Source organism: Mya arenaria, chromosome 8 (genome assembly GCF_026914265.1).
Source record: "Mya arenaria isolate MELC-2E11 chromosome 8, ASM2691426v1".
Taxonomy (NCBI): domain Eukaryota; kingdom Metazoa; phylum Mollusca; class Bivalvia; order Myida; family Myidae; genus Mya; species Mya arenaria.
The window spans coordinates 39,133,618-39,277,796 of NC_069129.1; the positions used below are offsets into that span (position 1 = coordinate 39,133,618).

The following is a 144,179-nucleotide window of genomic DNA, read 5'->3' on the forward strand; positions in this document are numbered from 1 at the left end:
TTAATCAATCGATGAACGCAGCATCTTCGGATCTCAATTCATCCCATAACAATATACATGAAAAATATTGATCTTGTTATTGTTTGTATTGTGTCAGCCGGTCCCCTTAACTATAAATCAACATTTTAAAGTGTTATGTTATTATATGTATTAACGTATTGTTGCCAAAAGTGTTTCAATTTTACGTTTAAAAGTGATTTCAAGTGGTTGACCTTTTTCCGCGTTATTGTGACGTCATTTAAAAAAAATGTTTCCGGTTATTTCAGGTCGTTCTATTTACAGAATGGGTAAGAAAGGATTACTGAAGGTTATCCTAAATGAAATGAAGTAATTTTTTAACGTTTCTTAAATGAAATAATAAACTATTGGTGTAAATATAAGGAATGAATTGCGGGGTTGATGTCATTATCGGGGATATGAACGCAATTGGGCTGGTCAAGTATGCGTGGAGTCCTTCGGACTCCACACACTTAGACCAGCCTAATTGCGTTCATAGCCCGATAATGACATCACCCCCGCAATTCATTCCTTAAAAAGAGACAAATGTTGATGCAAGGCATCAAAGACGCGGCTGAATGAGTTTAATTGAATATTTATATATATTCGCATTATTTGAAAACATTCGGTATAAACACAGAAATACCCAAACTATGACGGTTTTATCACATGACACCGTACATTATTGATGCAGACAGTATGTTTTTTACAACTTTCTCAATCACAGTAACTGGCCATCTCTGGGATGCGTAACCATGGAAACGACTATTTTGATCTAGACTGGTAACTAGAATCATTACCATTAAAAAAATCTAGTGATGTAGGGTCAATTCGTCCAATTTATCATTTCTGTCTGGTCTTTTTCGGCCAACATTTTTATACATTGTGTAAATTATGCTTTGTGCTTTCATTTTATGAACCGAGTCAATTAATTTCAGGTTTGGCACTTATATTTGTTTGTTTTAATCATCTGGATAAAGCTTGGAACTTCCATTTTATATCACTCAAATTAAGTCAATTTTCATGTTTTTGCACCTATTTTTTTTTTAAATACATAAACTATTATTCACAATATGCCCACATATTCTACCATGCTTTTTAACCAGCAAGTGTATATAAATCATTTTCATAGGAAGTGAATATTTCTAATATAGAGAACTTGTATGACCAGCGTCCAGCCAAAAAAAAGCACAGTGAATAACTTTTTTACACGCATCAACACTGTTCTTGACCATAAATTTTAAGTGAAGATGAATGAAAATTGTTATTTAAAATTCATATAGGCATTTCATCATTGTAAATTGCAAAAATATGTCCCTATAGATGTGGCCTTCGGGCTGCATCTTACAAGGGAGGTTCCTTTGTGACCTAAATATCACAGTCGCCTTCCATAACATACATATGTGACTTTTTTCCCCAATTTTCACAAATTATTTATTGAAGATTTTTATACAACTTATTTGTCTCTTCAAGGGAGGCAATTAGGAAACAAAATGACATTTACAGTTATAATTGTACAGTAGTACCAATCTTTCAATTTCATTCACTTCTTTGATTTTTTTTTTATACATACTTGTAACATACAATGGAGGTAATTTAGTAAAACTAGACAACAAGAGTTACAATTCATTTACAGCAAACATGATCACAGCGCTACTATTGATGCACTACTACTTTTGTTTGTTCTCATAAAAAGTAAATGCATATTCTAAAAGCCTTTTTCTCAAGGGAGGCAATTTTGGATAGTGGGCTACAGAGTTATGGTTCATGAGATCTACACAAATTACAGTTATCTATTCCCTTTTCCATTTTTTTCTAATCAAGGGATGCACTTTTATAACAATGGGTCAAGGTAATTGTCCTACACCTTAATTCACTTTTCCCTAATTATACTAATGCTTCAAGTTTCGATCAATGCCTTTTTTGGAACCTTTTTGCCAGATTTGCTGAATGTTGATATGTTAACAAAGGGAAATATAGAATTCAAGCAAGCCCAGAAAGCATTTCGAGAGCAGAACTTGTAGGCTTGTGCTAATTTTTACAACTGCATAAATCTGACAATATTAAAATCGATGTTCCTCAAAACTGATCATCAAAGAGCGTGTTGGTAATGTGAACAAATTTATTATGTTTAATAGTTATTAAGAAAACTAAAAATATGTTGAGTGTGAGACAAGCATGATTACTACATGGGCACATGGCACCAACATTTATTTAGCAGGGCCCTAGTAAAAGGGAGCCAAGAATCTTCATACTTCCCACGAAGGTAAGCACAATAAACTCTATGCTCAGTAGATTTGGGGTAAAAAAGGTGGACCAATCGTTCTGGTATTTATTTTTTAATTGAATGAATATCTACTGAACACAATGACCGGGCTTAGTGCAAAATGACTGTAACTCAATATAGAAACAGATGGCATTACAACAGTCTTGCACTAAGCCACTGGTGAATAGGAAATATAAATTTCATCAGCTGGCAGTATAGACCAGAACAAGACTGCAGCGGCATGTTGCTTTCGCCGTAGGAACTATTGTTACAGCTTGTTGATCATTGAGGTCCATGTATATTACTTTGCTTTGCAGAGCTCTTCTTAATTAAATCCAGGGTCCATATCAACTTATGTCTCAAATCTAAGTTTGAGACTCAGCCACAGAAAAGTGAATTTTTAAATATTACGAAATACATGCATCTTTAATATATTTGTTTACAAAAGATGTGTAAAATACCATCATATAATATATGCAATACTTTTTGCGTGAAAAGTCTTCCTAATTTCTGCAAGATATTTCAAAATCAAAATCAACATGGTTTTAATGGAACACTTTTAACATTTTTTTATCTTCTTTTAATCGTCTAATGCTTTCCAATATGATTTTCTCAAACGTTTTTCATGTTCCTGTATAAGTAACCATGTTGCCATTTTCCCTTTAGGTTTGAAGATGAGCGGATATCTTGGTCGAGGTGACCTAGGCTTGAATGGATGGCCAGTTTTCAACTTTTCCTTCAAAACCTGCTCGCCTATTTCTTTCTTTTCTCTGTATGTATCCATGTATCTGAAAAAATTGGAATATGTAGCTGATCAAAGGTTTACCATTACCATGCAAACCAAAACTGTATGGCGGGAATGCCAGCATGTGGTGTTTACTTTATTGGCCACATTTTACCAGAGAGTTCTGACATTTGAACATCATAGATACTTGCTGCTCCAGCAGTGCAAGTTAAGGTATCCAATGTACAATCACTTTTTTTGGTTGCCTGGTGACCTCATATTATTTTGGTGTCATTTGAAAGGGCTTTATGGGTAAGAAAGAATATTTAAAAATTATACCAAAAGCAACATTACATACTAACAAGCCTTTTTAGCTTTGAAAATAGGCCATTTCAAACGACAAACATAAGTTTGGTTTATAATAGAAGCAGCCAGTAAAATAAATAAGTGGCAATTCCAAAATCAGTTGTAGTAAATAGGTCAAACAGAACACTTATATGTGGCCTAAATTGTTTGATGAAATAACACTAAATAAGATCTTTCATACATCATTTTTCATGAACAGACAAATCATCATCAGGCAATGAGTTCATTAATGATCATTACCCTCGTTCCAAATCAATTCCCATAGGATCCACATGTAAATCTGCATCTTAACCTAAGCTTATTTTGATGCAGGGTCTGTATTCATAAAACATATTACAAAGTGATTTCCTAACAATTCAATACTATTTTTATAGTCAAATTAAGTAAGTGCAATTTTATTTTTTTACTTGAAATGTGCGTATTTCAAAAGAAATCAATGAAAATAGTGAGATTTTAAAATTGGGAAAATTATTATAAATAATAAATTACTAATTATAAGATGTTTTATGACAAGACAAGAAAGAACAATGGTTTAATGCGATATAGGCCTCTGGCCTTAAACCCAAATGAATACTGCATTGAATTATTAGCATGATTTTACTTGTTAAAGGACTCCCACTCAGGCCAGATCTTCTGTTTGGGAATGTACTCAGATGGTGGGAGGAATTCGAATCTTGGCTCTTCCATGTCTGCAAACACATACACAAGTTACTTATTAAATTGTACATGTTCTTTGCTTTCAGAATTTTAAATACTATTGTCCTAGAAAGTTGCGATGGTAAACTATCAATGAAATAATTTTTACTAATTATGTTGACACACAATTTTGCTTTTATAGGAGAGTGAGAGTGGTCTAGGCATCTGCTTTTCACACAGGAACACATTCTATTCGCTAATTTATAAATTATTATTTCATCAATTGAGACAATACCTAGCACTTTATGGAAGGTATCCCTGACACTTCTGTCCCATTCAGCCTGGTAAAAACACAGGCCCACCGGGGTGATGCTGGACATGTGGTTAATATAAAACTGCTGTGTGTTAAATGTCCTCTCATTCAGGTTTGGACTGAAAATGAAAATATAATGGATATATAAATAAAACATTTCATAGGAAATTATATAATACACGTCTCTGACACAGGTATCATATCCCATGCAGGCTTGCTAAAACACTTGCCTCGTTTATTTTCAGTGAAAAAAAGGGGCATAATTCAACAATCATTAAACTAAGAGTTGTAAGCTTTTCTGTACGCGACTGTGTTTTCTCTGGCAACATGGTACCAATCTGGTTCCAATTTTCATTTAAACATCCTGAACGTTTTTTGATGATACATGGCAAGGCCCACAATGTTTTTTTTCAAGTATTGGCCTTCATTACCAACAATGATATAAAACTTTTTCTTTCACTAAACCCAGACAAGCTGAAAGCTTTCAACTTAAGTTACCTATCAGTTGTCTCAGGTTTAATTGACAGATCGAGTCTGGCATCGTGCTGGTAGAGTAAGAAAACGTATCTGTGTGTGCCTGTCCCATGCACGGGAAACACGGGCATGTATTTGTACAACACATCACCCTGGTCAACTGCATTGCCCGGAATGTTCGTGCTGGAAAAAAGTAGTCCATGTTTGACTTTGTTTAGTTTACTAGTTTACAATAATATCTCAACAATGCATCATCCTGGCCCACCGCACAGCTTAGGATTTTTATGCTGGAATATGTAGGACATATTTATCACTTGAATGCTTAGTTTCCAAGTATACTACATGTATTTGCCTGTCTTATGCAGGGAAAACACAGGCATCTGTATCGGTACAATACATCTCCATAAATAGTATCACAAGATCATTTCTTAGGAATAGGATATAAGAAAGATTGCAGAGCGTCTGAACAGTTTGTAATGTTGTAAGGTCTCCGACCAATGCATGCAAGGACAATACAATGAGTTAAATGGCACTCAAATGTTTGGCATCAGACAAGACATTTATTTTGTGACTCAGGATTCTAGACGATAAACAATTCTGGGGATTAATACATAATAAAACCAGTAAGTCAGGTAAGACAACTTGAACATTTACAGGGTAAGCAAGCATTCTTACACCATCCAGTGGAGATATTCCTGGTTATTCTCCTCAAGATGGCTGTCAGGGGCAACCAAACACAGCGTGTAAAACTTTCCCTCCTTGCTCTTGTAGAACACCTCCGGGCACGAGCGAACCTAGAGAAAACATTATTTGTATTATACTGATGATGAGTTAATTAATTTTATTTAAGTAGCTAGGAGCTCAAGGTGGGTTCATGACATTGATTAACAAATGTACCATTAACACTAGATAAAACAAGGGGCAGTGCGTTTTAGTTGGATTTTCATTTTGACATTTTTGGCATTTTTTTAATGTATAGTTACTAGTATTTAAATTTTGGTAAAAAAAGACCCATATTCATAATTTTTCAAGACAACATGCAAATATTGAATTTAAGACGGGGATTCCCCCCCTCCCCCTCAAATTTGATATAGTGACCTAATTTTTGACCTGAGTGACCCATATTCATAATTGTTTGAGACAACATGCCGACAATTATTCTGACCAAGTTTCATAACAATTGGCTAAGTGACCTAGTTTTTGACCAGAAGTGATCCATATTCATCACTTATCAAGACAACATGCTGATAAGTATTCTGACCAATTTTCATAACAATTGGATAAAAACTGTTGAATTAATGATGGATTTTACCCTTAAGATTTGACTTAGAAACCTAGTTTTTGACCTGAGGTGACCAATATTCATATTTGTTAAAAAAAACATGATGAATTTTCACCCCTAAGATTCGACATAGTGACATATTTTTTTACCTGTGGTGATCCATCTTCATATTTGTTCAAGACAGCATACATTCAACTACTCTGACCAACTTTCATAACAATAGAATAAATTTAAAAACTATTGAAATTATGACATTGAATAAAAGCTTTAACGCAGAATTGTTCACGGCATCCTCCAGCCAGCTTGGTTTTCCCCATTCTAAAGCTCGACTGGTCTTCCCCATTCTAAAGCCGTAATTTTTGTTGAAACATCTGGCTAAATATCATGTGTTTCAAAGGTCAGTAAAGAACACCAAAATATTTATTCAATTAAAAACATAATACTTTTGCTTTGATATAACCAGTTAAAACTAAAAATGATCAAACATAACAAATATAATGTTTACTTCTGCAGGTGCCATGAGGTTGCCATAGTAAACTGGTTGTATCATCTCAGAGTCCTCAAGATCTGTGTAGCCAACCCTGTCATGGTTTAACAGTGCCATATTAGAATTGAATACCTTGATTATTAAAAAACTTTTTTAATTGCTTAAATCAAGTTATATATATTTAATATTTGGACATTTATTCTTTTCAGTTTTTTTTGATGAAATCAGATGAAGTTTAATATACAGTTTGCAAATGAACTAAGCAAAGTGTTATTGTCAAACAGTTGTAAAAAACTTTTTTAATTGCTTAAATCAAGTTATATATATATAAGTCACTTTCACAATGTTATTTTGCAAATGAAGAGACAGTCAATTTGTACCACTCCAAAAGTGGAAACTGGTTTAGAACATAAAGTCTTTAGCACTTCAAAGAGATTCATTTGAAAGCAAGCCATCCTTGTAAGAATCATTTAAACGTTGGATGATGCAAACCAATGCAAACTGTACATGCACGGATGCTTTGCAAGGATATGAGCCCACCTCTTTGGTAGTTTATTCATGGTGTAAGTCAAAGTATTTGCTCTGATGACTGCAGGCATTGTCATTTGATGTGGGAAGTCGACCAAATTCACTTTGGGTGGACTTGAAGCAACCCTCATTCTATGCAATTAATACTTGAGATGCAAAGTTCATTGGCAAACAGTACCGGTAGTAATAAACTGGTCTAAAATATTTTTTAGAGCTGAAAATTAAACCTTCATGCTAAAAATATGGATCAATGTTTGCAAGTAAGAAATGTGCCAAAAATTAAAAAAACACCCGATAAGAAAGATTCAACATGTTATCATTTACTTCAGATGAACAGATGGATAGAAGAATGAGTCTCCAAACAGGTCTCTATAGATGCCATGATGCTCAGCCAGTCGGTGAATATGTTTCTGTCCAGCCCCCTCAAACGTCTGGTTTATAATCTCATTCATTGGAGTAACCACTATAAGGAAAAAAACAATGATAAGGGCTTTCCCTTTGATGTTTCAGCTTGGGGTCAAGTTATCCAAATAAGGGTTCAAAGAGATGTGCAGTAATTTCAAAATGTGTAGCTAGAAAATTGCGTCAGGGACTCGCAATTATACGTAATTCTACAACAGAGCGATGGCTATGGCTTGTTTGCCATACATTTGAATTGTAATATCAAAACATACAAACAACTTTGAAAATATTGCTATTACATCAAATGATACAATCTAAAATCACATTTAAATTATAGCAGTTTCTTTGATCTTGTGTGTTTTATAATTAAACACTTCCAAAATAATCCTAATTATCATAATCAACTTACATTCCCTCTGTCTGGCTTTCTTTTCTAATTCATCATTATCCCTCTCCAATTTCATTTTCCTTAAATCCGCACGAGATAGATTTAATGAGCTCTCCTTAAAAGGTAATCCGATATTTACTGGCGGTTCTGATGGTCCAAAATGTTTCTGAGTCAACTCTGAAAGTAGATTTGTTGGCAAATTAATAAATTCATTGTTTCAAGGTTTTCAAACATTGAATGGTCTGTGTCAAATAGGATTGGGTAGCACAAAAAGATCAGGAATTAGATGCAAAATTGCATTGATCACATGTTTTGACAAACAAATGACCAACAACGCAGCTAAGTACATGTGCATATATAGTACGGTAAATAATTCACACATGCCAGTTACCAGATTTATGTTATATACTGAATAAGTTTCTCAATAGTTAATCCCACAGGCAGCAGTTACATTCACAGGACACACACTATGACCACGCCCCCTCCCACACCTTAAATTAAATCAAAGCGCTGAAAGCGCTGCAAGACTGTCGGTGATGTAACTGAAGCAAGCAAACACTACCGCAAAGTTCTTTCAAATAAAATGTGATCAAATGATTTCATACAAATGATGAACACTCTTTAAGGTAGATGAAGAAGGATAAATGTGATTATAATAAGCACAAATACATTGGCCCTACTTAATCATGTATCCAATGGCCTACAAGATTCTTAATTCAAGTTTCCTAAGTCTTAACCGCTTTAAATTAGTTAAATGCATATTCATTATGTTAAAATTGCTTCAATTTATGACGTCGCTTTTAACAGTTTCAGTAAGCAATTACATTCCATCATTTCATTAGGGTCTGTTGAAGCCAATGTCTTTAAAATGCAAATACAATACAAACTATACCCAAGATTCAAGGGACATAATAAAAATATAACTTTAAAATGATGCTCTTTCAAGCCTAAAAATGCCTCCCAGAACTTTTATCAACAGAGTCCACATATCTACAAAATTTGTGCTCGAGTTACTTTCTTTGATATAAAAGTAAAAACAAATCTGCATGGTGCTGTGGCATCATACCATGAAAAAAACTAATATCTTTAAAATTTGTTTTCTAGTTTGTTTTTATTATAAAAGTGTTAATAAATCTGCATGGTGCTGAAGAAAAAAAACTAATGTCTTAAATTTCAAACCTGCAGCATTAATTAGCGCCATGTTGTCAAGAATATCAGGACAATTGAATGAAATATGTATGGACCGAAATGACAGCTGGTTTTTCATTGACAAAAGATGCCTTTGAGGCAGTTTTAAGATTATGCTATTCAAAGTATGAAGGTAGTTGGTACAGTTTTCAATAATATTCAGATGATGGCTGATATTTGCTGATGAACATGTATCCTCATAGCAGCAGGGAATAAGTAAATGACATAGTTTTAATGACCAATATTGGAGTTGTGACCTTGACCTCCAAATCCAAAGGGGTCATCTGCTGGTCACCTCAAACCTAAATTTCAAGTTTGAAGGCCATGGGTGCAGACTCTGTCGAGTTGTCACACAGGCAAGCTTTTTGCGTTCAATGTCTCTGTGACAAATCAATAGGGCTCATCTATAGGACCACTGGTCAGGCCCAACCCCAAAGTCAATTTTTGAAGGGCCATGGGTGCAGGCTTTGTCCAGTCGTTATTAGTACAACCTTTAGGCATTCAAGGTCACTGTGACCTTGACTTTTTACCCAATGACCCCTTAAATCAATAAGATCATCTAATAGTCAGGCTAAGCCTCCATGCTGAGTTTGAGGGCCATAGGTACAGGCATTATCAACGTAACGGCCAACATGTGCAAAGCAATATACTCCTCTTCTTTGAAGGGGGAATAATAAATTGAAATTGATTAAATATTTTTGTTTATTATGTTAATTAACTTACACTACATACAACAAGTACCATTTTGGTATTTTCAAATGCTCATTTGGGCATGTACATGGGTTTTGATCTGACTATGAACATGAAACTACATACATGTAGTGATGTTCCCTCCTATCAATTCTAAATTTAAATAAACATGAGAAAAAAAGCATGTTTTCACTGCACCATGAATAAATATGTCAAACAAAATAAATGTCAAGTTATTCAAGATTAATATAACACTGTTCTTTTAATGATTTCTGTGCATTCCCGGCTGCAGGTTTTCCCCATTTTCCCACACAGTTATTTCATATTAGCCTTGCAAGGTCTGATCTTGATTTGGGTCTTCATTGCTGGACACTACGGTATCTCTTTATCTCCACAGAAAACACACTGGTGCAAGTTTCACTGCAACAGCTGCAAAAAAAGTTATATTATATTCTAACTGAACTCTGCATCAATATTCAATTATTTTTTATTGGCTTCAGGAAATGTCTTTGTTTTAAAGGGTTCATATAAATAAATGCATTTTTTTCAATTTAATGCATTATCATGCTGGACATTGATGCTTAAAACAAAGACGGCATATGATTTGTGTACAGATTAAACATTATTAATTATAAATGTGTTCTTTAATTAATAGACAAGTGGCAACAATTTCCCCAGTTAAAAAGGTTACATTTGTATATCTGCAGATTAATAATTTGCATTTCTATTGCTTTGATCATTTAAGTCAAATGAGTTAGACATGATAATGCATTAAAATAAGAAATATATTTTTGGGCATCAATCTATAGCCTTCAATCTAGAAATAAATTTCTTCTCAACAGATGCTAAATTATAAAAAAATATATAAACCAAGATTTTGATTATGACATACCTGCATAGTTAGTGGTCTCCATAACTGCTCAGAAATGCTCCCTATGACAAACAAATTGCTGGTGTATGGCTGGGGAATAGTGCTGCACCAACCAATAGCGCAATTCTTCCTACAGGTGGACCAGCTCCTCAATATGGTTTCTGTAAATCTAAATTACAAATTTAAGAACAAATATATACATCTGCACATGTAATGTTGTTAAAAAAACACACATTTAGGTGCCACAAAACTATAAGATTTTAGGTGAGAATTGAGCCAAATCAAAACATTTAGTCATTTAAAGCTGCACTTTCACAGATTTACCGTTTTAACAACTTTTGTATTTTTTGTCTTGAAATGACCTATTTTTTGCGTAAATATCTGCAAACCAGTGATATGAGACTACTGACAAAATATTAGATTGCAGACTTCCATTTTTCAGGTCGAAAACTAAGGTTTTATGGCTTAAAGCGTTACTAATGGTTGAAGAAAAATGCATAAAACATTTTGAACTTAAATATAAACATTTTCTGACTAATTTATTGACTTTGTCAGCAATCTTATATGAATGGTTAACATGCATTTTCACATAAATTTGCCCGTTCCAAGACAAAAAATAAATAAAGTAGTAAAAACGTTCGATCTGTGAGAGTGCTGCACTCTCAGTCACAGATTGAAGGTTTTGACAACTTCTTTTACTTTTTGGCTTGGAATAAGCTAATAAAAAGCAGTATGAAAACTGATGATATAAGACTGCTGACAAAAGATAAGATCATGTTTTTTTATATTTACATTTGTAACTATTGGTTTTGTGGTTTAGCATTACTAACGCTTTACTAATAATGAGATTTTTGGCATAGAACATCATCTTTTGACCGTATTAAAATAAGAAAACAGTGTTCCAATATTTACAGTTGTCTTCTTTGACTGAATTAATATAAGAAAGCAGCGATCCACTTTTTTCAGTTCGCATAAAATAATTCATTACAAGACCAAGAAATAAAAAAAAGAGTTGTTAAAACAGACAATCTGTGAGAACGTAGCTTAAACATTTAAAGTTATATGCATTATCAGCCATGTGCAGATCTATTCACATCCTGGCTTCACGACCAGTACATTTATCAGCTTTACTGATTTGAACCAGGCACATTTATATTGGTAGACTAGCATTTTACCATTCTGTGCTGGCCAGGTCAGTCTTGAATGTCGGGATATGTGTGACGTCACACGGGGTGCAAACATTTGGTGTAGCTTACTATTGGTTGTCGGGTGAAATGACTTTGTATGTAAATGCTATACTTTCATTATTTTTCATTATTTTGTTCAATATAACTCACCAAATTGCAAGTACAACTATACTAGCTAAGAGTAACACGCAATGTTTTGTCATAAAAAAGGCAAAAACGCGTTAAATACACATAAGCAAGTACTTGACGCCCCACATTCACGTAAGTAGTTCTGTTGCTACGCAGGTGGTGTGTATTAATATATTCATGTTCAATATGTCGTGTCAGGCTACTAGTCGCGTTTCTGAAATACCGCTCTCTAAAGACTGTCGGCTTGCAGCAGACAGTCTAAAAACAACAACAAGACTTTGCATTGAAAAATAAAGCACTTGCCAAGTCTGGGAAACCACTAGCCCGTATCAAGTTTTACTAGCCCTAACCGAGGTTAGGCTTTCACAGAGAAATATTAACATTGGTGTAGTAATTCACTTGCTTCATGTGACTTGATTCCACCAACTGGACGTTTTTTGTTGCGAAGCCAGGCCAGTGTGATTATTAAACCCTTTTGGTTTATATCACTCCTGAGCTGTAGGTTTTGTTATAATACTATTATAAGTAAAGGTTGACATGTAAAGGCCCTCGTTTGTTAAGGGCTTCTCTAGGTCTGTTGGAGTTAAGTCTTAAAATGTCCATTTTGTTGATGGAAATTATTGAAGTTGTACATTTTTCAGAAACTTTATAATGTTCTGAGATAAAATGCTAATTATTTTGAGACAATAGGTTGAAAAATAAGTTAATTACAAGCTTTACAAAAACACCTTCATCTGTACAAGGGCCTTGACATGTAAACCTAAACTATGTAAAAATAATATATATTAGAATTATTTTTGTGGAAATTTTGGTGGATAATTAATTTCGTGTGATGAATGATTACGTCCAATCATTTTGGGTCATGAACAGTCATTGAAATAAGCCTTTCAGATGAACAAGCCCAAATTCTTATACTGTTGCTTGGGCCTTTTTTATTTGATTCTATGTTTTACGAATACCGCCGCTCAAAAAAACTCATTTTTGAAATAAAAATAAAATTGTGATTTCGTTTTGTTTTTTATTATTTCCGCCGATGAAACTTTATCGTGGCAAATCATTAAAAGCAGAGGACATCGCAATTGTTGTAAAAATATTGGTGTAAACATCTCTGAAAAAGTTTAAGCCAATGAAAAAATTTCATCGGATTTGCAGGCTGGTGCTAAAAACCTGGTATCCAGTCAGACATAGTAATGCGCATTAAGGGAATATTTGGGCATTCCCCTTAGCAAAGAGTTGTCTAAACTAAAATCGTCAAGTTTTGGAGCTGTTTATATAAACTACTCTCAACGAAACTGCCGCCTGTGGTTTATCTGATATGAAAACTTAAAAACCACCTGGACTAAAAAATCCACCCTGCAAAACAGATGCATGCATGCATAATATACATTTTAAATTTAGATTTGTAGTATGCATTAGAATAAGTTTTAATGTGATATCCATATCCTCTATTTCTCACACACATATTATATCCGGATTTAGACAAGTATCCGAAAATGAACACGTTAGAGGTCATCGCAAAACACACCTTTCTTTAGCCGATTCCATGATTGACTTCCTTGCTGTGGTAGAATTTTTCGATTGGTTGCATATGCCGTTCTGATTTGTTGTAAAATTATTTGATCTGACAGAGAAAAACGACTTATTGCGACCGAAATTTTCTTCAACATGGCCGTCGCCATGTTTGGTAAACCCCGTCACATTCAACTGTTCCGAATACTCGATACAGTATTAGCTAGGACCAATAATATTATTCTCCAACATAATAGTAGATGACAAGAAAGACCATTGATGCAAAGCATCAAAGGGCGCCGTTTAATAGTTTATGCATTTGTTATATGTTGAAAAACAAGGAATGTCAAGGCCAACAAGCACATTACAATGCATCGAACCGCATCCATGAAATTCTCAAAATATTTGTAGTATTCTGCTTAACAACATAGGCTAAAGCATTGAAATTGAAGAGTTTCAAGTTGAACATTTTATTAGGGGTGTGGTACATTAATTAATGAACACGACAGAATTAGGGTGCTTGTGCACTGTACTTTTTGTCATTGCCACCTATCCATATACCAAGTTTTATTTCAATACCATGATGAGTATTTCGAAAGCTTATGCGATGGTAATGTGTACGTAGTATGTGCGTCCGTGCGTCTGTAATAATACTGGCTAATCCGTTTATCATGTCTCTAAGAGGGACATGCGCTAATCTCTGACACGCGTTGTATGATGCATTTACACCTTTCATGGTATGACATTATTGTGTATTGTCATAAACCTGTTATGAAGAGTTCATTGACAAAATATAATAAGTATAATAATAATTAATAAACTACTGAAATATTCGGAACGCTATTTTACAAATGAAATATAACTTACAAGATACAAGAATCTTTATTTAAAGTCGTCATGATCGTTAAAACAGAATTGTCATTAGGTAGCCAGCAATATGTATTATTTCAAACTCGTCACATTAAGGTTTGACTTTAAAATGGACGTTCCAAATCTGCCTAAAAGTTTTAAATTTCAAAAGAGAACTTTTGGCACTAAAAAAACTGAACACGGGGCATTCAACTCGCAATGGTTCCAAAGTCACTCGGGGCTTCACTATAAAGAGGTAATTGTCCTAATTAGTTATTTAACATACATTGTGAGACTGTGCAAATATGAATATTTAAAGGTAAATAAATACTGGTGTTTATAATAACTTATGATTGCACAGTAATTAACATGTCGCTGTTGCTTACATTGTTATTTTAACCGAAAAAGGTTTAGATAAAAACACGAAAATAAAACCTGAACTCACTGGAAATCGAGTCCTTCAATGCTTAAAACTGAAATAAAATCTCGACGGGAGGGGACACCTTCCCCAGTACACCCCTTCCGCGGCCCCAATGTCAATTTCCTTCCTACGCGCCTGTTTACAACAACTAAATGGACATGCCTGTTGTGTCTTTGGAATTCTGAATGCTGTAGAATATAATTTTGTTTTAAGAATGGCTGTGTAAATACTAATGTCAAACTCGTTGTAAGTGAAATGAGGGAACATCTAGGCAGCTGTCTAGAAAAAAAAAATCCGTTTCATAAAGAAAATGAAAAGTCGCGATCCATTAGACTTTCAAAATAAAAACATTCTGTTTATGTGAAATACCAGAATTAGTCGATAGTTATTTGCGAAAATAGAACATGCAGGAACTGGTCGTGGCAGTGCATCTCCTGTAACAAAATCAATAGTTAAACAAAACAAAGATGTTAGAATTCCTGAAGTACTGAGTTAACTTACAAAATTGATATACATGTATTCATGCATTTCTATTTGTATTACTATTATCAAAAGTATACTTATAACCGAATTTAATAAGAAAAAAAAACACAATGTGTTTGTTATTCATTACATTAATTTTAGTACATGTGCATATATTATGTTTTTATCTTTGCCTTAATTTATTATTTGTTTTATTGATATAAAATATGAAATGAATGGTGAAATAATTATCATCAAATATCTAATGTTTTAATGAACTGTCATCTTTTGTAATCCTATTACCCCCCGCTGTCATTCACACCTTCTCGATCACTCCCGATAGCTACAATACAATTTTGAAAACAGAGACCGGAGGAGACCGGGACCGGATGAGACCGGGACCGGGAAATAGTATCGCCCCAACATCCGGTTTGCGCATTCGGTCCCTCATTCGGAACTCCGACTTCGAGTTCCGAATGACGGTCCCTAGACTTACCGAAATACGATTATTAACCGAAAGACGGATAAAATTACCGAAAGACGCATGAAAGTTACCGAAAGACGCCTTCTAATGCATTTATTTTATTGTTTTTATATTAATATTATACAAATACATTACCAAACCAAATTTTAGAGAAAAATATTAAAATATAATGATGAAATAGGCAGTTGAAATTTCAGTGTTCGAGATCGAATTCCGCGTGCCGACTCGCTAACCGAAAGACAGATAAAAGCTTCCAAAATAATCAATTATTCCAATTAATGATTACCTCACAATATTCATATAACTAAAACACACTCATAAAAATGAAAAAGTTCATGAAAATATTTACTTATTGTTCAATAGAATAAAAATATGTCAGTGAAATATTTGTCTCCCTTCGCCAACCGAAATACGATTTAACGCAGGTAAAAATAACTTATGAGTTGTTGTATTATGAAAATGATTATGAATTTGGATTCAAATAATAGCATTTACATTCTTATGGAAATGTTAGATCAATAAACAGCATTTGAAAGTATTTTGGAATATACTTGAAACATTGCCTTTGAAATAGGTCGAAAATGTCGCTAAAATCATTTTCTTTTAAACTAACTTAGATCTACTGTACAGTATAATACAGGGCTTTCAAATTTTAATTTTTGTTTATATAAAAATTGAAAAAAGAAGTTTTTAAACAGCGAAGTTCTCATCTTCATATAAATTAGCTTACTTATGGACAATAATAACCAGACCACACCAAATACACGAAATCAGGCGATGTTTAAAACAACATAATTATCACCCGGTATATGACACCCCACAAAGTAGCGGCACGTTTTTTGGGGGACAGTTTGGTATTATTGAAAGTGTGTTAATTTGGGTAAACCCTTTTCAGCTCTGTGACACGTGTTGAGTAAATACCATAATAATTACGCATTAAAGGACCGCATTACGTGTACATTTATAATTGCGGGTGATTTTCACACAAATTGACGGCTTCATTTGAAGGTTCATAAATAACAATCGCGAGTTAAAAGGTAAGTTATTGCTGTAAGTAACATAACATAACATAAGTTTTATTAGCATCAATGTTGTGGCAACATCATAGCCATACAAAAGATAACATACAATGAAAAACAGTGGTACAAGTACACAAGAACACAAACTTTTACACAGAAGAAGAGTGAACATTTAATTTCCACCTCTGTTGCAAAATGAAAAATAAACAAACTTTGATAACTTTAGCGATTTAGTTGTCATAAGATTTTCGAATTTTGTTAATGTTGGCCATCTGCAGTAAAAATTGCTTAAATACTTTTTTCGCAGTTCTCTGTGTAAGTATTAAAGAAGTCCAAATTAATAGAACTTTACACTCTGAAATCATTAATGATGGATGAGTTTCCTTGTGCTATATGTGCTGTTGACTGTAGTAGTGATTAATGCATACATTGTTCTAATTGTAGGAATTGGGTTCATGCTAAATGTTAAATTTTTATCATGTTTACTCCAGTTTAACCATATCCACAAATCGTATTTCGGTTGACGACGGGAGATAACTCTATTTGACTAAAAAAGGGAAATTCTTTTGTCAATAGTCATTATTTCTAAATATTTTTTATAATTTTTGGCTACAATGCGTATAATCATTATATATACAAGATTATTTAAAAATAAATGCATTAGAAGGCGTCTTTCGGTAACTTTCATGCGTATTTCGGTAATTTTATCCGTCTTTCGGTAAATAATCGTATTTCGGTAAGTCTAACTCGGGGACAATCGTAATAAAATTTTACTAATGCCACCTTTAACACATTAACAAATAGAGTTAGGTGAACGTTTAATTCCAATATCGATTAGATTAAAGAAAAAAGATTACCTCATGGTTTATCAATGCAGTAAACATAACAAAACAACATAAAACATAATTATTCCCATTCACATAATTACTGGTCCACACATTTTACATTTCCGGCACATGATATTTCAGGTAACCAATCGGAAAACGTAAACGAATCGGGAACAGTCATTAAACTTATTTGTCGTTCTTCCGAAATAATGTTTTGAAGATAAATTGAAGACTATCTATTCAACCATAAAAATCATTTTTAACACCCATGCAATCGCCACCCATTTGCATTTTTTAATCATTATCAAATAACAGTAAAACCCAACTGTCAACTAACTTAAAAACCGCTCCTACCACTATCTAAAATAAATTCCCATTCCATAATAGGCGGGCACTTCAGTGCGGCGCCAAAAAAGATTGTCTTAACTAAACAGTATACAGCAACACAAGTTTGTTTTTGCGCCCAGCTGTCACTGAATTTATGGACTACTTGTGTATTGTGTTGTATGTGAATTTATATCTGTGCATCAAATAAAGCAAATTTTATTTGTAAAGTATTGCATTTCAACAGTGATAATTACTAGTTACTATCACCTGCAGTGTGCCATCAAACAATTGACACTACTATGTTGTATATGTTGTTTACTTGAGAAATGGTTCATTTAGTCCTGCACCCATGTTTTATTCATACAGTATCAGTTGTAATTAGTTCTGGCTTCCATAACTTTAATGTTGATATTTATTTTTTTGATGTTTACAACACATCCAAAAAGATAATACTGTATATAACGTGTTCGCTGAAGTTATTTAGTTAAGTTGTAACATGCTCGTTTTTCACACCGTTTTAGGTAACCTATTTTGTAAACGACCACAATAGCACGTACTCTTGTAAAAAAACAAACACCTTATACAGGGTACATGTGGTATGAAGTCTCCAAAAATGGTACGAAATTTAATTGGTACGATAATGAAGTGGTACGAAGTATCGTTCATACCATTTGGGCATTGTCTTTTAGATTTTTCCAAGATGGCAGCGCCCATGGACACGGAAAATGAACATTCGGAACTCCTCGGCCATTTTTTCAAAAACAACCTCGGATGTATGCCGGTACATCTGTTGAAGTAGTCCGTATTTTTTTTAATAAAATCATTAATTAAATGTAGTGTTTAAGAGTTGTATTCATTGCTCTCAGTTTAAATTGATTGCCAGTGAAGTGTATTATTGCAAACATAATTACGATTCCCAAGAGTTAAGTCATAAATTTTAACTACTAAATAAGATTACTACGCGATCTATTTGCAGCGGACTTAAACGTACCACTTTTTAAGTGTGTAAACCGTCCATATACATCCGAGGTTGTTTTTGAAAAAATGGCCGAGGAGTTCCGAATGGGAAAATGAAATGGAAAGGGAATTCCTGAAACAAGGTGCAGAGGCAAAGGTTTATCGGGAGAATTTTTATGGAAGACCATGTATCAGCAAGCAACGTTTCTCAAAGGCTTACAGACACCAAATCCTTGACAAGTCATTGACGCTACAACGACTGAAATCTGAAATCAGAGCCATGAACAAGTGCAGAAATCTTGGTAATCCTTTTAATCTGGTGACCACTATGTTCACTTATTCCCAAAAAGTGTTGACATACACATGTATATATTTTCAAATAAATTACAGGGTGTTTTGCAACATTTTATTGAAAACATTGTACATGTTACATGTTAGTCCAAATAATTGTACGTTGACAGATTTTTTTACGATTTTTGATATGGCAAATCCTTTACGTACAAATTGTTTTGTACGAAAGTGGGTAGTTATTCCGATCTGGATTCGAGGTTAAACCATATTGCGTCTATGAAATGTCATAAAAGCAAGAAATATTACCAGATTATGTTATTTTATATTAGTTCCGTACACAAAAAATAAATATCAAACAAATAATTATGAGTTTGACGGGTTTTCTTCCTTTCATTCTGTCAAAACATAACAATATATATATATGAAAGGCACCTGCAAGGCTTCAGGGCACAATTTTAAAACAATTGGAACATTTCAGCCATGGCAGAGTTGTTACGATTGTATTTACAAGGTCTATCTCGAAGCTTGGCATAATTGTTGTCTGTGTCAGCCACTTTTCGTTTAATTGGAAAGGTTAATAATGAGTTTAAATGCATTAATTGCTTGTTTTGTGCAAAATAACTTTTCACTTACATGGTAAAATATGAATATAAAGCTTTATTATCCATTTCAACCATAAAATACTTCACTTAATACAATTTCAGTATTTTAAAACAGCCCAGGTTTTTGCACAAACCTGTTTAGACGTTAGGGATTGGAAGAGTCCCGTATAACACATCTATTATTTTAGACTAGTTACATGTATCCTGACACAACCATTCTCGACCGCCCCTTAAAAATAGGTTAAACACTTCTATTTTGCATCACTTCCGGTAAAAATAAGCTCCAATTGTTAGCCATAACAGATGAACTGTCAGAAAACTTCATTTGAAAAAGAATGGGAATGCTAGTGTTAAAAAAACTTCAGTTTTACTTGAAACAACACCAATTAGTCATTTTTAATTTATGCCAAATTAAACCCTTCATTTAGAATGATTTCACTTGTAAAATACTTCTTTAAAATCATGTTGTTTTTTTGCCAGATTTTTCAGATCTACCAGAGCCTAAAACCTATGCGCTATCGTTTTTTTAAGTATAGTGCACAGCATTAAAAGCGCATCAAAATATGGTATATTGCTTTCTAAAACTAATGAAATTTATCTACAGGTAACTATATTCAATTATAATTGGGCTCTCAGTTATCATAAAATCATACATATTGCAGCCTAGGCAGGTCATATGAGGCTCATTCAGAGTTGGGCAAGTGATATCAGGGTTCATGATGGGTGAATTTATCATTTGTACCCATGTGAAAGCCATAAAAAGGGATTATGCATTCCTTTGCCCCTTTTGTGGTGATAAGTAACTATAAAGTGACTGTATGGCAAATATGTAAACATTTAATTACTTTTTTTTTTAAATAAAATACTTTAAACAGTTAAAACAAGTTATAAAAATTAAAATAAAAAGTAGTGTGCACAAACTTTTGTTGCGAAGTATAGTTAAAGGTCATGGTCGAAAACAGGTTGTATTTAGATCAAATACAACATGTGACAGCCGCCTTTTTGGATGCACAATTTAAACAGCAGACGATTGAAACAGATTTTATTTTTTTCAAAGATGAATGATTGCTTTAAATGGTACACACAAACATTTATCTTTCAGCCGCCTACAGCCGACGGTTACACACACATATATGATATATATATATTTTTTTTAAATAAATTTAGAAGCAATCTATAGGCTTTGTTTTTAAAAGTGTTTCCTCATCGATTTTTTGAAGCAATACAGATTGGTTGCCACATTGCAAATAATTTGTGACAGGATCCACTTAGCTTAAAGTTAAATAAATTGTTTAAGGGTGCTACACCCTGTCCCTTTTTTGTAAGCACTCTTCTGCCCCAATGGAGACCAGCATGTGCACCCTTTTGCCTTTGTAGAATTTAAATGCTTTTAAAGATAATCAAATATTTGAGTTTCGTTTATAGAAACATACAAACTTAATATATTTTCCAAAAAATATCAAAAGTAACCTTATACTTATAAAGCATAAATTCTATTTAATAATTCGTGGGGAAAATTGTGTTAATATAAAAGTTTAATAATTTCATTTCTTTTAGAACAAGATCGGTGACACATACAACCAATTAAACTGAATAGTTGTCGCATTTTATTCTGCCTAACAACGCATCACATGACCTATTTATTATCACAGGACTTTGATCGGCTGCACCTGTCATCGTTTACAATACAGTATACATGGATGTAGGTTTACCGCATATGCATGATGTCAGCATCCGGAGTAGGTGCTCTACATGTATAACGGTGCCAATGGAATGCTTTTCATTGGAACAAATTGCTTTTTTTTTTAGTTTCAAGTTCAAGTAAGCATTGTTCATGTCCCAGTATTGGATAAAATACCCAAGAAAAGACCCCTGCTCATCTATTAGGGCATACATGTTTAACAGGACATGGTATGGTTTTCCAGTTCTTCAAAGCCAGCAACAATAGGCTTATTTTACCTTTAGCTCCCTTTTTAAAATGTGGCACAAACCCTAATTATGATATACATTTTTTATCTTGGCTAAATTAATGTTTTTATCATATCTGCAAACCGTCCAGTGGTCAAACCTTTGATCCCTGCTTGCACGTCACTACTGGCCTGCACAGCATATTTTAATCAGAATCTTTCGTGTTCAAATCGTTAGGTTCTTTGACATCATGACTGTCTGTATTCTTAAAATGGACCATATAAAACAATTGTGGTCCTCTCAACACATCACAATATTCAATCCCACTTATGCACAGGAGTGCTGTATGGCCCATATTTAAGGCTAGAAGAAGTTATGCAGCAAGTCAAAGGACAGATACTTTGAACCCCTGCTTGCCAGTCAGATGCAATAGTCACTAGGCCTACAGGCCTGTATACGATGTTGCATACCGAGACTGACCTCTGCCGTTATCACCATCCTCCATGATGTGTGTGTATACAGTGTCTTTTTTTCAAGTTCAATAAAAGAAAAGTCATTTTTTACTCGAGTATCACTTATAAATTGATGTTACTGTAGGATGACTAAATTGAATTTTACAAATTAAACCCAGTAAAATTGTCCCAGTCACGAAGTAAACTTTTCATGTTAATATGGCAGCCATGCTAGATGATACCACTGTAGAATGAAATAAGCAAATTACCCCCTTCTAACATCAAGTCCTGGAATCTGCAGATTTCAGATACAAGGCTTTTTAAGGGTTTTAAATAAAAATTTGAATAACATGTAATTATGTCTCAAGGTGTAAATACCATTTTCACACTAAACACTGTACATTTACTTATCTTTCCTGTGCAAGAAACTACCAAAAAATGTATCACAAAAGAAGATAAAAAAAACAAGTCAATTGTCTGCTAGCTTTACCAAAATTAGGGTCAGGCGCAAAAAGAAATGAGTAGGTTGGGAACTGGAAACAAACAGTGTTTTGTTACTCTGATACGTAATTTCTGTTGCTTATCTTTTGCAGGAATAACAGTTCCTGTTTTGTACTTTGTCGACCCTCAGACAAGCACTTTCTATATGGAGGAAATAACTAACTCTCAGACAGTGCGGGACTATATTGTGGATTTACAGAAAAATGACCCGGAACTAGCTATTAAAAAATTAACTCCCCTTGCTGGAAAGCTTGGAAGCATTCTTGGCAAAATGCATAGCGGTAAAATAATACATGGGGACTTGACAACCTCCAACATGCTACTTAGAGGTGACCCAGAAAACTTGGACATTGTAATGATTGACTTTGGACTCAGTTTTGCAGAGGGTCTCCCAGAAGATAAAGGAGTGGATTTGTATGTGTTTGAGAGGGCCCTTCTCAGTACACATCCAAACACTGAGGACCTGTTCACAGAAGTTATGGAAGCATACAAGAAAGCTAATGTCAAAGAGGCCAATGATGTCATAAGTAAACTGGATGAGGTCAGAATGAGGGGAAGGAAAAGAACTATGGTCGGATAGTGTACTAAAGAGTATATTTCATATTAACTTAAGTATATAATACTGTACACATGTTTAATTCTTTATGCTGCGCAAACTTGTCTGATTAACAAACACTGTGTATATTTTCTAAATGATAATAAAAAGGCAGCCAGCTATATTCAGTGCTTGACTTTGTTACCCAGTTAAATGACATTCTTATTCAAAGTCAATGCATACACATGCATAACAAACATAATTTTGAGTGATAAACCTTTAACTACTTACTAAATGATGCATTTATGGAAAACATAAATTGCCGACAACAAGACAGTAACCATGTATTTAATAGCTGAAAACGTAAAAATATTAAATGATAGGTGAGTGCTAAAAGATTTACCGTGATCTACTATTGTTTCATAAGGTAGAAATTCCGTGTTTTCGGCACCTTTCAAATGAAACTTGGTATACATGTTACCAAAGACAATATATGCACTTTTTCAGTGATGCCCATAATTTTGGCTGTAACAACTGTCGAGTTATGCCCCTTTTACAACTGTAAAATAACAGGCAAGCTTACGCTGTGGCGCTTTTATTTTTAAATGCCAGCATGGGACTAATAGCAGAGTGTTTTCATACACAAAATGAAAAATGTAACCCCAAAATTATTGCTTTCATTATTTAACTATTGCAATATCATAACCTGGAAATGTAAAAAAAATTGGAACTGCATATTAAACATCAACTTTTGAATTGTCAGTATGACAAATAAATACTTTTACTAGATATTTACAGTCTAAAAAATGTTTTATAAAACTAGAACCTCATCACTTCTAACAATAACAAAAATATACGTACAATCACAGAGAATAAGAAAGAATGAATTGACCGTGTCGTAAATCATCACAAAATACCAAATATACCATACATATTTACATAAACAGGATAAATTAAATATATAAAACTAATCCAGTTGTGTCCATTTATATCAACAACACATTGGTATCTATTCGCAAACATCATCAGAGTTAACATGAACTGTTTCTGGATCAATATCATGAAAAGTCTATATTAATGACATGATCATCATGATTGTAAAATATATTTGGGACAATTGTAAAAGATATTTGGGACTATCATGCATCTCTGTCAGTGGCAGTTGTTACAGTTAGGATGACACATTACACCATTCACTCGACACTTGCAGCCTCCTGATATGTCACCATTACCCTGAAAATGCAAGAAGTAAGCTTCTGAATAAATAATGTAAAGTGTAGTAGAAAAAACTGAAATGAATGCTTTTACTGGTTGTTTGATGGACAATTGGTGACTGGTAAATTACATGTGCAAATTGCAGCGAATAGCTTAATGAATCAATTTTATTATAATTTGAATTCACATTCTATGGAAAATTGAGCATATCACCAGTCAATGAAACTAGACTTTTAGATAAACAAGCCCAAACACTAGTGCTTGGCATCAAACAAATTCAAGAAGCCCTTCTATATAAAATCCAGAAACTGAACAAGCCCGGAATGCATTTTACAGGTGGAGGGTTTGCTGGTTTGTGCTTATTTCGACCACTGGATCAGACCCTGGATAAGAGGCCTGAGAAGGTCTTGGGTTCATTCTCCAGTTAGATATTTCATCATCTTTTCTATCATCAATGCAGTCAGTTAATAAATGTAACATATTTTCAGACCTAACTACCTACATAATTAACAGGCTTTAGAAATAGATGTATTAGGTTGAAAATATAGAACAAGCCCAACAGATTCTTTACCAGGGTCATACTTGCCACCCATGTCACGCATTTGCAAGTATGTACGTACCATGGGTCCCCATCTGGCCTGCTTTGTGACCCAGCAGATCTCTGTTTTACAGATGGAACACATAATCCAATCACAGCCCTCCTTCTTCATCACTATCACCTGTTCAGAAAAAAAAATAAACATAATGTATTAAGGATTGACAAAAGTTCTGTTTAACATGTACTGTGAAATCATAAATATCCATGGAACTTTAATTTTCGCGAAGTTGGCTTATTCAAAATCCAAACAATTTTTTATGAGGTTATATAGAATATACATGGTCACAGTATACAATTTGTAAGTACCTAAATCATAGTTTATATTATTATTAATGTTTTATATTATATATTCTTTATTGTGCTTCTCTTTCTGTATCTGGCTACTTGTATCTTCTATGATTGTCTTTTCTAAATCAGACACCTTGACTGTGTTTTCAAAGTTTGCAAAAACACTTAATTGACATTCAATGGCTTCACTATTTTATATTTTTGATGCATATTGTCCCATTGTAGTAAGTGTCATAAACTGCTTGATGTAGATGAAACATAGCACCAGGTCGGCACAGGATCTTGCAGATGTTTTAGGATCACAGATTTGATTATTTGTTGCTTTTTTCTCCAAAAAAATGAAAATCCACTAATTTTAGTACCCACAAAATTGTCTTTTTTCGGAAAACCATGAAATTTCAAGCCCACATATATTGATTTCACAATATCTTAGCCGGGTTATAGAATGGGGAAACCAGGTAGGCGGGTGTTGTTGACAATTTATTTTTTCGTGTCATTTATACAAAAGTTTGAATTATTGTCTTCATGAAACATGTTCAGTCTAGTTTTCAACTTGATATTTAAGACCAACTGGTCAAAAACTAGGTCACTAACTCAAACAATTCAAGTTTCTTACTGCTTTCACATATTCATCATACTCAAGGACCGTGCATGGCGGTGCACAGATTTTTGTTTTACAAATTTTGGTTGCATTGATCCACTAATACAAGAATCAAATTTGGGGTTCAAAAGGACCATAATCATACAAATATGTTCATGAACATTTTTAGTTTTACAATGAAGGAACTGTGCAATTGTATATCAAACAATTAAAAAAGATGATAAATTTTCAAAATATTCAAGATTGCTGCCAAATGTATTAAAATGTTAAATTTATAGTGAATTTTCTATTTGTTTTGATGGTTTGTCAAAAATTAAAGGTCCTACTGACTCCAGTTTAATCTTCTGCGACAATTTTTTTTAAGAGACCAAACAATACATGATCAACTATACTATATATATTTCGATCAATCACACTACCTGCAAGGCTGTACAAATGGCTATGCTTGTACTTGTTCCTTCTAAGATAATGCCTGAATCATTAAGCTGTCAGAAGCATGTCATATCATGCAATTAGTCCAATATGTTACTGCTATGACAATGCTGTGGTAAACCAAGCAGGCAATGTCATATACCATAATATATATATATATATATATATATATATATATATATATATATATATATATATATATATATATATATATATATATATTGTAATGTGTCACGTATTGTTGGACTAAGTCAAGATATTTGTCATAATAGATCCCACCGTAGCCAAAGCGATGAACATCTTATAAAACAGTGCTTACTGCGTAGCAATATGTCAGTTATTCATTTTTATATTTAAAAAATATATACACACAATATACAGTCTTAACTATGAATGCATGTGACAATCTTGTTTTGTTTAATTAATGCCAAGTTTGTGTCAAGGTTAACATATTTACATGATGATAACTTTACCAAGGCAATGAGTATCCCAGACATTTTCTATATCTATAAAGATATCAATCATCCGTTCACAAAGACATGTAGTAGACCTGGTTTGAGTGATTCAACTGATTACCTAAGTATGAGCCATATGGCATATACAGTGTGTGTGATGTTGGAAGTTACCTTGCACTGCGGGCAGTTCATGGCTTCTCCGTCATCAAGCATCTTCTTGATCATGATCTTAGTCTGGCTTGCCGCTTTGTCGTTGGTTGATCTGGCGTTAAGATCGTCCTGGTACTGCTTACAGTTCATCCCTAGATAGGAAGAGACGTGTTTTATTATTATGTTCCATGTTTCATAATAGCAATATCATTTAAAAAAAATTAACGTTTCTATGCTAACATGAACGTTTTTCATGTCCAAGCCGTTGTAAGCAACACCAAGGCTCTAACAATAGTTTCATTTTTCTATAGGCTAAGAATGTAACTTTCATGATAGTCTTCTATGCATATATTGTAGTTACAAATATGCGTTCAGTCTTTTGCACTGTTCCCTCCACACAGTTTTTTTATATTCATTTTATTTAATTTAAAATCAGAAAACACTTGATGAGTTATCATCAAACACAAGATCTACATACCTGTGTGTATAGCTTTACACGTAAGGCAGTTCTCTATGCCGCAGACCTGACACACGAAGAAATTTACAAGGTCCTCGTAGATGCACCATCCGGGGCAGTCCATTGTCTTGCAGTGGAAGCTGTTATTTGCCTGACTCTCTGCTGTTGATAGGCTTCTTGCTAGATATTTCCCGTACAGCTCCGCATTTACAAGCTGGGGAGGTAATCAATAAAAACAGTTCAAAGCCAATAGGCAGTGTTTATCAAAACTACAGTTTGCAAACCTAGTTGTTTTGTTTTCAGGCTAGGCCTGCACTAATGTGTAGATAACAATTCATTTTGTTATGTTTTTATCCCCCATCTTGAAAAGGCGAGGGGATATAGTAATGGTAGGCGCGATTCCGCGCGTCTGCGTTCGTCCGTCCCACATTCATTTCATAATGTAATCATAAAGTAATGCAGCGCATATTGTCGGGCTTTCCCGATTTGACCATTTTTGAAAGAGTTATTGCCCTTTGTTTATTTTACATTTAAAATTGGTTTCTTCGCAATGACGCAGCACATATTGTCAGGCTTTTGCGCTTTGACCTTTTTGAAAGAGTTATTGCCCTTTGTTTATTTTACATTTAAAATTGTCTACGGGCTTTCATGAAGGGATTCTTTTAGGAAGAGTTGTTGCCCTTCCTTAATTTTACACATTTCTTATGTTCCTGAGAAACTACCCTTACCATTGATTGGCTTTCATTACAAAAAATGCCCCCATGAGGCGGGGGATATAGCTGTCTATGACAGCTCTTGTTCATAATAACATTGGTGAAAAACATATTAAATAATTATATTGTGTTTAAGATTTATAACTTATAACTTATGTGTGATTCAAAGGTGGATTCTAGAATTTCGCTTTCGGTCTAGCCTTCGCCTAATAATTTGCATCTGAACTATGTTCTGTGTATCACTGTATGTGTGTGTATATATGTGTGTATATAAGTATCAATGTATCGTACTCTGTATTTCAAGTGTAATGTTCTTTTCTCTTTATTTATTGGAGGAAAACAAATATCTATCTATCTAAGCTGTTTTATTTCATGAGATTCATAAATAAAGTTAAAATGAGTTATGGCCATTGTTAGTATGTTTGTACCACCAGGATGATGACACCAAAGCTATGAACATATACAACACTTATTTCTTTTTGAAAATCCCCCAAGATCAACTAAAAGGGGGTAAGAAACACAGCAGCATACCCCTTTCACCTCCCTGTCCTGCAGCACGCCATTACAAGTGTAGTTCTCGTCTTGGAACGGGCACTTTAAAACCGGCTCCTCGTTGTATTTGACAGCATCACGTAGACAATCCCTGCAAAAATAGTGTGCTAGTTAGCAATTATACTATTATAGACTTTTATTTACAGCAAAGGAAGAAAGGACATTATAAATAGTGGGTAATACATATGAGTGGTCATTTATTACGGAATTAATTAATCAAGTTTTCTTTTTTTGATAAAAACATGACTAGGCTATTTTTTTTATCAATTTCAGAAAACTATTAAATTTGGTATTGAATGCCCACTAATGTGATATTCCATTTATATCGTAATTAGTAAAGAACTAATTAAAAAAATATAATGACTTCAGTTCATGACCCCATCATTTATGAATTGATAAAACTTTCCAAAGTTTATTGAAAGTGCACATTTTTTACCAGTGATTGAAACAGCTCTGTTACAACTATCTTTGGGACCCCAAGGCACATTTTACCATATTGGTGAGTGTTTTCTTTGTTTTCATTTGTGTATTAATGTTAATATCAGAACTGAAACCACCAGCTAGCAGGCAGGTGACAACGGTATTTCCATATTAGCACACTTATAATTGCATTGTACCGGTATGCCTGACAATATGGCACAATCGTGACAAATTTATACACCCAGACTTCATTGTGTATAATTTCAATAACTTAAATATGATGTAAAAAACAAATGTCCCCAACCAAATGAAATAAAGTATCTCCTTCATAATATTGACTGAGGATATGAATTGAACAATGGGCAATAACTAACAAGAGCTGTCACAGAGACAGCGCAACGACTATTCCTCCGCTTTTCAGTGTAAGGATTGAAAAGTTTTGGCGAAACATGCATGGATCACTGTTAGATTAGATTTCAATGCAATACATGATGTGCTGAGATATTAACATAAATGTGGTTACATGCAAAATTTTAACCAGAATTTTTAAGTGTAATAATAAAGGGCCATTATTTGCAAAATACAGTTATTTAACTTAGTGATTCAATTAAGTTGGGTGGTTGAATACCATTGTATAAAGTCTCAATGCAATACAACAAGTAGTTGCTGAGATATTATCCTATATGTGCTAACATGCAAGACCTTAACCAGAATATTTAAGTCGCATAATAAAGGGGCAAAAATTATATAATATTAAAGATAGTTATCTTACTTGATTAAATAAGGTTATATGGTTGGGAGCCTGTGTGTAAAGTTTCAATGCAATACATGATGTATTCGCTGAGGTATTGACTTAAAACTGGTTACATGCAAAACCCAGGGCTTTTCTGCCCGTTTTGGGAATTAGACCCTGGACATTTTTGGAAATTTTGCGTCGTGAAAATGCCGAAATTGGGAAATTTTACAGTTTAAAGAAAAGGCTGTCTAGTCTCCTGTGAATTAAGAAATGATTTAATATTAGTTTATTTTCTCTTTAAAAAACCCCAAAATATCAATCCTTGGGAGTGTAAATATCTATTGCAATAAATCATGACAGATAATATTTCATACTGATCTCTGAATGTGATGAAAATAAATGATTTCCGAGTTCAATTATCAAAAAAACTTTACATCACATAATTTATTAGGATGTTGAAAATCAACCAGTACAGGTAAAAAGGCTTTCTTAAAAAAAAAAAAAATATATTTTTATTTTTTTTGTTGATTGGGATTTTTTTCTGAAGATTGGGAAAAATATCTTATATTTTGCTTTGGGAATGGGTCCGATAGTCGGACCCGTGAGTACTATAGAAAAAGCCCTGAAACCTTAACAAGAATTTCTAAGTTGAATAATAAAGGGCAATTATTTGCATAAAATGCAAACTAGAGTTACCTTACTTGGTTAATTAAGTAGGCTGGATGGTTGAGTACCATTGTATCGAGACTCAATACAATACCTCAAGTAGTTGCTGAGATATTAACTAATGTGTGCTTGCACTCAATACCTTAACCAAAATTTCTAAGTCGAATAATAAAGGGCAATTATTTGCATTAAATGCAAACTAGAGTTATTTAACTTGGTTAATTAAGTAGGTTGGATGGTTGAGTACCATTGTATCAAGTCTCAATGCAATACCTCAAGCAGTTGCTGAGATATTAACCTACGTGTGCTTGCACGAAAAACCTTAACCAGAATTTCTAAGTCAAATAATAAAGGGCAATTATTTGCATTAAATGCAAACTAGAGTTATCTAACTTGGTTAATTAAGTAGGTTGGATGGTTGAGTATCATTGTATCAAGTCTCAATGCAATACCTCAAGTAGTTGCTGAGATATTTACCTATGTGTGCTTGCAAGCAAAACCTTAACCAGAATTTCTAAGTCAAATAATAAAGGCCTATTATTTGCATTTAATGCAAACTATAGTTATCTAACTTGGTTAATTAAGTAGGTTGGATGGTTGAGTACCATCGTATAAAGTCTCAATGCAATACCTCAAGTAGTTGCTGAGATATTTACCTATGTGTGCTTGCAAGCAAAACCTTAACCAAAGGGTGACGCCGACGCTTGGGTGAGTAGTATGTCAAAACCTCAAAGACGTAAAGAGTAATAGTCGGGACAAAATGAAGTATGATAATAAACAAAGGGCAATAACTGCAGCAAGAGTTATAGTTCCTCTGCGTGAGTACGAAGCCAATACCTCAAAGCTGCTTGGGAGTTATGCTCTGGACAAAAAAGCTTGAAACACACGCTGGCGCAAAGGCACATGCACAATTTCTATTTCTTGCATACCAGACGTGTGATTCAGGTCATGTGACCAGTGCTGAGAAACCCGTCTTACAACCTCCATGTAAGATGAGTCACGCGCAACAACGCGTCACTTAATTTTTATTGTATGGTTTATGAAAACTGTAATATGTCATTTCAATAAAGCGCAATCAAGTATACATGTTTGCAAGACTTTTAATTAAAATTGAACATAAATAATCGTTAAAAAACGCTATTTTTTTATTCAAAATTACTGTGCTCTATGACGTCGGTAAACAACGTTGCAAGCGCTTTTTGGTGTAATTGTACAAAAGTTCGTTTTCAACGTCATTTTTCCACAAATTGATAAATTGAGATATGCTAGAATAAATATCAATCATGTTTTTCTGGTCCGGATCAAAAAATCCGACCCTCGGGCATGCGTGGCCGGTAACTCGGCAAGCCTTGTTACCGGCTTACGCACGTGCCCTCGGGTCAGATTTTTCTATCCGTAACAAAACACATGATAGATACTCATAATCCTCTTAGTATTTCAGCCAGGGAGAATGTAAATTCAATAGAGGTGCAATGTATGGTCATAGGTACCGGGTAGTTTAAGGTAGTTATCTCTTTTTTTTGTACAAAACATTATTTATGCCAAATGCTGAAAACTGCAATAACTGAGACCCGTTTCTGGTTGATGCAGTTCAACTATTACTGACTGCATGAAACCAGGCATAATAGTGTAATAAAGTTTAACCACAATAAGCAACCAAAACAAGTAATGTTACACTTACTTGCAGAATGAGTGAAGGCACTCTCTGAGAACCACTCCATCTCCGCGTGGAATATCCTCGAAGCAAATTGGGCATGTGAACTCATGCATGTTGGAGATGACATTGTCTGTGTCCGCGGCCTGGAGCTGCTGGAAGTTCTGGTTACGCTCCTCCATCTGGGCCTTAGTATGTGAGGAACACAAGTTTAGAGGCTTGTTCCCAATACATAAAGTCAGACATAATAAAAACAAGCGCTGTCACAGGAATGTGACCAACGCATCTCAAAACCTCGTTGGACAGATAGCCATTAGTATTTGGGCTTATAAGGACAGAGACCCTAAAAGAACACATTTTCATGATAACCTTCCAACCTTGCAGTTTGGAAATATAGGGCCGAATGCTCAGAACTTTGATAAATTTAAAAATGTGATTAAAGACATCATTGTAAACTTTTTAATGTGAAATATTTCATGATATGCTCACATATTTAAATATAAACAAGTACGGCTGAAACAGTTGTCTCTAATCTTTTTAGAAATACAGCAGATCACATGAGTATCCATTAAACTGTCAGAGCTGTAATGCTTTAAAAGTTAACAACAATGACATTAACAAAGTCGTTAATTTAACAAAGTTCTGAAAAATTGGCTTATTGATCTCTAAAATTTTAAAGAGCAAATTATGAACACACAGAAGATCAGTCACTGCAAGATGGAGTGGATGTAAATTTGAGTCTGTTATACTTTTAAAGAAGATTGTTTGAAAATGAATGTATAAGAACACTTAACATAATTTTAGAGATATTTTTGCCACGATTCAAGTTTTTAATGAAAACCTAGAAATGAAAAATTGCTTTAAAAAATCAAACTTTTATGAAGAAACTAATTAACTCTGGATAACATTTAATTGGATGATGTAGGTGAATATCTTCATTATGTTTACTATGCCAAAATCCTGATATTCATTATCAATAGGGGTCATTCCGCTGGTAGTGTTAAAACTGCCTACCAAGTATGAGGTTTCTAAGCCTAAGTGTTCATCTGAGTTTTTAACCTTTGATCCATGAATCTCAAAATGAATAGGGTTCATGTGCTGGTCATGACCAAACTGCCTACAAAGTTTGAGGTCCAGGTGCCCTGACTGTCTTGGTTTATAATAAGTATCTGCCAGTTGTTTGTTCATAAATGTGAGTAAAATAATTCAAATTTAACATAGTTTAAAAAAAAATCGCTGAACTTAAATCTGTGAACGAGTCCCTTTAACATTCCATGTAAGATGAAAGGATTTCAAGTAGCTTTACACCAATGTTCAACACACCAGACAATATGCAGAGCACAATATTCCTATCACAAAACTCATCAACCAAGGCCTTGATGAGGGTAAGTGACTTTTCATATGTACAAGGCCACAATTAATGAATAATTTATTTAACCTTATGCCACCAACTCACAAAAATCCCTGTATCTTGCAAGTTATTTTAGCCTCTCCAGTGGCCATTTCAGAGGCCGAGAGTGGTCAGGCCCCAATATCATGAAAATACTTCAGCCATGTCTCAATCTCTAACTTAACTAAATTTGTTCACATGACAGCATGGGGTGATTCAATATTATAAGTATTTACTTTATATTATTGAGTCTTTTAAATACATGTTGACCTTTGTATTAAATTGATAAACATCATTCCACAATATTCTGCAAAAAAATCAAGAGCTGTTGTAAGACAGTGCACTCCACTATATGCCGCTTTGTCTTAGAAATGAATACAACACAGGGTTCGAATTTAACTTTGAGGAGCACTCGCAAAATTTTGCGAGTGCTTTTTGAGGCAACTCGCAAAATGAAAAATCAACTTGCAATTTTATTATTTTCTTTATTCCCTTATAATATTGTCTAATTAAAGTAGATATTTACAACTAAGACATATTATGAATATTAAAAGGATCCATCTTGAGTGACTCAACTACTATAAATTGTAGTTGGCTTATTCTTTTCTTTTTTGGGGGGGTGGGGGGGTGGGGAGGGGGGTACAGATGACTCATCGGATGCTGGCCGCTTTTTGATAACAAAGCTGTCCAATAATTTGACATTGTTCACTTTGAGGGGGGTATATTTACCCTCGCCATCGGGTAATTCCCATTCGGCGAGAACGCTACAGATTTCATTAACTGATTAAGTTTGTAAGTATTAAAAACAATAACAGTATAAATTTAGAATAAATAAAAGCAACAGTAAATGTAGCATGGATGCTTTGGACTATAAAATATATCGGAAGTTTATTCACTTTGACAGTTGAGCGGATATATTCAAAGGTTGATGGGGTTTTACGAGAGTTCGCGAAAGCGCTAAATTTAGCCAATGATTGAGCTTGGTGATTACGTCATGTCAACTCATTTGTTTTCACTTTGTATTATGCACACCTCGGAGCATCCCCGGAAAGATTCGAGATAAAACTCGGCCTTTTCCGTATTTGTTCTATTTTTGAAAACTTACTAGAGCGTGACTCCATATTGTTGTCTCTTAACTGGTAGTGATGCCACTTATAGATTGTTTACACTCGACTTTGTAGCAAAGTTAATGTTTATTTTACTTTCCTTTTAACATTTTGTGGTCTAGAAAAAAACCACTCGCAAAATTTTGCGAGCTTGAATAAAAGCCACTCGCAATTTGCAAATGCCGCTCGCATTTTGCGAGTATGCGAGTCTAAATTCGAACCCTGCAACAATGGTGTAATATGTGCCTGTCAAACGCAATAAAAACGTCAAATTAAAAAGTAAGCAAGAAATGCTGCATGAGACAAAACCAGGTTTACAATGATTGACAGATGAACTTCAGATTTCATTGTGAGATTCAGTTTCAACTCTTTCTTCTGTTTTTAGTAACAGTGACTATGACCTTGACCCTAGGGGCTCTAAATGCAATCCCATTTATTTCCTTTAACTTTATATACAAGATTTAAATATTGTTCTCAGTTGAGATTTAAGTATGTTCGTAATATTGGGGCGAGGTACTGGCGAGGTTGTCCCCCTCTCACCGATTTGGTTAAGAGTTTAAACCCACCACATTTACACCCTCTTAACAGAACTGGGACATGAACACCATTACTGGTTTCTACCCGGGAACATATTAAATGATGGTTTACAAATACAAACTTTACATATTTGTTTTAATTTATTCATGGCACCTGAACATTAACCAGTTACAAATATAAGCACGTCAAGACTCTACAATTTAGAGTGAACATAAAATTTAGCTCTGGCATAAAACAAATGCACAACACATCTTAAAAGTATATATAAAGCAATGTATACATGTTAAGAAAGCCTTAAAAAAAAGATTATAATTTTATAACTCCTCAGAATTGGATGTGTGACTTGTTTAGTGCACTGATCATAGTCTAACCAATTGTAATACCATTTATAATGCAAAAGGAGCAAACCCTTGTAGCAAATTGAGAACCCTGTCTCATCATCATCATCCCTTTAACAACAAGCAATTGAATTGATATCCCCCGCCTGATTAGGCAAAGTTAATGGATTGGAAATGAAAAGTAGGTGGAATATTACTATATTATGAACGTTGGATTTAAGTTTGAGTTTGTTTGGAATTATTTGAAATAAAAGTTTTGTATATAGAGTAACATTTGTAATAGTTTCTATGAATTTGATTTTTTTTTCAAGATTTGACCTAGTGACCTAATTTTCGATCATATGTGACCCAGTTTTTTATTGTCCAAGTGTTCATCAAGGAAACCATTTTGATTAAGTTTCATGAATATTTAACCATTTATAATGCCTCTAGTTTGTTCCAAAGATTTTTCTAAGATTTGACCTAGTGACCTAGTTTTTGACCCCATGTGACCCACTTTTACAAGTGGTCGAGATATGATCAAGGGGAACATTCTGACCAAGTTTGAACATTTTCTGATCAATGCCTACCAAGATATGGTTCCAGACAGACGGATGGAAGGATGGATGGAATGACTGACGGACGGACAACGCATAAACAATATCCCCCTCCCGAAACCTTCAATTCAGCGGAGGATAATAAATAAGCCAACTATAATTTAATGCAAAGAGACAAAACCATTAACCCCACAATTAAACATGACCGCAAAATTATGCCCATAAACACTGTTTACAAGTTTCATCATGATTAGACTATAAATACGTAAGTTGTTGTCTGCACAAGATATTAACTTACTATTTTTAACATAAACGGGGCATAACTCTGCCGTAACTGAACCGATTTACACCACGATTGAACATGATCAAAACATTATGCTCATAAACACAGTCGATACTTAAGACCTTATGTTGATAATTGCATAAGGTTATGCTGACAACAGTAGCTACTACTTAAAGTATGTCATTTTGCACTTTTTTAAGGAGTGTTCAGTAAGAAGAGCTGTCATAGGACAGTGCACTTGACTATAAGTTACTCTGTCTTAGAAATGAATACAATGAAGATGTAATATGTACCTGTCAAAAGCAATCAAAGAAAAAGTTGATTTAAAATGTAGACAAAACTTTAACCCAAGTTCCCAAGTCCAATCAAGGGGCCATAATTTGTATTTAGGATGGTGTTATGTAACCTAAGTATGATGGTCGTCAAAGGGTATAGAAGTTATTAGTAAAAATCCCAACTTGCCATGAAACTTTAAGACGAAGACACTGGGGCGAGTAGTATAGCCTCCTTATTTTTCGAACAGTCAAGCTGAAACTGAAACAATGCAGTCCAGTTAATGCATGCTGACCATAAAAATACTTAAAGTGATGTAACCTTAGGTACTTTTGCTGTAGTATTTTATAAATGTCACTGAGAAATTCATCTAGCTCCAACATCATCACCACTGAGATCAAAGTCACTGTCACTCCATCTTCAAAGTTTTTAAGAATATCTCAGAATGTTTCAGAAATGTCACTGAGACGTCGATCTAGTTCAAGCATCATCATCATCACTGAGGTCTAATCCACAGTCGCTCAGTCTGTTTTTAAGTTTTTCATTTTTGGCAGGTAGACTGTTTTCTGGGTTGCTAGGCAACCGATGAAGCGTATCCTGAAGGGCATCATGAAACTTGAGTAGGTTGTCAAGGTCACGTTCGGAGGCCCGCTCACCTGTTCTATCCTGGCTGCGTTTTTTAGGAGCCTGCAACACCGGAAAGAACATTTGAGGTGACCTTGTGATACTTACTGTAACTGTGAGGATTTCTTTTTTGGGGGTGACTGTGATGATGTCACTATTAAGGTCAAGTATGACTGTGGCAACAATGATTCAAGAGTTAAATGGTTCAGGAATGGTTTAAAGCTAAATGAATAGAATCATACACCTTCATCTTAAACTTGACCATGAAGTAACTGCCAACACATAAATTCCAGACACCGGGAATATCTTTTTTAGAAGCTTATTCAATAAAAGCTGCCAATATAAAAAAAATGTAGATTGAATTTCGGAAACGTCACCATAGATTCAGATTTAGTATAACTGAGACTTTCTCCCCTTAAACTCTCTATACCTGGATGTTCCGAATCTCTCATAGACAGTGTTCAGTTTTAGTTTACATTTTATTTTAAGATGACTGTGAAGAAAGTTATATTAACTTATGCTAAGTCACTCTTGTTAGCACAATAGTGTGATCTTGTGCTGTGAGGGAAACTGAGTGTGCCGAAAGAAACCAACTTCATCCGGAATGGTGCCCACAAACCAGACCTGCATGCTCCCAGGGTTTGACTTGGTGAAAGGTGATGGAGCTAGTGTCAAATCTTACAGAGCTATTAATTTTACCCAGGCCAAGATTTGAACATAGAACACCTTGGGGAAAAGCCAGTGTGCTCACCACTAGTGCTAAGTCTTAAGAGTGCTAGTCTCACCTCCCTGGTCTGTTTCTCTATAAGCTCCTCCAGTTCGAGTCTCTTCTTTTCTTCGTCCGTAATCATGTAGTCTGGTGGCATCATGTAGTCCAGTGGCCTTGCACTTGAACACACCTCACACCCTGGACGTGTGGGTAGGTTGATATATGTGCATGCTTCACAGTGCCATCCTTGTTGCTACAAATATAACAGTTCCTGTTCTATTTCAGTGTTTTAATTATATTTCTGACCTTTCATATGATAAAAACATGCAACATTTTAAGACAACTTTGTTATGATAATAGAACCATTCAAATTTTTACACAAATTAGGAAAAAAAGATGATGTGCTCACAATTACCTGACTGACCCTACTTTTCTTTAAATATATACTTTGTAAATAAAATTTATAAAATATAATGTTGAATGCCTAGCCTGTTTTTTTTTGTGCGCATGTAACAGGAACTACAACATAATTTATGTTTGGCCTTAGCAGTCAACCCTACTGAATTTAAGCAGTCATATTAAGAACTAAAGGAATTATAAATGTTTTTAATAAATAATCTCAGTACATGTTGTAGTGATATAAATTTTCAAAACCTTTCCCTTAACCAATAATATAGGATTAAACTGACTCCCAATTTGCTTAACATTGGTTTTTGAAAAGACCCAATCTTAACCAAGCTTTAAAACCCAACTTACTGGTTCCTCATCCTCAACTGGTTGCCGTGCCCCGATATTCATGGCAGCGAGTTTTGGAGCAATTGTGTTAAGCACATCACGTATGTCAGCCTCTGTTTGGCCAACTGCTCCATGTATTGGAACCTCAACTGTGATTTACAATGGGAATCAGGCAATGTGTTAGGAATCAGGCAATGTGATTAACAGTGGGTATAGTGTTAAAAATCAGGCAATGTGATTAACAGTGGGTATAGTGTTAGGAATCAGGCAATGTGATTAACAGTGGGTATAGTGTTAGGAATCAGGCAATGTGATTAACAGTGGGTATAGTGTTAGAAATCAGGCAATGTGATTAACAGTGGGTATAGTGTTAGAAATCAGGCAATGTGATTAACAGTGGGTACAGTTTTAGAAATCAGGCAATGTGATTAACAGTGGGTATAGTGTTAGAAATCAGGCAATGTGATTAACAGTGGGTATAGTGTTAGAAATCAGGCAATGTGATTAACAGTGGGTACAGTGTTAGGAATCAGGCAATGTGATAACAGTGGGTATAGTGTTAGGATTCAGGCACATGATTAACAGTGGGTATAGTGTAAGGAATCAGGCAACGTGATTAACAGTGGGTATAGTGTTAGGAATCAGGCAACGTGATTAACAGTGGGTAAAGTGTTAGGAATCAGGCAATGAGATAACAGTGGGTATAGTGTTAGAAATCAGGCAATGTGATTAACAGTGGGTATAGTGTTAGGAATCAGGCAATGTGATTAACAGTTGGTATAGTGTTAGGAATCAGGCAATGTGATAACAGTGGGTATAGTGTTAGGATTCAGGCACATGATTAACAGTGGGTATAGTGTTAGGAATCAGGCAACGTGATTAACAGTGGGTATAGTGTTAGGAATCAGGCAATGTGATTAACAGTGGGTATAGTGTTAGGAATCAGGCAATGTGATTAACAGTGGGTATAGTGTTAGGAATCAGGCAATGTGATAACAGTGGGTATAGTGTTAGGAATCAGGCAATGTGATTAACAGTGGGTATAGTGTTAGGAATCAGGCAATGTGATTAACAGTGGGTATAATGTTAAGAATCAGGCAATGTGGTTAGCAGTGGGTTTAATGGTAGGAATCAGGCAATGTGATTAACAGTGGGTATAGTGTTAGGAATTAGGCAATGTGATATAGTGATAGGAATCAGGCAATGTGATATAGTGTTAGGAATCAGGCAATGTGATTAACAGTGGGTATAGTGTTAGGAATCAGGCAATGTGATTAACACAGGGTATAATGTTAGGAATCAGGCAATGTGATATAGTGATAGGAATCAGGCAATGTGGTCATCAGTGGGTATAGTGTTAGGAATCAGGCAATGTGATTAACAGTGGGTATAATGTTAAGAATCAGGCAATGTGGTTAGCAGTGGGTTTAATGGTAGGAATCAGGCAATGTGGTTAACAGTGGGTTTAGTGTTAAGAATCAGGCAATGTGATTAACAGTGGGTTTAGTGTTAAGAATCAGGCAATGTGGTTAACAGTGGGTTTAGTGTTGAGAATCAGGCAATGTGATATAGTGATAGGAATCAGGCAATGTGGTTAACAGTGGGTTTAGTGTTGAGAATCAGGCAATGTGATTAACAGTGGGTATAGTGTTAGGAATCAGGCAATGTGGTTAGCAGTGGGTTTAGTGTTGAGAATCAGGCAATGTGTTTAACAGTGGGTTTAGTGTTGAGAATCAGGCAATGTGGTTAACAGTGGGTTTAGTGTTGAGAATCAGGCAATGTGGTTAGCAGTGGGTTTAGTGTTAGGAATCAGGCAATGTGGTTAGCAGTGGGTTAAGTATTAAGAATCAGGCAATGTGGTTAACAGTGGGTTTAGTGTTGAGAATCAGGCAATGTGGTTAACAGTGGGTTTAGTGTTGAGAATCAGGCAATGTGGTTAGCAGTGGGTTTAGTGTTGAGAATCAGGCAATGTGGTTAACAGTGGGTTTAGTGTTGAGAATCAGGCAATGTGATTAACAGTGGGTTTAGTGTTAAGAATCAGGCAATGTGGTTAACAGTGGGTTTAGTGTTAAGAATCAGGCAATGTGGTTAACAGTGGGTTTAGTGTTGAGAATCAGGCAATGTGGTTAGCAGTGGGTTTAGTGTTGAGAATCAGGCAATGTGGTTAACAGTGGGTTTAGTGTTGAGAATCAGGCAATGTGGTTAACAGTGGGTTTAGTGTTGAGAATCAGGCAATGTGGTTAACAGTGGGTTTAGTGTTGAGAATCAGGCAATGTGGTTAACAGTGGGTTTAGTGTTGAGAATCAGGCAATGTGGTTAACAGTGGGTTTAGTGTTAAGAATCAGGCAATGTGGTTAACAGTGGGTTTAGTGTTGAGAATCAGGCAATGTGGTTAGCAGTGGGTTTAGTGTTAGGAATCACACAACATGATTATCAGTGCTTATTATATTAGGCATCAGGCATTGATAAAAAAATTTGGGTATAGTGTTAGGGGTAAGGCAATACATTTAAGTATACTTCATATAGCCAAAATACTTGCTTCAACATTATTCCATTAACCAAATATAATTAATCATGATTATATTTTTAAAAAAATCCATGAAAAGTCTCAAAACTATTTAAAAGGAGAAATATAACACAATTTATACCAAAACAAAATAGTAGGCTGAGCTTGTCCCAATTAAAGGACTTAAGATAAAAGAGGCTTTAGGAAATTGAGGTCTGCTCTTTACAGATCATAATATTTAGTCAACTTCTAATTTTTCATTCTTTTTATTAAACAAGATTGACTTTTTGTTTGTTTTATTTTATAAAGGCCATTGTAACAACAACGGTTTAAATCCAACATGGTAAAATTTCTTTTCAGACTCGTATACTGGATTTGTAAAATGTATGCGCTTCCTGCTTCCTGCTTAGGTGAAGTTATTAATCATCCTTTGATTGCTAAAAGGTCTTCATCTATCAGCCTTCTTATATGTCATACGGCAATAAAAGAGTGGTTGTGAAACACTGGTATGTATAACTGTCGGCTACTTCTTGTAAACTACACCAGCAAGGCATGTGTATAGTGGGAAAATCAATAATGACACGAAACATAGCATGAGGAAAAGTGATTTATGCCAGTACAAGTGACTCAGTGAGCCAACAAGAACAAATTTAAAGTGAAACTTCGCAAACGACTTAAATTTGATTGAACTTTTACATATATATATGTAGCTACCCTTACAATTACACGTTAACATACATGTTCGCAACCTCTCTATCATGACCTATCATACCATGTCCCCTATATCGAGTCTGGGGATTTGCTGCCTGCCTCTGCTGGAATTTTTCCTTCATTTTCTCTGGAGTCTTCTTCTCTTCCTTGATGTTAAAGTTGTCCACACTTGCCTGAAATATCGCCAATGTCTTAGTCTTAGTTGGGGCTATAAAAGCTATTGATAATGTACAACATAAAGTTATCAGATATTTTCTTGGTGTTCACCATTTCACGCCAAAACTCGCAATGGTCAGAGAAGCCATGAACCAGAGCTGGCACTTGATGAAAAGATATTGGACTTGCTTTAATGCTGACAACTGAACAACAAAGAAAGTGTTAAAACCCTGACTACAATAGCCACATGAACAAGAATATTTGGAAAATAGACATAAAATATTTTTTGCTTTATGGATCTTTCAAATACATTTGAAATTAAATTAAGTGTGCGTCTACCAAAAGCAAACTACTTCATTCAAATGTGTTATGCAAATGTATGGAATAGGGACATCCAGCACTTGCCTAAGCTTAGAATGTATCAAGAATTCAAAAGTTTTAATATTATATCATTTCCTAAGAGGACTTTTACCAATTTAGAGGGCTTTTACCACTGAAAGGTCCTTATTATATCAGTTAAGAGGACTTTTACCACTGAGAGGTCCTTAGTAACTAAGTTCAGAGGACATTTAACACTGAAAGATCCTTATTATATCAGTTAAGAGGACTTTTACCACTGAAAAATCCTTATTATATAAATTTAGGGGACTTTTACCACTGAAAGATCCTTATTATATCAGTTAAGAAGACATTTACCACTGAAAAATCCTTATTATATAAATATAGGGGACTTTTACCACTGAATGGTCCTTATTATATCAGTTAAGAGGACTTTTACCACTGAGAGGTCCTTATTATATCAGTTAAGAGGACTTTTACCACTGAGAGGTCCTTATTATATCAGTTAAGAGGACTTTTACCACTGAGAGGTCCTTATTAACTCAGTTAAGAGGACTTTTGCCACTGAGAGGTCCTTATTATATCAGTTAAGAGGACTTTTACCACTGAAAGATCCTTATTAACTCAGTTAAGAGGACTTTTACCACTGAAAGATCCTTATTAACTCAGTTAAGAGGACTTTTACCACTGAGAGGTCCTTATTAACTCAGTTAAGAGGACTTTTACCACTGAAAGATCCTTATTATATCAATTAAGAGGACTAATAACACTGAAAGGTCCTTATGATACCCGTTTAGAGGAGGACTTTTACCAATTAAAGGTCCTTATAATGTCAGGTAAGAAGAGGACTTTTACCACTGAAAGATCCTTATTATATAAACTTAGATGACTTTTACCTCTAAGAGGTCCTTAATATATAAGTTTAGTGGACTTTGACCACTGAAAAATCCTTTTTATATCAGTTAAGAGGAGGACATTTACCACAGAAAGTTTCTTATTACTTCAGTTTAGAAGAGGACTTTTACCACCGAGAGCTGAAACTGGGTGGTTGATAGGGTAACTGTTACACCAAAGGTTATGCAACTCATGCTAGCTTATCCACATTGAGGTCAACAAACACGTTGGTTTGAATGCAACCTTTATAACAACATACGGGAGTTTCATTTAAATACAATCTCAGTTGGTCAACAAAGATTTGGACAGTAAATAAATATTTTTATGTCATTTATACACAAGAAAACTATTCAGTTAATATATTGCAAATGCATACTGCTTTATCATTAAATGAAATCATTTGTACAAAATATGATAATTAGTTTGTAATTTGTTATGTTATAGCATATAATATGTTGCTTAAATTTAACATGCTTTTGCTATATTTACTAATAGACCCCTCAGGTCCAGTGCAAATTTCCGTTAATATGTTGTAAGTATTGGTTTTGAGTTGCACATGCCACTTTGATAAACTACTTACTTACTTTTGTCATTAGTTTCAAACACATTTAAAAAGTTCACAATAGTCAGTGTTTTATTAAGATCTATTACATCAAATTACATTTTTAAAAAATCTTTAAAAAAAGGAAAAATGTGTCTCTTAATTCCTAGAGTGAAAACTAGGAAACATGTGTTACGCTGATCCATTCAGGCTTAAATGTACATGATAAACAGGTATTCTCCATATACCGGCTCTACGGCAGTGTTGCATAAAGAAGGAATAACACAGGAGCTTTGATAACAAAATAGTAGAAGAAATTATTTTTTTGGCACAAAGTAGAAAATAAGGAATTTTGTACATCACTTAACAATTATTTTCTATCTTATCAAATATTTTTTTATGTCTTGACCATATTTCATACAACCTGTGATGAAATCCTGAAGGACAGTTTCAAGTTGCTGAAAGTTTATAGCCATAAGGCCTTCTCAGGTCGGCAATACAGTGAACAAAATATGAATGTAGATAACAACTGATCGTTAAATCAGCATTTTTAAGATGTAGGAATTGTAGGTTTTAACGAGAAGTAGAAAAAAATTGGAGACCTTATCATGAAGTAGGCAATAGTAGGAACTCTGGATATACTCTGGATTTGTTCAGTAAAGCAATGCATCATTGTCAAAATCCAATAAACAAAGACCTAAAAGGAACGACTGACTCTATTATGTTTTACTTTACTTTACCAAAGTAAACAATGACTTTGCGCATATGGTGCTATGTTTATTTCTATATTTTCTCCATTTATCTTTGAAATAAATGAAGAAACATTTAAATTTATATAATAGAAATTTCGTGTTTACAGACAGTGTCCACCTCAACTGTGTTCTACTTGACTGTGTCCTCCTTGCAATCATAACAAGAGTCGTCGTAAGACAGCGCGCTCGACTACGCCGCTTTGACTTACAAGTGAATACAATAACAATGTAATATTACCAAGTTTGGTCTCTTTATGTCAAACCTAACTGAAATTATTCGATACATTAGGTGACTTTGATGCTGCCCTCCCACCAACCCGCCCGAACAATAACGCAAGTCATTCAAATAACTTGATTTCCCATTATGAAAATGTGGTTAAGAATATACAAATATGCCTTTAAAAAAAAAATCAAGGGCCATAATTTGTATTTAGGGTTAAAATGGAGTTATGTTTCTTGTTGTAAGATGGTCGTAAATAATTTTGAATTTTATTAAGTGCATTGAATGAATGGTATAGAAGTTTTTTTTATTAAAATCCCAACTTGCCCTTAACTTTTACTTGCCTAAAACTTTAACCTAAGTTCCATAGTCAATCAGGGGCCATAATTTGTATAAAAGATAATATGGAGTTATCTAACCTCATTATGTGATGGCTCTGAACATCTGTGTGAAGTATTAAGTCAAATGAATGAATGGTATTGGAGTTTTAAGTGAAAATCCCAACTTGCCCTAAAACTTTAACCTGCCCTAAAACTTTAACCTAAGTCAATCAGGGGCCATAACTTGTATTAAGGATGTGGAGTTATGTAACCTCATTGGGTGATGGTCCTAAACAATTGTGTGAAGTATTAAGTCAATTGAATGAAGGGTATAGAAGTTATTAATAAATATCCCAACCTGCCCTAAAACTTTAACCCAAGTTCCATAGTCAATCAGGGGCCATAATTTGTATAAAAGATAATATGGAGTTATCTAACCTCATTATGTGGTGGCTCTGAACAACTGTGTGAAGTATGAAGCCAATTGAATGAACGATATTGGAGTTTTAAGTGAAAATCCCAACTTGCCCTAAAACTTTAACCTGCCCTAAAACTTTAACCTAAGTCAATCAGGGGCCAAAACTTGTATTAAGGATAATATGGAGTTATGGAACTTCATTGTGTGATGGTCCTGAACAACTGTGTAAAGTATTAAGTCAATTGAAGAAAGGGTATAGAAGTTATTAATAAATATCCCAACCTGCCCTAAAACTTTAACCTAAGTTCCATAGTCATTCAGGGGCCATAATCTGTGTAAAGAATAATATGGAGTTATCTAACCTCATCATGTGATGGCCCTTAACAACTGTGTGAAGTATTAAGTCAATTGAATGAAGGGTATTGGACTTATAAGTGAAAATCCCAACTTGCCCTAAAACTTTAACCGCCGACGCTGGGGCGAGTAGTATAGCCCACCTATTCTTTGAATAGTCGAGCTAAAAATTGACAAGAAGTAAACCATGCATTCCTGTTTTCTGTGCATTTTTTATCTCATGCTATGAAAAAGGTATGTATTCTTTGGATAACTCTTTGAAACAAAACACCCCTCTTCAACTTTTACTTTAAATGATAGGACCAACAGGTTTGGTGGTATCAGAAATAATTGACTTACAGCCAAGAACAAAATATTAAATATTCCAATGACCATCAAACCTTGAGTTTGGCATCTTGTTCCACATGTACATGCACTTCCTGCACAAGGGGGGAAGGGCTCGGGGCAGGGCTCCTTGGTCCCCGGCCTGGTGTAACATCCACACAAGGACCTGCTGGGCCCATGGCTCCTAGGGCAGCATCTGTGGGGTAAATAATATTGAATGATCACATGTACCTCCTCTACCAGGGGGTGGAACTTCTTCGTCCCCTGCTTGGGCCCACTTCCACACAAGAGCCTGTGGGTCCATTTGATGTTAGGCATTTTTCTTGTAAAATGTAAACATTTTGAAAGCAGTATAATTGTTTTACCATAGTAACATAATTCTATCATCATTGTCAATGTAATCATAAAGATCTGAACAACATCTACTCTTATCAATGTTGTTGGAGATACAACTTCTACTCGTATCAATGTTGTTGAAGATACAACATCTACTCTTATCAATGTTGTTGGAGATACAACATCTACTCTTATCAATGTTGTTGGAGATACAACATCTACTCTTATCAATGTTGTTGGAGATCCAACTTCTATGAGTGCAGAGATAAGTTGGAATTGGATGACAATGCTGTAAAAATTGGTAATTAATCTCTGGTATAAAGATTAATTACCAATTTTTACAGCATTGTCATCCAATTCCAACTTATCTCTGCGCTCGTACTATTCAGTATTTTCAAGAATATTCTTTAAATGATTTCTTTCTGGCAAATTTGTCTAATGTGAGGTAAAATAATTGTCTATGACACTACAATGGCCATGACACCACAATGGATATGACACCACAACTATGGCTATGACACCAGAATGGCTATGACACCACAACTATGGCTATGACAACACTATGGCTATGACACCACAATGGCCATGACACCACAATGGCTATGCCACCACCACAATGGCCATGACACCACAATGGTTATGACACCACAATGGCTATGACACCACCACAATGGCCATGACACCACAATGGCTATGACACCACAATGGCCATGACACCACAATGGCTATGCCACCACCACAATGGCCATGACACCACAATGGTTATGACACCACAATGGCTATGACACCACCACAATGGCCATGACACCAGAATGGCTATGACACCACAACTATGGCTATGACAACACTATGGCTATGACACCACAATGGCTATGACACCACCACAATGGCCATGACACCACAATGGCTATGACACCGCAATGGCTATGACACCACCACAATGGCTATGACACCACACTGGCTATGACACCACAATGGCTATGACACCACCACAATGGCCATGACACCACAATGGCTATGACACCGCAATGGCTATGACACCACCACAATGGCTATGACACCACCACAATGGCCATGACACCACAATGGCTTTGATACCACAACTATGGCTATGATACCACAACTATGGCTATGACACCACAACTGTGGCTATGACACCACCACTGTGGCTATGACAATACCACCATGGTTATGACACCACCATTCTGGCTATGACACCACAACCATGGCTTTGACACCACAACCATGGCTATGACACCACCATCCTGGCTATGACACCACAACCATGGCTATGACACCACAACCATGGCTATGACACCACAACCATGGCTATGACACCATAACCATGGCTATGACACCACCATGGCTTTGACACCACCAGTACGGCTATGACAACACCTCCATGGCTAAGACAACACTACCATTGCTATGACACGAAAACCATAACTATGACAACACTACCATGGCTATGACACCATCACCATGAAGGGGCATGCTGTTATACAGCATAATTTATCAAATAATATAATGTTTTTTTATCAACTTCATAAATTTGTTACTTTGATTATACATTTAGATGAAATATGGTTTTCATCATGATTTTTTTTATGAGTTGATATATTCCGTTATTTTGAGACTTAACAGTTGTGAGAATGATCATTTATTTTTATTCCTGTTGTGTCAGTAACATGACAATCAGGTGTTTACAGCATTGTCATCCAATTCCAACTTATCTCTGCGCTCGTACTATTCAGTATTTTCAAGAATATTCTTTAAATGATTTCTTTCTGGCAAATTTGTTTAATGTGAGGTAAAATAATTGTCCATAGTACTTTCATTAATAACTTGACTTAGGAGTTGATGTGTTTTAATTTAAAACATTCAATGTTACTCATGATATGCCAATTTGACGGCGATATTTTTCAAATAATTTCCATTTCAATTCAAAATCTCAACTAAATTACATATCACTCTTCAGGCTCCAAACTTTGGCCCTTACTTGGATTCAGCAGCATTTCTTGCTTTTTTCGGAACTCTTCCCGCGAGAGGCCGACAGACTTGGCGGACATAAGATACAGGAAGCATGTATATCCGTGGTTTTTCACCCTACACTGAGCAAGGGTCTCGTTATCCATGGGAATCCGCTGACCAATAATCCACCGCTGGACTTCAACCGGGAAACTGTGCTTCAGCAACATCTTTAAGATACAATATACACTCTGAACAATGTAGGTCAAGATAAAAAATACACTCCGAACAATGAAGTTCAAGATGCAAAATATGCTTTGAACAATAAAGCTCAAGATATAACATATTCTCTGAACAATGAAGTTGAAGATACCACACATACTCTGAACACTGAAGTACAAGATACAGCACACACTCTGAACCATAAAGTTCAAGATACAGCACACACTCTGAACCATGAAGTTCAAGATCCAGCACACACTCTGACCAATGAAATTCAAAATATCACATATACTCTGAACAATGAAGTTCAGGATCCCACATCTTTTCGGAAAAATGAAGTTCAACATTCGACATCTAATCTGAACAATGCAGTTTAACATTCAACATATACTCTTAACAATATAGTTCAAGATACAACTTCTACTCTTATCAATGTTGTTGGAGATACAACTTCTACTCTTATCAATGTTGTTGGAGATACAACATCTACTCGTATCAATGTTGTTGGAGATACAACTTCTACTCTTATCAATGTTGTTGGAGATACAACATCTACTCTTATCAATGTTGTTGGAGATACAACTTCTACTCGTATCAATGTTGTTGGAGATACAACTTCTACTCTTATCAATGTTGTTGGAGATACAACATCTATTCTTATCAATGTTGTTGGAGATACAACATCTACTCTTATCAATGTTGTTGGAGATCCAACTTCTACTCGTATCAATGTTGTTGGAGATACAACTTCTACTCGTATCAATGTTGTTGGAGATACAACTTCTACTCTTATCAATGTTGTTGGAGATACAACTTCTACTCTTATCAATGTTGTTGGAGATACAACATCTACTCTTATCAATGTTGTTGGAGATTCAACATCTACTCTTATCAATGTTGTTGGAGATACAACATCTACTCTTATCAATGTTGTTGGAGATACAACATCTACTCTTATCAATGTTGTTGGAGATACAACATCTACTCTTATCAATGTTGTTGGAGCTGCAACATCTACTCTTATCAGTGTTGTTGGAGCTGCAACATCTACTCTTATCAGTGTTGTTGGAGCTACAACTTCTACTCTTATCAATGTTGTTGGAGCTACAACATCTACTCTTATCAGTGTTGTTGGAGCTACAACATCTACTCTTATCAGTGTTGTTGGAGATACAACTTCTACTCTTATCAATGTTGTTGGAGATACAACATCTACTCTTATCAATGTTGTTGGAGATCCAACATCTACTCTTATCAATGTTGTTGGAGATACAACATCTACTCTTATCAATGTTGTTGGAGATACAACATCTACTCTTATCAATGTTGTTGGAGATACAACTTCTACTCGTATCAATGTTGTTGGAGATACAACATCTACTCTTATCAATGTTGTTGGAGATTCAACATCTACTCTTATCAATGTTATTAGAGATACAACATCTTCTCTTATCAATGTTGTTGGTGATACAACATTTACTCTTATCAATGTTGTTGGAGCTACAACTTCTACTCTTATCAGTGTTGTTGGAGCTACAACATCTACTCTTATCAGTGTTGTTGGAGCTACAACATCTACTCTTATCAGTGTTGTTGGAGCTACAACATCTACTCTTATCAGTGTTGTTGGAGCTACAACATCTACTCTTATCAGTGTTGTTGGAGCTACAACTTCTACTCTTATCAATGTTGTTGGAGATACAACTTCTACTCGTATCAATGTTGTTGGAGATACAACATCTACTCTTATCAATGTTGTTGGAGATTCAACATCTACTCTTATCAATGTTGTTAGAGATACAACATCTACTCTTATCAATGTTGTTGGAGATACAACATCTACTCTTATCAATGTTGTTGGAGCTACAACTTCTACTCTTATCAGTGTTGTTGGAGCTACAACATCTACTCTTATCAGTGTTGTTGGAGCTACAACATCTACTCTTATCAGTGTTGTTGGAGCTACAACTTCTACTCTTATCAATGTTGTTGGAGCTACAACATCTACTCTTATCAGTGTTGTTGGAGCTACAACATCTACTCTTATCAGTGTTGTTGGAGCTACAACTTCTACTCTTATCAATATTGTTGGAGCTACAACATCTACTCTTATCAATGTTGTTGGAGCTACAACATCTCCTCTTATCAGTGTTGTTGGAGCTACAACATATGGAGATACAACATCTCCTCTTATCAGTGTTGTTGGAGCTACAACATATGGAGATTCAACATCTCTTATAAGTGTTGTTGGAGCTACAACATATGGAGATACAACTTCTACTCTTATCAATGTTGTTGGAGATACAACATATACTCTTTATCAATGTTGTTGGAGCTACAACATCTACTCTTATCAATGTAATTGGGGCTAGAACATCTACTCTTATCAATGTTGTTGGAGCTACAACATCTACTCTTATCCATGTTGCTGGAGATACAACATCTACTCTTATCAATGTTGTTGGAGATACAACTTCTACTCTTATCAATGTTGTTCGAGATACAAGATCTACTTTTATCAATGTTGTTGGAGATACAACATCTACTCTTATCAATGTTGTTGGAGATACAAGATCTACTCTTATCAATGTTGTTCGAGATACAAGATCTACTTTTATCAATGTTGTTGGAGATACAAGATCTTCTCTTATCAATGTTGTTAGAGATAAGATCTACTCTGAAAATTGATGTGTTGCATTGTGTTTTTTTTCTAGTTTATCAATGTTTTAATTAAAAATATACATGTTATTAAAAGAATACATGTTATTATAGTTGAGTTTACAACTTACATACTGATAGTAGAATAATATGTACTTCATTTTGGCACAATGTTTTATCACACATTTACTACACGGAACATTGAAAGTCAAAAACATCAGCAAAATGCTCATTTGACAAAAACAAAGCAATCCTGAACACAGCCCAACTTGCCTAATTGAGTGCAAGTGCGAGCAGTTTTATTTCAGTCATTACTGTACCTTATTTTTGAGATCCCGTAAGGTATCTGTGGCACGGACTTTGAGAGTAATACACACGCCTGAAGCTTCCTTGTCCTCGATACTCACTTTCAAACTGAAAATGAAGAATTACAGGTTGAGGTAGGTAGGTAAGGATCACACATGGCTTGAAATTTGAGCAAAATAGAACAGACCAGAGGGCTCTGGAGTGATAATTTGAGCTGAATAAGGACATCACTCAACAATAATTAAAGTCAGCCATGAACCATTCTATACATGTGTGTATTATCTCTGGCAACTTATACCAATTTTCTTTTGAAAATCTTTCACTGATAAGAGTATTAAAGGTAAAGTTAAAAAAATTCACGAACACCACCATGGCTTTGACACCACCACCACAAGGCTATGACACCACCACCATGGCTATGACACCACCACCATTGCTATGACACCACCACCATGGCTATGCCACCACTGATATGGCTATGAAACCACCACCATGGCAATGACACTGCCACCATGGCTATGACACCACTGATATGGCTATGAAACCACCACCATGGCTATAACACCACCAGTACAGCTATGACACCACCACCCTGGCTATGACAACACCGACATGGCTATGACAACACCACCATGGCTATGACACCACCACCACAAGGCTATGACACCACAACCATGGCTATGACACCACCACAATGGCTATGAAACCACCACAATGGCTATGCCACCACCACCATGGCTATGACAACACCATAATGGCTATGACACCACCATGATGGATATGGCACCACCACCATGGCTATGACAACACCAACATGGATATGACACCACCACCATGGCTATGGCATCACCACCATGGCTATGACAATACCACCGTGATCATTCCACCAACAACATGACTATGACAACACCACTATGGCTTTGACAACACCAGTACTGCTATAGCAACACCACAATGGCTATGACACCATCACAATGGCTATGACACCACCATCATGGCTATGACACCACCACCATGGCCATGACATCACCACCATGGCTATGACACCACCATTATGGCTATGACACCACCACCATGGCTATGACACCAAAACCATGGCTATGACAACATCACCATGGCTATGGCACCACCACAATGGCTATTACACCAACGCCATGGCTATAACACCACCACTATGGCTATGACACCACCACCATGGCTATCACACTACCACAATGGCTATGACATCACCATGACTATGACAATACCACCATTGCTATGTAACCACCACCATGACTATGACAATACCACCATTGCTATGACACCACCATGACTATGACACCACCGAAATGGCCATGACACCACAATGGCTATGACACCACAACTATCACTATGACACCACAATGGCCATGACACCACAATGGATATGACACCACAACTATGACTATGACACCAGAATGGCTATGACACCACAACTATGGCTATGACAACACTATGGCTATGACACCACAATGACCATGACACCACAATGGCTATGACAACACCACTATGGCTTTGACAACACCAGTACTGCTATAGCAACAACACAATGGCTATGACACCACCACTATGGCTATGGCACCATCACAATGGCTATGACACCACCATCATGGCTATGACACCACCACCATGGCCATGACATCACCACCATGGCTATGACACCACCATTATGGCTATGACACCACCACCATGGCTATGACACCAAAACCATGGCTATGACACCAAAACCATGGCTATGACAACATCACCATGGCTATGGCACCACCACAATGGCTATTACACCACCACCATGGCTATCACACCACCACAATGGCTATGACATCACCATGACTATGACAATACCACCATTGCTATGTAACCACCACCATGACTATGACAATACCACCATTGCTATGACACCACCATGACTATGACACCACCTAAATGGCCATGACACCACAATGGTTATGACACCACAACTATCACTATGACACCACAATGGCCATGACACCACAATAGATATGACACCACAACTATGGCTATGACACCAGAATGGCTATGACACCACAATGGCTATGACACCACCATGACTATGACACCACAGAAATGGCCATGACACCACAATGGCTATGACACCACAATGGCCATGACACCACAACTATGGCTATGACACCACAATGGCTATGACACCACAACTATGGCTATGACAACACTATGGCTATGACACCACAATGGCCATGACACCACAATGGCTATGCCACCACCACAATGGCCATGACACCCCAATGGTTATGACACCACAATGGCTATGACACCACCACAATGGCCATGACACCACTATGGCCATGACACCACCACAATGGCCATGACACCACTATGGCCATGACACCACAATGCCTATGACACCACAATGGCTATGACACCGCAATGGCTATGACACCACCACAATGGCCATGACACCACAATGGCTATGACACCGCAATGGCTATGACACCACCACAATGGCCATGACACCACAATGGCTTTGATACCACAACTATGGCTATGACACCACAACTATGGCTATGACAACACTATGGCTATGACACCACAATCGCCATGACACCACAATGGCTATGCCACCACCACAATGGCCATGACACCCCAATGGTTATGACACCACAATGGCTATTACACCACCACAATGGCCATGACAACACAATGGCCATGACACCACCACAATGGCCATGACACCACTATGGCCATGAAACCACAATGCCTATGACACCACAATGGCTATGACACCACAATGGCTATGACACCACCACAATGGCCATGACACCACAATGGCTATGACACAGCAATGGCTATGACACCACCACAATGGCCATGGCACCACAATGGCTTTGATACCACAACTATGGCTATGACACCACAACTATGGCTATGACACCACAACTGTGGCTATGACACCACCACTAAGGCTATGACAATACCACCATGGTTTTGACACCACCATTCTGGCTATGACACCACAACCATGGCTTTGACACCACAACCATGGCTATGGCACCACCATCCTGGCTATGACACCACAACCATGGCTACACCACAACCATGGCTATGACACCACAACCATGGCTATGACACCATAACCATGGCTATGGACACCATAACCATGGCTATGACACCACCATGGCTTTGACACCACCAGTACGGCTATGACAACACCTTCATGGCTAAGACAACACTACCATTGCTATGACACGAAAACCATAACTATGACAACACTACCATGGCTATGACACCATCACCATGAAGGGGCATGCTGTTATACAGCATAATTTATCAAATAATATAATGTTTTTTTATCAACTTCATAAATTTGTTACTTTGATTATACATTTAGATGAAATATGGTTATTCATCATGATTTTTTTTATGAGTTGATATATTCCGTTATTTTGAGACTTAACAGTTGTGAGAATGATCATTTATTTTTATTCCTGTTGTGTCAGTAACATGACAATCAGGTGACTACTTATGTAATTTCTCGCTAGAATTAACATGCATGTTTCAGCAAGCAACTGAGAGCAGACAGGGAGATTTTCATGATCTTTGACAAGGCCTTGAAAAACAGACAAACTAAAAATAATCAAAATATAACTTCCCTCGCTACCATGAAATTAAAATGACATTTTGAAAGTGCACACCAAATTCAGTAAATCAATATACATCTTTTCCTTACAAATTTGGGAACTAATTTAAGCCTCATTCCCAATGCTACAATATATACTTTTTTTTTCAAAATAAGAAAATAAACTTCCCAATTCTATGGTGTTTTATTGTTGTTGTTAATATGGAAAGGTTTGTGTATTCTTAAAGAAACTTCCCAATATTAGTAAAATGATACACTGATTCAACCTGATATATCCCATCCCAATTGTCAAAATGGTAAATGAAAAAAACCCACTGCTTACTCAAACTGGTTTTCTTCTTCCTTGTTTTCTTTTAACTTGACATCAATATCCACCTCAACTTTCTCGACTGCCAATTGTTTGGCGTACTCCTGCGCATGCTGAACATCACTGCTATTTATAGCTGTCTGTAGCAACTTAGCGGTCTCTTGACACTTCTTCAACTTTAGACTCGGCTTTGAACTGTCTGACATTTTTCTCTCCCTTATTTCTGGTGAACTTCTTTTTACTACTCCCATTGGAAAGTATGTGGAATTTAATTTTGGTTTGATTGGACTAGGTCCATGTTTATCATGATCCTCAATGTCTGATTTAAACTGTCCCAAAGAAAAATAGGTCGGAAAATTAGACTCTTTACCACCATCAGTGCAATTATCCTTTTCTGGGGCAGATTTGTCTTCATTTATATCACAAATATTACCCGACAAAGTTATCTCCGCTGCTGATTTCAAAATGGACTCGAGTGTCTGCGGTAACTCGTTAGGATGAATATGAAGGCTATCACAGAGATTGCTGATGTTTGTCAACACACTGGAATTGTCCACACTTTCAAATATTGTTGGATACCTCGCTAGAGTCTGCAAAATGCCGTCTGGATCATATGGAGCTATGTCGTCAAAGGGAGGTGGTATCAGGTCAGCTTCAATTCCCAGAGTATCACCATCTGTATGGTTCAGAGGAACACCATTGTCTGTTCCAAATGCATCGTCATTATCACTATCAGAATCATCTAATACCTGTGGATAGATTTACACATTTACAGAGCTCCAGATGAGCAGCATATTCAGTTATTACACAATTCAATCATATCATTTGTTTTCATACATACAAAAAACACACCGGAAATGACAAGTTAAGCAATTGATGTAATAACGTCGCGTTTTTCATGTTCTGCAAGACAAGTTCTACAAACCATTACGGTATGTCTTTTTATTTCTGCTGAAATTGGGCATACATGTTGAAAAGGACATTTATGGTACCGTATATACATTCTTGTATAAACTGACAATTAAAATACTGAACTGTTCTGGAAATGATTTGAACTGGAATTGTCTTAAACCAGGGTTAAATTTTAAGATGAATAGATCTACCTCTTGATACTTTTCACCCTTTTCTCATATAAATTGCAGCAAAGAATGCACTAATGATATAAGAATATATCCATATACATTTTATATTTCATACAATAGCCAATCTGTCTTCTTCACCCAATCAGCTTCCAAATCCACAGGTTAGAAAAAAACACTTGTCCAATTTGATATCCTGAATACCTCATTGCAAAAAGATAATAAGGTTCAATAATTTTTTATCAGGAGCTCTGCAATACATACATGCCATATCCCACGGCGGGGTAAAAAATCCCCCGGAATTTTGATCCATCCCCTGGTCTCCTGGCGGGAGATAAAAATCGCCCGAAATTAAAAAAAAATATATATATGGTTTATTAATATCACAATGACATTGTAAATATTGAACCTCAATTCTGTATGTATTTATGACACATCTTATTTCTTCACTACCTGAGGGCTGCTTCTGTCTTGCCCAGTCACTATCTGTAGGTCGGCCAGCGATATCCGACTGTGTCTGTTATTCAGCTGACTCTTGCGTTTCTCTGCCGGGGATTGCACAGCTACCAGAAGAAATACTGGAAACAAAAGTAGAAGAGACACTTAACATGACATCACCCTTATTTGTGAATTTATTTTCTGTATCAATAGTACAATGAGGTGAAGTAAAAACATGATCAGGAATCATAAGAGCTACAACATTTTGTTGTGAGTTGAAATGCTTCAACACATCTTGCGTTATGGAGCCAATTAATTGAAATTGGAGGTAAACGGAGGTATAGTCTGTTGTTCCCTCATCTCCATCACAAAGTTGAGCCTAGTGCACACCAAATATAGCAAATAAAGCTAAAAAAATTGTGAAGAGGCAACCTTTGGTCACTTTAAAGGTACAAATATGTGAGGATTGATAACACTTTTCATGAGAAACCAGGTGCACATTCTCATAGTCAATATTAAGCTAAAGCAAGTGATGCAAGTTCTATACGATCAGATTCTGATTTTCGTTCAGAACACTTAAGGTATCATATATCAGAAAAACAAACATTTACATGTACATGAATAGACTACAAGTTTACTCACCAAATAATACAAGTATATATACGTATAATGATCTTATACGAAATCTACTATTTACTCATTATATATATATCAATTTCCAACCACAGTTTTCACATGATTAACACCAAACCTCAAACAAGGAAATTAAATCTGACAAGAACCACTACTATCAGTGATTTCACATCTTAATACAGTAGACTCATAATCAGTTGACCTATGAATATATCATAAATTTATGTGCAACGACACTCACAGGCCTATAAGCAAATTATTTTGGAATTTTTTTTATATGATTTGAGTTAATATTTAAGGACCGGCTTGAATTGATTCTTAATAAAGAGGAAAAAAGCTGGGGCTTGAACACACAACCTCCTGAGATGTTTGACTCAAAACATACTGGGGCTTGAACCCACAACCTCCTGAGATATTTGACTGAAACATGCTGGGGCTTAAACCCACAACCTCTTGAGATGTTTGGCTCAAACATGCTGGGGCTTGAACCCACAACCTCTTGAGATGTTTGACTCAAACATACTGGGGCTTGAACCCACAACCTCCTGAGATGTTTGACTCAAAACATACTGGGGCTTGAACCCACAACCTCCTGAGATGTTTGACTGAAACATGCTGCATGGGGCTTGAACCCACAACCTCCTGAGATGTTTGACTCAAAACATACTGGGGCTTGAACCCACAACCTCCTGAGATATTTAACTGAAACATGCTGGGGCTTAAACCCACAAACTCCTGAGAAGTTTGACCCAAACATGCTGGGGCTTGAACCCACAACCTCTTGATATGTTTGGCTCAAACATGCTGGGGCTTGAACCCACAACCTCTTGATATGTTTGACTCAAACATGCTGGGGCTTGAACCCACAACCTCCTGAGATATTTGACTCAAAACATGCTGGGGCTTGAACCCACAACCTCCTGAGATGTTTGACTCAAACATGCTGGGGCTTGAACCCACAACCTCTTGAGATGTTTGACTCAAAACATACTGGGGCTTGAACCCACAAACCTGCTGAGATATTTGACTCAAACATGCTCCATACAAGGGAAAGTTACAGAGCCGGACGGACGGTGCGATTTTAATATGCCCACCTTCGGGGGCATAATAAAGGGGCAAAATTTGCATTATATGCAAGATTGAGTTATTAAACTAGATTGTATAAAGTTCCAATGCAATACATCAACTAAATAATGCATTTATGGAAAATATTAATCACTGATAACAATATTGTAACTGTGTATTTAATAGCTGAAAATGCACAAATACCAAATAAATGAGTGGTGGGTCCTAAAAAATTTACAGTGATCAACTATCGTCTCGTAAGGTAGAAATGCAGTGTTTTCCACACCTTTCATTCAAATTAAACACTGTACTGTATCCTTTGATGAATAAGAACTATTGTATTCAAAATTTATTTCTCCTTTTCGACAAATTTAAGTAATTGTATTTATTGTGGTACATCTTATTTGGAAGAAAGAGTGCATCTTTTACCAGAATTTCTAAGTCGAATAATAAAGGTGCAAAATTGATTTTTTTGCAAGATCGAGATATCTGACTTATTAAATTAAGAAGGATGGATGGTTATGAGCCCTGGAATAAAGTTTCAATTTAATACATGATGATCCTGAGATATTGACTTAAATGTGGTTACATGCAAAACCTTATCCAGAATTTCTAAGTTGAAAATGGCCAAAAATCTGCATTATATTAAAAAATAGTGATATCTTAACTTCATAAATTAAGTAGGTTTGATAGTTGGAATCACATATCTAAAGTTTCAATGCAATACATGATGTATTTGCTGAGATAATGACTAAAAGGTGCAAAACCTTAACCACAGGTGTGACGCAGACACTAGGTTGAGTAGTATAGCTCTCTTTATTCTTCGAAAAGTCAAGCTAAAACATGGGCATACGTCATTTATTCTATAAGTCAGTTTATGGGCTTTGCTATACATACGTATTTTGTCCCTGGCAACATGTAAAACAAGTTTCATTTGAATATCTTGAATGTTTTTTCAGTTGTGGCCAAGGTTAAAGTTTTGCACAATTAATGACAATAGCATCGATGACACAAAGGCTATGCAACACAACATTTTTCTTCAAAAAACAAATAAGCTAAATTTAAACATACAGCTGCAAGGCTTAGCCTCATTCACAAGAGCAAGGGTGTTTTCTAGCTTTTGTTCCAACTCAACAAAATTGTTGTCAGCATCATCAAAGTGGATCAGAAACCGCTGCCATTTGCCAACTTTCTTGCGAATCTCGTGCCAATATTTGTCGCGTACAGTATAACTGAGATCCCCGGTCTTCCTGGTACGGAGGTCTATACTCAAACAAACCTGAAGTAAACAGATAATTTATGGTTAAATTAAATCAGTTTCAATGAGAGTGGTCTATTGGTTAAGGTGTCCTCCTCTTACTCAAGATGTTGGGGCTTCAAGCCCCACCTGGGGCACATTCTCTTAGCCTCTCATAAGCTATCTCACTAGTTTTTACTCAGGAAAGGCACTCAGGAGCGATTCATATCACCTAAATATCATCACAATCAACTAAAATAAACTAATGATATAACTAACAAGGGTTTTTACTCCATATATATACATTATATATATCTATATCTATCTATATAGCTGAACCCATTATTATCTGCTGCCCTCTGAAAATTTCATTGAAATAATGCTGTTTTCTTAAAATTTTGAGAATACCTCCTGAAACTTTGTTCCTTTCTGACTAACATTTTTTCATAATCCAATTTATATGGAGGTCTATTTGATTACAGTAGCTAGTATCCTAATTGAAGGAAAAGAGTAAAGAGTTGATATAAGATCGAAATGGCCATTCCCTCTTTTTTCTTTATTGACATTTTAACCAGAGTGCCACGAAACAAACACCAACGCTCGTAAAGTTCATTAAGTTTGAAGTTGATACCTTCAATGATTGTATAACAATAAAAAAAAATAAAAAAATCCTAAAATATATATATATATATATAAAAATTATATATATAGTTATATATATATATATATATATATATATATATATATATATATATATATATATATATATATATATATATATATATATATATATATATATATATTAAACCAAAAACAAATAAAACAATATTAATAATAACCTTTTTTTTTATAAAAAGTAATCAATATTTTTTATAAAAGGGGCACATCAGGAACATTTCTGTTAAAATATTTTGAAATCGGGCCTATGGTTTCTGAAGATGAGTTATTAAGTTTTCCATATAGACATACAGTGAAACTAGCTCCGTCCCTGGCGGCCATGTTTTTTATGAATCACAATTGGGTGAAGGAATTTGATATATGGTCACCTAAAGAACATTTACATAAAATAACTTTAAAATAAGGTCAATGGTTTCTGAAGAGAAGATTTCCAAAGTTTTCCATATAGACATATATAGTGAAAAGTAGGCATACTCCATGGAGGCCATGTTTTTTTACAAATCAACATGGGCTGAAGGAATTTAATACATGGTGACCTAAGGAGCGTTATATTAGGTTGAACTCAGGCCAGCAGTTTCTGAGAAGAAGATTTTCAAAGTTTTTCCTTTCAGCTGCCATGGCAACCAGAGTTCTGCATGGAACCACTTTTATTGAAGGAATCTGGAAAAGCACCACTCAAGGGACATTCCTGTGAAGTTTGGTTGAAATTGCCCCAGTGATTTAGAAGGAGAAGTTGTTTGAAGGAAAATGTTGATGAAGGACGGACGGACGACGAAAGACAATCACCCTATCACAATAGCTCAGGCTAATATACAGGTCTGCAGAGCTAACTCCATTCCAAAGATGATCTGATTTCTTTCAGAGAGAAATGGGGCAGAGCTGGACAATAATTAGAGTCAGAGTTAAGAGCCTTGCTTTAAATGAACACATAGTGTCTATAGCTATATGTGTACCATGTTACATTTGAATATCTTAAAAGTTTTTGAGTTATCATGGGTCAAGGTTAAAGTTTTTGCACAATGACGCCAACAACGATACCAAGGAAATCACAATTACCTTGACTGATACCTACAGATTTTTTCCTAAGGAAAGAGAATTGTATGATCTTATGTAGTTTTGTACCATAATTTCATTCAATTAAGTGTAATGGTTTCAATCAACTACCACATTGAAGTGGATAAGTACGTGTTTTACATACATGATATTAAAGCGTGATCCTTAACACAGAACTTCATCGATTAAAAACACCAGACAGCGCATAATAAAAACATAATTTTCAACAAGGGAAATCACTGCATAGGAGTGATTCTACACCCGTTCAGGGGCTATCTTTGATTTGGTCATAACGTTGATCCAATAATGGTTGTAAATTGATCATAGTAACGGTACACCCTTATAATGTTTTGTTTTCATAATGATATGAACTGGCCCCAATTTCTTGAAACGTCTTAAGTCTCTAATAACAGGATTAAGCTAAGATCACTATTTTTGTTTATCTATAATTTCTGTTATATTTACTTCTTTGAGATATTTTAAACTTAAAATAGGAATTATCTTTCTGATAATTACAATCAACCATTTTTCATTTATCAAAATCAAATTTAAGTATTACTTTTGGTAATTGAAATGAGCTACTTTCAGCCTGTTAACCTTAAGAAGTTTTGAGAAATTGGGGCCAGATGTTTGACTTTATTTTGCAATAGGTGCAAATAAAGCAAATTTATGCCCATTACAAACCTTACATAACCTTAAAATTTGATGGGCTAAAAACCACATCAGCAAGCATATTTATAAGTAAAATATAAAATGTATATTGTTAAACTTCTTTGGGAAGCAATACAGCATTGTTAGTATATCAATACTTGTCTTCTTTCCAGCAGAAAAGAGTAATGGAACTTGCTGTGCATGTGCATTCTGTCTCAAACAACACTTGTACAAAGTTACAGTATGATTCCTTTAATGCTGTTTGTACTAATAGCCAAGGTTTAAGTATTTGCACAACTATGACAAGAACATCTATATCAACAACATCTACAGCAGAAACATCAATGCCAACAACACCTACACCAACAACATCTACACCAACAACATCTACACCAACAACACTTTTGACAAGAACATCTACACCAAAAACATTTATGACAAGAACATCTACACCAACAACACCTATGACAAGAATATCTTCACCAACAACATCTACGACAACAATATCTACACCAACAACATCTATGACAAGAATATTTATACCAACAACATTTACACCATCAACCTCTACGCTAACAACATCTACATCAACAACATCTACACCAACAACATCTATGACAAGAACATCTTTGACAAGAACATATACACCAACAACATCTACACCAACAACATCTATGACAAGAACATCTACACCAAAAGCACTTATGACAAGAACATCTATACCAAAAACATCTATGGCAAGAACATCTACACTAACAACATCTACACCAACAATATCTATGACAAGAACATCTTCACCAACAACATCTACACCAACAATATCTATAACAAGAACATCTATGACAAGAATATCTACACCATCAACCTCTACACTCTACACACATCTACACCAACAACATCTATGACAAGAACATCTATGACAAGAATATTGCCACCAACAACATCTACACCATCAACATCTATACTAACAATATCTACATCAACAACATCTACACCAACAACATCTATGAAAAGAACATCTTTGACAAGAACATATACACCAACAACATCTATGACAAGAACATCTACACCAACAACATCTATGACAAGAACATCTACACCAACAACACTTATGACAAAAACATCTTCACCAAAATCATCTATGACAAAAACATCTACACTAACAACATCTTCACCAACAACATCTACACCAACAATATCTATGACAAGAACATCTTCACCAACAACACCTACACCAACAATATCTATGACAAGAACATCTATGACAAGAATATCTACACCAACAACATCTACACCATCAACCTCTACACTAACAACATCTACATCAACAATATCTACACCAACAACATCTATGACAAGAACATCTATGACAAGAATATTGCCACCAACAACATCTACACAATTAACCTCTAAACTAACAACATCTACATCAACAACATCTACACAAACAACATCTATGACAAGAACATCTTTGACAAGAAGATATACACCAACAACATCTACACCAACAACACCTATGACAAGAACATCATCTTCACCAACAACATCTACATCAACAAGATCTACACCAATAACATCTACACCAACAACATCTATGACCAAAACATCTACACCATCAACTTCTATGACAAGAACATCTACACCAACAACATAAAAGACAACAACATCTACACCAACAACATCTATACCAACAACATCTACACCAACAACATAAAAGACAACAACATCTACACCAACAACATCGACACCAACAACATCTACACCAACAACATCTACACCATCAACATCTATGACAAGAACATCTACACCAACAACATCTATGACAAAAACATCTACACCAACACCATTAAAGACAACAACATCTACACCAACAACATCTATACCAACAACATCTATGACAAGAACATCTACACCATCAACATCTATACCAACAACATCTACACCATCAACATCTACACCAACAACATCTATGACAAGAACATCTACACCATCAACATCTATGACAAGAACATCTATGACAAGTACATCTATGACAAGAACATCTACACCATCAACATCTATGACAAGAACATCTACACCAACAACATCTATGACAAGAACATCTACACCATCAACATCTATGACAAGAACATCTACACCAACAACATCTATGACAAGAACATCTACACCAACAACATCTATGACAAGAACATCTACAACAACAACATCTACACCATCAACATCTACACCAACAACCGCTATGACAAGAACATCAACACTAACAACATCTTTGACAATAAGCTGAAATAATAACAGCAGCAAGCATATTCATAAGTTAACTTATGAAATTAGTGTTTGGATTCTTTGGGCAGCAAAATGGCATTGTAAGGATTCAAAAGAACAAAAATAATATCCTGGCATGCTTTCCAAATGTGAATCATATTTTTCAACAAGAAACACCTGAAAAAAGACCTTGTTAGTTTGTCCCGTGTCATCCAAACGAAACCGACAGTTTTTAGGAAAATTTGGGATTTTACATAAATGTATTGTGCATTCTTTAGTGGGGATCATCTCCATTTCCAGATCGCCCGAATCACAAACTTCCTTAATAGCCCCAAACTCATCCAAATCCACACATGGAGTTCGAAAATATAGTTCACAAAGACTTTGTCCTACAGAATGATCTTTCATAAGCTGGTCAGTGTAAAAACACTTCCATCGATTTTTGTTCTTGCCTTTTCTGAAAAAAGGCATTTTTTTATTTTAAAGTAGTGTATAATGTTCCGAATAATATTGATTGAACATTGAGAAATAGTAAAACTTATCTAATCCACTGGTTACATTATTCAACAGTATTTCAAATTCAAAATTAAGACAGAGAACTTATTAATCTTCTTTTTCTTCCTCTTTGCCATTTAGTGTTTTAAATTGTTTATTACAATATCGAATCCACTGTAACATAATTATATTTTAAGATTATTCACAATCCATTAAAAGACTCTGTTTGCACAAAATTAAATTAAGTAATGAACATATATCAATACATCCTACATAATTTTCATGAAATCAATGAGTTAATATGAAGTCGTGTATAAATCATTGTGTTATGTACGCTCACAGCGACTGTATTCCATACCCCCAAAAAATCCACAAATAACACAGTTATGTAACTTATGTTTAATATCTCTAACAGAACTATAAGCTTCAAAACATATGAGTCTCATATTTATATCTGCAATTTGTATGCATGAAATAGATACTGGTAGATGGATACTTTTAATTCCTCAATAACTGGAAAGTTTATAACTTCCTAATTTTCAAGAACAATTTAAAATCTACACAAACTAAAATAAACTATTGATATAGCTAAAACAAGGGTTTTTACTCTTTAAACATTTAGATTGACCCACCTTTTTTGAAATAAGGCTGTTTTCTCAAATTTTGAGATTACCACATGAATCTTCATTCCTATTTGAATAACAAACATTTAAACACCGCTATTCTGAACACCATTTATCCAAAATTATCGATATTTCGAATTGGTCCCGATTTAAAACCTTCTTTGTTTAATTATTTGTTTTAGCAATAATTCAAAATCGCTATTTCAAAGAAAAAATTATGGTCCCGATTTGGTATTTCACAGCTATTAAAGAATGACATTAAGCACGCCATAACAAACATCGGTGTCATTATAAAAGCGATTTTTTAGGGTGGTGTAGTGTGTATATAATGGCTGGTTTACCCAATCTGAATATCATTTGCAATGCCTATCTCATCAAATTCAATCGCCAACTTACTCACTCGACCCCGAGCTATCCAGAGAAGGGAACAAACATGTATACTGAAAAATCACTCAAACAAAATGCAACATGTTGGTAACGTGTAGCTGACATTGCAAATTGCAATCTTCACTATAATTTACGGCACCAATAATTCGCGAACACTGTCATTTTCTAAAAATTGTTAATCTGAAATATCGTTATTCCAAATTTTTTATCTGGGTCCAGACAACTTCGGCTTAACAGTGTTTAAATGTAGTTCATACCCCAGTAGTCCCCCCCCCCCCCCGCCCACACCCACCTGAAATAAAAGTTTACACCAGTCCTTCCCCCTAGCCCAAGTAAAACTGCTGTAGCACTACCTGATATTATAATATAAACAGTTTATATTGAAAAACATGGGAAGGTTTATATATCAATATTTTCCTTAAACAGATGCACTGACTTCAGTCAACAGAAATTGTAAATAAATCAACCACTATTTCATGTGTAGGTTTAATACAACTTTATAAAGAGCAAATAAATAATCTAGGTAAAACTTAATGAGTTTTGATATCACTATACGCATTCTCTACCAACCACAGGTTTTTTGCAAAAGCGGCTAATTTCGAAATGCAGGTGCACCAGGTACAAAAAGAAAATTGTAAATTGTACTGTGTTATGTTATCACCCAAATGGGAGAGTCAACAATCTCATCCCCCACACTTGAAATGATCCATTCATGTACAAAAGTGCGTTTTCTACGTCAATTTTTCCACAAATTGATAATTGTAGATATGCAAGAAAAAATATCAATCCGGAACTAAAAATCCAAACCTCGGGCCCGCTGCGTGGCCGGTAACTCGGCAAGCCTCGTTAATGGCTTATGCGCGTGCCCTCGGGTCAGATTTTTCTATCCCTACCGGAAACACATGATAGATACTTATATTCTCTGGCAAAGACTGAACATAGGTCCTTAGTCATTTTTTTACCTGATATTTGTCGGAATTTTTTTGGACTATCAAAATTTCAGATGCTGTCCGTTCGAATGACTGTCACTTTTTCTGTCCTTTCACAACGTATAGAATTGTCTCAAGCATATAAAGTATAAATACATAATTTCATACTAAAATCTTAAATATTTTTGAGTTACGGCCAAGATTAAAGTGTTCGCACAACTACACAACAACAACTCAAGGCTATAACTTTTCACTTTTTTCTTCAAGAATTGATTTGAGCTAAATATAACCTTAGCAGCAAGCATATTCATAAGTAAAATAAAGAATGTATAGTGTTAAGATTCTTTGGGAAGCAATATGGCATTGTAAGTTTATCAACACTTGTCTGTTTGCTCAGTCAAAAAGGGGTACCGTATAACTCAACTATTATTAAAGCTAGAGTTATGGGCCTTGCTGTAAATGTGCATACTGTCTCTGGAAGCTTTTGTACCAAGTTGAATTTTGATAACTTGAATGTTTTTGAAGTTATGGCCATGGTGAAAGTTTTTGCACAACAATGAGAATGACACCGACAGTGAAATATTCACCAAGGCTATGAACAATATCTTCTTTCATTTTTGACAACAAACTTAAAATTACTACAACGGCAAGCATATTCATAAGTAAAATTAAGTCTTAAAATTATTTCAGCACCAATAATTAATTTTTAATATTCAAAAGAGAAATAGAGCAAATAACACCCGTTAACAGACCTCGCTAGTTTGTCCCGTGTCATCCAAATGAAACGGACAGTTTGCAGGAAAATTTGGGATTTCACACAAATGAATTGTGCAATCTTTGGTAGAGATCATTTCCAGATCGCCCGAAATACAAACTTCCTTTATAGCACCAAACTCATCCAAATCCAGACTTGGAGATGGAAAATATAGTTCACAAAGACTTCGTCCCACAGAATAATCTTTCACAAGCTGGTCAGTGTAAAAACACCTCCGTCTATTTTTGTTCTTGCCTTTTCCAAAAAAAGGCATTTTTTTTATTTTAAAGTATAATGTTCCAAATTATATTGATTGAACTTGGAGAGATAGTTAAACATATTTAATCCACAGGTAACATTATTCAACTGCTGTATTGCAAATACAAAATTAAGACAGAGAAATAATAAATAAATAAATAATCTTCTCCTACTTCCTCTTTCCTAATTTAGTTTTTTAAACTGTTTATTACAATATTGATTCCACTGTGACAAAAAATCACTAAATTCTATTTTAAGATTATTCAAAATCCATTATGATATTAGGAAAACTACTTTCTGTTTTGACAAAATTAAATGTCAAATGAGTGACTAATCAAGATAAAAAAAACACATATCAATACATCCTGTATCATAATCATAAACTCAACCAGTTAATATGAAGGAGATAAAACATAAAGTAATATGACAACTGCTCTAGTCATGTATTACTATTGTGTTATGTCAGTGACTGTATTCCATCTCAAAAATGTGTCACTTTACCATGATAACAATAAACATAGTGGTAAACTTAAGCTAGGTATCTTATATCTATAACAGAAATATAACCTTAAAAAATATATACCGTAAATACCCTATTAGATGCCCATGCCCTAATAAATGCTTAGGGGGTCTTTTATGAGTCTTAATTCTGATTCCACAAATTCCTTAAAGTGACACTCTTATTCAAAATCAATTCATACACATGCATATAAACAAACATAAATTTTGATTGATAATCCTTTAATTACTCACTAAATAATGCAATTATGGAAAATAGTAATTACTGATAACAAGATTGTAATTGTGTATTTAATAGCTGAAAACACAAAAATATTAAATGATTGGTGAGTGCTTTAAGATTTCGTTACTGTGATCTATCGTTTCATAACGTAGAAATACCATGTTTTCTGCACCTTTCTTTTAAATGAAACTCTGTATCCTTTATAAGAACCATTGTTTTTGACATTTATTCATCCTTTTTGATATATCAAAACTATTGTATTAATTGTGGTAAATCTTTTTTGGGAGTAAGAGTGCATCTTATATTTCTGAACTTAAAAAAGGCAAAGTGTTTCCAAGAAAAGCATAACAATATGGCACTATTTGTTTACAGCGCACCTTCTCAGGCTCCTGACATCAAGCATATAAACCAATACCCTATCGTATAATTTGGGTTACACACCACCTACTTTAATAACGGAGCGAAACATTCTTCATTCTTGCCAAAAATTGTGAATTGATATATTGTAGTGGAAATTGATTGCTGATTGCTCTGAGTCATGATTGGTCGGAGTCACATGCATAAGACATGCACCACATACTGTTTGAGGTGATGATTATCAATTTTAGTGGATTTAAAGAGGCTTGCTGAATGGGGAGGATTGTGCAGGGTTACTAACATAGACAAGCCCCAGCGCAGCGCATCCAATAGGACATTTACGACAAATCTTGGTTCTCAGTAGATTTTTTTTTTTTTAATACAAGCAAAGAGCCCTTATTTAATCACCAATCAGAACTACACTCAGACATTTCTTCCAACCACATTTATAACTTCCTCATTATAAATCAAGAACAGTTCAACATGTCTATTTTCTTTATTTCTTTTCTTTGAAATAATGGATATTACTTCAGCGTTTAAAGCGATACAATATGAAACATTTTTATGATCAAATGAGGCTATATCATTCAACATAAGGTCATAAACTAAGCATTGTTAAAATAGATAGCATGTTGTCTATTTCTTGTATTGTATTATGATAAAACCATACATGTTTAGTTTTTAATGATTATAAAATTGACCCAATTATTTCTTATTTAGAAAATAGATATACCATATCAAATGTATATCTATATAAAATGTTACTTTGCTTGGTCTGTATGTTTTGTACTTACTGTTTGAATAAATTAAATGTCCATGAAAAAAATGAAAAAAGAACAATTTAAAGTAAAACACAGTATTTCTATCCCTTCAACTGGCATTGATTGTTTGAATATAATCTTTGACACATAAAGATTTCAGCTTTGGCACAAGAAATCAACGTAATACATAATTATTAATGACCAATAAGAGTTGTGACCTTGACCTTTGATTCTATGACCTCAAAATCCATAGGAGTCCTCTACTGGTCACCCCAAACCTAAATGTCAAGTTTGAGGGCCACGGTTGCAAGCATTGACAAGTTATCACACAGACTAGCTTTTTGCTTTCAAGGTCACTGTGACCTTGACCTATGACCTGATGACCCCTAAAATCAATAGGGGTCATCTACTGGTTAGTACCAGACTCCATGTAAAGTTTGATGACCATAGGTGCGGGCATTGTTTAGATATCACTCGGAGAAGCTTTTTCAACCTTTTCGCGTGAAAGGTCACTGTGACCTTGACCTTTGACCCAATGAACCCTTAAATCAATAGGAGTCATCAACTTGTCAGGCCCAACCTTCATGTCAAGTTTGATGACCATAGGCCCTGGAATTGTCGAGATATCAATCGGATAGGCTTTGGTCTACCGATGGACCGACCGGCATGTGCAAAGAAATATTTCTTCTTTGAAGCGGGCCATAAATATTCAGAGTGAAAGTGCTAAACAGTTATAAACAAGAGTTGTTTGTCAAACATTATGTCCCCCCCCCCCTGAGCGCCATGTTGTCACGATTATATGGAAAATTGAATGAAATATGCATGGACCGAAATGACAGCTGATTTGTCACTGTGGACATTGGATGCCATTGAGGCAGTTTTAAAATTATGACCATTCAAAGTTTGAGGATAGAGTGTGTTATGACCATGACCTTTGACTCTATTACCTCAAAATCCATAGGAGTCATCAGCTGGTCACCAAAAATCTAAATGTCAAGTTTGAGGGCCATGGGTGCAGGCATTGACAAGTTATCACACAGACAAGCTTTTTTCATTCAAGGTCACTGTAATGTTGACCTTTGACCCGATGACCCCTAAAATCATAAGGGGTCATCTACAGGTCAGACACAACTCCAAGTCAAGTTTGAGGGCCATGGGTGCGCATTGTTGAATTATCACTCGAAACATTTTCGCATTCAAGGTCACTGTAAACTTGACCTTTGACCCAATGAATCCTAAAATCAATAAGGGTCATCTCCTGGTCAGGCCCAACTTCCATGTCAAGTTTGATGATCAAAGGTTCAGGCATTGTTGAGATATCACTGGGAGAAGATTTGTTAACTTTTTTGCGTTACAGGTTACTGTGACCTTGACCTTGACCTGATGACCTCCAAAGTCAAGAGGGGTTATCTACTGGTCAGGCCCAACCTTCATGTCAAGTTTGATGACCATAGGTCCAGGAATTGACGAGTTTGCTTTCAAGGTCACTATGACCTTGACCTTTGGCCCAATGATCCCTTAAATCAATAGGGGCCATCTACTGGTCAGGCCCAACATCTAAGTCAAGTTTGAGGGTCATTAGTGCAGGCATTGTTGAGTTATCACTCGGACAACCTTTTATCATTCAAGGTCACTGTGACCTTGACCTTTGGTCCGATGACCCCCAAAAACAATAGCCCATAGGTCTAGGCATTGTTGAGTTATCACTCGGATAAGCTTTAAAATTATTTTACCATTAAAGGTCACTGTGACCTTGACCTTTGACCCAATGAGCCCTAAAATCAATAGGGGTCATCTACTGGTCAGGCCCAACCTTCATATCAAGTTTGATGACAATACGTCCAGGAATTGTTGAGTTATCACTCAGACAAGCTTTGGTCTACCGACAGACCAACCGACCGACCGACATCTGCAAAGCAATATACCCCTCTTCTTCGAAGGGGGGCATAAAAATACTCTCCCCTTCAAGCAATACCCTATACAGGAGAACAGTCATATCATATACATGCATTTCTTGCAAGTCTTTTCCCAAAAGCATGACATGAGACACTTTTAGTGACAATTATTATGTCATTTGAAGTAAAATTACTTTGCTTCATAAAAAAGTGGGTTTTGAAATTATGTTCATTAAAATATGACAACCACTGAGATTGACTATATTTAATTGAGCTTTCAATGGTCAAAAACGGATTAGTTAAAAACAATGAAAATAGGTGAGGTATATCCGGCAAATGTAACATCAATTTGAGGCTTACCTATTTTTGGGTCTCTTGAACAAGAGTTCCTATCAATATTAATCGCAATGTGACCAGTCATTTGTTCGAATTTGTCGTTTTTGTCAGCATTAGGTCAAAAATGACTTTCAAGCATCATTTCAGAACAAACAATGAAACATACTCCTTTGGAGTTAAGGCTATGTTCTACAACTTAGGAGTTTAATCAGGTAATACCAGTAGCCTTAAGAGCCAAAAAAACTCTTAAAAATAGTCAAAAGCATGGACAAGCGGCAACTTGTGCTTTCATTATTTTGACAAACAATTAACAGTCAAATGATAGGCAAGTTTTGAAGGAGCTCTTGCCATTTGATAAATTTCTTCGAAGGTAAGTTTTCATTTTTCAACTCAGTTGAAAATTACAAAATACGTTTACAGACCAGCTAGTTTCTTTGAAATGATGGACATATGCTCAACTGGTTTGATATAACAGTTTGCTTCCCCAACACAAAACAATCCTATAAAACTGCATTAAGAAAATTACTTTTTTCTCGAAACTGCTCCAATTTTTCACCAAACAAAAATCATAAAATAAGCTTAATATTTTAATGCTCTTAAATGCCATATTATGCTGAAGCAATGTTGTGACAAACAAAGCATTTTTTTAAATTAAATATCCATTGCAATTTCAGGAATAGTAAAAGGAGTTCTTCAAGGATTATTAATTTTCCTACAAATTACACAAAGTATATTATCTTAGTGATCTAAACAAAAAAAGGAGCAAGCGCAGCGAGGCCACAGGCCTAGAAAGCTCGCACCATTTTCTGTATAACGCCAGGAACACTGTAGGAACACTTTCTTATTTGGTGTTCGCACTTATTTGACCCTCTGCTTTCTATGAAGTCAAGTGGTATTTTAGCGTAAAAGTTAAATGGCCAATGCGTTAAAGCTTAATTAAATCAGTAAATGAGTGTTGTGTGATAGTAAATTGTCCCAGCTCAGTGAATATTTCATAATAGCAAATAAAATCAATTGTTTTTCAGTGTTCTCAATAAGAACCGGTTGCCGGCCAAAATGGACTGTTCAAATGGCAATTGGGTCGGTTCAAATTTGGAAAAACAAGCATTTTCAGTGAAAAGATATACCCCGCCAACAATGGCTTGTTTGTGCTTGATGGCTTGTTTGTGCTTGAAGGTTAAAAAAAATCTCAGAAAGAATAAGATAAGCACATTGGTTTAACTAAGAAACGGCTGCAAACAATGATTTTTTAATAAATCAAGGGCAATAACTCTAAGGAAAATTGACCAATCCAAAAGAAAAATAGACAGGCATCATCACAGTATGTTGGTTCTTATTTATTCCAAGTGTCATGAAATTCTACCAGCTAGTTGCATAGAAAAGGCTGCAAACATGGATCTTTTAATAAATCAAGGGCAAATAACTCATATAGAAATTACACAATCCAAAATATAAATAAACAGGCATCATCGCAGTATGTTGGTTCATATTTATTTCAAGTTTCAAGAATTTCTACCAACTAGTTACTGAGAAATGGCTGTAAATGAGTTTTTCAAAAAATCAAGGGCAATAACTCCAAGTACAATTGACCAATCCAAAAAAAAATGAACAGGCATCATCCCAGTATAGTAATTCATATTTATTTTAAGTTTCATGAAATTCTGCCAGCTAGTGACTGAGAAATGGCTGTGAATGTGCATTTTTCAAAAAATCAAGGGCAATAACTCCAAGAACAATTGACCAATCAATTTTTTTTTTTGGACGGGCATCATTCCAGTATAGTGGTTCATATTTATTTTAAGTTTCATGAAATTATAACAGCTAGTTACTGAGAAAACGCAGGTGACGGACGGACGGGCGGAAGGAAGGACGGACGGAAGGAAAGATGGACGGACAACGCCATTTCAATATATATCCCCCTCCCTATTTCATAGGCGGGGGATAATAAATGAATTTTAAGTAGAATAAGTAGAAGCTGGTCGGTTACTTTACTATTTGAGACGGTTCAACCGAAACTTATTGAGAACCCTGGTTTTTTGTACAAAGAGAGAAAAGCACCTAAAGATGAACTTTTGGGGTACTCTTTGTTACAATCAACAAATTGTAGATATTTGGATTATTATAATTACCTCTGTATGTGGCATAGGACAGTTACTGGGATGACTTTGTTAATTTTGTCACTCAAAACGATATTATGCCTGATGGTTATTGGCCCAAAGATATGTGTGAACAAGTAATAATCATTTGGAATATTAATCATATAGGTAACAATAGCGCCAACTGTCGCAAAATATGCCCATCCTATTTTTTGGACACAAAAGTTAGTGACAATTGGTTGAACGGTAAGCTAAATTTAGAGAGCAGACACTGTAAATAGTTTTATCAAACTTGTCCAAGATATTATGCCCATACACATTCTGACCAAATTAGGTGATGATTAGACTAAAGCTTCTAAAGTTATAATTGATCTGACAAGACCAGCTTTAGGTAATTTCTATAAAATAAAGGGTGATTAACTCTTGAGTGACTCAAGCATTATGGCTGGATATTGAACTTGTCCAAGATATGATGCAGATACATACTGTATACTGGCCAAATTTGGTGATGATTTGGCAAATTCTTCTTAAGTTATTCATCAGAAAAAAATACTGGACAATGCCAACAGGTGAAACTTTAATAAGTTCTGTTCCATAAAAACTGGGTTTTTTTCCACCTGCTCCTATTTTTTTAAACTAAAAGAAAAATTGTATTTTCTTTTTTTATTTTGCGCGAGTGCTACATGTACATTTTTTATCACTCCAAGTACAATTGACCAATCCAAAAAAAAATGAACAGGCATCATCCCAGTATAGTAATTCATATTTATTTTAAGTTTCATGAAATTCTGCCAGCTAGTGACTGAGAAATGGCTGTGAATGTGCATTTTTCAAAAAATCAAGGGCAATAACTCCAAGAACAATTGACCAATCAATTTTTTTTTTTTGGACGGGCATCATTCCAGTATAGTGGTTCATATTTATTTTAAGTTTCATGAAATTATAACAGCTAGTTACTGAGAAAACGCAGGTGACGGACGGACGGGCGGAAGGAAGGACGGACGGAAGGAAAGATGGACGGACAACGCCATTTCAATATATATCCCCCTCCCTATTTCATAGGCGGGGGATAATAAATGAATTTTAAGTAGAATAAGTAGAAGCTGGTCGGTTACTTTACTATTTGAGACGGTTCAACCGAAACTTATTGAGAACCCTGGTTTTTTGTACAAAGAGAGAAAAGCACCTAAAGATGAACTTTTGGGGTACTCTTTGTTACAATCAACAAATTGTAGATATTTGGATTATTATAATTACCTCTGTATGTGGCATAGGACAGTTACTGGGATGACTTTGTTAATTTTGTCACTCAAAACGATATTATGCCTGATGGTTATTGGCCCAAAGATATGTGTGAACAAGTAATAATCATTTGGAATATTAATCATATAGGTAACAATAGCGCCAACTGTCGCAAAATATGCCCATCCTATTTTTTGGACACAAAAGTTAGTGACAATTGGTTGAACGGTAAGCTAAATTTAGAGAGCAGACACTGTAAATAGTTTTATCAAACTTGTCCAAGATATTATGCCCATACACATTCTGACCAAATTAGGTGATGATTAGACTAAAGCTTCTAAAGTTATAATTGATCTGACAAGACCAGCTTTAGGTAATTTCTATAAAATAAAGGGTGATTAACTCTTGAGTGACTCAAGCATTATGGCTGGATATTGAACTTGTCCAAGATATGATGCAGATACATACTGTATACTGGCCAAATTTGGTGATGATTTGGCAAATTCTTCTTAAGTTATTCATCAGAAAAAAATACTGGACAATGCCAACAGGTGAAACTTTAATAAGTTCTGTTCCATAAAAACTGGGTTTTTTTCCACCTGCTCCTATTTTTTTAAACTAAAAGAAAAATTGTATTTTCTTTTTTTATTTTGCGCGAGTGCTACATGTACATTTTTTATCACCCAAAATCTGCTGAAAAAAATAATTTTTTGTTGTGGCCTGAATACTACTATAACCAATGACCTTCATAACCTCTTAAAGTACTGGCAATTAAAGTGTGAAATCAGCAATCATCATTGTAGTAAGAACATTAAAGTGAGAATCTGATATTGAATTCAGATTAATATTTTAGAAGAGTTATTAACCAGAATTGAAGTAATCACTTGATTTTAAACTATACCATACTCACAAAAGATTCTTTATTAGCTCGAAATGTATCATAAATCTTTTTTAAAGAAGCTAGACACCAGATGGTTCCAAAAAAGCCAAATACATTATTTCCACAAAACAAACCTAAAATTGTCGATACGAGCTAGTATGACGCCGATAGTACATTATTTTACATGATTAAAATAATATTTGTCGCTGTCTCAACTGAGTTTACCTATTTGAAAATAGCTCATAATGGTTTCCCAGTCAGGGTTAATTGCCCCGACATGCTTTATTCTCCGCAGCAACGAGCCTTATCAAAACAGTCATCAATATTGACAAAACAAAGCTTAGGCTTTCATTAAAGTTGACCGATAGCAAAAGGCGTGTTGGCCGTATAATCACATGCTTAGCTGCTACCGTAATGGTTGGCTGATCGCTAGCAGGCGTGTCAGGAATATTTCGCTTGACGCATTATCCAATCACATTCGCTGCTCTCCCCAACTTCCCCCATAACAAATTGATATTAGGTCACAGTGAAATACAATGGACATTCATCTTTCCAATCAATAACATTATTAGCCTTCAATTTCAAATTAAACAAAGATGAGTTAATTGATGGGGTACTCCATTTGTAATTTAACACGATAATTTCACGCCACACAGTGTTGCATCGTTCTATAAAATTGAAATTTTGGCCAAGGATTGCATCTTTAAAATACAAGTAAATCTAAGATATTTCACACTTGTAGAAGCATAAAATAGAATAGTCATTTATAGACCGAGAAATGGCATATTCCTGTTTTTCATCGGTTTTGACCCGTGGTGGCCCATCTGAGAACTCTGTTGAAGTCACGCGATTCCTCACCCTGATATTGCAATTGAGTATCAGAAATCAAGAATGACAATTTAAATGAAGTTTACATGAAACACAAATCATTCTGTCTAAGAATTTCAACATGTCTAAACACAAAGTCTCGTGCCTCTGAGTCCGGTGATCTCATCGTTCTTTAAGCAATTACATGCAGGGGCGTGCAGGTGACGTCAGCCGGCTTCAAGGTGAAGCTTGTGATATTGTCGCCGTAATATAATTGAATATAGAAGTCTTTTTTCCTACTTGATAGTCTATCTGACTTAATGTGTGTTCGAATTAGTGATGGACAATCGGTTGAATTTTACAATCGATTATCGGTTACAATCGGAGACTATCAACCGATTAGACATCGGCTATAATCGGATATTATAGAGCAGTGGTTGCTAGTGATATACTTGAAGGTAATGGGTATCACTTCGCCTCTGTAAGCTGATTTTAATATATAAACCAAAGAATAGAACTTACATATTCACTTTTCAGGAAACTAACAAACAAAACAGAAAAAATAATATTTTAAGTTAAAAAGAAAAAAAACATTAAACTGAAATGTATACATCAGAAATTTCAAGAGGTCTGATTTTGATGCTCAAGGATAGCAGAATTCAGGGAGGCCATTTCACTCAGGTTACGTCACTGGTATCAATATAAACATTACTACTTGTTAACAAGTGAATTTTTTTATTAATTTTCTTTTTTAGGAATACAAAAAAATATAATAGTTTTATAGCAGATATATAGGATCTGACACGAGTTCATGAAATTTGTTAGTCAGCGAGCCTCTGGCGAGCTTACTAACAACTTTCAAGGACAAGTTTAATAAAATTCTTGAATTAAATGACAACGAGTGTCAGATCTTTTTTATCACATGCTTAAAACGGTGTTTTTATTACCAATTAAGTTCCACTTTCTGAACTGATTGTTTGACAGCCAAAGTACTCAGAGTAGAATGTCAACGATGCGCCATATAAATAGTCCCAATTTAAAATGACAAAAGTAACTAGCAGTTATCCAATTTTAAAATCTGATAAAGTGCTTAACAAGTCACAAATATAAAAATGTGTAGTAAAATATCCAACAACATGAATAACGAACGATTTTAACCAAAAAAACCCAATAAGTTCACAATTTGATGACGTCACACTCAGAGTACATGCATTTACGCGGTTTATGTGACCTACATCGGTCTGTCAAGTTTTACTGTGTGCACGGATTTAAAAGTTATTCGCTGTCACTTTCTACGATGATTTTGCAGCGTTTTCTTGGTGTACATGGTGTTTCACAACATGCAGATGATAACGGCGAAGCCTTACTCTGTACTGCATGGATGTTGATGTTGAAAAAGTTAATTTCCACCAGGAATGTTTCCAGAGAACATGATGTTCTAGCCGCCATGGGATGTGTAATGAGATGTCTGTGCTGCCGAATTCATATTTGTGTTTTCGGTAACCGACAGCTGCTTAAATCGGCAAGCAAATGGCATTGATTGCATATTGCTTGTGTTGGTCAAGATGGAGATGTTTGAAATGTTCTTGTGGTGTTTGTCACTATTGTGGCTGTATTTGTTGACTGACTGGATATTTCTGTGAATAGTAATCTGCATTATCTGGTAGGTGGAACATTGTTATCAGAAGTTTCTGTACAAGATGCTTTCTGGCACTATGATTCGTTAGCCATTTCTCTCCCGGAAGTCTTACAGCTTCATTATTACGGTAAGTATTTGTTGGCATTTAAACCATTTTGTTTACAAACAATGCGGAGGAATATCTAGGTTGCGTGTGATTAGTCTGGCCAATAGAAATGTCTGATAGGTTATCTTACACATATGTAAGATAAAAATATTCGTAATGGGTATAATATACGGAAAACAAGGGTAAGCATGTGATAAAAGTTAAGCTAAGAATGCAGGATATCACACCATTTGCACAACAATTATTAAAAAAAAATATTGACGCAAGGAGGGGACACCCTGAAACCGAAAGGACAAATTTTTCAAACAATGAGTTGCATTTCTTTTTGTTTATTCACTTGTAAAGTTGTTCTGTGGCAAATTAAGTCATGGTTAGTGTTTAAAAATATGTCAATACAGCCCATCCCCAGCGCAGCCTAGACTTAAAGACTAAAATGGCCCAGATTGAAAGATCATACAGCACTAATTGACATGTATCATGTTGCCCAGAATTGCACACAATATAATATGGCCTCTATACAGTACACTCCTCGCGGAACTACCACTTTTCGTTTTACTAAGCGGATTTTCGGCATCGCAGAAATGCAATTAAACTCTATCCACTTTCCTCGGCGTTTACGCTCTAACATCCTCCAAGGCTGATCAGTGGACCGAAGAATTACCATCACTGCGTTACTCTGAGGTGTAAACACCGCAAAACTCTGAGGAAACCAATAAGAACCTCCTTCAGTATCTAATTGTTTTCGATTTATTTGAATACTTTTCTCTCATTTGTGTTGTTTGAATATTTTTCAGACTCACTTGCACATAATATGACCTATAATCCTTTAACGGCGCACAATATTATAAGTTATGGGGTTAGTAGGCGACCCGTTATAGGCTATACGGGGCAAAGAAAACCATATCGGTATCACAACTTTTGAAATGTAACAGGAAAAATATTCACACTTACACAGTACTCAACACCTTCATTAGTCCAATCCAATTAAGTTCTCAACAACTTAACACAGTAGAGTATGAGGTAATAATGATGACAAAAAAACACATGCTAAAATGTTTGAAATTTATATATTCATAGAGTATAATCAAGTCTAGAAGAATTTCTCTTTATGGATCTATTTTAGTTGTTCAATTTTAAAATGTATGTGATATAATCTTAAGATATTATTTTATTGAACATCTAACCGTAGATTTTTATTTATTGTGTAGAACTTGACATATTGTATAGTCCATAGCACCCACGCTATGATCAATGAAGCAGAAAAATGTTTTTAAAAACTGTAGAATCATTGTAAAACGTAGCTTGCCCACTGAATGGGTATATCCCGATGGTGAGGGTAAATAAGCTTACCCCCCCCCCCCCATGCTATGGTGTTGTGTTTTAATAGTGCAGATATCAACAGGCAATTTACAATGCTAATGAAGGTTAATGTTAAAACTATAAATATGAGTTCAAAGGTATATTAATAACCGAACAAAAAATAATATACTTTTATGGAATATGTTTTCTTTCTATTTTAACAAGGAAAAACAAAACAAATGTGAGAATGATTGACTGATTTTTATACAAAACAAACATTTAATTTCAACAGTTAAGCAATGTAATAGCAATGCATACAACCCGGAGTTCTGCTTTGAGGTCAATAAATCAACACGATCCCGCAATCACATGCGCTACCGTCAATAAAACCCTCTGCGGAAAAAGAGCAACTCAGTGAAACTCAGCGGATTTTAGTGAGGAAAGCGTGTTACATACTCGGCGGAAGTCCACAATGAATTTGTCAGACCCTCAGAGTAGCTGGAAAATGTGGTAGTGTACTGTAAGTACCCCAATTTGGGCTGTATGGTCGTTAAATCCAGGCCCCGTCAATCTTCCTTTCCATCTGCTGACCCCATTTTCTTAAACCATCTTAAGTCCCTTTAAGAGGATCAAGCCCAGCACACTATCTTTGATTTGGTATAAATTTGTAATATTCATTTTTTTAAATGATACTTGAGTAACATATAAGAATTTTTGAAAAATTGGGGCCTGGTCTGGATCTTTGCCGACTATTGGGGATGGATCTGTACACTGTGCTCAAACGATAGCGTTATGAGTACGGCTTGCCTGCTTGGTCATCGATGACATCATGGGAAATAGAATAAAATAAAACTGATACGTGACGTAGTGTCTACTGAATACTAATAATTCTAATGAAACTTTAAATCTGCTTTGGTAAATAAAGCATACAAACAAGGATTATTACGGGTAAAAATATATAAAGGCAACACTTACAACCAAAACAAAAATTGAACAGATTAGTGCCAAAGGTAATTTGCTTCCCCTGTTAACTCTTCAATAAGAAAAAGACGGTGCGAGGTGATACAGGAATCCAGTGGATTTCACGTGAAATCCACTCAAAACGTGAAATCCACTCAGAACTCAGTTATTTTAATTAATAATTTATTTTTTTTGTATACATATTAGAAAGTGCCTCATGAAGGGTTTATATTTCAAATTTTATTGAAATTGGTCAAAAAATAAAGAAGTTAGAGCAATTTTTCATTTTTTTCCAAAAATAGATCGGAAATCGAGGTGAAATCCAGATTCCGATAGGTGAAATCCACTCATAACTCATTAATTTTAATAAATAATTTTCTGTTTTTGTATAATTATTAGAAAGTGCCTCATAAAGGGTTTATATTTGAAATTTTATTGAAATTGGTCAAAAAATAAAGAAGTTAGAGCAACTTTTCGAAAATAGATCGGAAATCGAGGTGAAATCCAGTTTTCGAGAAGTGAAATCCACTCATAACTCAATAATTTTAATAAATAATTTTCTGGCTTTGTATAATTATTAGAAAGTGCCTCATGAAGGGTTTATATTTCAAATTTTATTGAAATTGGTCAAAAAATGAAGAAGTTAGAGCAATTTTTCGAAAATAGATCGGAAATCGAGGTGAAATCCAGTTTTCGAGAAGTGAAATCCACTCCTAACTCAGTTTTATTAATTAGTAATTTTTATTTTTTGTTTACATTTTGGAAAGTGCCTAATAAAGAGCTTATATTTCAAATTTTATTGAAATATATCAATCGATGAAGAAGTTAGAGCAATTTTTCGGAAATCGAAATGAAATCCACATTTTGACAAGTGAAATCCACTTTTTCAGACGTGAAATCCACTCATAACTCATTTCTTTTTATCAAATTATTTTTTTTGTTAAACAAATAATTGAAAGGGCTTCATAATGGGTTTATATATCAAATTTTATCCAAATTGATCCAAAAATAAGAAAGTTGTAGACCTATTTTGAAAAAAGATCGGAAATCGAAGTGAAATCCACATTTTGACAAGTGAAATCCACTTTTTCAGACGTGAAATCCACTCATAACTCATTTATTTTTAACAAATTATTTTTTTTGTTGAACAAATAATTGAAAAGGCATTATCATCGGTTTATATTTAAAATTTAAATGGAATTGGCCCAAAAATGAAAAAGTTAGATAAATATGTTGAAAATAGATCTAATGTTTTTTTTTGTGTTTTATTTACTTACATTAGTATCATTTAATCCGTTTTAGTCGTGATATCTTATATAACATTAGATCTAATATCTGAATCAGTTGAGATGCAATATTTTGGTTTGTTTTTTTCTGTAAGTAACCACTACCCAATATATTTGTTCTATAATATCGTTTAATAATTACTCTTGTCTTTGATCTATATCTATCAAAGACGAGGATCACGACTCTCACGTGCCGTTACTTTCGCGCCTTTCGCACTTAGCGGTTAAGGTGATACATCAAATATCCGAGAAAGTTGACATAACATACTCGGCGGTAAAATTAAAGAAGTTTAGTACAATGGCAGTAATTATTTTTATTAAAAAAAAATTTGAGAAGATATGGTAAGTATAAAATGTATCAGAAATGGCAATTGTCATTGCTATGTTTTTATACTATGAACATGTAGTGTTGGATATACGTATATTTTGATATTTAAACGGATAATTAATTGTTTCTGTGTATTTTGTGTTATTATATTTGGATATTTAAAAGGATAATTAATTGATTCTGTATATTTCTGCTGTATTTGTTCATAAAATGGGAACCTTTCCGTGTAGTGTCTGCCTTGAGGCATGTGCACTTGACTCAATTTATTGTGATAATTGTAAGTTGTGGTGCCATCGTACATGTTGTCAAATGGGCAAGCTTGAGCTTAAGTCTTGGGACCAACGTCATCTCAAGTTTGCGTGTATAAAGTGTGCTTGTGTCGGGGATGAGTACAACTACACAGCAGCACTGAATCGGTAAGTGTAATATATACTTAGCATATCTTATAATATGCTTATTATTGAAAACGGAGACGTTTTATATGAGTTAATGCAATATTTATTCATTTCAAAAATATATTTCATAATAAGTTTAAAAGTACATTAACAATCATGAATAAATATTACAACATTTAAATGAATGAATGAAGCACATTTGAAAACATAAATAACAACAACTATATAACAAAAATAAATTAATAACTACGTGTTTTTATAAGCACATTTGCGAACTACTACTACTACTATTACTACAACAAAAAGCATATTTATAACTAACATCACAATAATTGCTTTTAGCTCGTATTAATCTGTGAAATTACGTAATATGTTTCCTGATGGCGTGAAAGTATTTAATGTGTCCTTTGTTGTTGTAGTGCACCATGTCACTGTGATAGGCCTTATGAAATCTTATGTCCTTCATTTCAATGCATTGTACACTTTTTCGAACAAGATTATTGATGCGTTTTCTCTGTGCGTTGAAACTTTTTTTGCTTAGAAATTTGTCTTTGAAGCTTCCCCTTTCTGTTATGTATGTGAAATATACCTTTCCACATCCATTGTGTTTCAGTTGTTTAGAGATACTTATGATATGATTAGCGATCTTTCTAGGCTCTGATGTAGCTGTAATGTCGTTACCCCCCCCCCCCCCCAATGTAATTATTGTAATGTTTGGTTTGAAATATATTAGTTCGTTGATATATCTGGGTGATGATGCCTTCATTCCACCTTTGGAGAAGGCACTGAAATAAATATGATAACAATAAGTTTAGAAATGTAATTTAATCATGGAATAATATTGCATCGAAATCTAAATTAAATAAACATTAAATGTGTTTTAATACTTACGCGTAAATCGTAATGACAGTGCTTTCCTAGTCTAGCTATGTAGCTATCACCTAACAAAGCTATTTTTGCGCCATCTTGATAGTCTTAGATAGTCGTATAGGTTGCTTAGTGGTTGTATTTGGGTATGGTTGCTTTTGAATATATATACCCTCAATTCAGCTTATGTTTGGCAGGTCATAAGACCCTGACTTGTGAATAACAATAAGCCGTTAACGTAATCAGCTATTACTATCGTGGTTTAATATTAGTCAGGTTGCTTTTGAGTATATATGTGTATATCACTATTGAAGCCCAGCACGGGTGGCAGTGCACACCCTCACGAATTATTCCATTTTAAATTGTTCACATGGGGCTATGTTCAAAGTTTATCTGTACATTTTTCATTTTGTATATATATTTCTCTTAGGGTGCCCGGTGATGGGTGTGCACACGCCGAGAATCACTATTGAAGCCCAGCACGGGTGGCAGTGCACACCCTCACGAATTATCATTTTAAATTGTTCACATGGGGCTATGTTCAAAGTTTACCTGTGTATATTTTTTCATATTTTGCTATTGTTTATTTTGTGTAATGTTGTGAACATACCTTTTCATTATCTCTCATTATTGTAAACCAAGTTAAACATATGATTTCACTTGGTGTAACTTTGTTCTGTTGTATTTGTTTGTTTCTTTTTTTATTTATTTTTATGATTACGTATATCAACCAATGTACATGTATAAATAAATGTCTGGCATAAACAAATAATACAAAACAATATTCGGATTATTTATTAAATTTTTAAGATTTTCAAAATTCGAAAGTAAAAAAGGGCCATGATTGAGGGCGCCTCCACGTGGTATGGCCTGGATGTGTATGGATATTGTGTTTATCATGAAAAAAATTAAACAATTATGCATACACAACAAAACGCCCTCACAATATAACTTCAACTTTCTTGTTTTTGGATCAATTTGAATAAAATTTGAAATATAAACCCATTATGAAGCCCTTTCAATTATTTGCTCAACAGAAAAATTAATTTGTTAAAAAATAAATGAGTTATGAGTGGATTTCACGTCTGAAAAAGTGGATTTCACTTGTCAAAATGTGGATTTCACTTCGATTTCCGATCTTTTTTCAAAATAGGTCTACAACTTTCTTATTTTTGGATCAATTTGAATAATTTTTGAAATATAAACACATGATAAAGCCTTATCAATTATTTGTTCAACAAAAAAATTAATTTGTTAAAAATCAATGAGTTATGAGTGGATTTCACGTCTGAAAAAGTGGATTTCACTTGTCAAAATGTGGATTTCATTTCGATTTCCGAAAAATTGCTCTATTTTCTTCATTTCTTGATATATTTCAATAACATTTGAAATGTAAACTCTTCATTAGGCACTTTCCAAAACGTATTCAAAAAAAAAAAAAAATACTAATTGATAAAACTGAGTTAGGAGTGGATTTCACTTCTCGAAAACTGGATTTCAACTCGATTTCCGATCTATTTTCGAAAAATTGCTGTAACTTCTTCATTTTTTGACCAATTTCAATAAAATTTGAAAACAGAAAATTATTTATTAAAATTAATGAGTTATGAGTGGATTTCACTTATCGGAATCTGGATTTCACCTCGATTTCCGATCTATTTTTGGAAAAAAAATGAAAAATTGCTCTAACTTCTTTATTTTTTGACCAATTTCAATAAAATTTGAAATATAAACCCTTTATGAGGCACTTTCTAATAATTATACAAAAGCAGAAAATTATTTATTAAAATTAATGAGTTATGAGTGGATTTCACCTATCGGAATCTGGATTTCACCTCGATTTCCGATCTATTTTTGGAAAAAAAATGAAAAATTGCTCTAACTTCTTTATTTTTTGACCAATTTCAATAAAATTTGAAATATAAACCCTTCATGAGGCACTTTCTAATATGTATACAAAAAAAATAAATTATTAATTAAAATAACTGAGTTCTGAGTGGATTTCACGTGAAATCCACTGGATTCCTGTATCACCCCGCACCCAGAAAAAGAAGTAGAAGCCAAGGGAGGCAATTATTATTTTCTAAAAACATACGCAGTCTAAAAGGAATCCCTGATAAAAAATAAATAAACAATCTTTCCATCGTATAATTTTTTTATTTATTTTTCTTAAATAAACTTAGCCTCGTGGAAATACGATAAAATAACAAAGAAGTTTAATCTCTTTCGTATTTGACGTCAGAGACGGAATTGTGGGTAAATTGATTGGCCTACTTTGTTAAGGTCACCATTTGTTTACAAGGAAACTAAATTGCTTCTGAAAAACGGTAAAGTGCAGTTTATACGACACAATCTCAACAGATACCCACGTAAAAGTCAAAACTTGATGACTTTTCTAAACGTTTGTATAATCTATTAGTGAAGAAAGTGTTTATGAAGGTGTTGATTCCTCTTTGTAAAAATTGACATTTTGTTTTCACACAGCTGATTTACACTGATTTTGCAATTCCCTCCCAAATGGGGATCGAAAAGGAATATCGAGATATTGAAATGAACCAGTGCTCAAGTGAAAAATCTGTGCAAAACATTTTAATGCTCATTAACTCTGGTAAAATCAAAGTTCCGTGTCCACTGTGTTTTAATTCTTTAAGACTTTTGTCACTTCCTAGTTCTTTGACTCAGTAAACATAATAATTCATTAGAATTCAATTAAGAAACAACTGTCAAGTTCCAGTATAAGATCAAGAGCGACCTTAAAGACAGGATAAAGGAATACTGATAGTACAGCTGTGAGGTGAAGCTGAAACTCGAAGCAAGAGACGAAGATGAAGTTTCTTGAAAATGCAAAGTTTGAGGCGATCAATGCAGCGCTTTCAATTGAAATGGAAAACTACAGGACTGAGGGAAGGTAGGCATAACTAACCTTAACTTTATTATGTCTAGATTCAATATACTTATTCAGTATATATATGAATCTGATGTTAAATTTTAAGCAATTGTATGCTGTGTTTTACAAAAACTGGTCGTAGCGTAATTAATGCACCAGTCAATTGTAATCACGGCCCCCCCAGGTCCGGGGTATAGGGGGGACTTTGACTTTTGGTCCAGCCAACCCCGGTTAAAATCTCTGCCCTGCAGGGACTAACTGATGTTAAAATCCCCGCCAAATGTCCCCCGCACCCAAGAGACCCTAGTTAAGGCCCATTCCCCGCTATATTTTGCGCGAAGATAAAACCACCGCATTCACCTGGCACTGCTGGGCCATCTGAAAGGTAAAAACACGGCCCATTTGCCCGGCTATCCCCGGTATACCCCCGGACCTGGGGGGCCGTGGTTACAATTGATTGGTGCATAAGTTAATCTATCAACAGTTATTTTGAGTTAAAAAATTCAGACTAAAACTAGTAAAGGTAACAAAGCAAAGAAGAAGAAAAATGATAGTAGATACAGGTTGAGAGTCTAGTAATTACTACTTATAATTATCATGTTGTATATTATTCCTTAATCCAATCTTAAACCTATCTGATAACAGTAGCAAGAAATAGCAATAAAAAAGTAGGGCTCACCAATATATTTATAATAAGTTCATTAACTTGTTTCCAACTGTTAACTTATGATATTTTATTGATTCCCCATTAATATAAATGTGTCAGGATTTTAAAAAAAATGCTGCAATGGCAATTTACTTTAACTTATAAGTTTTGATAAATTACATTGCCTTTATTTAGTAATGTGGGAAATCCAATCTTTATATGTATGCATTCCATTCGTGATATATATTATATGTTATACCTTATTTCACTATGTTTTGGAATGAGTGAAACAAAGAAGATACATATATATAGAGAGATAAAATAGAGTTAAATAAAAAAGGTCCTTCAGGTATAACAGGGGCACCTTTAAGTAACGCTACCTGAGTAATAAAAAGTAGCAGCCTCTTAAAAAAATGATGACAGGAAGTTTCCGAACACGTGACAACAGGTATAGGTGACAGCGGTGGCATACTATAACGTGTTAATTGTCTAGAGTTTTTTTACTATTTTATTAGACATTAGTTCTAACTTCTTAGTTTCCGATGATAAAATTTATTTTGAATGTATTCCATTGGATGGCAACAGCAAAACATGCATGTATGCATTTCCTTTATGGCTTTCTCCAAACTCAAATGAAATAATTGTCTTATGTATTAATTGGATAATATCGAATTATAGCAATGACATATAATACAGTATAACTATGTGCCATTATATTCAGGTTGGTGATAAAATGTAATGATTTATATACAAATGTATGTTTAATTTTCAGACTGGAAAGTTATTCATGCAAGATGGCTGGGAATGACAAGCGTCTTTTCAAGACTTTGATGCAGGAGTCACATGACAATAACCCAAGAGATCTTCAAGTTCTGTCTCCTCCACAGAGCACCATATCACTCAGCCCGGTCAAGTAGGTTTAATGAAACAAAATATTAATTTCAATACAGTGTTAATACCGGATGCAGCTTTTAACTGTATAGTTCGGGGGGGGGGGGGGGGGGGGGGGGGTTTACAGTTAAAGCGATAGGTATAGCCTGATTCTCTTCTGTCCAATCAGGCCTAAAAAAAAAATATGTCTGTTTCCTGTAACCCGACCGACCGTAATTTTACCGCCGACCGCAATTTTTTTATGCCCCAAAATTCGAAAAGTCAGATTTTTAGCGATCTCTGGCCTATGATGACAACGATAATTTAAATATTTTGGTAGTGTCCGAATCGTTGCATAGTTACAAATGTTTCCGGTTTGGCAAGTTGAAACAATGGCAAAAACCTTAATGGCTGTGACATTAAACTGCAGGGCTTTCAATTGACCCGAGCTCCCGGGTTTTGACGCACAGGAATCGTAAATGACCCGAAATCAACGCATCATCCATTTGTAATATGCATCAGTTTTGACACGGGATATTTCGGTGTGAGAGTCGGTATCATCTGAAAGGAGCCTGCATGATCTGAATGTTTGTTTAACCCGCAAGAGCAATTTACACCCGAAGTGACAAGTGATTATCGATCTGGAATCTGATCGGTAACCTTGTCAATTAGCAGCACTCAAACTCAATGACGTAATATTAACTCCGCCCATTATGCAAATTAACGGATACCTTCCGCTTTTTCGCTAAGTGCAATGGTTTTGAAAAACAACAATGCTAGGATATATTTTGTTCATTTATTTTAAGGTTTTTTTTATTATATCTCCAGTTAATTAAAAAATATTCTTATAAGTTTTTAATGAGTTAACAGAAAAATAAACATTTTTCATACCACATGGTCTAAAAAGCACGGAAAACAGGTGCACGCTAACTTCCTGTCAATTTTAATGAAAGTGAAAGGAAAACTACGTAGATCGTTGTCAGTGTTATAGTTTAGTTCTATCTCGGACCTGGTTTATAGGTCCGTGGTTCTATAACAAAACTGTTATAGTTTTGCCATTTATGAAAAATACGATGTTGCAATACTGGCAATAGGAACGTTAAATGTTTTTGTTTACTTCCGGAAAAAAGATAAACCTGAAAGTGAAAGTTAAAGTAACTTAGTAAGAAAGATGTCGTTGCAACTAAACAATCGCTGGTGCATATTGGAATTTGACAAGGATGCACTGGATTACATAACGAAGATGCATTAACTAAATAATATGTTCGTCAGAGTCAGAACATATTTTACCAAGTTTTGACTCTGGGAATGTTTTAACCCCCGTAGTCCAGTCAAGTCCAGAAAAGGAAAAAAACAACAAGGTATTCTATTGAAAGTTACATTGATTATCGTGCTTGAGATTTTTACAGAATGAACTGTGGATCTAATACAGCAGATCTTTTTAAAACACTGAAAATTGTAAAAAAAAATAAGTTGTGGAAACTATTTAAGGTACTGTAGGTGTACTAGTTTTGCTGTTTTACTGTTTAAAAAAGGAAAATGGTATTACTTTTTATTAGTCAGTCTAAGCTTTTTTGATACTGATTCTAGTCTATTTAAACATATTCCAGTCCAATCTGTTATTTTACACTGTTCGCTGTCGAGTCAGCAGGTAAGGTTTAAGTGTCCAAGCAGTGGTCCCAAAGATCTGTACAATTCTGACAGCCTCTAAGAGTTAAATGGTTTAGTCATTGATTCTAGTCATTTATCAATCGAAGTATTGATTTATATAAAATTATGTTTTGTGGAGATTCTTGCCTGTTCTTGTTGTAACAGCATTTTATTTTATAATAGTTGTCATGTACATTTAATTGTAATACAACTTGATATTATTACACAGTCTATCTTAAAATAGTCTGTGCAATAATATCATGTTTTATTATTAGAAAATGTATGCATTTTGAAAGTTTTGTTTAAAACATTTGCCAAAAATAAATTGTCTAAATGTTCTTTGATTCACTCTTTCACTGGGTTATATTTGCAAAGTCTAAAGATGAACTGCTTCCCTGGTGAACATACTGACAATGCTCAAAATTGCACATACTGTTGCCACCGCTGGGAGTCGAACCCATGGCTTGCCCTTCAACAGGATGCATTCTACGACTGAAATACATGTACCATGGCTAAAAATAACTGATAAACAATGCTGTTTCTTTGTCAAGCTTCACCTATATATAGATGTGAAAAAATCACTTAGTCTTGATTTATTACAATGATGATGTATTTTATGTTTTGATGGCTGTCAAGCTAGCAGTTTTAGCTTATAAGTGGCAGAAAGATTGAATCTATATATCACACTGAATTCTTATTAAAATAATTCACCTGAAATAAACTTGAATATTGGATCATTCTGACATTAAAAAAAAAAAAAAAAAAAAAAAAAAAAAAAAACCCTACCTACCGACCCATCTTTTTTTCAGCATGTTACAGGAAACAGACATAATTTTTTTTAAGCCTCAGTTTATAAAAATGATACTACACATAATAATTATATTCAATTTGCAAAGACAGAATTATTAAACTGGCCAATTTTGTTCTTGTTAAAAGGCCACACTATTTTTTCTTTTGTATTTAAAATACCATAGTCTGTTATTTCCAGAAATGTGGAAAAGTTTTTTTTTCTTTATGTAAGTGACTACCGGGTACCCCTAATTTTCACCACAATATTTGAAAGTGTCTGAATATTTTGACACACAGAAATACCAAACAATACCAAAAAAAAAAGGCATTTTGTTGGTACTTTAACGACAATATATATCAATGATACATGTATGTACCATTTCTGTTCCATCATTCTGTTTGCCTGTGTCCTATCTACATGTATGCTAGCATCTTATACACAGTATACACAGTGTGCTAGTCACCAGACAGCCATTAAGTTGTAATATTGGGTAAATGCAAATTAATGGACAAAAATATATCCCTTTACTTTTGTTTGGCATAGAGGGAAGGTGTAAACTAACTTTAAGGACAATTTTGTCTTTTTTTTGTCATCTTCATTGGTCATACATGCATGTTGATATGTTGACAAATAAAGACATTGTATATATGACGTATGAGATAACTATTGACGGCCCAAGGCATTAATGATCTTTTGACATTTCAAGTGCAATGTCCATTTTACTTAAGTATAATTGTCGGTTCAACAAGTTTAACTTGCATCATTCATGTATGTATTGCAGGAGTTATGGTCGGAGTATGAGTGATGGCGAGAGCTACTTGTGTGACACCATCTCGACGAAGACACTATTTTACCTCATCTCCACACTCAACGCCTCGTTTAACCCAGACTATGACTTCAGCAATGCTAAAAGTGATGAATTTAGCAAGGAGCCCAGTGCTGAGGTGCTATAACAGATTTCTGATGAATACTTATAATGCATCTGTCAATGTTTTTCAAGACCAGATGGAGACCAGGTGTAGGGGGTGGGGGAGGCATACCCAGGGGATTAAGAAAAACTACAAATTTTGTTGTCTTAATCCCACCCCTGATGATGAATTTGTCAAAATCCCGGGGATTGGAGATGATCCCGGCATAAAAAATAGATAGGTCCAGCCAAGTCTATTTCCCCACTGGGCTTTTCATACATGTATGTCTGTCTGTCGGCAGTGACCTGTTGTCTAAATATGGCTATATGTCTGCCACCCCACTGGTGGGGTAAAATATTGGTAAAGGCAGGGCTCGAATTGAACAAAAAAATAGCAACTTTCAATTTGCCTACTTTCTTTTCCTTGTAAACACAAGCGTGTTACACTTAGTTCACATTGTAGACTGTTATTTTGTGTTCAGGTTTTAGGCGGCATTTTTGGGCTAAAATCTTATTAATTATGAGGCACAGTCCATCATCATGACAAGAGAAAATAATTTTATGAAAACAGTGTTTTGATGCCTGGATGTTTAAAATCGACGACCGCTGACGGCGATGTTCAAAGTCATCTGACATAGAAGTCAAAATTTAATAAACCGTCCATAAAAACTGTATCTAAATAGGAGAAGAAACTTCACTTATATTAACCTTCAATAGTATTTTATACAGACAACAATGGGAACGTCTGCAAGATATTTTGTGCAAACTGTGTAACAGACTTCTTCAGTACGTCTTTTATGATTATGAATCTAATTTGGCTTTAGAAGGTGAATTGTTATAACACAGAAATCATTGTTATTGGGGTGAAGAAAAAATATTGCGAGTTCACTTTAGATTTTGCATGTTACAGAAGTGGCATTTTCAGTACTCGCAAAAATTGCGAGGATAATTTTTTTCTAAATTCAAATCCTGTAAGGGCTTATTGACAGGTCGAAGACTTACATGTTTTTATCATCAAGGCTTTATCTCTGACTAGAAGGAAGTGGACAAAGCTCTTTAGTTGGGGGAAAAGTAGGATGTGAAAGCCTATTGAAGGGAAAATTAAATTTCCAGAGATAATTTCACATAAATGAAAAACTGCCTTATTTCATCGAACTTTTCATGCTGGAAGTTATTCTATTACAAGTATATATTATACCGATAGATATATACCAATAGAATGAAAAAAACTCTGAATAAAATCCATTGTCAGATACCCCTGATGCACTTCTACGCTATGCTTCCTTGTGTACTGTAGGCGATTTGGCTAGGAAAATCTCTTAATCAAGAATAATTTAATGGATATTAAGGCAGTTTCATTGGTTTCCCGTTGAAAAATATTCATGCGAAAGCCGGAATTGAACCAGGTCTGCCTTTTCAGTACAATAATATTTGTAACCAGTCAAGACCACTTTGCCATGGAGGCTACTGACACAAGGTTGTTGAAAAAATATTTCATTGTAACATGTGAATTCATTGGAAGAAGAGTTGTCTTCCCTGCCTCATGCATAATTATTAAAACCAGATTTTGTCAGTCAGTTGTCCCACGGTATGTTGGAAAAAAGTACTGTGTTGCCGATGATGAATATAAACATTGATTGAAAACAAAGATATATTTAAGGAACAATATCATGACAAATGTTTAATTAAATTTTAAAAGATATTGGTCAACAAGAAACTAAGATTGTGATGTTCAGTCCATTTTGGCTATAAATTCCTGACGAGATTCGTGTTTTTGTAACCCCAAAATATGCTGTATTTTTCTGACACGGCTTATGACCAATGCATACATTGAAATGAACTGTTGCTCATTGTATTGTATGCTTAAACAGTCATCGAATAGACTTTAGGATGAAAAAGCCCGAATTCTTATATTATTGCTTGGCATCAAATTTTTAAACAAGCCCTGCTATATAAAATTCAGAATTTGAGCAAGCCGAAAGACATTTTACCAGTGCAGGGCTTGTGGGCTTGTGCTAATTTCGACCACTGCTTAAAGACTTTTGTCAACCTCTGTATAAACCAAACATTTTAAACTTTATTTTCAGTTTGTGTTGAACGCAGTTGAAAGCCAGCTTCAGACAGTAGCTAATGAAGCCTTTAGTAATCTTAAGCAGAATCTGTGGACGGCCATTGATGAGGAGATCAACCTACGGGAATGCGATGTATACAGCTACAATCCTGACCTGTCCTCCGACCCGTTTGGTGAAGAGGGATGCACGTGGTCGTTCAACTATTTCTTCTACAACAAGAAAATGAAGCGGATTGTTTTCTTCACTTGCAGGGCTACCAGGTAGTTGAAGTTGAAACAAAGGTTTTACAATGGAATTGTGTTAGATAACTCTTTACTTGGTGAACACAATTTTTTATGTCACACAGAACATTTATCACCTACATATTCCTATTTCAGAACTTAAAAGTAAAACGCTTAATTCTTTTAAATTGAAAGTGTATGAATTAGGTTAATTGGGAAGATATCACATACTTTAACTTGTTGGAGGCAGTGTTTACCCACTGTAGACTGCCTCATTGTCTTGCCATACATTTTTGGACAATTTGCTTTTACATTTATGCAGGATAAAATGAAAATCCACCAATAATGTCCTTTGATCAAACATATAATTTTGACTACACTGTCAGTTTGCTTAACAAAAATTAAATTTTCAATTTCCTATTGTCAAAATTCTATGAAACTAGTACATGTCTTTTGGTAAATTGTGAAGTAGCAAAATTATCAACTGTTTCAATATAGTTTTGAGATGTGATTTGGATGTATTAAAAAAAACTCTGATGAAAGTGGGTCTGATTGTTTTGCATTAATCAAAATTAAACTTGGATGAACAAGCCAGACTTCTTACACTAGTTCTTGGCATCAAATCTTTCAACAAGTATTGCTTTATAAAATTAAGAATTTCATGACTTGTTCTTATTTCGACTACTGGTTACAAAGTATTTTCTGTCATCGTTTTACAAGAGGTAAACAATGCACAAATAACATGAGTTATAAAATGTATGTTGAGAGATATACGTGATTTGTTAATAAAATAATAATTTAAAGGGTAAATCCATTTCACTTTTGAAATTGTCTTTTGCAGTGGTCCGTATGGAGATTCTGGGATTGGGACAGACATTTCCATGGATGAATCCAGTGACATGATGTTCGAGAAGTAAGTTCTTGTTCTGATTGGCTCATTTGGAAAATATGGCCATCCTTAAAAAGTTGTTTTATTGTAGCAAAAAGTATCTGACTCAAATACTTTTTTAAAGGGAAATTGTCCCTGAAATTGGTTTTTATGATATATCTTATGAAAACTGTGTATTCATTGTTTTCAATGTTAGGTGCAAAAAAATCCATTATCATAATTGTAACACATTTCGATTTAAAACCCTGATGGAAGAAGATGTAGGTTAATTTGGTTGAGAAAAGTCATAGGAAATACCTGTAAGCTGTGTACATTGATTAAAAAAATAATATTTTTGGATAAATGAACTATGGGGGCCTGAAATATTTCTATTTGTGATGGGTGAAATATATCTGAGACTGAAGCTAGTAAAAACACATTGCTTTTCGCTGTTCTAGTCTTTATTGTCTTGTTAACATTCTGTTAAAAACAACCAACAAGTTTCCTACCTACTGAGCCATGGTAAATATCTAAAGTCAGGAATACTACAAACCAAAAAACATTTGAGAATGGCCTACACAAGTCATGTACATGTAGCTTTTGATTTTGATGTAGCCTGTGTTAAATGGCATCCGGCAACCGCTGCGCCACACTTACATTTCCACTCTCTTATTGAACATTGCATTTATTATCCAATCTTTACCAAGGTTGGTCACAATGTTTAATGGCATAATATCTCAACAATTGACAGTTCAATCAACAGCCAGAAAGCACTATTAAATCCATAGTTATGGCCCTTGAATTGTCTAAATTTGAACAAATTAATTTGTCTTCTCTCTAACTTCAGCATTTCTTATCAAAGTTTAAGGCATAATATCTCGACTGAGTTTAATCAACAGTCACGTTTAATATTAGCTCTACAGTTATGGCTTTGAATTGTCTTAGTAAAGCGCAATTAGAGGAAGTGCAGTGTACAAGAAGCAATTATCTATTTCAGCTTATTACAGAGTTATTGCCCTTTGTTACTTTTTCTTGTCTGGAGCATAACTTGAAGCAGTGTACAAGAACCTTAACTCTATTTTACCTTAAGAGTTTTTGCCTTTTGTCATTTTTCCTTGTCCGGAAACTTGATGGAATTTAATTAAACTTTATACAATGGCAAAGCTCAATGAGAGGAAGTGCAGTGAACATGGACCATTACTCTATTTCAGCTAATCACAGAGTTATTGCCCTTTGTTACTTACTTTATCCAGAGCATAACTTGAACACGAATAGATATATTTCAATTGAGCTTCATATAATGGTCAAGCACAATGAGAGAACGTGCAGTTACAAAAACAATACCTCCATTTTAGCATATTTTAGGGTTACTGCCCTTTATTAACTTTTCTTGTCCAGATCATAACTTGGAAACTTTTGGATTTATTTTAATTAAACTGCATACAATGGTAAATGACATTGAGTGAAATTCCAGGGTACAAGAAAAAACATAACTATTTCAGCTTAGGACCGAGATATTATCCTTTGTTACTTTTTTTGTCAGCAGCGTAACTTCTAAATTACTCAATGGTTGTTAATTATACAACATACTCTGGTAGAGCATGATGAGTGGAAATGCAGTGTACAATAACCTCGGAGTTATGGCCTCTTTTCAAAGAAACAGTTTGCCATTCCGTTGTCCAGGTGGCATTTGTGGGTATAGGTCACTCCTGTGACAGCTCTAGTTTATTCAAGAGGTACCACCCATGAAATTGTCAAAACTTCACTAATATCACTTTGGTTATTTCAGGAGGAAACGCTGTACAATCATGATTCGATTATATCCCTTGATCAAACAATTGCTTGTTCATGCAATTTACATTGCAAATACTTAAAAACTATTTTTCAAATGTTTCAGTTTTCAATTTATTTAAATTGATGTTTTACTATTTTTAGCTTATGTAATATTAATTAAATGAAAATATCTGCACTTGCTATTATTATTAACTAGTTATGGTGTGTAAAATATTGACTATTATAGGAACTCAGGACAGACAACATTTTCAATTAGAGGAATTCTATTTACATGTATCATCTTTTGTTTATAAGTTGTTTGTTCAGAGTATAACTCTCAGATTTATGACTAAAAAACATACATGTAAACTGAGTTTCGACTTTCGGTTAACAGTAACATAAAGTTCCTTATAATGTGAATAATTTCCTTGTTTAATGCCCTAAACACATGTTGAACTTAAATGTTTTATCCCCCACTGGCATTTTAAAAAGATTAATTTTACAACACCTAAGGGATGATATAGGTGAAGTGGTTGAAGCGTCCACGTCTCTCCCAAGATGTCTTATGTTTGAACTCCAACATAGTAAAGTTCTCTTGGCGTGTAACAATGGACACCAGTACTGGTTTCTGCCCAGGAAACTCAGACTCAGGAGTGAGTCATATCAGCTTAAAGCTCTCTTCATGATTGGTTAAACATAACTTAGTATAAATTAACACTTATACTGAATTGTGATTGTTTGAACAACTTCTATGTACATTATAGCATTATATTTCTCTTGTTGACCTTTAGATCGAGACGATCGATGTGGGAATATTAAACCAAGTAACAAGATTTACATGTATGCATTCTTGTATGCTTGTTTTCAAATCTCATCTAAGTATAATAAACACCATTACCTTAAACACTGATTTCTACATATCACAATGCTTAGAGGGATTTCTGTCTTTTCATTTACATAATGCTTATGGGACAAAATGCACTAACTGGTATTCATGTACTAAAAGTATTTAAAATAATTATGAAATATTGAGGTATGTAAGTTACTGTTGGATATTGCTTTCTTGACCATGTTTTATTTATGTGAGCAACTGGCCATACCAAACCGATGTTGCACTTGTCTTTTTTACCAACGTCATCATAAAATTGTTCATAGAACAGGCTATATTATAGTTTTACCGGGCAGCCCCAAGTAAGTTGTCCGATCAATATCTTGAGAAGTGTTTGTCCAATCATCAACTAATTTGGTCAGAATGCGTTTGGTCATAGTATCTCGGACAAGTTTGATAACCAGCCAAATCGCTCAGAGTACTAGAGAGTAATCACCCTTAAATTATACTACTTATCTAAAATCGGTCTTGTCTGATTAATACTTTAGAAGCTTTCGTCCAATCATCACCAAATTAGGTCAGAATGTTTATGGACAGAATATCTTGGTCTATTTCTATAACAAGCCAGGTTATGTTGCCTCTGTCACCCTAGAGTTATGACCCTTGAATTAGCAAAATCTGTGTTTATAGTGTCCATTCTCTAAAATTTGACAACGTACATTTGGAACACCTTTTATCACCAAAACTTGTATCATATTACCATTAGCATGCTGGATCTTAATAAAGACTTCCTGATATATCTTTACCCGGCTTAATTGTAGAAGCATTTTTCTAGAGATTTTAAAAGAAAAAAGAAATAAACCAAAGTTTTGCTCCTTATGACATGGAAAAATACATACAGTAATACGAGACAATTTTATGTGTAAATCACTAAATAATATTAACACCTAAGTGTCTGTACAGTAACATGTTCATGTCAAATTTACCACTTATATCGGTATTATTTGGCAGTCAGACAAGCAAGAACATTTTTGTTACTCTGACTTAAAAATATATATTATCTGCAGAAGGGGACAATTTTTTACATATGTATAAACACTAATGGGAAAACATTAGACAATCATCATTAGATGTTATTTGTTTCTGGTCAAATGAATTACCCTATGTGTTCTATAATACAAAATACATCTTACTGAAAATGTACCAATAATTGGGAAGGTGGTATGGACAATCAATTAAAATACTGTTATCAGACTGGTTTTCAGCATTATCGAGCACAAAGGGATGACAATTTGTCAAGTTTGATTTGTCTTTGATATTTTTTCATAAAAATAGCAAAAATTAGGTAGGTGGATCAGAGTTATAAAAACTCAACTGATTTTTTTTTTATACATCAGCATAAATAAGCAAACATTTAGAAATTAACTTGGTTTACATTTACCATTGTTCAGTGTGCTGTGCTTTTTGAAAGAAACTGTCTTTGAAGAGTTGGCACTTGTGTGCATTCTGCAAATCATACCTTGCATCTTTTATTTTCAAAATATTAAAATATAAGCCATTGCATTTAATTTCATAGATAAATATTCATCATGGTAATGTATGAACACTTTACACATATGCAGATAAGTAATTATATATATATATACTATTAATCTTAACTTCTACACGTGTACGGTATATTATTATCTAAATATGATAATAGGTATTCTTTTACTGTCTCCTTTTCAGTGATATGGAATGAATGTGTTGAATGCCAAACTTGATAGCTGCACCCAGACACTAGCCCATATTGAAGGAAGGAGCACTCAACAGTACCATTGTGAAGGAGCACTCAACAGTTTCCATAAACTTGATTGGGCACATTATCACATACACATTTTGCAACTTACAGTAGCCAAGATTCTGTTGTTAAAATGATTGTATAGGCACATTTGGCTACTTGTGATAAAATAATAAGTTAAGTTGTTTGTTTTTTTATTAAATTTATGATTCAAAAACATGTTTTGCAACAAATTTTAAATAGTATGGAACTTCATGTTAACACTGATTTGTCAAAGTAACAATTGGGTAGGGGTAATCAAAGAATCATCTCATCATCATCATCTTCATCATCATCATCATCATCATCATCATCATCATCATCATCATCATCATCATCATCATCATCTGTGTGAGAAAAGTAATTACCGTACAAAATAGAGAAGTGAACTTGAGTAATAGGCATTTTTTGTAATAATGTATAGCTAGTCACTGTGTACAATTTTACTATCCCATTGCAGCCCCTTATGTACAGCTAAGATCCCTTACAAATAAAAGGCAAGATTGTTTGAATGACTTAAATAGTTTATGATTATATGTTTCACATTTCTGCCATTCACATTTGTTTGAGTTTTATGTTTTATCTCATCTTTTCTTCAAAGACAAAGTCTAGGTCCATTGGCCATGACTAGGTATTGTAGTCTTGGGTGTTGCCATTGGCCATGACTAGGTATTGTAGTCTTGGGTGTTGCCATTGGCCATGACTAGGTATTGTAGTCTTGGGTGTTGCCATTGGCCATGACTAGGTATTGTAGTCTTGGGTGTTGCCATTGACCATGACGAGGTATTGTGGTCTTGGGTGTTGCCATTGGCCATGACTAGGTATTGTAGTCTTGGGTGTTGCCATTGGCCATGACTAGGTATTGTAGTCTTGGGTGTTTCCGATGCCATTGGCCATGACTAGGTGTTGTAGTCTTGGGTGTTGCCATTGGCCATGACTAGGTATTGTAGTCTTGGGTGTAGCCATTGGCCATGACTAGGTATTGTAGTCTTGGGTGTTGCCATTGGCCATGACTAGGTATTGTAGTTGTGGGTGTTGCCGTTGGCCATGACTAGGTATTGTAGTCTTGGGTGTTGCCATTGGCCATGACTAGGTATTATAGTCTTAGGTGTTGCCGTTAGCCATGACTAGGTATTGTAGTCTTAGGTGTTGCCGTTAGCCATGACTAGGTATTGTAGTCTTGGGTGTTGCCATTGGCCATGACTAGGTATTGTAGTTTTGGGTGTTGCCGTTGGCCATGACTAGGTATTGTAGTCTTAGGTGTTGCCATTGGCCATGACTAGGTATTGTAGTCTTAGGTGTTGCCGTTAGCCATGACTAGGTATTGTAGTCTTGGGTGTTGCCATTGGCCATGACTCAAAATCAGTTCAAGATACTCAAATGAAACTTAATACACAGGTTGCCGGAGACAATATGCCCATGTGTAGCAAGGTCCATAACACTGCCTTTGATTATTGTCAAGTTATGCCCTTGTTTTAGAAAACCCAAGAAGAGCGATTCAGTTTGAATTCAGTTTGATCTTGAAATCCATTTGATTTCTGGATATTATCATTACTTAAGTAATAGATTGTAATGTGTTGACCAACTTATTGATTTGTATTCACATAAAATAATTAATTGAAGAAAGATTCCTGAATGTTTCTTATATTGACTCTTGATTTTACACTGTGAATGAATTTCTTCCCTTTCCTTGATAGAATACCGGCTGATTCAGCCACCCCTAGTTAATGTACATTTAAGTTATGTACAATTTTCAAATAGATTTTTCCTATAAGAACACAGTGTACATTTTTAAAGAAGCAATTTGTGTGATAACTTTGTGCTCTAGTTTTTTGTTTTTAATTGTTTTGGTTTATAGATGGTAGTATATATATATATATATATATATATATATATATACTGTGAAATCATTTATATTCGTTTGCATGAAATTTGTGGCTTGCCGAAAAATTACAATTTGGTGGGTACTTGAATTCGTGGTTTTTCATTTTTGAAAAAAAAAATTGTTTCAACATGTTTAGGCACGTGCTTCTGTCATTTGGTTCATAAAACACATTAAAACGATTTGGTTAATTATTTGTTAAAGGCAGATATAATATATTAACAAAACAATGATATTACGATATATAGTGAGCAGTTATATACGATGTATACTGCGGCCTCTGTAACGAATAAACTAGAGTATGTACATAACATGGCAATTGAAAAAGTGAATAAAGGGTCTATATTTCATGGGATCTTGAATTCGTGGATCACCTAACCTACGAAAACCACGAACATTAATGCCCCATGAACATTAATGATTTCACAGTATGATTCAATGTGCAAAAACCAGGTCACAGGTTTAAAATGCGTGGAATTGGGTACTTTGTTTTCATGCTGATGTTTTGTTAACATGCTGATTTTCTAAGTGTGACTGTGGTTTTGTTTTTACTGTTAATAAAGGAAGTGACAGAGTGATAGCAAAATCAGCTTATGAAAACTGTTTTTTAACAACATGATTTCTCACATTATTTCATTTCAATGGTGGCTTGGTTGTCTCAAATTGTCCCATAAATATATAAATTCACCTAATAGTCATGTACATATTAAAACACTAAATATTTCCACTTATGGTATGTTCGGCACAAACTGTATGTTCACCACTTTTTCGGACTTGAGTAGTCAAGTTTTTTTTAGAAATTATTCCTAACTGATATTTAGTACACCACATATGCTTTTTTGATGAAATTAACTTTTACATGTGCTGTCACAGGAATTTAATGGCTTGACATGTTTATACAAAGTATTTCTAGTATAATTTTATTCATAGGATGGTACAATAGATTTTTTAGACCGGATTCATTCCAAAATGATTATCAGTATGTTACTTATTTGTTTTGTTTTATAACATGAACCGGTTTGTCTAATACAAGGATTTTGAATGGAATTAATGTCAAATACAAATATAAGACATTAAGTTCACTCACTACCTGAATGTTAGGTATTGACACTAATTTGCTGAACTGTCTTTATGCTTTTAGAATGTTGCATAACAGCTACATTGTATTGAACACTAGTTACAGAATCCTTTTCTGGAAAGTTCTGTTTGGAATGTCCCCTCAATATAGAACATTGTCACATTCCCCTCAGTATAGAACATTGTCACATTCTCCCCTCAGTATAGAACGTAGTCACATTCTCCCTTCAGTATAGAACATTGTCACATTCTCCCCTCAGTATAGAGCGTTGTCACATTCTCCCCTCAGTATAGAACATTGTCCTCAGTATAGAACGTTGTCATATTTTCCCCTCAGTATAGAACATTGTCACAGTCTCCCCTCAGTATAGAACATTGTCACATTTTCCCCTCAGTATAGAACATTTTCACACTCTCCCCTCAGTATAGAATGTTGTCACACTCTCCCCTCAGTAAAGAACATTGTCACATTCTCCCCTCAATAAAGAACATTGTCACATTCTCCTCTCAGTATAGAATGTTGTCACATTCTCCCCTCAGTATAGAACATTGTCACATTCTCCCCTCAATATATGAAACCAATGTTTCTGATGCAGGAGCCATTTTGAATTTTAGACATAGCGACAGTCATTTGATTTGAGATGATGTAACCAACAGAAAGGTTGATATGTTGAGAGTGCTCTAGTGCTATAGGTGTCTGTCCTAGAGCTTGTGGGTGCGATTCCCACCAGGGGTACTTTCTGAAGGCTCGTCAAAATGGGTGCCTTGGTGCTGGTTTCTACCAAGGAAACAGACTCAAGAGTGATCCTTTAAGCTATCAACTAAAGTAACAATCCAACTAAAAGAAATTAGCATAAACTAACTAAACAGTTAGATAAACATTTAACTTTTGAGCTAAATAGTCGTTAAGACTTTGTTTCTTCACAGTGGCTATAAAAGTGTGATTTGTTAATCTTGCTTTGTTACTTTATAGCAAAGGGTGTAACAGAGCCAGTCAGATAATGAACTGTTGAGCAGTTTAGGAGTTTAACAGTGTAGAAGTCAATAGTCTAACGTGCATTGAAATCAAGGAGTTTTGTATGCCCTTAAGAGCTTAGATAATTTTTGTAGAATCTCTTGAAATGACATGATTTTTATTGTGTCATCTGTATGGTACTGTCAACATTGGACATACTATAGATAATACTGTGTTTCACTTAGCTGCTTATCTTTATGGCTACAACTGATAAACAGTAGTATTGGCCTTTTCTATACCACTCACTAAAATGTTGCATCCCAAGCCTTTCAGGTGTTCGTATTTTTTCATTAGTAAATAAGGTGTTTGGAAGTAAATAAAAACCTCAAAACGTGGGTCAGGTTAGTCCAAACTGAATATTTCTTGATTGTTGCTTAACTTGTACTTGGCTGCTAAATAATAATTGGTACACAGTTGTGTATTTTTGTTTGTCTCATTGTTTATGTCTCATTGTATATGCCCAATATTGTGCGCATACATTGAGCATATTTTTTATTGTTATATAGCAATCCGTTAACTTATCATGTTTTTGGCTAAATGAACAAGATTATTTTTCATTCAGTCATTTGTTTCTATGATATGATTACTGTATGCATTGTGAATCTTGTTGTTAACTAGAAAATCAAAATTGCATATAACTTGATGGTGAACTTACATTGCTTATGTAAAATTTGTGTTTGTATATTTGTTACATTGCTTATGTAACATTTGTCTTTGTATATTTTGTTACATTGCTTTTGTAACAGTGTTTTTATATTTTGTAACATTGCTTATGTGACATTTGTGTTTGTATATTTCTTTTCTTTAACATGTAATCAAACTAAAAAAATTTATCTGAGTTATAATTTCACAATATTTTTTCTCTTTGGCAGAAAAAGTGGTTGACATTTTTATTGTTCTGAATTTCCAAATTTTTACAGATGTTTTATTGTTTGATCAGGTAGGAACTTTAGTTGTCATTTTTGTACATTGACTTTCATGTGATCTCTTCATGTAAATATATTGATATGAAGGCATTCTTCATTGGACATTTCTAATGATTTTGGGTTTCATTATTTTATGTCAACATGTTACACCATATGAAATGGGTAAACATGTATGTAAGATATTATCTTTTTTCTAGCGGCTCTAGGCTTTTTTTCTGCATATTCTCAAAAACAGACTTATCAAGTAACATATTCTTACAAACAAAATGCATTATGCAAGCTAATAAATACATTTAAAATGGTCTGATACATATGATGATTTAATCAAGTTTATCAAATTTATTGAATAAAGCAATGCAAAGTATTATACAGGAGGGTGGCAATTTTCAGAATAAACTTGAAGAAGTTGTTGTTGTTTATTTCTTGACCTTCACATTTACTTTATTAGTAATATATATATATATAATACATCATTGACATGCATCACACGATTTTGGCCGAATGTCTGAAGCCTCAGACTCAGTTATTTAAACCAGAGAATTACTATCAGAATTACTATAAACAAATATCAAAATCACCAAAAAAGCCCTATGATGCCACATATTATCTGTTAATTAATGTCGGAATTATTTGCCACGAGTTCACATTAGTTGCTGTAAATATTTTACTTGCTTTTACTCTGTTTTTTAAATGATTAGAGTATAAATACCGGTATATTGCTGCCCCTGAGCCGTCTAGGTCATTCATTTATATTTGATATATAAAGAATACTGAATATCAACAATGGTATAATACAATCACAATTTTAAATACCCTCGAGTAGTAGTGATATTTTTTTGAAACATATTAAAAAAATGAGTAATTATATCATGCCAAATGCCTTATCTTACAATATTCTGTTGTACTCTTGTTGATAAGATGGCTTCTGGGTATTGTATATTTTAGATGAGTATCTAGACACACTGTTCTTGTTGTTTTTAGCTCACCTGAGCACAAAGTGCTCAAGGTGAGCTTTTGTGATCGGTCTATGTCCGCTATCTTTTGTGCTCAAGGTGAGCTTTTGTGATCGGTCTATGTCCAGCGTCTGTCGTCCGGCGTCAACAATTGGTTATAATCATCTTCTTCTCCTAAACCACTTGGACAATTTTGATGAAACTTCATAGGAATGATCCTTGGTTGGTGCTTTTTCAAAATTGTTCAAAGAAAATAATTCCATGCAGAACTCTGGTTGCCATGGCAACCTAAAGGAAAATGTCAACACTAGGTTATAATCATCTTCTTTTCCTAAACCGCTTGGACAATTTTGATGAAACTTCATAGGAATTATCCTTGGTTGGTGCTTTTTAAAATTGTTCAAAGAAATTAATTCCATGCAGAACTCTGGTTGCCATGGCAACCTAAAGGAAAATGTCAACAATTGGGTATAAACATCTTCTACTCCTAAACCCCTTGGACAATTTTGATGAAACTTCATTGGAATGATCCTTGGTTGGTGCTTTTTCAAAATTGTTCAAAGAAATTAATTCCATGCAGAACTCTGGTTGCCATGGCAACCTTAAGGAAAATGTCAACACTAGGTTATAATCATCTTCTTCTCCTAAACCGCTTGGACAATTTTGATGAAGCTTCATAGGAATGATCCTTTGTTGGTGCTTTTTCAAAATTGTTCAAAGAAATTAATTCCATGCAGAACTCTGGTTGCCATGGCAACCTGAAGGAAAAATTGCAAAACTTTTTTGGCAAATACTATGAAGCCTAGTGCTTTAATATTTGGTGTGTAACATTGTCGATTGGTTATCTACCATTTTTATTCAAATTATGCCCCTGGAGAAAAATTGGCCTCAGACCGTGGGCTACAAGTTCATTATAAATACACTTTGTCAAATTCTAATAGTTATGTAAAGTTTTTTCTTGAAGCAAGGGCAGCAAGTCTTGCTATATGGTCTCCCTTTTTGTTGGAGATTCCACTACTTTCGATTTTTAGTAACAAGGGAATATATTTTAAATTTTATGAAGTCTTTAACATAGTCACTTCTGAAGTAATTATTGTTCTTTTTTTAGATTCATAGATTCAAATAATTATTATACACTTTATTTTTTAGAAGAAATTTCATTTTTACTTAATAATAAATTTAATAATCAGACTTGAACTTCATGTAGATTATTGTTCATGCAGATGCTATAATCTTATCTTCTGTGTGGATAGTGTTTTTCACTTATAACTTATATAAAGAAAAATACTGTTATTAACATTAGAAGGAATGTGATGTTGTCCTAGACGGGTCAAGGTGATAATATTAGTTGACGGAGTTGAATGTGATCTGATACTTGATTTTTAGAGCTTAAGGCAGTTTATTGATGGGTTGTGCACTGTTTATTATTTGTGTATCTATACTAAAAGTTCTTTCAGTGTGCAAGCAATTTAACATAGTTTTGTCAGTGTGCAGGCAATTGAAAAAAGTCCTGTCAGTGTGCAGGCAACTGAAAAAAGTCCGGTGAGTGCAGGTATCTATACCAAGTGCTGTCAGTGTGCAGTCAATTATCGAGTCCTGTCAGTGTGGTGCGCAGGGAACTGAACAAAGTCCTGTCAGGTTGCAGGTGAGAATCATATTCTGTCAGTGTGCCGTCAAGCATCAAGTCCTGTCAGTGTGCAGGCAACTGAACAAAATCCTGTCGGTGTGCAGGAAACTGTGACAAGTCCTGTCAGTGTGCAGGCAACTGTGACAAGTCCCGTCAGTGATTATCCAGGCAACATGTTTGACGAGTATGTTTTTATGACCCCGAAGGTGGGCATATTAAAATTGCACCTTCCGTCCGTCTGTCCTGTGTCTGGCTCAATAACTCGTGTCCGTGCTGTAACTTTCTCTTGTATGGACAGATATTAATATAACTTGTCACATGTGTTCAACATACCAAGACGACGTGCCGTGTGCAAGACCCGTGTCCTTACCTCTAAGGTCAAGGTCACACTTAGTGTTTATTGACAATGGAATGCTGCATATAAGTACATAAAGTATACTTTCTCTTGTATAGACAGATTTTAAATTGACTTGCCATGTGTGTTTGACATACTAAGACGACGTGTTGCGTTTAAGACCTGTGTCCCTCCCACTAAGGTTAAGGTCACACTTATGTGTTTATTCACACTGGAATGCTGCATATAAGGACATAGAGTATAGGTTGTCGTGTCCGGGCTGTAACTTTCTCTTGTATGGACATAATGTAAAATGACTTGCCACATGTGTTTGACATATCAATACGACTTGTAGCGTGCAAGATTTGTGTCCCTACCTCTAAGGTCAAGGTCACACTAAGTGTTATTCACAATGGAATGCTGCATATATAAGGACAAAGAGTATAGGTTGTCGTGTTCGGGATATAAATTTCTCTTGTATGGACAGATTTTAAAATAACTTGCCACATGTGTTCCACATACCAAGACGACATGTCGCCTGCAAGACCTGTGTCCCTACTTTTAAGGTCAAGGTCACAATTATTGTTTATTTACAATGGAATGCTGCATATAAGTACATAGAGTATAGGCTTTCGTGTCCGGGCCGTGACTTTCTCCTGTATGGACAGATTTTAAAATGACTTGCCATATGTTTTCGACATACCAAGACGACGTGTCGTGTGCAAGACCCATGTCCCTACCTTTAAGGTGAAAGATACACTAAGTGTTTATTCACAATGGAATGCTGAATATGAGGACATAAGAGTGTTGGCTGTCAAGTATGGTTGGTATTTTTTCTATGCTCAGAGGCAATTTAAAATAACTTGCCATATGTATTTGACACATAAAGGCAAGATCAACTTTTTATGTACTTGTTCATAGGTCAATGTCACATTCGGGGGCCTTTGTCACATACTGTGACAGCTCTTGTTCAATATTTTTTGAGAAACAAGCTATATTGATAACAAAGGTTAAACTTGTTTACTCAGGTGAGCGATTTAGGGCCATCATGGCCCTCTTGTTTTTAATACTGTTAGTTTTCTCTTAAGTTTTACTGTGTACTGTATAGACCCTCAAAAATGAACATGTATACTGATAGAAATGATGTGTGTAAATTTTGTATAAAATAAAATTGTTTTACCTTTATTTGCTGGTTTGTCGTAAAGTAACTCCTTGAAAGCACTGACTGCAACACTAATGTTAGGATGTGTTATGTTTTGTATAGGTTACAATTTCTTTTTTCTTGTTGGAATGTTTAGTACAAAAGGACACAAATGGTTAATACATGGAGATAAAAATGCCAGGGACCAAAAGTCAATGTGTCAAAGTCACCAGTGTCCTTAAGTCAAGGTCACCTGTCACTGTCAGTAATGTCCATGTCAAGGTCACCAGTGTCCTTAAGTCAAGGTCACCTGTCACTGTTAGTAATGTCCAGGTCAAGGTCACCTATGTCCAAAATTCAAGGTCACTTGTCAATGTCACTAATGTCCATGTCAAGGTCACCTATATCCAAAAGTCAAGGTCACAAATGTTCTAAAGTGAAGGTCATCAATGTCCAAAGTGAAGGTCACACAAAATATGCAGGTTTGTGTGACCTTTACTTTGGGCATTAATGACCTTGACTTTAAAACAATTGTCAACTATCTCTGCCCTGCTCTGAAGGACAGTAAAAAACTATAATACATGTGGCCATATTCACATTGAAGTGACCCTAACACATGGAAGTCCAGAATCTACATATTTATCTCTTAAACATCAATGTCACTAGATTACAGTCCTGATCCATATAAGTATGTGCAATTCTTATTCCTTATGCATTAAATACCTCGTATTCAAATAAAAAAATATTTGCATTAATGTGTACAAATTTGGTATCAACTTCAGATACAATCTATACTTAATCATATAAAAAAATATATGCAAGGCATTCATAGCAATCCAAACATTGTATTTAAACTATCCTTATGAAATTATTTTAACCCTTGCAAACAAAGTTTAAATTAGGGTTATCTTGAGATACAATATGGGTTGTTTGGTCCGCTGTAAAAAGTTTGGGGAGTGAACATTACATACTTTCACAAATTTAGACAGATTGTCTTCAAACTTGGTACATATGATCTGATCACATTGATGTGTACTTGTGCCATACATATTTTTCTAAAACTATGAGCATTTTTTCAATTTTTCTTCATACCATATAAAGGGGTTTGTGGTGTAAAGATCTAGAAAGGTCAGTATGTGTACTTAGGGCCTAAAAAATTCAGTTGTGACAAACTTGTTGATGAGTTGTGTGCCGTTGAACTGAACCGTTGTGTTGATGGCATTAAGGGAGTATGTGGAGTGAACTACTCCACTGTTCAAGATGGATTGCTTTGGAATTTTGTAAATGTAATCATACCATGATGAGTACAACATTTTCTCCATGACTTATTTGTCTGTAGAGTAACATGCCCTTGAACTTGGATTTGTACTTGATAGGTAAAGGGGAGCGTGTGGAGCAAACTACATCCACATTTGGAACTTTGTAAACATTATCGCCATGAAGTTTACTAGTTCTTTTTTTTCTGGCAACTTTGGTCAAGTTACAGACCCTTTTACTCAATTTTACTTTAAAGCTATGTTCAAGTTTTGGAGCATATGACTTCCATAATTTACGGATGGATTGTTGCTTGTAAACAGATTGACAGGAATTGTTTTTAGCTCTACTGGCCAAAGGCCAGAAGAGCTTATAATATGGTAATGTGTACGTAGTATGTGCGTCCGTGCGTCTGTAAACAATTCCTTGTTAACATGATACAGCCTTCAGTTTTGATTGTATCTCTATGAAACTTGTACAGTTTCTACAAATCCATAAGAGCTTGGTTCCTTTCGAAAACCAGCCAGATCTGCCCATGCATGCCTAGATTATGGGCCTTGATAGTATAAAAAATCAGTGCGTCTGTAAACAATTCCTTGTTAACACGATACAGCCTTCAGTTTTGATTTATCTCGATGAAACTTGTACAGTATCTAGATATCCATTAGTTTGGTTCCTTTCGAAAACCAGCGAGATCCGCCTATGCATGTCTAGATTATGGGCCTTGATAGTATAAAAAAATGCTATTGTGTAAACAATTGCTTGTTAACACAATACAGTCTTCAGTTTTGATTGTATCTCGATGAAACTTAAACGGTATTCAGATATCCATAAGAGGTGGGTTCTTTTCGAAAACCAGCCAGATCCTCCCATGCATGTCTAGATTATGGGCCTTGATGGTATAAAAAATCAGTGCGCCTGCAAACAATTCCTTGTCAACATGATACAGCCTTCAGTTTTGATTGTATCTTGATGAAACTTGTACAGTATCTACATATCCATTAGAGCTCAGGTTCCTTTCGAAAACCAGCCAGATCCGCCCATGCAGGCCTAGATTATGGGCCTTGAAATGATTAGATTATGGGCCTTGATAGTATAAAAAAATGCTATTGTGTAAAAAATGCTTGCGAACATGATACAGTCTTCAGTTTTGATTTATCTCGATGAAACTTGTACAGTATTCAGATATCCATAAGAGGCTGGTTCTTTTCGAAAACAGTGATGATGACCACACAAACCCAGCTAGTAGATCATAGGCCCTTTTGGGCCTCTTGTTTTATTAAGACACATTGTCACAATGACGCATCCTATTGTGCGACATATTTTTCAGTTACCACTACCTCGTCCCCTTGGAGTTTTGTGCCACCATGTTTAAACTTAAACTTATGGAAACATGGGAGTTGATGTACTGAACTTCTAACATAGTATAGCTCTGATGTTACTTAGATAAAAAACACACACATTTTCTGTAATAATTTTATTTTTCATCAAATAAATAGTCATATTATTCTCATTAAAATCTTCAAAACATTTCCCATAAACACATTTTTCAATCAAAAAGCACACTGTCTATTTATACCATACACCATGTTATTCCGGCTCTCTAGTGTCATCAGCAATAATAAATGTCACATCCATAGCGCTTCAATCCTTTGCCTGGAGTACCATTGTTCTAGAACAATGTAACAAAACCTAATTCCACTTATGCTCTTTTGTAAAATATGTCATTTTCACTGCAGCGAAAATATCAATTGTTATTTTCACTGCTATTTTGAATGTTGGTTGCTTACTAATACTGATATAGCGTCCACCATACCAGGTTAATTTTGTTAAAAGACCACCAAATGACCATCACAACAACCTTTTTCATGCAGGGCAAAAAGGGGACTTAAAACAGCAGGTGATACCTGACAGTAGGATTGTGACAGACCAAGTCAGTCCGCCAACCAGGATAAAGACATAGCTAGATTATATTTTTCAAAAGCAGTTTTGACCTCACTACAGTTCAAGTTCCACAGTTAAAACTGAATAATTTAACTATTCTTACGAAGACATATTGGGTCAAGTTGGTTTTCTTTCCACTACTGATGCACATATCAGTGTTTTGTCCAATGTTAAATCCCACCCCTCATGTAGAGAAACTTGTCAAAATCCCAGGGGTTGGAGGTACACCATGCAGGCATGGAAAACTTACCATAACTTATGAACATAGTTGTTTACATTCAATAACCTACATGTTCATCACAGGTTTAAAAAGAAAATTAACAATAAAAGTCCACAAACACAGGATTTCTTCAAATACAAATAATCTTATTTTTCAGTGCAATTTACAATATTAAAGGGACTCATTCATGTTTCATGTCAGACATCAAACATTATAAATTCATGTAAAATGTGAACAAAATGCTTGTTTCAAAAATACAACACCAACAACTATTCAAATTAGAGCTGCATTATGAATAACTTTTTTAAATTGTGACAGAAAATGCTCTGTATTTTGAAAATCGCTATTGGGAATTGAATGATTCTAGTCTTGGATTTACTAAAATCTGTTCAAATAAATATCTTCCAGTTGCAGTTTGGTGTCTTTCCTTAAAAGTAAAAAAAATAACTCAAATTGAAAAAAATTAAAAAACAAATGTTGCCAACCTTTAATCTGGGAACGAGTCTCTTTATGATGAACAGAAAAAATAATGACAATAAAAAACATTATCCCTATACTAGAAAGCTGAAGTAGAGATGATATAATCTTGAAATTTCCAGCACTGAAAATGTCACTTCTGGAATGTCATTTATTTGAATGATGAAATTCAACCAGAAATTAAATGTCCATCTTAAGGCTCAATATTGCATATCACAGCTCATACATTATTAGCTTCATTTTGATAAGAGCAAAATAATGCAGGGAATAGGTGACTTATTTGACGTTTGCACATAATCCTTGTTTGTAGTAGATTTCTTTTAGTGAAACACTATTGTCTCAAATGGCACAGTGAGCGGTTATAATTTTTAATTATTACAATTCAACTAACATGTAGGCAACATAACTGATGAATTTCCTCTACTGTAACATAAATCCCAAGCTGAATTAGTAAATACCTCTTTGAAGGTTTAAAATGGCCTTTAAACATTCTACAAAAAAAACCACACTGACAGCGACAAATGCAAACAACAACAAAATACTGCTACACTATCAGTTCAAGGAAACTCTGCTACTTTGACCACACACATTTGCCACCAATATTCTCTTTAAAATATACTGACTGTATTTCTCCAGTTTTAAGATTCGTGAATCAATCCAAAACATAGTAACTAATGTTGCCAAGGATTAATTTTCGTGATTCAGTTCAGTCGAAAATTTAAATCCTAGCAGAAAAATAATTAACTACCGTAAATGACTGGGTATAAGACAATAGGGGGTATTAGACGCAGGGAAAAAAATATGTGAAAAGTCCAAGAAAAAAACTTTTAATCTTAATAATGTTTTTGGTTAAAAGACGCATAGAAAAGATGTCAAATCGTCTGGCATTTTCGGCCACCATGTTTGTTGACAGTGACCAAAAAATATTTTTCGAGAAAATGGCGACGGTTATCTTTAAAACCATACAATGATAAACTGTTGAGAGTGAAAAGTTAAGTTATGCAAAAACCTTATATTGTACGGATTTGTTCTCAAAATGTCAACACCTACAGAAAACAATAAAGTACCTAAGAGTTCGGACACTCTAAATATTCGGACACCCATAATTATTTTCCAAAATAATTTATTTTGCGTACCTAATTTTCGGACACCCAAAGGACATCAATCATAACTTTCACAGTTACCAAGTTTCACAGACGAAGATTATTGATTTTTATCTTTACAATGCCTGGCTAGATTACCTAACCATATACACCACTGTGACAAGTTGATTAGTTACTACCCCATCCTAAACGATTTATTGCCTGTTGAAAAGGAAGTGTGATATATTTATTGGAGGATTAAAGAAACAACAAGGGCAATCAAGGGATTAAGAAAACATAAACATGACATGTTTGTAAAACGATCTGCCGATAAACTTTCAAACTTGTACCACACTTATAGACTGTAAGAAGCAATAATCGTACAGTTATACATAAATCCTGCATAGCAATGTCCATGCTCTCCACGAGATCCTCTTGGGTATAACTGTAAGTTATGTGACGTCTCACAGTGTGACGCTTTGATCTAAAGCCAAATGAATGTGTTTATTCAATTTAATACATGTATAAAATGGTGTTTTAATTAACTTGATGAAGGATTTACACTTATAGGCGTAATAAATAAGTTAATGACCATTGATAAACAGGTTAAAAGCAGTAGAGTTTTTCACACCTTCTTGTACAACTGACAAAAAATATTTTGACAGTGCCCAACTTTGCTTTTTTATATATATGCAAGTTTAATTATTGTTCAATTCAATTTATTATTCAAAATAATATTGAATAACTTGAATCGAAAAATATTTTTGTTTAAATTATAAACGTCTTACGATATACCGTATCCCGATCATCAACTGCCATTTTAACTCATATATACTCGATTGATATGACGCGAGTAACATCCCTTTCTACATATATCTAAACAAACTCTAGACTTGAAATCGACCTCAGAAAAAAAGTTAAAAAAATTGTTACTGGGTATTATACGCAGGCATTTTTTTGCATCGAAATCTGAGTGAAAAAAGGGCGTCTAATACCCAGTCATTTACGGTACTGTTTTCCTTTTGTTAAAATTATGGCCTAGAAAGTTCTAAACCTGGTAAAATTGGCCCTGGTAAAATTGGCCAAGGCTAGTACAAATCATGAAAAAAGGACCTTTAGGAATCTACAGAATTGAACTTCATAATTTAACTTGTTTCAAATTTAACAAATTTAAGTAAACTTGATTACATAAAGGCTCTGGTACATGCAGAATAACTCATGAAAGAGTTACACTTTCATTTAAATTTCATGTAGTCAATACTCTGGAACAGGCAGATTAAGAGTTACGCTTTCAATTAAACTTCATCACATCCAGACTCTGGTACATGCAGATGTAGGCGTCACAGATGAGTCTCCTCATGTGCTCGGGGAGGTTTTTGTCATCAGGACTCTTCATAATGTCCTTGTAATACTCGTCAGACAGCCAGCGTGGAATTTCACTGCACTCCTTCACTTCTGGGATGTTGTAACCACTCTGTTCACCTACGGGAAATTTAGCAGGGTATTCTATTGTTTCAGTATAATATTCTGCAAGGTATTCTAGTGTTTTCAGTATTAAATTCTGCAGGGTATTCTAGTATTTCAGCATAAAATCATTTTTTATGTCTTACAAAATAAGAAATCTTTAGTTGTAGCATAAAATGATGAAATCTGGTTCTTTGACAACCACATCACTCTACAATACCATCAAATAATATCTCATTACTGGTAAATAATATAAATTTTTCTCTTAACAACTGAATTCCAAATAAACTAAGCTTAGCACACAATCACTTGCATGCATGTTATATGACTTCCTTTCCAATGCAACATTCAAATGGTTCAAGGTAACCGTTGTACAAATACGATGTTGGTTTTATTGTCCCATTGGCCTTAATGTAACATTGTAATGCCTGGTGACCCCATATCATTTTGGTTTCATTTGAAAAAGTAGAGCTTGCTGATTTCTAATATGTAAACAGAATCAACAAAAATTCATAATACGGACAAAAAAAAACGGACGGACAGACAGACAGACGGACAGACGGACAACCCGATTCCAGTATACCCCCCCCAAACTTTGTTTTGGGGGGTATAATTAAAGGTCTTTTTAAGGCCATGCAAACATTCTGATTAATACAGGTGCACCAAATCACATATTCAACAGTTCATATCATGGTCATTGACATCTGAAAGTTTGAAAAAGATTTATAGAAAAAATGAGAAAAAATGACCAAGGATTAGGCTAGACAAAGCTGTATAATTTTTGCCTATTTTAACTTATTCAGGGGCCATAATTGGAGACATGATCATGTGATTCCAACCACAATCACAGGGGCAAATGTTCTCACCATGGCTAAAAGTTTGAAAAAGATTCATTCAAAAATGACGAAGGAGTAGGACGAACAAAACTAATTTTACCCAATTTAACTCATTAAGGGGCCACAACTCCACTCAGGATCATGTGACTCCCACCAAATTCATGGAGGCAAAGGTTTACATCATGGCCATTAATATTTGAAAGTTCGAAAAAGATTTGCTCAATAGCTTCAAAGAAGAATCCTGGACAAAGCTAATTTTGCCCAATTTAACTCATTAAGGGGCCACAACTCCACTCAGGATCATGCGACTCTGACCAAATCCACGGAGGCACAGGTTTACATCATGGTCATTAATATTTGAAAGTTTGAAAAAGATTTGTTCAATAACGACAAAGATGAATACCGGACAAAAAAAAAAACGGACAGACAGACGGACAGACGGACAGACAGACAGACAGACGGACAGACGGACAACCCGATTCCAGTATACCCCCCCCCAAACTTTGTTTTGGGGGGTATAATAAAGTTATCGCAGTATGTAATTGTGTTCTTTATTTCAACGGATATTTATGTTTATATTCTGATATTTATATGAAACATCAAATGGGTGGTTTTGCACTCTTTCAAGACCAAAAAAGCATAAAATAAAATTAGATTTTTAGGCATGTTTACATATTAAACCCTTTCAAACCCTACCAGAATAGTACGGGGTCACCAGGCTACCACAATCCACATATTTTTTGGTCTGATTTTTTAAATGTCATCACAATGACAAAGGGATAATAAATAAAAATAAATCTACTGCAAATAGTTATCAACTTAATCCCATAAACACTGAAACTACCAACCCATTCTATCAGCCATAGAATCAAAGAAGATCCATTTAGCGTCCTTCCCTTTACCAGTTTTAACGAACGACACATAATGGCTTGTTTGTATACAAATGACGCAGAAGAGCTCCATTTTCTCGCGTGGTATTGCCATCGCCTGCCCCTGGGCCTGCTTTGCATGGTACTTTTCCAGATACCACTGCGGCACATGGATTTGTCGACACTTGTGATTAACCCGCAGTTTATGCTGGTGGCTCTGAAAAGTACATCCATATGTTTGAAAATTAACTGATGCCAAACCTCCCTGATGTAGTCACATGATAAGTCTGACCAATGAAATACTAATGGATATCAAAACAATACTATATCTTGTTAAACAAAGTAGGTTTTTATCAAGAGCGGTCATAATCAAATTTATGAATGATATGAATTATGATGATTCCTTGTAGGTAACCACGACATTTATACATAAACAATGTTTAGATATTTATGTAAAGGGTGTTTGTTGTCTTGTATGTCTCATGTTGTTTATGTTTGATGCTTTTGAGAGTGAAGTGACGTCTGCTAGGCCTGTCCATGTTGTTCCCATGGTATTTCTACTGTTTGCTTATAAACGCATCAAAGCATACTTCACAATCTGACAGTGAAATAAAGCATACTGCAATGCCTTTTGCATAAAAAAGATTTGTACAGCCTCAATGGTGGTTCCGAACAGTTTCGAGTCACCACAGCATTCTTGTGAGAGTTATCTTAAGGTATGATTTAATAAGTTATTGGAAGTGAAACCAATGCAAACAGTACATGTATGTATGTATGCGTTGTGGAGTATGAGTCTGCCAAATCACTGATGACAGCTGTCAGTTTATTTGATGTGAAGATACTTGACTGGCTTTAATGCTGCAATTGATTTGAAATTTACTTGGTGGATTTTGGCAAAGTAAGAACCACTGTTAGTCAATGCTTCAAAACATAGAAATGCTACGTTCATTTGCAAACAGTAGTATAAATGGTGCATCTCTTTTGCTGTTTAAAAAAACATCTTACATTAACATCCCAACACTAAAAGAGGTATTAGCCTCACATCAACAAGGTAATAGTTTATAGCCCCACCAGAGAAACTTCCTTCATGGTCTACCATGAGTACTGGGTCCTCCAATGAAATTGAACATGATTCACATAAGCTGTGTTAACAATTTAAGCTAATATAAAATAGAGTAATTAAGTCATCTACACTAAATATTTTACCGTTCTCTTGCATCCCTCACAGAACGCGATAGTGCTGAGGCTGTCACCGTGGACGTGATAACATTCTTTACATTCGAACATCGCCAGGTCACCACAGATTATACACTCCCGTGGTACTGAAACACGTCCAAAATATATAGTGGGGCAATAGGTTTTAATCTGCTTCTGTATTTAATATCACTTAGAAACTTTTGACCTTCACCCCTCGATACATACATGTTTAACAATATAACAGTAGTCTTGATTCTTTTACAGTAAAAATGTGATCACTTGAGGACGCCAAACCGAGCTAAAACCTCATGTGATCCAATGATTCGAACAACCCAAGTTTCCATTTTAGTCGGTTATGAAAATGTCTAACAATGTATTTTCAAAGCTTGAAGTTGAATACCGATTGTTTATTTTGGCACCGATTATTAGTTTGAAGTAGCATACCAATTGTTCTTCGGCACTGATTAGTATTGCGTTGTGGAAATCGCTCAAATGTTAAAATGCTGTTGTATACTAAATGTTAAAATGTAAAAGAAAAAACCCAATAAACTGTGATTAAATAGCAGTTTATTTTTACAAAAAAACAACAATTTTTTTAACAAGCAACATTGGAATATGACAGTGCATATAATGGCATTAGTCAGATTTAAATTTTGCAAAATCAACGATGGATAATTGGCGCATCTTGTTTTCTTGCGGAACTTTTGAATCATAATATCAATATATTTCAAAGTTTCAGATGTTGAACCGTTATGGTAGGGGTTTATTATGTTAATTACTCATTTATATTTCGCACAATCAAATTCTCATCATTAACTTCTCACAATTATCACCTAAAATGCCCTTATCAAGTAATAGCAGTCATGCATAAACGGTGATAATCGGTTTTTCAAACTTAACAGATTTCCTTCCATCTGTCATTGCAATTTTTACAACTTGCAAAAAATTTAACACCTGTCAATTGCTTTGCTTATTTTGGAACAAGCTTTAGGGAAAATGTGTGAAATTATGACCTCGAGGTTATCATAAGGTTTTGCGCATGATTTGTGTATTTGGGACCGGCAATGTGCTGGAGTCCTCGACGTATTTAGGTTTCGATCCATTGTCAGTATATTTTATATGAAAATAGAAGGAAAAATGAACATGACTAAACATTGACCTCGACCCATCTCAAGTTCTCGAACAACCGCCTGTTCAAATGATCGCACTTTTACTGCATATATTTTACAAGAGACGTGAAATTGTATATTAATTTATACATGTCAACTTAAACAAATATTTCCACTAATGGTCTCACCATTTTCCAGTACATCAGTAATGTCAAGCTCAAGGCTGGGTAAAATCCTCTTGTACATTTTGTACTCCTTACCGAACCGTGGCATCTGGATTATCAGACATGATGGCACCTGAAATAACAAGGTTTGTGAGTTAAAATTTCTATACTAGATTACGTAATTGAATGTGTAATCTTTTTGGCAGGGCCAATGATTGTCAAACCATACATAATACATGTTGAACCAATTTCATAGTAAAGGCGCAATACTGTGTTTCAAATTGATAACTCAGAGAAAGATACTAAAACAAGAAATGAACACCACCTTTATTCTGATACAGAAGGGCAATGAAAAACAGCTATAGCCTGATGCAGAAGGGCAATGAAAAACACCTATAGTCTGATGCAGAAGGGAATGAAAAACACCTCTAGCCTGATGCAGAAGGGCAATGAAAACACCTATAGCCTGATGCAGAAGGGCAATGAAAAACACCTATAGTCTGATGCAGAAGGGCAATGAAAAACACCTATAGTCTGATGCAGAAGGGCAATGAAAAACACCTATAGCCTGATGCAGAAGGGCAATGAAAAACACCTATAGCCTGATGCAGAAGGGCAATGAACACCACCTACATTCTGATGCAGGAGGGCAATGAAAAACACCTATAGCCTGATGCAGAAGGGCAATGAACACCACCTACATTCTGATGCAGAAGGGCAATGAAAAACACCTATAGCCTGATGCAGAAGGGCAATGAACACCACCTACATTCTGATGCAAAAGGGCAATGAAAAACACCTACATTCTGATGCAGAAGGGCAATGAACACCACCTACATTCTGATGCAGAAGGGCAATGAACACCACCTACATTCTGATGCAGAGGGGCAATGAACACCACCTACATTCTGATGCAGAGGGGCAATGAACACCACCTACAATCTGATGCAGAGGGGCAATGAACACCACCTACATTCTGATGCAGAGGGGCAATGAACACCACCTACATTCTGATGCAGAGGGGCAATGAACACCACCTACATTCTGATGCAGAGGGGCAATGAACACCACCTACATTCTGATGCAGAGGGGCAATGAACACCACCTATATTCTGATGCAGAGGGGCAATGAACACCACCTATATTCTGATGCAGAGGGGCAATGAACACCACCTATATTCTGATGCAGAGGGGCAATGAACACCACCTATATTCTGATGCAGAAGGGCAATGAACACCACCTATAGTCTGATGCAGAAGGGCAATGAACACCACCTATAGCAGTGTACGAAATTCGGATTGGAATCCACTAGCCCATTCAGGCTACCAGATAGAAAATTTTACTAGCCCGAACCCAATTACACTAGTCCAAACTTAAAACACTATAAAGTATTACACGTTCGTAATAATTTTTGGAAGTTTGAATACGATTCTGCAATGGTTCTGATCATCTTAATAAGCACGCTCATACAGTTTCAATAAATGTTCCCCAATCTGAACAATGCGTCAATAATAAATTATAGTCATAACGTATAATAGTATAGGCATCAAAAGGTTAGTAACTAAAGTTTTCAAAAAGGTAATTAAAAGAGAGAAATATTTTCTGAACATATCATTTATTTAAAGGAAAGAATTATGCATGTACTATAAGTTTTGTTATTCAATGCATCCTTGTCAAATCCGATATCCACCAGCGATTGTGCAATGACATGTTTCCCTTTTCAACTTTCAGTTTCACTTTCAAGTTTAGGAAGTTACAACAAAATGTTCCGATGTTTATATTGCCAATATTCCTACAATTGTTCTTTTAAATAAATGGCAAAGCAGTTCAAAGTTGTAAAACAGAACCTTACTGTACACTGGCAACGAGTTAACTTTGTCCAATAGTTCTCCGTTCACTTTGATTAAATTTGTCAGGAAGTAAACGGGCACCTGTTTCCTGCGCATTTAACTTTTGTAGAATGATTATTTTCTGTCCGCATAAAATACTTAAATATCTTTCTTTTTATTTTAGCTAATAGATAAAATATATTTAAACGAAATAAATAAAATATCAATGTTCATATTGCTACTTTAGCATTGTTGATTTTCATAGCCATCGTAGTTGTCGAAAACTGCCGACGTTATCCGTTAATTTACATAATGGGCGGAGCCAAGTTATTGACGTCATAGAGTTTGACTGCTGCTAACAGACACAGCTACTGGTTAGAAACTGATCGATAATTACTTGCCACTTCGGGCGTTAATTAATTTTGACATGTGTTTATGTTCATTGATTAAACAAACAAACATTCAGCACATGGCTTGAGCCCTGAATCGCAGAGCAATTAGTTTTTTATCATCGTAAATTTCGGCGAATCCGATTTCGCCGTTGTCAAAGCACTTTGTCAATCAAGTCGCCTTGAAGGACGTATTCTTAAATAATAAGGCTTTGCGTATAAAAACACGATGCGTTATGCGTTGTGTAATTGACATGTTTTTTTTAAATCACATATGGAAAAAACGGTAGCCTGGTCGGGCTAGTTTCTATGGAAAATCGGTAGCCCCAGCTGAAATTTGGTAGCCGTGGGCTATCGGGCTACCGCATATTTCGAACACTGCTATAGTCCGATGCAGAAGGGCAATGAACACCACCTATAGTCCGATGCAGATGGGCAATGAACACCACCTATAGTCCGATGCAGATGGGCAATGAACACCACCTATAGTCTGATGCAGAAGGGCAATGAACACCACCTATAGTCTGATGCAGAAGGGCAATGAACACCACCTATAGTCTGATGCAGAAGGGTTATGAACACCACCTTTATTCTGATGCAGAGGGGCAATGAACACCACCTATATTCTGATGCAAGAAGGGCATAACTTGGGAGATTCATCTGACTATTGAATTTGACCGTGACATTATGACTATAATGAAAACTAGGTTCTTTAATAAAAAGGCAGCCAGTAAAACCTGTTGTCAATCACATGGCTACATTTTGAACAAGGGTAATATAACAAGTTTTGATAATCAACTACAACTCTCAAACCTTAGACAAACAGCCTCAGACAAACAATACGGCCCATCTAAAAATCATTTGGCGCATGGTTATAATTTTTTACAAAGATTTTATTGTGACCTTTTTTGAATTTTCATTTCATATCCATGGAATATAGTCAATCATGTGAAAACTCAACAAGTCGTGGCAAAACAAAAACACATGCTCAACAGGAGCGCTGCAGACCTGACATAAATGTTTGTTTGTTGTTTTTCAGTAAAAAGAGCCTAAATCCAACAATTAAAAAGCAAGAGTCAAGGGCCTCACTTTGCATGTGTGTATTGTCTCTTGCAACAAATGTACCAAGTTTCAATCAAATAGCTCGAATGTTTTTTTAATTACAGCCGATGTTGTTGTTTTTCACAGCCGAAGACAACAATGATGATAACCCTGACAACGATGCCAAGGCTATGATAATAACCTTGACAACGATGCCAAGGCTATGACAATAACCCTGACAACGATGCCAAGACTATGACAATAACCCTGACAACGATGCCAAGGCTATGACAATAACCCTGACAACGATGCCAAGGCTATGACAATAACCCTGACAACGATGCCAAGACTATGACAATAACCCTGACAACGATGCCAAGGCTATGACAACGAGCAAATTCGTTGAATTGATATCCCCCGCCTGATTGGGCTGAGTCAAGAAATGGAAATCAATTGTTGATGAAATATATATATGAGTTTGAGTTTGATTGCAACTGTTTGAAATAAAAAAAATTATTGTATATAATGTAACATTTAGAATTGACCAAGAAACCTAGTTTATGACTCTATGTTACGCAGTTCCAAACTAATCTAAGATTTCATCAAGGCAAACATTCTGATCAAGTCTCTAGAGTGTCCACAATGTTTTTTTAAGATTTGACTCAGTGACCTCATTTTTGACCCCACATGACCTACTAGTTTTAAACTATTCCAATATTTCATTGAGGCATTTTGATTAAGTTTCATGGAAATTAGAGCAGATGTATTGCCTCTAGAGTGTTCCCAAGATTTCTGTAATATATGACCTAGTGACCTAGTTTTTGACCCATATGACCCACTTTAAAAACGCAGTCGAAATTTGACCCAAGAGAACATTCTGACCATGTTTGAACTTAATCAGACCAATCACCACCATAAAATAGTTTCGGACAAGATTTTTGAAAGATTTGACCTAGTGACCCTAATTTCCTATCACATGTGACCCAGTTTAAAATATGTCGAAGAGTTCATCAAGGAAAACATTCTGATAAAGTTTGATGAATATAAGACCATACATATTGCCTCTAATGTGTTTCAAAGATTTTTCTAAGATTTGACCTTGTGACCTAATTTTTGACCCCAAGTGACCCACTTTTTTAAGTGGTCCATATTTCTTCAAGAGGTACATCATGACTAATTTTGAACATAACTTGACCAATCATTACCATGATATGGTTCTGGACAAGATTTTTCTAAGATTTGACCTAGTGACCTAATTTTCGATCATATGTGACCCAGTTTTATTTACGACCAAGAGTTCAACAAGGAAAACATTCTGATAAAGTTTCATGAATATTTGACCATGTATAAGGGGAACATTCTGACCATGTTTGAACATTTTCTGATCAATGCCTACCAAGATATGGTACCGGATGGACGGACAACGCCAAAACAATATCCCCCTCCCGAAATCTTCAATTCGGCAGGGGATAATAACCCTGACAACAACGCCAAGGCTATGACAATACCAAGGCTATGACAATAACCCTGACAAAAACGCCAAGGCTATGACAATACCGAGGCTATGACAATAACCCTGACAACGACGCCAAGGCTATGACAATAACCATGACAATGATGCCAAGGCTATGACAATAACCCTGACAATGACGCCAAGGCTATGACAATTACTATCAAAATAACTAGACTTTCTCTCACCCAAATTCATAAAAGCTCATTCATGTAATTTGTTGGTTTCCAGTTGATATACTTCTTTAACTTACTTCTTGTAATTTAATCCCCATCTGCAGGAAAGAGAGCTCGAACAATTGTTGCGTTGTTGGTAGAACTAGCCGCTCGTCCTTCTCCATAATTAGCTGGTAGAAAAACGTATGCTGGACATCTTGATTATTAGTTTCAGTACTAAAAGAAATAGATGTATCATTCTTTTATAGACTGAATTGTTTTGGTTCAATTATTAGTGGCATAGTTTCACAGAAAATATCTCAAGAGCACCGAGGAGCAAATGCAAACGCTCATCTGTTGTTATTTGAAAAAGGGGGCAAAACTCAACAATTATTAAAAGTAAGAATTACTAGGAAAACATATATATTATACTTAACAGAGTGAATCTTTTCTTACCATATTTTAAGAAATGGATCAGCTTTGGTTATTTCATTAAGCAGTAGGTTAAGGAATTCCTCCGGATCTGAAATAGATGAGAAATGTGAATAATTGTAGAAAATGATCTAAAATGAACTTCATGAGAATGTAAAATAATTTCATGGCTTCAAATAGATCAAGTATTTCATGCACTCTATTTCGGTTATTTGTGTACATGACTTAGTTGATTCAAATATCAGTTAGTTATAGCTTTATTTGTAATACATGAACCAAACCCAATGCTTAATAATAAAACTGAATAACAATGTGTGGCTAAATTTTTTAAGGTCCTTTTTTTAAATGTTTGTACCGAAATATGCATCCACTGATTTATTCTATTTAAAATTGAAGGCCAAAAAAATGAGCATCAAATGCTTTGAATGTGAAAATCATTTCAACACCCAGATTCAAATCAATCACCTTAAATTGCATTCAATTTCAATTTTTGTACCATGTTTGAGATTGTTTCATTGTTTTTTGTCTGAATATGAACTCCCATATCAGAATGGTAGCAAGCAGATGGAGTGTTACCATGCAATAAGAAGCGTGTGGATAAATTACAACAGTATTCATTTATATGCAAGTGAGTTATTGAATGTAGTACTTGACAACATTGTACAATACAGTTACTTCGCCAAAACCCAGAATGATTGAAATTCACGTATGAGCTTGTGTATAATTTCAATAACTCAAGAAGCGGGTATAGAAACTATTACTAAATCTAAACACAATAAACTTCTGTCATGTACCAATGAAGTTTTGGATGAGGTAGTGTGCTGTCATGTACCAATGAAGATAAAGATGAGGTAGTGTGGTGTCATGAACCAATGTTGATAAGGATGAGGTAGTGTGGTGTCATGTACAAATGTAGATAAAGATGAGGAAGTGTGGGTCATGTACCAATGTAGATAAGGATGAGGTAGTGTGGTGTCATGTACCAATGTAGATAAAAATGAGGTAGTGTGGTGTCATGTACCAATTTATATAAAGATGAGGTAGTGTGGTGTCATGTACCAATGTAGATAAAGATGAGGTAGTGTGGTGTCATGTACCAATGTAGATAAAGATGAGGTAGTGTGGTGTCATTTACCAATGTAGATAAGGATGAGGTAGTGTGGTATCATGTACCAATGTAGATAAAGATGAGGAAGTGTGGGTTATGTACCAATATAGATAAGGATGAGGTAGTGTGATGTCATGTGACAATGTAGATAAAGATGAGGTAGTGTGGTGTCATGTACCAATGTAGATAAGGATGAGGTAGTGTGATGTCATGTACCAATGTAGATAAAGATGAGGAAGTGTGGGTCATGTACCAATGTAGATAAAGATTAGGTAGTGTGATGTCATGTACCAATGAAGATAAAGATGAGGAAGTGTGGGTCATGTACCAATGTAGATAAAGATGAGGAAGTGTGGGTCATGTACCAATGTAGATAAAGATGAGGAAGTGTGGGTCATGTACCAATGTAGATAAAGATGAGGAAGTGTGGGTCATGTACCAATGTAGATAAAGATGAGGAAGTGTGGGTCATGTACCAATGTAGATAAAGATGAGGAAGTGTGGGTCATGTACCAATGTAGATAAAGATGAGGTAGTGTGGTGTCATGTACCAATGTAGATAGAGATGAGGAAGTGTGGGTCATGTACCAATGTAGATAAAGATGAGGTAGTGCGGTGTCATGTACCAATGTAGATAAAGATGAGGAAGTGTGGGTCATGTACCAATGAAGATACAGATGAGGTAGTGTGCTGTCATGTACCAATGAAGATACAGATGAGGTAGTGTGATTTAATGTAACAATGAAGATAAAGATGAGGTAGTGTGGTGTCATGTACCAATGTAGATAATGATGAGGTAGTGTGGTGTCATGTTCCAATGTAGATAAAGATGAGGAAGTGTGGGTCATGTACCAATGACGATCAGGATGAGGTAGTGTGGTGTCATGTACCAATGTAGATCAGGATGAGGTAATGTGATGTCATGTAACAATGTAGATATGGATGAGGTAGTGTGGTGTCATGTACCAATGAAGATAAGGATGAGGTAGTGTGGTGTCATGTACCAATGAAGATAAGGATGAGGTAGTGTGGTGTCATGTAACAATGAAGTTTTGGATGAGGTAGTGTGGTGTCATGTACCAATGAAGTTTTGGATGAGGTAGTGTGGTGTCATGTACCAATGAAGTTTTGGATGAGGTATTGTGGTGTCATGTAACAATATAGATAAGGATGAGGTAGTGTGGTGGCATGTAACAATGAAGTTTTAAATGAGGTAGTGTGGTGTCATGTTACAATGAAGTTTTGGATGAGGTAGTGTGATGTCATGTACCAATGTAGATAAGGATGAGGTAGTGTGGTGTCATGTAACAATGTAGATAAGGATGAGGTAGTGTGGTGTCATGTAACAATGAAGTTTTGGATGAGGTAGTGTGGTGTCATATCCAATGAAGTTTTGGATGAGGTAGTGTGGTGTCATGTACCAATGTAGATAAGGATGAGGTAGTGTGGTGTCATGTAACAATGGAGTTTTGGATGAGGTAGAGTGGTTGTATAGGTGTACACCACGAAGCAATTGTTCCAACCCATTTCAGACATCCATGTTATCACAATACAGTTTTTTCTTCAAAGAAAGACAAGCTTATAAAATGTTTGAAACTAAGGTTAAGTTCACGCACCTTTTTCTTCACTCATCATTCCAGGTATTTTACCCACTTTATCCAGCAATTTCCGTAACTTCATCATTTTGTCTGCACGAACATAATGGTGTCTGAAATATTCAAACAAGTTAATGAAGTCTTACAATACTATCAGTCAAGACAATATGTGTAAAGGCTAATGGTATCATAGCAAAAGAAACAGTTTGTGCTGAACATTTTGAAGTGGCATGGCTCTTCAGCCAAACTAATTACAATTACAAGTACTATATTTTGTGACTTCTAGCCAAACTAATTAAACATCATATTAAATTAGTCTGGATTTTTACATGCAATTTCAAAATACTTTTTATATTGATCCAGGGTAACAGGAAACACTTGTAATCAAGCCATTTATTTCAACTGTGACTCATTAAACCTTTTTGGTTTTATCTGATATCAATAAAGGACCTATTTTAAAAGAAATTTATCTCAATCTTCATGGCAAAAAGCAATTTAATTTGAATCACTTTTATGAATGAAGTAAAAAATGACAAAATAACTGTAAAAATACTGTTGCATTTTTGCTATACTGTTTGTCTGTTTTATCATATAACAAAGCATATGTCCATAAATTCCGATAACAGCTTTATACCGGAGTAGTATATTGGTTATAAATCAATATAATTATAGCGAATAGTGAAGTAATATCACATATTAAACCAGGAAGTTGATATTAAATATGAGTTTTATACATACAGGAAGTATAGTCTACAGGTAACAAAAGGATTAAAAAATTTCAACAAGGATGAGCATTGTAAGGCAAGGTTTTTTTATTAGCGAAAATATAAAAAGAAAAATCACCAATCTTTGATAGATATAGCCAGTGTACTTTTCCATTGGATGAAGTATTTTCTTATAAATATTTTATCCTCAATGGGGAAACATTAACCATTCTGTAACGTTATCTTGTCACACTAGCATACAAGCCATTCATATTTATGGAGACCTCCCAAGATGATTTTGTTCAGAAAACCTGGGGATTTTGAAACAAGCCCAGGGGATTTTAAGGCATCTTAAAAGTGCATCTATATTTTACAAATGACTATTTCTATAAAAATATCAATAATAATAATAAAAAATAGCAAAAAAAGTTTGGTTCATGGCTCTGAGCACTGAAAACAAAAACAAAAATCGCCTAAAACAAGGCTAACATAAACTTGAATGAAAATACTAAGTCATTCTTGATCAATATTCATATTCTGATTCCCTTGTTTGGACACATGATTGAAATTAAAAGCACTTCATTCCATCTAGCTCAGTGCCTTCAAAAACTTATAAAGAACTAAATTACATACATGTATTTCAATATTCCTCTTTAATCTATGACCCTTGAAGTATTCATAAATGTAATCCAAGTTGTTGGAAAATGTTTGATAAATGGGAAAAGCAGGATGTACATGTTCACTGGTATTATAACAGTACTAACACAAGGTCTATTCTTATTTATCTAACTTAAACCAAACTAAAGTGATGTTTATTATGAACGTAACTTGGCCGGAAATTTTGAGAAGGGTCCTTTTCCCTAAATAGCTTCAAAAAACCTGGATAAGTTATTTTTCATCCAAACTTTGCATTGTAAATAGAAAATTAAGACTCCACTTACTTTCTTAATGGATTTACTATTCCTTCTTTTAATACTTGTTGAACTTCACTGTACTCCAGTATATCTTGAGCATTTTTTGGACGATACAATATTGAATCAAACACAGTCGTAAAATAAAACATAGCTAAGAGTGTTGCGTCCATATAGCACGAGTTATGATGACCTTGAATTCCCTTTCCCTTCCCGCATATTATCGATACATCCCATAAAGAATCTGGCGGCGAAACAGTCCCCTCCAAATCAGGGGTTTCCGTACTTCCGAAATTTATACTCCTATCAGAGTGAATGTGCATTAGTTTGTCATCCGTGAAACGCTTATCCTTTCGGCACTTATATAGCGGAACAAAGAAGCCTTTCCTAGGCGGACATGTAAACAGTCTGTGCAATCCAAAAGTTCCATCTGTACCAGCATTTATCTCCTCTTCCTGAAGATAAAAGAATGTGACTAAGAATACACAAACTCATCCATATAAAAACAGTATGAAATAATAACAAAGAGAAGAAAAAAATAGGTGAATATTTTTTCACAAAAGTATATGTTTAAGAATTGGGAATGGGTCTGAACATCGGCACCAAATTTGTCAGAAAAAAAAAACAGAACGTATTATCATTCAGCACTAAAAAAACAACCATGCCATATTCTTTAAAATCAATGGTATACATTGTGCTTATATTTTTTACCATACCATTTCGAGCCCAGCTATCAATTTTTTTGGCTCTTTTTGATCTGGGAGATTTCCGATCCACTTAATGAGACCATACAGGGGTTTCTGCGACATGACTTCTACCAGTGAGCCCACAGTAAGGTCAGGGTCAGGCTGCATTTCGGGGAGATTTTTCGCGCGAGATGAAGAGCTCAAGACAGGGCCCTGTGAGCCATGGGGAAGAAGGTCGTCGTCTGTTATCAACATGTTACCTAACTCCGGGATATATTCTAAAAATAAATAACAAGAATTTGGATAATGCAGAACAAAAACAAAACATAATTCATCCTTTTTGGTAAAAAATAACCTTAAGGTGGCTATAAATTAATCAGACTTGAGACAGTTCGTAACATAGATTTTGTGTTCAACTCTCACCCAAGATGTGTTGGGTTTGCACCCTAAATATCAAAGCCTTTTAAAGAGGATACTAGAATAGACTCAAGAGTGATTAAGATCAGCTTAAAGCTCTCTTCAAAATCAAGCTTAAATAGATTTGTTTTATCTAGAGTTGCAAAATCACACCCAAAATGTAAGCGATACTTGAATCTAATGAGAAAAAGTGTTAAGATTTACTATCGGAGAATTGTTGTGTATTGTTTCTTACTGGACTAATGTATTAAAGCCCTGTACACTGTATATACATATGATTCTGATGCTGGTACTATAGACAGGCCCTGATTGGGCTCTCACTCAACAATTAAGTGTTCCTACTTGACAATCCTACCATTCATTAGTTTGAACTAAGAACTGTTACCTTTCTCTGGTCGTGTGTACTCATACAGAGGGTTAACCCCTTTGCTACTCCCTGCAGGCTGGTGAGGAGGGGGTGGGGGCTCAATCTGGGCCGTCCTCTCTGACAACTCACAACTCCCTGCCACCTTGCGTGACTGGCTCTTCTTGTCTAGGTAATAAAGAAAGGTAATACTTCGATGTATTCAACATTGTAATGATTAAATAAAACATGTTCTTCGGAAGTTTTTTTCATAAACAAATAAATTTTTCAGCCCATTAAATTCCTTGTTAATTACATTTCATGGCACTAAATCCATAGAACTTAATTCACAAGGAATTTACCAGGCTCATTTTTTCGTTAATAATACGGTAATAATTTAAAGTACATGTATCATTGATGAAGCACTGTCAGGGATCAAACTGGGAACCCTCTGATTCAGACTCTGATACACAGACTACTTATAAAGACAACTATAAAAATAATATTTAACAGGCATTAAAATAAGACTTATGGATCATCATGCCTGAATGTTTCCATTACTAGTTAAGCCCTGACATGTAAATCATGCCCTCCTAAACACGTCAATTCTTCTATGCTTTGCACTGACGGGTTAAAGATAACTCTAACAAAGCCCAATGTGCCAAACATTGAGTAATAATTCTAAATACCCTTTAGGCAGAAATATCTAGCATTGAACGCAATTTCAATATTAGGAAAAATAGGGCAGCCAAACTAATGCAACCATTTGTCTGTATTTTTACAGGTGAAAAAAACAGGGCATAACTCAATGATTATTAAAGCCAGAGTTGCGGGCTTGCTTTGCATGTGCATACTGTATCTTGCAACACATGTACCAAGAAAAATTTGAATATATTTGGTAGGTTTGGAGTTAAGGCCATGTTTAAGCTGGCACTATGATGCCTACAACAATGATGAGGCTGACAACAATGTTGACACACACAACACAAAAGCTATAACACTATCTCAACCATTTTCTTTGGGAAAACAGACAAGTTCATAAATTGACCTAATGTTTACTCTGTGAAAAATCATGAAATCTCCCTTTAATTTTATTTTCTACTCATTCTCGCAGTACTTACTAGCTAGCAGAAGCCTTTCCTGTTCTTCAAGTATTTCACTCTTTGATTTTCCGCGATCATCAGCATAATCTGCCATATTGAAATCTGCCTCAGCACCTAGAAAAACATATATAATATAATATAGTTAAGCTGTTACACATCCCGAAGACATTTCAAACAGTGAATATATCAATTTACTAGTAAACAAAGTATGTTTTTAAGTGTAATTAAATGATTCCGATTTTAGGCATATAATCACACACCTATAAACCTGATGGATTATAGGTCTGTGATATAATAAGAAGAAAGTGTTCGTTTTAGTGTTTAAGATAGCAATATATTTCCCCTCAAGTACATCAAAAGTGAAAATTTAGCTCATGGCTACACCAATCGTGAAATATATCTTTTGGTGCTCTCTTGGTAAAATATATCACAAACCAACAATTATTCTCTATTTAATCCCTTTATTGGTGAATTGAGCGGTTGAATGACGGCTAGCATTGTCTAAAATTATTCACCACCTAAATCTTTATTAAGGATGGGTAATATTGGCAAAAGCCTATCGCAATATATCACGATATTTCATTCATGTATCGTGAAACGTATCATGATATATTGTTTGAAAATGAAAATATTTAAAGTATGGTAAATAATTTCATTTTTATGTTTAATAATATCATGATTACTTTACTTTCTGTTTCAATAACCATGTAAATATAATAATAATGTTATATTAATTTATATAATAACCATGTAAATATGATAATAATGTTACATTAGTTAATTTCTTCAAAATAGATGGCCTTGCATCTTTAACTAAGTTTTTAAACATGTTCAAATTGAATTAAATAAAATTACCAATAAAAGAAATTGAAATACAATAAGTAATGACTAATGTATCACATTTGCTCAAAGTACCTTCTTGCTGCATGCTGAGGAAATCCTTCTCCTTTAACAGCCCCAGTATTGGTACGAGGGACGCATGGTTCTGTTTGGATGTGAACAGACGCTGGTCTCGGTACTTTCCTGTCCCCGAGCCAACGGGATTGTCCTGCAAAGCAAACAAAGTCCACTACTTAACAAATAGCCTTGGATACACAAAGAAACAAGAGTGCCGTGCAGGGACAACTGACGCTTGTCCGAGTGTTATTCAAGTCAAACAAGGGGCATCACAATTATTTCAGCCAGAGTCATGGGCCTTAATACCCTTGAGAGCATTGTCTCTGGCAACATTTGTATCAAGTTTCATTTGAATATCTTGAAAGTGTTTTTTCCAGCCAAGGTTAAACCTTTTACAAAATAATGACGTCAACAACAACACAAACGCTACTTGAGCATGTAAAAATACATTATTGATAAAGGTTAGGTATGATCTATCATCAGTTGATTGCCAAATGGGCTTATCAGACTCTTCTTATATAATTACTATTACTACAATTCCTTGATGATAACCACTCTATTGACAAAGCACCAAGCAGGATCAAACCAATGACCTCCCTATCCAGGCTGTCTCATTTAAATACCTTAACCACTCAGTCATCATCACTAACTACCTAACTCACTGAATCTAATATGGTACTGTGGTCCAGAGGTAAAGGTGTGCGCCTCTCACTCAAGAAGATGTGGGTTTGAGCCCCACTAGGGTACCTTCTCTTGGCCTTTCAAAAAAGGACACCAGTACTGGTTTCTGCCCAAGAAACAGGCTCTGAGAGTTATTTGTATCATTCTAAAGGCGCCGCACAATATAGGTGGAATTATTTTATTTTTTTCTAATTTTAATGCATTATTATGTTTAACTCATTCATTTCGAAATGTTATGATTAAATAAATCTACCCAAACATGGACCTTGAGAGTGGTTCAGCTTTAAGCTGTCTTCACACTCAAACTAAAATAACTTTAAACAGGACAAATTCTAAATATTGTGTAATGCCCTTTTGTTTTATGTTTTGAAGGATCCTACTCCGATTTATTAGATTATAACCATTCAATAACTACTTGAATTAAATATCAGAACATGTGGTAGTTGCATCTTCCTGTACTAAGACTATTTGATGAATTTGTTGTTTTCTTATAAAAAGAAACAAAAACTACAAGAAATAAAGTTTGATTGGACTATCAAGTACTTGAGATGTGATACTAACAGTTGAAATTTGGCTTCCCTTTCCAAGAACTTAACTCAGTTTACTGTCAAAGAAACTTAATTATTTTGGATAAAGCAACTGAAAAGTTCTGCAAACAGTGTCAAACATGTAAGGAAGTGAAAACAATATTAATCTGAACAGTTCACTCATACCAATAAGACTTTTAGGACATACCAAATTGATTTATGTTTAGCACCAGATTTCAGTTTCAAAACCAATATGTACCCTTATGGAAAGAACAAAATGTTTTGTGCCTGACTTTATATATTGAAAGTGTTCTTACTTTTATTTGAAAGCTGATAATCTACCTGCCAGCTGACCATTTAACTGCTACCTGCCAGCTGACCACCTAACTGCTATCTGACAGCTGATGACCTACCTCCCTGCTGACAAAGCACCTGCCAGCTGACGACCTACCTGCCAGCTAATAACCAACCTGCCTGCTGTCAAACTACCTGCCTGATAACACCCTTCCTTCCAGCTGATCCCCTTAATGCCAGACAATGACCTATCTCCCAGTCTACGACCTACCTGCCAGCCAATAACCTTCTTGCCATCTGAAGATCTACCTGCGAGCCGACCAACTTCCTGCCAGCTGATGACCTACCTGCGAGCCGATGATGTTCCTGCCAGCTGATGACCAACCTGCCAGCTGACAACCTACCAGCCAGCTGACAACCTTCCTGTCAGCCTACAACCTACCTGCAGGCCAATAACCTTCCTGCCAGCTGGCAACCTACCTGCAAGCCAACCAACTTCCTGCCAGCTAAAGACCTACCTGCGAGCCGATGAAGTTCCTGCCAGCTGAAGACGTACTTGCTGTTTGAAGACCGACCTGCCAGCTGACAACCTTCCTGTCAGCCTACGACCTACCTGCCAGCCAATGACCTACCTGCCAGCCTATGATCTACCTTTCAACGGAGGACCTACATGCCAGTTGACCACATACCTGCCAGTCAAAAATATAATAGCCAGCAGCCGATCTAACTAACAGCCGTAATCGATGAAATCAATTTGGCAGGTCTTTCATAAAAAAAACCTGTTAATACTATAAATATTCACGTTTTTTGTTTTTTTTTACTTTTATGCATTCTTCATAGTTTTCGTAAAACTAATTGAAATATTGAAGTATTAAACCTATAATAACTTCCTACCCATATTTCTTCCTCAATAAGAGGTAAATATTTTGAGTTAAGTCATTCTTAAAAAATGGTTGTTTACCGTGGATCAACCAAATACAAACTAATATTGCATCAATCAAAAGGTTTGTTTTGCCCCTGAAGTAAGCAAAAATGTTTTTTAAGGATGTTGTTATCTTCTTTTATGGTCAGTCAACACCCAGCACTTATAAAACAATAACTCCTGACTTACCCACTCTCTAAAAAAACCTGCCAACTTACAAATTCAACTCCAACTGTAATATCATCGTCTGAGCGAGAGTCTGGCAGGAGGCCAATCCACTTCACAGAGCCATACTCTGGCCCGAGGTCACTCATCCATACAATACGATCACCTATCTGAAGCCCGAGCACGTTTGACGAAAACTGGGCCCCTCCAGGGGTTGGGGAGGGAGGGGGCTTCGGTGGGGTACCCATGTGTTTACGTATTCTATGCAAACCAACAAATATCGCTGACTCAGGGCGGCACTGAAAAAATCGCTGTTTGCGGAAGACTCCATCACTGGTGCCTCTACCCCGGTCATACTGGAAACAAATAGATGTTATATTAAATATATTCAAGGTTTTCATGTGGACGTTAACTTAAGGTGAGTTTTCAAGATGACCAATAAAGATGTTGACCAATATGTGTCCGACGAATGTTTAAACTATGAAACTGATATAAAAAAATATGAAACCCAATAAAAAAGGGACTTATTCAACACTGTTACCACAGATTTAAATAAAATGCACTCATGTTTTATATATAAATCAATATTCATATTACACATTATATACATATACTGCAGATGTGCAATTTATATATGTTCTCGCAGGTAACAGTTTATTTATCAGAAAAAAATTAATTCATTAATGACAAAAATGATTAAATGATTAAGTGATTAAAATGAACAGCTCTATTTTCAAATTGAACGATTCTATATTTATTACACAGACAAAACTGTGTTCTTTACAATGGTTGAGTTTTAATAAACTGCAGCTCAGTAACATGATCTGTCAATTAACATAGATTACATTTCTTATTCTTTGCTCAACTGATTGTATAGTCAGGGTATATAGGATAGACAATTTGCAATAATATCACAACCAAATTAGTCACATGCTATTTACTGAAGATCTGCATCAGTCATGAAATTAAAAAGATGAGTTTAAGGTATCTGTGTGACAAATATATGTATTTTAGGTGCCTTATAACTCCATACTATTTTGGTATCATTTGTTTTAAATGTTTATTTGACACATTAGCTAATGTCTTTCAAAAAATTAAATGGGGTCACCAGGCATCAACCATGACCGGTTAATGGGGCTATCAGAGAAGAAGCTTAATTTTGGGTCAGATTCCATAAAGGCCTGGTTTTAGCCTTCTACAAGTTACATATTGACAATGTTCATTGTTTGAGTCTCAAGTCAATTTAACTTAAAACGCCTTTAAGTTTCCTCGCAAATATCAATACTTTATATCTGTTCACATCTTACCCATATATATGAAATTCTCAAAATCTGGTAAGACTTCATATTAAAACGAGTTTTGGTACGACTTCTCCTGTTACCAATATAAATACCAGTATTTTACTTACAATCAATTCAACACCAAAGTGGATTCCTTTGATTCCTTCAACATTGCCTTTAAAACGTAACACTCCGATCAAGTCTTTTGCTGAGGCTTTATCATAAACTTCAACATAGTCACCAACATTTAGTTCTAATCCATCTTTCAGCCACGACTCGTGCAAATATATTGTAATACGTTCATTACACGTTGGTATTGTTATCAACAAATCATACGCATCCCGTGATATTTCCTTAAAATCATCGACTGAGCACCGAACTTCAACATTATCCTGGTCAATGGTTTCTAAAACATACTGGTTATAACTATGCTGAGAATGATGACTGTTGTCAACATACATTAAAATCAACAGAGTCCCTGGTAAAACATCAACTTTTGAAGTTGTTGATTTTATGAGTCCTTTTTCTTTCTTTTTACCAAGACTGTTTCGAAGTAAAATACAAAACCGTTCCATTATGTATAAAACGTAGAAACACACATTATTAATCACCGAATCGAAATGTAGATTACATTACAAAAAGTTAGGGAAATCCCATATCTATTTATAGGGCTATTCTATGGTTGGTGCTAAATGCCGGTACCCGATATCGATATTGGGAAAAACCGGTATCATAGTTTATCTGGATCTGGATCTGGATGGTACGTTGCAGGGCCTTTCAGCATATAAGCAACGGGAGAGAGGAGTTAGTCCAAATGGAATACGGCTGATTTGAAGCCGTCAACTGTCTTTGCTTGCGCAACACTATTGTTCGTGGGAAAAATGATGGCTTATAACTTAACTTAGAATTTTACACTGCACAGTTTTAAACCATATCATGGACCTATAAACCATGGATTGGCAACTTTCATCTATGTTAATGCGATAATCTCAAACTCACGCGTGCAGCGGGATTTCATTCCGAGATCTTACCGTGTGGTCATTTTCGAGACGTCCGACATCGGCCGAATATATACATGTAGGAAAACATTAATTAAAATTGACTCAAATGCGCGGTACTTTCATTTGAGTTGATAAATCTGATTAAAATCACAGTTATTAATTATGACTAAATCTATAACGAACAAGGCATTATTAGCAGAGTTGGCGGAAATAACCGAAGATCGCCGTTAATCACCAATTGGAGATTCGGCGGAATTTTCCGATATTTTCCGAGCGCGCGCTAAGGATTATGGGTAAATTATTATTTCTTATCGTTTCACTGATATGGGGCAGTTGCCAATCCATGGTTTATAGGTCCGTGACCATATAGAATGATTTATTGTCTGATTTGTTATAATGTTATCAGTGGCACAATTCTCAAAAGTCTTTCACTCTGCGTTTATTTGCTCGGACAGGCGCTAAATAGTCTTGGCATGTCAGGGCTGGCACCAGATTATGCAATCGTAACAACTCGGCCATCTCCGGCAAGCTTCGAGATAGATATATCTTGATACTAGCCGAGGAGTTCCGATTGCAGATTATGTTGATACCGGGTTTTTCGTCACAAACGGTACCGGGTATTATAATATTCTCTTAAGAATTGATAGGCCCGGTATCAATGTCCCCAACAATCAACCATGGCTTTTGATATTGTTGTTTATGCATGCATATGTTTATTAATTTTCTCTTTCACTTATATGCTTATTATCCAATTAATTGATTAGAAATAACTATGTCACATGATATATAATCTAAATTAAACTTATCATGTAACAAGAAACATTATGTTTACGTTACTTAATAAATATGTTTGAATCTTGAATCTTTGACTATGTTACACAAATACAACAGAATAGTGAGTTTGATTGAACGAAGAATAGTATGATTAACATGTATTAATATGTTGACAGTCCCCTTAATTTCCACAATTTTAACCAATTGTAAATTTTGAATACAGACCATTATAATTTGATAATAATTGACTTTTAGTTTTTAATGTGATATTTGGGAAAAGCTTTGAAAAGAAATAATTCATTTGAATTAACACCCAGTGTATGTTGATCTTATTCGTTTTTCTCGATAAGTTAAAGTATTATAGATCTTATATGTATGCAAAATCGTATAAAGGAAAATTCCAATTTTGTTGTCTAAGTCACGCATTTAAAACATGTTTTGCTCATGTCTGAAGTTAACATTATAAGATATATATTATTATATATTTCTTATACTATGTTAACTTCAGGCATGAGCGGCAAGATATTTCCCCTTGTTTATTGCACTTGTCTCACAGCATGGGGTCAATTTACTGTGTATCTGTTTATTGGTCCAGTGCCATTTAAAGTTAACACTTTCAGAGTTGATAATCTCATTGTCTGACTAATACATATCCAATTCTTGTATAAACAATATACATACCTGAATGAATCAATATGAGCTATTAACAAATAAGTGTTTGAATAAATACAGAATTATGATCAGACGTTTACGGGCCTTAAAGTAATCAATTCTACTGACCCATGAGAGAGCATGTAATAAAACATAAACTAATCAAAGGGTTTATTGATGTATCTTATTATTGCCTTCAACCCTATGGCACCTGTGGACTCATTCAAAAATGCAGTTTATGAAAAATTACTTTACAACATGCCTTGTTCTGGCCGATACACAAATCATTCCCTGAACATGAAGATATATAAATACATCAAGAAATGAAGTATTGTATAAATCATGTAATATTATATATATTTGGAACAGAACATCTTTCTCTTTTAGTATGTCCAATTAATAAAAACACTTTAATCGTATAAAATTCTTCATTATATTAGCTAAGTGCTAACTGCTATATTGTTAAACACAACTCGGTGTAGCATAATATTTTATTAACATTTTTTCTTCAGATTTAAAAAAAATCAGAACATTCTATTATAAAGTTGTTGATATGCAAAATAAATGTTTCTATAAATATTGTACTGTTTTACGCAATTAAAGAATGGAATGAAGGGAACATTCCGACACTGACCCTTGCACTTCCATTAATTGGCAACACGTGTGACACGTGTCATAAAGGGGCTTCATAACACCTTTAATTTAGGTATTTCTGATATTGCAGTCGAGTTTACTGCACAAACGTCAGACATTATTACACGCATTGAGAAATGACAAATCAAAAAAAGTAAATCATCATCTTCGTCAGCTTACAATGGATCAGGAGAATATATCAGATTTCCATACTTGGCTCAATAACTTCTATTATAGTAAATGTATGCCAAAATAAATTCTTTATGTTACCCGGTATCGACATTGGGAAGAGCCAGTATCATAGTTAATGGTACCGGATTATGTTGATACCGGGTTTTACGTCACAGTCGGTACCGGGTATATAATACTCTCTTCAGAAATCCCGCTATTTATCTTATCTTATCTTACTCTCTTCAGAAATCCCGGTATCGATAGGCCCGGTATTCAATGTGAGATGTTCGTTATTATTTGTTATTTTCGCTAGTTTGCCGATATTGTAATTCAAAAGTATAAGATAGAAAAAAAATATGGTTGTTTGAATTACTTTTTACTTGGATGTTACATTACAACATTCAATGAAAATGCATTTTGCACACATTGATATATATAGACATGCGTTAGTTTTTGTTATTGCTGTCTTTGAATTCAAAGATGTATATTTTATACAAATCTAATTGTGTTTTGGTACAGTTATTGCTTTATAACTCAAACTATTATACAAACCAGGTAAAAGATATAGAACAATAATTTATACCGCCAACATCAAAGATCTTTATCCGATAATGATACTTTCAAAAGGCAATAAAAAAAGCGGGTCATGTCATAATGAGATTTGTCATCTGATAATATTCCGGTAGCACTTATTCCGGTATCAACAAGTGGTACCGGGTACCGGGCCATACCGGATACCGGGTACCGGCTTTTATCACCACCCCGATACTATTTCCCGGTCTCATCCGGTCTCTACCGGTGGATAATAGGAGTTCAGTACAATCGGAACTCCTCGGCTAGTATCAATATAATACGGGTCGTAAGAAAATAGTCCATCATGGCCGACCAAGAAGATGTTCAAACAACCAAGAGATATGTTAGTCCAAAAACAGAATGAGGAGCGAACTTTTACCACTTATTTGTGTGTAAGTGTTATTTTTATACTTATTGTATTTTAATAAAATATAAAAATAGTTTTAAAAGAGCCCTAATGAGAAACTAATTGGAAATGTCATTAATTCTTAGTGGGTGGGGTAAAGTCTTCTTTCATTTGACAGATTCTAATTTAGTAAATAACAATTTTGAAGCTCCAGTGATCAGTGGCAAAAATTAAGAAAACAAATACTCTATTATTAATTTTTTTAATAACAAATAAGTCTGAATCTAACTTTACTTAGATCGATAATAGGTTAGATTTATCTCATACATTTCATATCATTAACTTTAATTTTTTATAATTAATATTTACATTCTTTTAACCAAGGATGTATGGTTTATATGTCCGTGAGTGTTGGTAGCGAACAACTTAATGTAATGGCACAATTGAATACCTCGGCCCTGTTCACTAATATAGTTCTCTAAATAAATTAGATCTTCATTCTATTGGTTTAACAAAATGAGTTTGAACGCATAAACCAGCACACATTTCTTTCAAGACTAAATTCTTTGATATCCACCAGTGGTGGTGATGCAGAAACATTGAAAAATGCTGACATTTTTACTGTGCCAATGAAATGCAGACATTTAAATTTTAATCTTATTGTCATTTTCAGAGAAGAGTATGGTACCAGGGGTGCAGCTGACTCTGATTCTCGGCTTGTTCTATTGAAAAAAGGCAGATGAGGTAATGGTTGTGCTATTTTCGAAATTCGGACAATAATTTAACAGTCAAGTATCCTATTGGTTTAAGCCCAAAAGTACCTGCATGTTTGTACAATTAACCAACAAGGATTGACAGTATTAAAATATCAACATTGTAGATGAATTTAAACATGATAACAATTTCATTTCATATTTTTTAATTAACCAGTAGTCCAGAGCTAAAAGCTGCTCTCTCACAGATTGACAGTTCTTCTTGGTCATTCTTCAAAAGCCCAAAGGAGTAATTAAATTAAATTTACACATATAATTAATTAAATGGCTTAAAGCAATAGCAAAAAAATATTTTCCAAACAATTGAAATCTGTTCTATTATGTGTGACCTTATATGACTAGTTGGAGGAATTTTTACCAAATTTTCAAACTTGTATATGAAAGATTGTGATCTGATATTATGTCAGCAGTCTAATATCACTACATTTGCACAATAATTGCCAATTGGCTCGTTTAAAGACAAAAATAAAAAAGGTGTCAGAACAGTAAAACTGTGAGGATGCAGCTTTAAATTGGTGTTGCACTTAATGTTTTGTGAATACTTTTCTGTTGTTGTACAGGCTTTTAAAATAATTGATCTGAAAATATAATTCCTATTATTGTTGTATTTTCTGTTTTCTATTTCAGGCACTGGAATCCGAATGTAATCAAAAATGCCATTGTATGAGGATTGACCTGCAATGCATGGCAATCATCTTAACACAACTGCAACGCCTTCCTTGGAAAAATGAGTGCAAGATGGAAACAAAGCATTCAGTGGAACATCTTGTCATCTCAAATATTTGATGACTTACATACTGATGTGAAGTTGAAGATAAAAGTCATCTGTTGGTCCGTGATAATTAAATAAATCCGAACATATATTTTAAAAGGGTAAAATGGTAAAGGATTTATATACACTTTAAGTGGTTTTCCTATATTATGGAGGGAAGATAACTACAAAAACAGAAACAGATGGCATCGGCAGACCAAATAAAGGAGAACTATTTTGTTCAATTCAATTTTTAAGACTTCAGAAAATCTGTTAATAGGGCACATCTTTGCAAGTGCCATATTGTAAACGGGGCTCTTTAAAATGTGAAAAGGTGAAAGTGGTCTAGAGGATAAGCCCCAAATTCAAGGTTGTGAGTTCAAGACCTCCAAGATACTTTCTCTTGACCTCAGGAAAAGGATGTCCATACTTGTTTCTTCTTAGGCAACAGACTTAAGAGTGATTTTGTAAGCTTCCAGCTTGCATAGCAATCTGATAAGGCATAAAATAAGATACTAGCTGACTTGCAAACAGTTTTTCCATTTGTGTTGATTTATTTTTCAGTCTGTTTGAATGTTTATTAGAAGTGATGCGCATTGCTTACTGCAACCAATATTTATTTTCTTTATTAAGTTGAATTTAACGAACACATAACATGACCTTTGATTTTACAGATGCATGTTTATTTCGTTGATTGTATGAGTTTATTTTCTCAACTGATGTAATAAAAGTTATTCTGAATGACTGTCCTTTTTTGTTTGAAGAAAATGTGTTGAGGTTTTGGCATAGCATAGTGTCATCATCATCATCATCATTGTTGTGTACAAATAAAACATTCAAAACAATGTATTAAAAACCAAACTGTCAAGCCAAGTACTCAAAGAGGCACAAGGGTATTGCTAAAGAGACCGGTAATACAATCAGAAAAATAAAATGTAAAGAAAGATCTATAATTCTGACACATGGTAATGCTTTAAATAGTCCTCTCATTGTGTGTTTATGGTTAAAGTGGAGACATACAGTATATTTTGTAATGAAGACTTAAATTTGTATGGCAACTTAAAGCCATATATGGGGATTAAGCGCCAGAAATATTGTGAAGTCTCCCAAAAGACTCAATGCACTTAAAAGGGCTTGGCACAGAAATGAAAGTAAAAATGGGAGCAAAACCTAATTTATCATTAGTTTTACATTGGATTGCATACACATGGCTCTGTTATTACTTGACTAATATCAAAAATAAAATTAAGAGACATGTTGATCCAAACTGTAATTATTCTTGTTTGCATTTTATGGAGTTGGACATAAAGAGTCATTTGGTGAAGAGTGATCTAAAGGCTAATTATTCAAAAAAGATTAAGTATTATTGAAAAAAGTCTGGTATACATTGATGAAAAGCTTAGTAACCTGGCTAAATATTTGTTTAAGGCTTTTATTTACAAAAAAATAAATCAGTTGAGTATCTTATCAGTTACTCTTTTGGTTGTTTTTAATAAAAAATGACAATTTACTCAAAGATATTGAGACTAATAATTATAGATTAAGACAAGTATAATGTGTAAGGAAACTTCTAATGAGTGGGTTTTATCCACAGCCTAGGAGGTAAAGTGAAGCATGATCTGCCTTGAACAAATACAATTTTAAGACAAGATCTGTCAACTCAGTGCACCAGTCAATTGTAACCCCCCCCCCCCCCTCAGGTCCGGGGGAATACTGGGGTTAACCAGCGGAAATGGGCTGTGTTTTTACCTATCAGGTGGCCCTGCAGTGCTGGTTGAATGCGGTGGTTTTATCTTCGCTTAAAATATAGAGTGGAATGGACCTTACCTAGAGTCCCTGGGGTGTGGGGGCGTTGGCAGGGATTTTGCCATTGGATCGTCCGCGCAGGGTGTGGGCTGTACTGAAAGTCAAAGTCCCCACTATTCCCCAGACCTGGGGAGGCTGTGGTTACAATTGTCTGATGCATTTCCACATGAACGTTGTATTGGTACTCTAACAATTGAGCATACTGCCTGGATAGTCACCGCCCCACCTCAACCCCACAGAACTGTTGACACAAAAAAAATCTGCAGCCCAAACCCAATAATGCTGAAGTAAAGGCATGCATAGATTTCAGCTGGTAAAGCTGACTGGGTGACCAGCTCACACCCATCCTACCACAACCCACAAAACTCTGCACAAGGCAATCAATGATTTTACAGAATAGTAATGTTGTTTTAATGGCAAGGCATGGTGTGAAAAATAACACGGCAAAGTATGACTTAAAACTTACATTTCATAGGGTATTCCTATAACTGTTGAGAAAATGTTGACATTTAGTCCATGCATGCATTTAATCCGATGTAATGATTCATGCATGCCATGAACCGTATGATCATTTCAATGACTGTCAAGTAAATTTTCTGAGTGCTCACGATTTTTCTAGAGGAAATAGAGTGCTTGAACTATAAGGAAACATCTAAATATTCATAAAACGAACATTTTTTGAGGTTACAATAAATATTTTCTCTTAAATAAGCACATTTAATTTAACACAATCCATTTCCTTGTTGTTACAATGGGCCTTCTT

The 144,179-nt window shown here is 34.9% G+C and overlaps 5 protein-coding genes and 1 long non-coding RNA gene across 11 annotated transcripts; 3 read left to right on the forward strand and 3 right to left on the reverse strand.

Annotated features, from left to right (window-relative positions):
- Nucleotides 1–2,315: 2,315 nt before the first annotated feature.
- On the reverse strand, nt 2,316–13,616 carry LOC128243407 (39S ribosomal protein L38, mitochondrial-like). Its single transcript, XM_052961182.1, has 9 exons — nt 13,454–13,616; nt 7,885–8,040; nt 7,398–7,536; nt 6,564–6,639; nt 5,452–5,570; nt 4,801–4,959; nt 4,285–4,421; nt 3,955–4,042; nt 2,316–3,051 (listed from the first exon to the last, which is right to left on the reverse strand). The coding sequence occupies exons 1-9, from the start codon at nt 13,605–13,607 to the stop codon at nt 2,844–2,846; spliced, it is 1,236 nt and encodes a 411-aa protein (XP_052817142.1). The 5' UTR covers nt 13,608–13,616; the 3' UTR covers nt 2,316–2,843.
- A 5,017-nt stretch (nt 13,617–18,633) lies between these two features.
- On the forward strand, nt 18,634–23,256 carry LOC128243412 (EKC/KEOPS complex subunit TP53RK-like). Its single transcript, XM_052961191.1, has 2 exons — nt 18,634–19,085; nt 22,630–23,256. The coding sequence occupies exons 1-2, from the start codon at nt 18,902–18,904 to the stop codon at nt 23,115–23,117; spliced, it is 672 nt and encodes a 223-aa protein (XP_052817151.1). The 5' UTR covers nt 18,634–18,901; the 3' UTR covers nt 23,118–23,256.
- On the reverse strand, nt 23,115–68,525 carry LOC128243404 (ranBP-type and C3HC4-type zinc finger-containing protein 1-like). Of its 3 annotated transcripts, none has more exons than XM_052961176.1 (16): nt 67,789–68,525; nt 59,793–60,000; nt 57,039–57,163; nt 55,522–56,255; nt 51,580–51,673; nt 48,411–48,609; nt 46,132–46,271; nt 41,819–41,930; nt 38,562–38,689; nt 37,882–38,058; nt 32,037–32,197; nt 28,513–28,624; nt 27,290–27,482; nt 26,833–26,963; nt 24,908–25,006; nt 23,115–24,305 (listed from the first exon to the last, which is right to left on the reverse strand). In XM_052961176.1, the coding sequence occupies exons 1-16, from the start codon at nt 68,062–68,064 to the stop codon at nt 24,225–24,227; spliced, it is 2,970 nt and encodes a 989-aa protein (XP_052817136.1). In that variant the 5' UTR covers nt 68,065–68,525; the 3' UTR covers nt 23,115–24,224. The 3 variants fall into 3 exon arrangements, with proteins under 3 accessions (XP_052817136.1, XP_052817135.1, XP_052817137.1); XM_052961175.1 differs by lacking the exon at nt 67,789–68,525 and adding an exon at nt 64,792–65,138; XM_052961177.1 differs by lacking the exons at nt 23,115–24,305; nt 24,908–25,006; nt 26,833–26,963; ... (2 more) ...; nt 32,037–32,197; nt 67,789–68,525 and adding exons at nt 35,170–37,159; nt 64,792–65,141.
- A 17,593-nt stretch (nt 68,526–86,118) lies between these two features.
- Nucleotides 86,119–108,375, forward strand: LOC128243411 (repressor of RNA polymerase III transcription MAF1 homolog). Of its 4 annotated transcripts, none has more exons than XM_052961187.1 (7): nt 86,119–86,952; nt 88,350–88,490; nt 91,669–91,831; nt 93,882–94,126; nt 94,929–95,000; nt 97,520–97,568; nt 99,286–108,375. In XM_052961187.1, exons 1-6 carry the CDS (start codon nt 86,870–86,872, stop codon nt 97,545–97,547), a joined length of 732 nt encoding a protein of 243 aa, XP_052817147.1. In that variant the 5' UTR covers nt 86,119–86,869; the 3' UTR covers nt 97,548–97,568; nt 99,286–108,375. The 4 variants fall into 4 exon arrangements, with proteins under 4 accessions (XP_052817147.1, XP_052817148.1, XP_052817149.1 ...); XM_052961188.1 differs by having other exon boundaries at nt 97,520–97,552; XM_052961189.1 differs by lacking the exon at nt 97,520–97,568.
- A 2,678-nt stretch (nt 108,376–111,053) lies between these two features.
- Nucleotides 111,054–136,585, reverse strand: LOC128243405 (ubiquitin carboxyl-terminal hydrolase CYLD-like). The gene is made up of 14 exons (XM_052961178.1): nt 136,066–136,585; nt 134,711–135,013; nt 132,087–132,219; nt 131,190–131,285; nt 130,111–130,257; nt 129,339–129,586; nt 128,653–129,077; nt 127,029–127,120; nt 124,329–124,395; nt 123,971–124,109; nt 118,972–119,080; nt 117,684–117,799; nt 116,457–116,694; nt 111,054–114,790 (listed from the first exon to the last, which is right to left on the reverse strand). The coding sequence occupies exons 1-14, from the start codon at nt 136,510–136,512 to the stop codon at nt 114,600–114,602; spliced, it is 2,751 nt and encodes a 916-aa protein (XP_052817138.1). The 5' UTR covers nt 136,513–136,585; the 3' UTR covers nt 111,054–114,599.
- A 3,463-nt stretch (nt 136,586–140,048) lies between these two features.
- On the forward strand, nt 140,049–142,473 carry LOC128243419 (uncharacterized). Its single transcript, XR_008262831.1, has 3 exons — nt 140,049–140,132; nt 140,760–140,830; nt 141,487–142,473. It is a non-coding gene; the product is annotated as an uncharacterized LOC128243419 (long non-coding RNA).
- Nucleotides 142,474–144,179: the final 1,706 nt, after the last annotated feature.

Coding starts and splice junctions, on each gene's coding strand:
- LOC128243407 (XM_052961182.1), bottom strand. CDS start 13,607: ATGGCGACGGCCATGTTGAAGAAAATTTCGGTCGCAATAAGTCGTTTT. Junction 7,537..7,884: donor GAAAGCCAGACAGAGGGAAT/GTAAGTTGATTA, acceptor TTTTCCTTATAG/TGGTTACTCCAATGAATGAG. Junction 3,052..3,954: donor GAGTGGGAGTCCTTTAACAA/GTAAAATCATGC, acceptor CAATTTTTTCAG/ATACATGGATACATACAGAG.
- LOC128243404 (XM_052961175.1), bottom strand. CDS start 65,073: ATGCCTTTTTTCAGAAAAGGCAAGAACAAAAATCGATGGAAGTGTTTT. Junction 38,690..41,818: donor GACTCGATATAGGGGACATG/GTATGATAGGTC, acceptor TGTAAATCACAG/TTGAGGTTCCAATACATGGA. Junction 27,483..28,512: donor AGGACAGGGAGGTGAAAGGG/GTATGCTGCTGT, acceptor TTACCTCCCCAG/CTTGTAAATGCGGAGCTGTA.
- LOC128243405 (XM_052961178.1), bottom strand. CDS start 136,512: ATGGAACGGTTTTGTATTTTACTTCGAAACAGTCTTGGTAAAAAGAAA. Junction 130,258..131,189: donor GGAAAGGCTTCTGCTAGCTA/GTAAGTACTGCG, acceptor TTTATTACCTAG/ACAAGAAGAGCCAGTCACGC. Junction 129,078..129,338: donor TGATAGCTGGGCTCGAAATG/GTATGGTAAAAA, acceptor TTTTATCTTCAG/GAAGAGGAGATAAATGCTGG.
- LOC128243412 (XM_052961191.1), top strand. CDS start 18,902: ATGGAAAGGGAATTCCTGAAACAAGGTGCAGAGGCAAAGGTTTATCGG. Junction 19,086..22,629: donor GAACAAGTGCAGAAATCTTG/GTAATCCTTTTA, acceptor TATCTTTTGCAG/GAATAACAGTTCCTGTTTTG.
- LOC128243411 (XM_052961187.1), top strand. CDS start 86,870: ATGAAGTTTCTTGAAAATGCAAAGTTTGAGGCGATCAATGCAGCGCTT. Junction 88,491..91,668: donor ATATCACTCAGCCCGGTCAA/GTAGGTTTAATG, acceptor TATGTATTGCAG/GAGTTATGGTCGGAGTATGA. Junction 95,001..97,519: donor AGTGACATGATGTTCGAGAA/GTAAGTTCTTGT, acceptor GTTGACCTTTAG/ATCGAGACGATCGATGTGGG.